The 144179-nt window shown below is 41.4% G+C and overlaps 4 protein-coding genes and 1 pseudogene across 5 annotated transcripts; 4 read left to right on the top strand and 1 right to left on the bottom strand.

The window, feature by feature from the left end:
- The first annotated feature begins 5093 nt into the window (after window positions 1-5093).
- Window positions 5094-16147, top strand: LOC134371157 (tubulin beta chain-like; annotated as a pseudogene).
- An 11524-nt stretch (window positions 16148-27671) lies between these two features.
- PSMF1 (proteasome inhibitor subunit 1) lies at window positions 27672-70654 on the top strand. Its single transcript, XM_063096983.1, has 7 exons — window positions 27672-27939; window positions 32504-32656; window positions 37094-37176; window positions 44292-44477; window positions 67149-67202; window positions 68375-68533; window positions 69076-70654. The coding sequence occupies exons 1-7, from the start codon at window positions 27811-27813 to the stop codon at window positions 69125-69127; spliced, it is 816 nt and encodes a 271-aa protein (XP_062953053.1). The 5' UTR covers window positions 27672-27810; the 3' UTR covers window positions 69128-70654.
- A 12943-nt stretch (window positions 70655-83597) lies between these two features.
- On the bottom strand, window positions 83598-84332 carry TMEM74B (transmembrane protein 74B). Its single transcript, XM_063088279.1, has one exon. The coding sequence runs from the start codon at window positions 84294-84296 to the stop codon at window positions 83598-83600; it is 699 nt and encodes a 232-aa protein (XP_062944349.1). The 5' UTR covers window positions 84297-84332.
- Window positions 84333-97851: 13519 nt separating this feature from the next.
- Window positions 97852-102407, top strand: C1H20orf202 (chromosome 1 C20orf202 homolog). Its single transcript, XM_063088056.1, has 2 exons — window positions 97852-97932; window positions 102099-102407. The coding sequence occupies exons 1-2, from the start codon at window positions 97867-97869 to the stop codon at window positions 102330-102332; spliced, it is 300 nt and encodes a 99-aa protein (XP_062944126.1). The 5' UTR covers window positions 97852-97866; the 3' UTR covers window positions 102333-102407.
- A 12473-nt stretch (window positions 102408-114880) lies between these two features.
- On the top strand, window positions 114881-138670 carry RAD21L1 (RAD21 cohesin complex component like 1). 2 transcript variants are annotated; one of them, XM_063075536.1, is made up of 13 exons: window positions 114881-115024; window positions 116553-116682; window positions 118220-118313; window positions 120818-120924; window positions 123657-123827; window positions 124471-124566; window positions 125497-125610; window positions 127839-128065; window positions 128303-128405; window positions 129227-129348; window positions 131390-131482; window positions 133815-133889; window positions 138482-138670. In XM_063075536.1, exons 1-13 carry the CDS (start codon window positions 114881-114883, stop codon window positions 138668-138670), a joined length of 1665 nt encoding a protein of 554 aa, XP_062931606.1. The 2 variants fall into 2 exon arrangements, with proteins under 2 accessions (XP_062931606.1, XP_062931596.1); XM_063075526.1 differs by having other exon boundaries at window positions 131387-131482.
- Window positions 138671-144179: the final 5509 nt, after the last annotated feature.

Here is a 144179-nt window from a genome sequence, read left to right as displayed (position 1 = left end):
ATATACATATAATATACACATACACATATATAAAGATCTAGAAGGATATCTCTCAGGGATTTCAAACTGGTGGTCCCCCGAGCCTAAATTAGTATTTAAAATCTCTTTGACTTTTGAATGCCCTTACACTGGTTGTGTGGTCTCTATCACTTCACAGATTTAGACATTCCTGATATTTTAATATCATGGTTCACATATTTATATTAATTTTCATATAAATTACACACACACATTTATATTAATTTTACTACCTCTCGATTCGCACATTTATATTACTTTTGATACCATCTGATTCACATTTACATTAACTGCCTGGCCCCGTGGGCATTTAGTTGGTGACTCTGGATATACTGAGGCATTAACAATGGCTCTCTCTGGGTCATGGATCGTTTTTCATTTTTTATTTCTCCTGGTCTGTCCTGTCTAATTTTGCTCAAATAAACAGACATGGCTTTTGTAATAAGGGAAAAAGACGCCATTTTAATTAAAAAGTAATAACAGTGTGGCCTGTGACCCTGTGGGCTGTTTGGGCCATGCTCCATTGGCCCCTACTGAGCCTGGCTCTTCTGGGCTGCTGCTCTTCCTGCCTCCCCAGCCTGCCTCAAATGTGTCGCCAAGTGAGCTGCTGGGGTCCCTGCCTCACCCTATGAGTGAGGTGTGAGTGGGAGCCAGAGGCTGGATGCTCTCTGAAGAATGGGCCCTTCCTGGGAGAGTCTAGAAACCTAGTTGGGGATCTTCAAATGCTGAACTCAAACATGGGGATACAGTTTCTGCAGATGCCAACTGCTTTACTCTGGCTGGGGCTGTTGATAGATATATTGCTTCATGCTAATGTGGTATTATCACAACATAGTTCCACTCTCGGCTACTGCAAGTCACCAGGACAACATCTGCTTTGAATCTTTTCTCATTATGACCTAAAAAAATAAAAGTTGAAATCCAAACCACCCCTTGAACACTCTGACTCTCTTCCTCCTTTTTTCCTCTCCCTTTCTTTTCTCCCTTCTCTTTCTCTTTTTCTCTTGAACTCTGGAAACTTCAAACCAGGTAGAGGAGTTTAGAAATTGTCCAGCCCAAGTGTCCTTCTCCCCATTTTACAGATGGGGAGAATGAAGCCCAGGTTGGAGCACTGACTTGCTATATTATAAACCTTCTTACTGACATGCCAGGTAACCTGTGGCAAGCAGCTCGAGTCTCTCAGATGCCTTATCTACAAGACAGGATGGTGCTGGATACCCCCAAGAAATCCCTGTCACCTCCAATGGCCACCTTTGAGGAGCAGACAGTATAGTGGGCAGGAGAGGGCCTGGTGATCAGTAAGGAACTCAAGCAAGCATTAGCCTGTCACTGGTATTCAAGGGCTTCTAGTTAATTGGTAACAGAATTAGGTCCTTCTAGAACTCAAGTCCCTTGATTTTTTAATTGTAGTGTCTTCTACAATTTATTTGTGAGAAGCACTGGGAAGACAACAACAATAACATCTTCTAACATACGAGGTGCTACATTAAGTGTTTATGAATAGTGCAGCACCACAGATAAGAGCAACGTGCTGGGATCGAGCAAGCACATCACTCTGTAAACCTCAGCTTCTACATGTGGAAAGGGAGGTAACAATAGGGTAATAAGATTGTTCAGAGGATGAAATGAAAGTGTGTGTGTAGAGGGTTTAGATTTACCATGATGCACAGATGTGCACAAATGATGCAGTCTTTACTTTCTCTAACTGATCTCTATGCCTCTCTGGGCGTTTTGACAGCAGCCCACTTTGCGTTACATATGTGCATGTGCGTGTGTGTGCATCAGTGCGTGCGCGAGTGCATGTCTGTGTGTGTGTGTGTGTGTGTGTGTGTGTGTGTGTGTAAAAAGCTCCTGGGGATCTTTATCCTCTCTACTTGTTTTTCCTTGACTTCTTATCCAGATTTTTTTCTACCTGGGGCTTATAGTCAAGATCCATCTTCCTGCCCATCAGGCCGGGCTGTTCATGTATTGATGGGACCCTAAAGAGGTGAGAAAATTGGTTTCTCTCTAAATAACACTGGCTTTCAAGACTGCTTCCTTGCGAGGGACTCAGAATTCCTACTTTGATTGTCTAAGGTTGAGCATAAAATTTTACCCTGGAACTCCTGCTGTAACAATCCTGATCCCCACTGAGGGCAAGCGGATGCCTCTGGCTGCCTGGGTGGAAGCTTAGGAACAAAGAACGGGAAAAAAGAAAAGCACACTGCAATATTTCAGAATTTAAATCCTTATTACACTTCTGTGAAGCATTTACTCAGTGCCTGGCACTTAAGTAGAGCTCAATGATCTTAGTTACTTGTTTTAGTCCGTTTTGTGTTGCAATAACAGAAATACCCGAGACTGGGTGATTTATAAAGAAGAGAGGTTTATTTGGCTTACGATTCTGGGACAGCTGCATCTGGCATGGGCCTCAGGCCGTTTCTACTCATGGAGGAAAAGTGGCAGGCAGCTGGCAGGTACAGGCAGATCACATGGCAAGAGGAAGCAAGCGAGAGGAAGCAAGAGAGAGAGAGAAGGTGCCCGGGTCTTTCTAAGCAACGAGCTCTCGTGGGAACTAATAGAGCGAGAACTCACTCATTAATCCCCCCTTCCCCAGGGAGAGCATTAATCCATTCATGAGGGATCCGCCCCCGTGACTCAATCAGTTTCCAACACTGCCACATTGGAGATCAAATTTCCACATGAATTTTGGAGGGGACAACACATCCAAACTCCATTGCTACTGTTATTATTTTCATTTATTCCCCACAACAGTAGATATTAACATTATAACCACTTTTGAAAATAAACCATTTTATTCAATGATAACTTACATACAGAGAAGTGCACAAACCCTAAGTGTGCAGCCTAATATTAAAAGTGAACACACTATGTAACTGTCACGCCTCCTGTCCCGTCCCATTCACTATCCTTTCCCCCCATCAAATAGCAATGCCTATCATGACTTTGAACACCATGGATCAGTCTTGCCTGTTTTTGGACTTTCTGTAGATGGAATCATGAGGTACGTATCTATTGTGTCTGCTTCTTCTGCACAAAATTATGATTGTGGGATTCATCCATGTTGTTGCATGAAGTAGAAACTCGTGTATTTTTGTTGCTCTTTAGTTTTCTGTTGTATGAGCACATCACAATTTATTTATTCATTCCACTGGCAATATACTTTAGAATTGCTCCAGTTGGGGACTATTCTAGGTAACAATTCTATGAACATTTTGTATATATCTTCTGGTGCACATAGGAATTCACTTATGTTGGGTATAAACCTAGGAGTAGAATTGTCGGGTCATAGGATGTGCATTTGTTTGGCTTTATTAGGTACTGTCAGTTTTCCAAAATAGCTGTACCAATTTAAACCAAGATGTATAATAAAAGTTTCAGTTGTTCTACATCCTTGTCCATACTTGTTATTGTCAGACTATTTCTTTTCAGCCATTCTGGTGAGTGTGTAGAGGTATCTCATTGAGACTTAGGGGAGGGGGAGGGGGTTAGCGAGAAATTGGTAAAAGACCACAAAAAATGATTACGTTGTGTAATGTTGAATATGCTAATTATCCTGATTTGAGCATCACGGGTTGCACACAGGTATTGATATTCAGCACTGTACCCGACAGATGCTTACAATCTATTACGTATCGATACAAGAAAACATTTTTTTTTTCATTTCCTTGATAGCCAGTGAGGTTGAGCATATTCTCCTGTGCTTATTGGCTATTTAGATATTTTCTTTTCCAAAGAGCTTGTCTGTGTCTGTTGTCCCTTTTTAAATTGAGCTGCCTTTTTCTTAATGACCGGGGGCACTCTTTGTATGTTCTGGTTAACAAGTCCTTTGTTGGTTGTTCATACAGCAAACACGTTCTCACTCTGTAGCTTACCTTTTCACTTTCTTAGTGGTGTCTTTGGATGAACAGACATTCCTAATGTTAGTAAAATCCAATTGGTCTATCTTTTTCTTTATGGTTAGTGTTTCTCTGAACTCTTTAAGGAATCTTTGTTGAACCCAAGGTTGCAAAGATGTTTACCTACTGTTTTATGTATTGTTTTGATTTTCACTTTTAGACTCACAAATTACCTGGAATTTATATTTATTTATTTACTTATTTCATATGGTGTGGGATAGGAATTGTCTTAGTCATCTCAGTCTTCTGTAACAGAATACCATAGACTGGGTGTACTGAACAGACATTTATTTGTCATTTCTGGACTCTGAGAAATCTAAGATCGAGGTGCCAGCAGATTCAGTTTCTGGCGAGGGTCCTCTTTGCAGCTCGTAGATGTCCGTCCACCTTCTTACTAGTGCTCAATAGGCCTTTCCTCTGTGCATACGCATGGGGAGAGAGATCTCTCTGTCTTCCTGTTCTTATAAGGGCACTAATCCCATCAGGAGGGTCCCACCCTCATGAACTAATCTAAAGCTAATTATCTTCCTAAGTCCCTGTCTCCAAATGCCATTACATTGCGGGTTAGGGCTTCAGTATATGAACTTTGGGGGGATACAAACATTCAGCCCCTAACAGGAATCAAGATTAATTTCTTCCCAAAAGCATATCCAATTAGCCCACTACTATTTACGGAAAAGTTTGTCTTTTCTTCACTGTACTATACTGTAGTACAGTTTTGTCCTAAACCATCACATACACGTGGGTCTGTTTCCAGACTTTGTGTTCCGTTAGACTCTTTGTGCCAACACTACCTTGTCTGAATTACTGGTTTTATAATCCTGGGGCTGGCTGGTTAGCTCAGTTAGAGTGCAGTCTTAAAACACCAAGGTCACAGGTTTGAATCCCCACTTTGGCCAGCTGCTTCCCCGCCAAAAAAAATCACACACACACACATACATATATACATATGTATGTATATAAAATACACCCTGATATCTGCTGTAGTAAATTCTCCTAACTTTTTTCTTCAAGGCTCTCAGAACCTCCCTGCAGCCACATTTGGACCTTGCTGCTTCAGCCTCTGGGCATGTTCCATCCTTTCAACCTGTGACCAGCAGAGAAAAAAGAAATTACATGTTTCCTTGCTCCATACATACCTCGAGGTGAGCAAAAATATTAAAATAAATTTTAACCATGAAGGAAATCATGAGTATCCAGGCAGGCCAGTGTGGCAAGCAGATCAGTGCCAAGTTGTAGGAGGTAATCAGTGATGAACATGACATCAACCCCACCAGTACCTATCACAGGGACAGCAACCTGCAGCTGGACCTCATCTCCGTGTAGTACAGTGAGGCCCACAAGTGGCAAATACATTCCTCCTACTGTCTTGGTGGATCTAGAGCCTGGGGCCATGGACTGTGTTCGCTCAGGTCCTTTTGGCCAGATCTTCAGAACAGACAACTTTGTTTTTGGTCAGTCTAGGGCAGGCAACAACTGGGCCAAGGACCACTATACAGTGGGGGCCAAGCTGGTTGACTTGGTCCTGAAAGTGGTGTGGAAGGAGGCCGAGAGCTGTGACTGCCTGCAGGGCTTCCAGCTGACCTATGCATGGGGGGCGGCGGGGGGGGGGGCGGGAAGGCTCTGGACACGCTACACATCAGCAAGATCCACAAAGAATATCTTGACTGCATCATGAATACCTTCAGTGTGATGCCCTCACCCAAAGTGAGTGACACTGTGGTTGAGCCCTAAAATGCCACACTCTCTGTCCATCATTTGGTAGAGAACTCTGATGAAATCTACTGCACTGACAATGAGGCCCTTCATGATATCTGGCTCTGTACCCTCAAGCTGATCATGCCAATCTACAAAGACCTGAACCACCTCATTTCAGCCACCATGAGTAGTGTCACCACCTGCCTTTGCTTCTCTGGCCAGCTCAGTGCTGACCTCCACAAGCTGGCAGTCAACATGGTGCCCGCCCTTCCTACATCTCCGCTTCTTCATGCCTGGCTTTGCCCCTCTCACCAGCTGTGGAAGCAAGCAGTATCAGGTCCTCACTGTGCCTGGACTCACCCAGCAGGTCTTTGATGCCAAGAATATGATAGCTGCCTGCAACCCCCGCCACGGTCACTACCTTGCCACGGCTGCTGGCTTCCATGGATGGATGTCCATGAAGGAGGTAGGTGAGCAGATTCTCAACGTGCACAACAAGAATATCAGCTGGTTTGTGGAATGGGTCCCCAACAACGTAAAGGCCATGTGTGACATCCTTCCTCATGGCCTCAAGATGGTGGCCACCTTCACTGGCAAAAGCATGGTCATCCAGGAGCTCTTCAAGTGCATCTGAGAGCAGTTCGTGCCACGTTCCATTGGAAGGCCTTCCTCCACCAGTACACAGGTGAGGGCATGGACAAGATGAGGTGTGCCAAGGCTGAGAGCAACGTGAGCAGCCTCACCTCTGAGTATCAGCAGTACCAGGCTGTCAGTGCAGCAGACAAGGAGGATTTTGGTGAGGAAGCCGAAGGCAGAGCCTCCATCACCTCAACTTCTCAGTCCCCTCAGCCTTCTTCCTCAACTGCCCCCTTCCTCTCCCTTAGAACTTTGTTTGCTGCCTCTATCTTGTTTTTCTCTTTTAGGGGAGGGGTCTAGAGCAGTGCCTGGCACATAGTAGGCACTCAATAAATATTTGTTTATTGAATGTCTCCTCTCTCCACTCTAGGAAACCTAGATTTCTGCCATTCTAGGTAATCTTGTATTTCCTTTTGGTGCCCACTCTTGCCATCTGTCCAGTTAATATTTCCTTCTTTTTTTAGAATCATTCTCCAGGAAGCTGGGTCTCATCCAGATTCCATTTAGAACCAACCAAATGCCAGAAACCCAGATAATAGCCACTACCCTAAGCCCAAATAGTATGCAGGGGAAAATAGGTAGAAGATGGCAGCTAGGCGTCACGGCAAAGAAGGAGATGGGATTTCCCATTCTAGAGTTTTGGAGAGGGGAATCTGGGCTAGTAAGTCATAATTTCTAGGTATTTCCATGCTCCGTGTCTCAGCTTCAGGGGAGGTGCTAACAGTATTATCTCCATTTCAGACTCCCTCCAAGCTCTGTCCTGAGATCTGTTTCCTTCGGAGGCGTCTGCTCCGCTCTGCTGAGTGAGATCCTCCCGTCTCCAACTTTACTTCCCTCACTTTGAATTTCCTCCTTTCCCCCAGTCAGAGAAGGGGATCAAGAGGGGAAAGAGAGACCATCTTAGGTACCTATGCCTCCAGAAATGCCCTCCTCGTCCCTGCCTTTTCTCATCTCCAAAGAAGAAAGAACATCCCTGACAGATGTGGAAAGGTGCACACTGCCACCCGAGAGTTTGAGTCATTCCCCAGAGGAAACAGGACAGGACACCCTCCATCTTTTTTGCAGCATTTCATCTCTTCCTTTTGCTCTTGTCTTTTCCCCCCGTATCCTTGGTTTTGTCCTACCCTACACCTCAGATTTCTGTCTTGTGTTTAACTTGCTTCTTTTTTTTTTTTTCACATTGAAAAGATGACATTGCCCCAAGAGCCAAAAATAAATGGGAACTGAAAAAAAATTTCATTGGCTACTCTTGGTTGTTTGGATTTTTATGTAAATCTTAGAATCACTTTGACATATTTTATGAGGAAGGAAAGAGGAAAGGAAGGAAGGAAGGAAGGAAGGAAGGAAGGAAGGAAGGAAGGAAGGAAGGAAGGAAGGAAGGAAGGAAGGAAGGAAGGAAGGAAGGGTGGGTGAAGGAAGGGAAGGGAAAAGAAGAGAAGAGAAGAGAATTTCCTGCAATTTAATTGAGATTTCATGGATTTTATAAATCTGGGAGAACTGACATCATTGCAATACTGAGCAAACATGAACATGGATTGTACCTATTTCAGAGATGAGAACATTGAATTTGGGGTCTATAATGGAGAAGTGTGACCCAGTCATCTCTGAAAAAGGATGATCACAATCACCTGATAGGACACACTATCAGGATAACTCCTCAGAGATTGCTAGAGGGGCTGAGAGCTTGGCAAGTGTAGACCTGCACTCGATCAGTTTGGGAAGAGAAACAGCCTTGGCCAGAGGAAAGACCACTGAGGACAGAGGTAGACAGACTTAACATGGTCCTATCCATCTACAGAGCAGGACTGCCTTGGGCTCATCACTTGTCCTCTCTGAATCTCGGTTCCCTAGCTCTATGGAGGTAATGAACCTGGTATAACCTTATGACATTAGTTTGAGGTTCAAGTGAGGTCATGGGGGTGTTCATTGGTTCATTCATCTACTCACGCAACAAAAACACGCACTTATTGTTTTCCAGGGAGACCAGAGGAATTGTATAAAGTATCTGCTCACATTCTGAAGAGGGAAAAGAGACACAATAAGGAGGTGGCAAATAAATAATCACAGCAATGACCAAGGATCATAACTGCATTGTGGCAGATGGGGCAGCTTCTCTAGAAAAAGATTCGAGAATGCTTTGTAAACTAAAAGAGCTGCACACGCTTGAGAGTCATTTTGATTTTGCTTCTTTTTTCCCTCCTTTTTCTTCTCTAATAAGTGAAGGTTGATATAGGACAAACTGTAGTTGATTTATTCCCCTACCCCCTGAGCCTTATTAAAAAATTAAAAAATAATAACAGCCAATGTTTAATGAGCTTACCCTGTGTCTGGCAGTGTTCTAAAACTTGTTTTAATTAAGATATAATTCATGTACCATAAAATTCACCATTTTAAAAGTGTTCAATTCAGTGATTTGTGCAACAATTGCCACTATCTAATTCCAGAATATTTTTATCACCCCCCCCCCAAAAAAAACCACCTAATGTAAACTATGGCCTTTCGGTGATAATGATGGGTCAATGTAGGTTCATTGATTGCAACAAATGCACCACTCTGGTGTGAGATTTTGATAGTGGGGGAAATCATGCATATGTTGGGGCAGGGCATATATGGGAAATCTCTGTATCTTACATTCAATTTTGCTATGAACCTAAAATTGCTCTTTTAAAAAGTCTATTTAAAAAAGGAAAAAAGGAGGAAACCTTGTACCCATTAGCAGTCTATCCATTCTCCCTTCCCCCAACACCACACAGCCACTAATCTACTTTCTTTTTCTAATGATTTGCCTATTCTGGACATTTTGCTTAGATAGAATCATATAATATGCGGCTTTTCCAATCTGGCTTTTTTCACTTAACATGTTTTCAAGGTTCATCCCTGTTTAGCATGTATCAGTATTTCATTATTTTCTGATGGCTAAAGAATTATCCATTGAATGGCTATACGTAACACGTTTTGTTTCTCCATTTATCAGTTGGTGGGAAACGGGGTTGTTTCCACTTTTTGGTTATTATGAGTAATGCTGCTATCGACATTCATGTACAAGTTTTTGTGTGAGTATATGTTTTTAGTTCTCTTGAGTGTATATGTAGGATCGGAATTCACAGGTTACATGGTAACTCTGTTTAACTTTTTGAGGAACTGCCAAATTATTTTCCAAAGGGCCTGAATCATTTTTCACTTCTACCAGCAGCATATGAGGGCTCCAGTTTCTCCACATTCTCTTCACATTGTTTCTCATTGTGATTAGTGGTATCTCATTGTGATTCTGATTTGCATTTCTCTAAAAATCCATGGTGTTGAGTATCTTTTCATGTGCGTATTGGCCCTTTGTATATCTCCCTTGGAAAAATGTCTATTCAAATCCTTTGCCCAATTTTAAATTGGGTTATTTATTTATTTTTATTGTTGAGTTGTAAGAGCTCTGTATATATCCTGGACACTAGACCCTTATCAGATACATGATTTGAAAATATTTTCTCCCATTCTGTGGGTTGTCTTTTCATTTTCTTGATAGTTTCCTTTGAATTACAAAAGTTCTAATTTTTTTCCTTGCTTGTTTGAGCTTTAGGTGTCATATCTAAGAAACTATTGCCTAATCCAAGTTAATAAGCTAAATTTTATTTTAAGAGTTTTATAGTGTTAGCTCTTAGATTTAAGACGTTGTATCATTTTTAGTTAATTTGTATATATGAATTGACACAGGGGTCCACCTTCAGTCTTTTGCATCCAGTTGTCCCAGTACCATTTGCTGAAAAGAATATTCTTTCCCCCATTAAATTACATTGGTACCTTTGTCAAAAATCAATTGCCCATAAATGTATGAATTTATTTCTGGACTCTCAGTTCTATTTCAGTGATCTATATGTCTATCTTTATGCCTGTACCACACAGTCTTTATTGTTATAGCTTTGTAGTAGATTTTGAAATAAGGAAGTATGAGTCTTCAAATGTTGTTATTTTTAAGAATATTTTTACTATTCTGGATCTCTTGCATTTCTATATGAATTTTAAGATCAGCTTATCAATATCTACAAAATTGTCAGCTGGGATTTTGATAAGGATTGCATTGAATTTGCAGATAAATTTAGGATATGTTGCCAATGTTATGTCTTCTGTTCCATGAACACAGATGTCTTCCAATTTATTTAAATATTCTTTAATTTCTTTCAATGATGTCTTGTAGTTGTAGTGTATAATCTTGAACTTCTTTTGTTAAATTCATTCCTAGGCATTTTATTCTTTTTCATGCCATTATAAATAAAATTATCTTTATTTCATTTTTGGATTGTTAATTGCTGATTTATACAAATATAATTGATTTTTTCATATTAATCTTGTATCCTGCAAGCTTGCTAAACTCCTTTATTAGTTCTAATAGCTTTTATATGGAATCCTTAAGATTCTCTACAAGATCATGATCATGTCATCTGCAAATAGAAATACTTTTTCTTTTTCCTTTCCAATATGGATGGCTTTTATTTATTTTGTGTTTTTACTGTCATTCAAATTATATCTGTATATATTGTACGGGCATCGACACAGATTTATAATTATTTCTTTACACAGTCATCTAGGTCAGATAAGATAAAAAGATTTACAAACAAAAATGTATTTCCACTGTACACTTTTATTGTGTTCTTTACTTCTTCATGTGGATTCGAGTTACTGTCTAGTGTCCTCCCACTTCAGCCTGAAGAATTTTCCACTATTTCTTTTTTTAATAGTCTATATATTACTTTATTAATAAGACATCACATTATTAACTCAGAATCACTGTATTACCCTGGAAAACTATCAAATATCATTCATTTAACCTAGTTTTTTTTAAAAAAAAAAACAAACAAAATATAGCCACTATTATCGTTGTTCAAAATTAACAGTCTTTTTTCTTCCTTCCTTCTTTCTCTCTTTTCACCAAAAGAGAAATAAATTATAAATATGAAAAGGGCAAGCATAGATGAGACTTATATATAAATAGTAGATATAGGTATAGAGCCACTAGCTCTATATACTGAGATGGTCTGGTAACAGTGATATTCAAACAGCAACGAGCTTACACATCACTAAGGCCTGCCAGGACTCCTTGGTTTAAATAGCTAATTTTGAGACTAGAGCAAGAAAATTACAAAATAAGCTGGAATGTGTTATGCCAGAAATTAAGGAAGAACACAAAGAATGATGGGACTGTATTAGACAGATACAGAAGCCAGCTTGAAGGGAGTTCCTACTGGCCAAATCTGGGACAGTTAAGTATCAAAATACTTTTTTTTTTTTTTTTTTGTCATTTTTGTGACCGGCCGCACCGCGCTCAGTCAGTGAGCGCACCGGCCATCCTTATACAGGATCCGAACCTGCAGCAGGAGCACTGCTGCGCTCCCAGCGCCGCACTCTCCCGAGTGCGCCACGGGGTCGGCCCAGGTATCAAAATATTTAATGATAGTAACAAATTATGTCCTACTGAATAAAATAGGAATCCATAAGTCTACACTGATAAAAGAAAGAAAGAAAGAAAGAAAAAGAAAGAAAGAAAGAAAGAAAGAAAGAAAGAAAGAAAGAAAGAAAGAAAGAAAGAAAGAAAGAAAGAAAGAAAGAAAGAAAGAAAGACTGAAAGAAAAAGGTTTTCCATATAGTAAATGACAACTAATAAATGTAAAAGAAATGTTGGAATTTGGAAATTACCATTTGTCAACCATAATCATGTTAATTCATTCAGGCAAGAAATATCAACAAAATTAGTGGGTGAGAGTTGAAAGAAGATATATAGTGCCAAAGTATCTTCCCACAAAATACATGCTAATTATGAAAGAAAAGAACATCTTTACAGTGGAGAAACCTGGAGGACATCACCTTACTCAAGTGGCCAAAGTTAACATTACAAGTGATAAAACGAAACAACCTCATGTGCTACCTGATGGAAGGCAGTGAAAAGGGCTCAGAATTACTACGATGGAATATTACTTGGCCATAAAAAAGAGTGAAATTCTGCCATTTGCAGCAACATGGATGAGTCTGGAGAAAATTATGTTAGCTGAAATAAGCCAGAGCAGGAAAGAGAAATACTGCATGTTCTCACTTATAGCTGGGTGCTAAGAAGGAAGAAAGGAAGGAAGGAAGGAGAGAGAGAGAGAGAGAGAAAGAGAGAGAGAGAGAGAGAGAGAGAACCACAACAATTCATTGCACTCTCAGAAGGAGAGAATAAACCTAAGGTTACTAGAGATGGGGGGAAGGAGGGAGGGGGGTTTGGGGAGGGATAGGTTGGGTAAAGGGTATAAAGAAAAAAATCATTATTTATAATAATGAATACACTAATAATAAAAATAATGAAAGAAAGAATAATACATAAATTTTTACAACATAAAAAAAAAAAAGAATCACTACAATGACATTCATAACCTGAATCTAATTAAAGGGAACACCAGACAGTCCCAAATTCCAGAAAATAATTGGCCTGTAATCTTCAAATATCTTAAGGTCATGAAGTTCAAGGAAGGACTGAGGAACAGTTCTAGACAGAAGGGAACTGAAGAGACATGACAATTTACATGCAATGTGTGATCCTGGATTGGACCCTTCTGCTGTAAAAATACATCATCGTAATTGTTGGTGAAGCTGTTTTATAAACAAACATTTTATGAGAGCTTTCTGTACTGTTCTTACAACATTTCTGTAAGTGTGAAATTATTTCAAAGTAAAGATTCTACTTCAAAACATTTTATGTGTGAGGAAGCAAAGGCAAAACGTCTGCCAATGTCAAAAGCGAATCGGCATCTGAGTGGGCACTGTGATTTCAAGTTACCATTCGAGAATTCTTTCCCCAATAGTCTCCATCCTTGGGTAGAAAGGAATATCACCGATGCTGTGTACACTGCTGGGTCCAAGTGCCTACGATTGTGGCAGGCTCATATATGATACTCAGAAATACTCTGGCATACCGTATTTTTATTTTGAGTACTACATTTAAGTTATGTTTTTTAATGCTTTCAATATCCATTTCCAAATTGATTATTTCTAATCACAGAAGAACAGTAAGGAAAAACGCTCTGTGTTGTTCTCAGTCTATGCAACCTCTGAGAACTAAAGAGTACAAAAGGAATTTTCCAGTGTTTTTTCAGGAAGCAGAGGTAAACCATGTAAATAGTAATATGGCTTACTGAGTTTTTTTCCTCTCGTCACTCACACCTATAACCAATGTGCCAATCCATTTGTGCACTCATAGTAAATGCTACCCTTTGCCCTTTACAATCTGCAATGGCCTTCAAAAGTGAGTCTAGCTAGACAAGTTAGTTTCTCATTTCTTCAAGGAGAACAATATTTAACAACCATAGCTACCTGTAAATGCTTTATGGTAACTTTGTATAACTGTAAAACCAAAACAAACATATATTAAATATGGAAAAGATCACACAACCATCAAAATTTAGTTGATAACTTCATTTAATGTCATAGATCGTGTCATATTCCCAATATTACATCATTAATTTTTAATTTTAAAGTAGAAATGTATATTTATGAGTTCAATTGATTGTCTGTCACCTTGATTGTTTAATTTTGAGTAAGAGAGACCATCTATTCAAAATAAAAATGTTATATAGTGAAAATTTTCTGATGAGTAATTACAGCTGACATACTGAGAATTTACTGCTTCATTTACTTACGTAAATATTAATTGTCAGTCAGTGTTTCAGGTTATGAAACTATTATTTAAAAAAGTACATACAGAAAAGGAATGTTATAACACATCTGCTAAAAGAATTCTCTAGTATTTCTTTTGTTTGTTCGTTTTTGTGACTGGCTGGTTCGGGGATCCGAACCCTTTGACCTTGGTGTTATATACCATGCTCTAACCAACCGAGCCAACCAGCCAGCCCTTGAATTCTCTAGTATTTCTTGAAGGTCATATTTGCTAACAACAAATTCTATCCATTTTTTGTTTATCTGGGAATGTCTTAATTTCACTTTCATTTTTTAATGATAGCTTTGCTGGATAAATAATTCTTGATTGACATTCTTTTTTTTTCAGCATTTGAGCATGTCCTCCCACTGCCTTCTGGCCTCCGTGGTTTCTAATGAAAGATCAGATGTTAATCTTTTTGAGGATCCCTTGTAACTGATGAATCGTTTCTCTTTTGTTGCTTTCGAGATTCTCTCCTTGTCTTTGGCTTTCAACAGTTTGATTATAATGTGTCTAGGTGTGGATCTCAGAATTTATCCTACTTATAGTTTGTTGAGCTGCTTGGATGTGTAGATTAATGTTTTTCATCAAATTATTTCTTTAAATATTCTGATTCTTTCTCTTTCTCCTTTCTTTAGGGAACTCCCATTATGCATATGATGTTATACTTGATGGTGTCCCACAGGTCTTTGAGGCTCTGTTCATTTTTCTGTATTCTTTTTTCTTTCTATTCTTCAGACTGGATCATCTCAATTGACCTAACTTCAAGTTTGCTGATTCTTTTCTGCCTGCTCCAATTTGCTGTTGTGCCTCTCGAGTAAAATTTTTATATTAGTTATTGTACTTTTCAACTGCAAAATTTCCACTTGGTTCATATGTATGTATGTATCCCATATATACATATATATACATATGAACCAAGTGTAAATATATATAGATAGAGAGATATAGATATATAGATATATAACTTGCAACCCCTCGTTGTTATTCTCTATTTGTTGAGACATCATTCTATTTTCTTTTAGTTCCTTAAACATGACTTCCTTTAGTTCTTAACTGTATTTGAAATAGATCCTGCTTTTTCTTCAGGATTGTACTGGTAAGCCACGTTTCATCTCTTGTTATAATTCTTCAAAAAAATGCTTCAAGATCTTGATCCCACTTGTTTAAAATTTCGATTGAAAGCTCTGCTCTTGTCTGTAGCTGATCTGGGCACAACAGCTTTGGCCCTCACTGAGTGGAAAGTTTTTCAACTTTAATTTTTCAGTCGGAATTGTGCAAGCTGACCCAATGGAGATGTCTATGGTGTTAGCTACTGTTTCTGGTGTTAATCATCAGTGTTCTACAATTAGGGCACGAACTATATTAACTTTTTCCTTGCAAATTGATGTCACTGCAGGCTTCATTTTCAACATCGTTTTGTCCCTTCTTAAAATGAATTATCCTTTTGTCAACTGGTGATTTCTTTGAGGCATTGTCCCATAAACTTTTTGTAAAGCATCAGTGATTTCACCATTCTTCCACCCAAACTTCACCATAAATTTGATGTTTATTCTTGCTTCAGTTTTAGCAGAATGCTGCTCTGATAGGAGCTCTTTTCAAATTGATGCTTATATTTTTTAGTGCCTCAAACTAGATCCTGTTAAGACACGTTATAACAAATTAGTGTGAGTTTATTTTGGTGCAAGAAAATTTAGAAATCCATGCATAGTTTCTTCATAATATCCATTTTTTCATAAACTTTTTGAAGACCTCTTGAATTTGGCTTCCCAGTTACCTCTCCGACCGTATCTCCCATCTCTTGTCTTCCTCTCTGAGCTCTGGACACACATGCCAGGCATACTCCCACCTCAGGTCCTTTGCACTTGCTGTTCCATCTGCCTGGGACATTACCTGGCTCACTCCCTCACCTCCTTCAGATTTTTGCTTAAATGTCCCTTGTGAGTGAAGCCTTCTCTGGCTTCCCTAATTAAAATTTGCCTGTCTCAGTCTTAATCCCCCTTTCCCCTCTCCACTTTACTTTTTTCCTTGGGACAATTTTGTTACATAAGCCAGTAAATTGTGATTTTTTGCCCAGACCAGTTTGAGTTTTTCTTTCTTTGCAAACTAAGCATTCCTAAGCATTACAGCCCTTGCTGAAGATCTGACAGTTGAACCTTCAGAAGATAAAGATTCTTCTTTTTACCCCACCAAAAGGTTTGGCATAGAGCTGGGTGCATAGGAGGCACTGACCCAAAGCAGAACAACTTGCCTTGCTTCTGGAATTGACACAGGGATGCTCTAAGATGACAGCTGGGCCACAGAGAGGGCAGGGGAAAACACTGATTCATAAGGAGCTGGCCTCTGCCTCATTCTTCCCATTCTCGCCAACTTGGGGTTTGACCCAGGGATTGGGAAACATCTTTTCTTTTTCTCTTGTTAAAATCTAGCTGGAAGGGCTGACCCGTGGCTCACTCAGGAGGATGCGGTGCTGATAACACCAAGGCCACGGGTTCGGATCCCTATATAGGGATGGCTGGTTCGCTCACTGGCTGAGCGTGGTGCTGACAACACCAAGTCAAGGGTTCAGGTACCCTTACCAGTCATCTTTTTTTAAAAAAAAACCTAGCTGGGGCTAGCCCTTCCCACCAGGCCATGTGAGCAAAGTGGAAACTATGGCAGTTCTGGAGGACTGAGGTTTGCATGCTGGAGGGTGGACTTCATCCCTGCCATGTCCCAGGAAGCCAGTCACCTTGATCTGCCACACCCATGTCACCTGTCCAGCATGCCATTCCCAGAGCTGCTCTGGCCTGGCCAACTTTACAGCTGTGAAGTCCTCCACAGAGTGGAGGGAATGGAAGAAGATGTCAGTTAGGAGGTCAGCCGATCCAGTCCTCCTGGAGAGAGGGAGATAAGCAGAGCGAGGCCCAGTCAGGGGAAGAGACCTGCCAAGGTCACTCAGGTGTTCAGCAAAATCACATGGCTTGTGAGACCAGACAGACCTGGGTCTTAACCCAGTTTGTGCTTACTTTCAGAGTGCCTTTGGTCAAGTGCCACCACCTTTGTGAGCCTTGGTTCCCTAATCAAAGGTTATGACAGTCTGTCTTATGCTGGGGTGTGAGGAGGATGAAATCAGGCAGCACACACACAATGAGGTGTCTGATCCATGCTGCTATTCAGTACGTGGTGGATCCTAGTGAGAATAATTCTAGAGCCCTAAAAAGAGAGGCAATAGCTTGCTATGTGTGAGCCACATTCTAAGCACTCTACCCTACTAGCTCATTTCATGTTCACAACAACCCTGCAAGGTAATATAATTAGTAGCCCCATTTTACAGATGAGGAAACTGAAACCCAGAAAAGTTAAGTGCTGAACTTCTCCAGGATGAGAAGCCTAGAATCTCTGGGCCAAAATGGGCTATGGAAAAAACTATAGCACATCCTTTGTATTAGTCAGTTTTCTGTTGCTTATAACAGAATACCTGAAACTGGGCCATTTATAAGAAAACAAAATTCATTTCTTACAGTTTTTGAGGCTGCAAAGGCCAAGGTCCAGGGAGGACATTTGGCGAGGGTTTCTTCTTGGTGGGAACTCTTAGCAGAGTCCCAAGGCAGCATGGAGAATCATATAGGGAGGGTGGCTGAGCAGGAACACAACGTGCTCCATTGCTCTTCCGTAAAGCAGCAGTCTACTCCCTGATTACCCATTAAACCATTAATCCATGAATTGATTAATTCATTCATGAGGACAGATTCCTCATGATCCAATTACGTCCCAAAGACCCAACCTTTCAAATACCATAGTTGGGTTTCCCACCCTCTCAACACTGTTGTAATGGGGATCAACCTTCAGTGAGTTTTGGGGGAACATTCAAACCATGGCATCCTTCTGGCTTTCTGATTCTAGCCCTGGTCCTTGTCTTTGAGCCGTTTTTCACCTCTTTGTAAGTTGCAGGTGACTGACAGATATGCAAACTCTGTCTTGTCTGGTAGAATTGACTGTCCTACCCTTTGTGGGAAAACTAGCTCTGCTTCCATTTATAATTCGATTCCTTCACTCCATATAAATTTATGGGTTTTTGACTTTTCCTTTGAACCAGTTATATTAACTGTCTGGTTCCCTCATTGTTTAATAAACACATTAAAATCTTTAATGTGTTCATTTTCATAGTGTGTGAGAGTCATGATTTTTACCCTTTTTTTGAAAATTATATTTTAGCAAGGCCTTAGAAATCAATGCATGATTCTTATTGTAATCATACTGGAAACCAACCCTCCCATTCCTTCTTGCTCACCCTCAGTGCTCGGGATTCAGTCTTTCCGTGTGCATTTTCTAGATCACCCTTGCACAGGGTGCTGTCACCCTATCAGCTTACAAATGAGCAAATTAAGGCTCAAAGAGGCAAAGCAACATGTGCAAGTTTACACAGCTAAAGCTAACATTTTTCAGTTCTTTCCTGAGCTGTGTGTGCGTGCATGTGCGTGCGTGTGCGTGCGCGTGCGTGTGCGTGTGCGTGTGTGTGTGTGTGTGTGTGTGTGTGTGTGTCTTGCCTCCTTGACTAGATTGTGAATACAGCTCCAGGCAGAGTACAAAAAATACATTTGGAACAGTTTGGTGCTTGGTGGAAGGCCAGGTGAAAAAAGAGCAGGTTCCCAGAGGCCTTGACTGGTCACTCAATCTCTAAAGAGTGAGAGGGCAACAGTACAGTTGGTGGTGTCTTTGACCCTCTAGATCCTAAAGAACAGTCCAGGCCTAGGTGGTGGCTCACTTCTGTCCCTTCCTAGATCTCCCCCTGAGAAATTTGCCCAGGGTCATACTGCTTGTAAGTTATGGAGCCACAGTTGAACCGACGAAGTCTGACTTGAACCTTTGTGTGCCACAGGCTTCAGGACCTGGACTTAAACCCAAGTTTGTTCTTCTCAGCTGTGTGACCCTGGGAAAGTTACTTAATTTTTCTGAGCTACTTAATCTCTAATGAAAGTTATTAAGAAAATTGAATTAGATAATGTGAGTCAAGTGCCAGACACATGGTAAACCTCAGCAAATAGGAGCTGCTTTCCAAGGCCTCATTATCCCAAATAATGAGCCACCATTTAAGAACCCCTGCCATATGCCAAGCACTATGGGAGGCACTTTGTTACATCATCTCCAAGAATCCTCCCAACTACCCTTGGGGAGATGCCATTATAATCCCTATCTGACAATTTGATAAGTTGTTTGTCCAAAGTGGCACAGTGAGTAAGCAATGTGTCTAAGATCTAGACACTTTGTCACACTAGACATTTGTTAATTTACTCATTCAACAAATGTTTATTGAGCACCTACTATGTATGCCAGGCACTGTTCTAGGTACTGGAGGTACAGCAGTGAACCAAGCAGATGCAAACCCTTGTGCTCATGGAGCTGATGTTCTAGTTCGGGGAGCATCAGGCAAAGCTCTGGCCTTTCAAGGAGAGGCTGGCCTCCCATCCCAACTGCCTGACCAATGTGGGGCAATTGCCTGATGGGACTTTGGGGCTGGAGCTGTACATGGGTGAGGCGGCAGGCAGGGGAAAGGGTCAGGACCAAGTCTGTAAAAGGATGGAGACAAAAATGTCTGTAGAGGGAAGTGGAGAATGTGGGGAGTAAAGTGGCCTCAGAAACAGACCCTCTGTGTCCCCGGGGACTCAGGTTCTCTGAGGACTGGCTCTCCCTGAGGTCAATGATGTCCAGGGCTAAAAGCAGGAATTTCTAGGTGTGAAGGCTGACTGTACCATGGACAGAACCTGCTGAGGGCTGCAGTCCAGGGCTCTCCTGAACCTCCTGGTGGAATGAGTCAGGGTGAAGAAGACGTGCATCTCACCCTGGCGGCTGCCCTCTGTGGACATTTGAGTGGGTTCAGACGCCCTCTTGTGGCTTCCCTCATATCTGCATGGGGAAGCTTCCCATGCCCAGACCATTTCTCTGTCCCCAGCAGGGACCCTTTTCCCTGTTTCCAGCGTTTCCTGCCCCCAGCTGAGGCCTGAGAAAGGTCCTCAATCATGACTCTCACCTTTTCCCGCATAGACCTCGGAACTCAGAGCTTGGGCTCCTGCAAGCCCTTAGTGATGCTGCCGGAGGCACAGCCCTGTGGTGATGAGGCATGTAGGCATGCCACTTGGTTCAAATTCTGACTCTGGCACTTGGGAACAATTGCACAACTTCTCTCAGACTTGGTTTTCTCATTTTAAAAATGAGGGTCATAATAGTTTCTACCTTAAAGAGTTGTTGTGAGAATTGAATAAGATTATATACATTGGACAAGTTGTCCATTGAAGCCTCAGTACCACCCCTGCCTCCCCTCCCACCTTCTCTTCCCCTCCCATGTATTTTAGGGACATCAGGCCTGACAGCTGTATTTTGCATAATGACTTTCAGCCAGCAGGGTTCCGAGTTAAATTCAGCTAATGGGAGGCAGAAGCAGAGGCATGTTATTGCTTCTCCAACAGCAGGGGCAGAATCTGTAGTTTCAGGATTCAGTTACACAGCAGTCTCTGCAGATTTTCCTGCATACTGCCCCAGGACAGGAGGCAGCTGTGATCATTGGTGGTGGTTTCCTGTAGTTCCTGCAACTTCCAGACTCTCTGAAAGCAGGTGGTAACTTTCCCTGATCTTTATATTCCAATCCACTCAATGGTTTTGTAAACACCACATTTTTCATATTAAATCCCTTCCTGCTGGATGTGTAGCAACTAGGGCTATCCTGCATTGTAAGTGGGAATGTAAAATGGTACAACCACTTTGGAAATTCATTTGGCAGTTTTCTATAAACACATACTACTACCACATGATCCAGCAATTCCACTCCTAGGAAATTATTCATGACTTATAATGTATATTGACACCAAGACCTGTACATGACTGTTTATAGCAGCATAATTATTCATAATCACCCAAAACTGGAAACAACCCAAATGTCCATCAATAAGAGAATGGATAAACTGTGGTACACCCATGCAATAGAATATTGTTCAGAAATTAAAAGAAAGGGACTGATACACACAGTATCAGTGAATCTTAGACATGATGATGAGTGAAAAAAGCCAGGTGTGAGGAGTACCTATTTTATATTAGCCATGGTGGGCTGCTGCTGGTTCATGAAAGAAATTACCAAGCAGCTGTGAGGAGTACAGTTGGCTATCAGCTTCCAGCTGTAGCACTAATGGGATAATGCTAATGCCATACTTTCCTGGGCAGCCCACTGAGCATGCACAAAGTACCAAGGTCTGGCCATTTCTGCCAAACATGGGACTCTATGGGTAATCTTGGCACTGGAGTTCCGTGTTGGGCTGGCTGAGACTTACTCAGAACTCACTGAAGCCTGAGGCTTTTCCTGTACAATCCTTGTTCCTTCGCCTCTCTTCTTTCATAGGTGCCAGACCTGCATAAAATCTGAAGGTTCTCCTCACATACTCCTGTTCCCACTCCCCTTTTTCTTTCATGAGCTTTATCCCCAATAAATCTCTAACACTGCTAACTCCATCTTGACATCTGATTCCTGGGGACTCAACCAACATATACATTCATTTTTATAAAATTTTAAGAGAGACAAAATTTATCTATAGTGATAAAAAGCAGATTAGTGGTTGACTGGGCCAGAGGTTGGAGAGATTTAGTACAAAGGGGCATGGAGAGATATTTTGGAGTGATTTAAACGATCTGTATCTTGATAGTCATGGTAGTTATACAGGTATATACATTTGTCAAAACTCATTGAAGTGTACAATTAAAATGGACAATTTTATTGTATGTAAATTATACTTCAATGAAGATGATTTTTTTTTTCCGTCTTTTTCGTGACCGGCACTCAGCCAGTGAGCGCACTGGCCATTCCTATATAGGATCCGAACCCGCGGCGGGAGCGTTGCTGCGCTCCCAGCGCCGCACTCTCCCAAGTGCGCCACAGGCTCGGCCCAATGAAGATGATTTTTTAAAAATCTCTCCCTTCTGGAAATACCTAGAAGGCATGGTGGTTATAGGACTGTGTGCATTTGTCTAAACTCACAGAATTGTACTCTAAGAGGAGGGAGTTGTCCCTTTAAAATATACCTTCATGAGAAAAGAATGAATCATGAAAATAATAACTTTTGCTGATTATCATGTGATTATTACTGAAGATAATTTTTTTATATAGATGATGAGGGGGGTGTTAAAAAGTCATCTGCTACGTTGGAGGACTCATACTTCCCAATTTCAAAACTTACTCTACAAAGCTACAGTAAACAAAACAGTATGGTACTTACATAAAAACAGACATAAAGACCAACAGAACAGAATAAAAAGCCCAGAAATAAAATGAATTTCCATAAGGATTCCAATACCATTCTACGGAGAAAGGACAGTCTTTTTAACTGCCAGGAAAACTAGACATCTACATGCAAAAGAATAAAGTTGAAACTCTACCTCATACCATGCATAAAAATTAAATGAAAATGAATCAAAGACCTATATGTAAGGCCTAAAACTATAAAACTCTTAGAAGAGAACATAGGGCAAACGCTTCACAACATTGGATTTGGCAGTGGTTTCTTGGATATGACATCAAAGGCACAAGCAACAAAAGAAATAGTCAAATTAGACTTTATAAAAATTAAAAGGTTTTGTGCATCAAAATACACTCTCCACGGAGTAAAGAGGCAACTCACAAAAAGGGAGAAAATATTTTCAGATCATATATCAGATAAGGGAATAGTATCCAGAATACACAGAGAACTCCTAAAACTCAACAACAACAAAAACAATTTTTAAATGGGCCAAGGAATAGACACTTCTCCAAAGAAGATAGACAAATGGCTAATAAGCCCATGAAAAGATGCTCAACATCACTAATCATTAGTGAGATGCAAATCAAAACCACAATGAAATATCACCTCATACTCATTATGATAGCTACTATTAAAAAAAAAAAACAGAAAATGACAACTGTCGGTCAGATGTGGTGAAATTGGACCCCTTGTGCATTGCTAATGGAAATGTAAAATGGTAAGGCTCTGTGGAAAACAGTAGGGTGGTTCCTCAAAAATTAAAAATAGAATTACTGCGTGATTCAACAATTCCACTCCTAGGTGTATACCCCCAAAGAACTAAAAACGGTGTCTTAAAGAGATATTTGTACACTCATGTTCATAGCAGCATTATACACAATAGCCAAAAGATGGAAGCAACCTAAGTGTCCATTCATAGATAAACAGATAAACAAAGTGTGGTGTATATATACACAATGGAACACTATTCAGCCTTTAAAAGGAGGGGAATTTTGACACATGCTACAACATGGATGAACCTTGAGGGCATTATGCTAAATGAAATAAGTCAGTCATAAAAAGACAAACACTATGATTTCACTTGTCTTGAGGTACCTAGAGTTAAAATCAGAGAGACAGAGAGGTAGGATGGTGGTTGCCAAGGGCTTGGGAAATGGGACAATGGGAAGTTACTGCTTAATGGGTCGAGTTCTGGTCTGCAAGATGAGAAGAGTTCTGGAGACAGATGGTGGTGATGGCTGCGTGACAATATGAATGTATTTAACACCACTGAACTGTACAGGTAAAAATGGTTAAGGTGATAAATTTTATGTTGTTTATTTTGCTACATTAAAATGTTTTTTAAAAAACGGAGTTACATTAAAATTATATAGTACCAAAAAAATTTGTCTGCGCCAGGTATCAAGTATGCTGTGCACCCCACTGACAAGGGGAGTGGGAAGTCTTGGGTACCAGTCAGCCACTTGGTGGAAACAAAGTACAATCTTAATCATTGAGGGCTTCCTGGAGGAGGTGAGGTGGTTGGGCTGATGCTAAGCCAAAGGAGGAGAAGAATTCCAGTGGTGAATGATTTCATCTCAGTGCTCATCTTTGCCCTGCCCCTCAGTTCACTTCTTCATGGTTTCCAGGGAGACAGGGAGCTTGGAATACCCACATTGCTGTCACTTGGCAACCAGGAAGTGGAGGCTGCAGCTATTTGCCAAGTTCTTTCCATCATCCTGGGCCTTCATCTCTGGCATGGGCTCTCATCTGCCCAGATAGTGGGGACCCACTAGGGGAGGCACCTGCCACCTGCTCCCCTTGTCAGCCACCTGCAGACCTCACAGGGTGGACTGGGACTCTTGCCAATGTAGGTAAGTCCACAGAAAGTGTTGGATGGACTTACACAGACTACTTCCAGCCTTAGAGGATCCTCCCATTTGTTACTATGGAGCACCCTGGGGCCCAAGGCAGACAGAATAAACTTCTGGCCTTCAAGGGACTCACACCCCAGAGAAGGAAACAGAGCTCACCTCTTTCTTTCAATACACAAATGCTACGGGGCTGGCCCATGGCTCACTCGGGAGAGTGCAGTGCTGATAACACCAAGGCCATGGGTTCAGATCCTATATAGGGATGGCCGGGTGGCTCACTGGTTGAGCGTGGTGCTGACAACACCAAGCCAAGGGTTGAGATCCCCTTACCGATCATCTTCTAAAAAAAAAATACACAAATGCTAATGCCTATTCCATCCTGGCTGCTGGGTCACAGGCTTACCAAGGCATGCCTCACCCTTATTTGGGGGTAGGGGTGAGCGTGGAAGACATAGTAGCCACTTAACATCCTACTCAGCCCTCAGCAGTCACCTCTAAGCATCAACAGATGCTTTCTCTAAATTTTGCAGTTCTCTGCGTAAGGACTTTTCATGACCCCAGAACAGTTCTCAACCTGTGGCACATGGGGTGTGGGTGGAAAAACACCCCAGTTCCCATATCCCTAATTGTAACAACTCTGAGACACGTCCTATGCTACCTACCAGAGTTCCCCAGCAGGGGTAAGATCCAGTTTCCCACAGAGGTAACTGGCTTGATCATGCACCTTCCTTCCCTTCTTGTCTTATTTCCCCTTGCCCCTCTGCTAATTCCTGAAATCAGTTCTCAAATAAACCACTCAAATGCATGTCTCAGCACTGGCTTCTGAGGGACCCTATGCTAAGAGAGGGATGATGGTGTTCAACAGAGATCCAAAATTTTGTGAGATGCAAGCTACAACCAATTGTATGTAAAACAGTGTTAAACCAAGGAGTGGGAGTGGGGGATCTGTCTGCCCAGGTGTAAGCAACAAGGCGGTGTGTTTGTAAAAACCGTAAAAGCAGTAATAAAACTCACCAGAAGCTGATCTGCTTTTTATTATCACCATGAACCAGCAATTCTAATCAACTTCAATGATAAAATTGTCCTCCCTACTGACAGGGCTGATAGCTCTCACTGTCAGATGCCCGCCCCTTGGTAGTCCACTGATGCCAAGTGCACTGAGGAGATAGGGATGAGGGAAGGCTTCACTCAGGAGGCAGCATTGATCCTCTAATCACATAGAATCAGCTGCATTTCACACCTCCATGCCTTTGAACATACTCTTCTTTTACTGGAACAGTTTTTGTTCCTGAATCCACTCCCAATCATCCATTAAGGTACTGTACAGTCTGCCATCTCTTCCTCCAAGAAACCTTCCCTGATCCCCAGCCTAAGTTACATGGTTCCTCTGGGCTTGCACAGACCTCTGAGTGCTCCTTTATCATGACAGTTTTCACGTTTGCTTGTAATGTTTTTCTTCACTAGACAGTGTGCTCCATAGAGACAGGAAATTGTTCGTCTGGGCCTGGCTAAAAGTAGGAGAACTTAGAAATGGGGCTGCTACTGGGAAATCACCTTTGTGCAGTGCACAGCCTGCACTGCTATCCATGGCAGCCCAGCTTAATGAAGGTTTATTGAAGGAATGAACGAATGTGGAAATTTTCCAGAATTGGGTAAGGATGTTACAAGCAGAAGAGACAGAGCAAGGAAAAGCAAGGAAGCCTGAAAGTGCAGGGCTTCTTGGTAGAAAAAGCAAATAGCTTTATGCCACAGGCAGTATGTCTCAGAGAGGAGTTCCATGGTCACCGGCTTTAGCATCACCCAGAGTATGTCAATGTATATCTACGCTTCATTTCAGACCTGGAAACCCTAGGGACACAAAATTTGGAGAGGCACAGGGCCAGCTGACAAAGTGAGTGGTAGACTGTAAAGAGGTGAGACTGGCCAGATTGGGTTGGGCCGAGGCCGAGAATTCATTCATTCAGTATTCATTCTTTCTTTCTTTCAATAAATATTTATTGAACCAAGAAGGCACTCAGATACAGCTGTACACAGATAGACATGGTCCTTGCTCCTTTGTCAAAATCTAGTGGGAAGACAGTCATTAAATAAACAAGTAAACAAATACCTAATATAGTGTCAGATTATGATTAATGCTTTGTAGAAAAGAAAGCAGAGTAATGACGTTAAAGTGTAGAGAAGGCTATTTTAGATAGAGTGGTCGGGAAAGCCCTCTGTTGAGGCGGAGAGGAGTCACTTGAAATGAAGAAGCAAACCATGCAGATATTTGGGAAAAGAGCATTCCAGAAAGAGGAATACAAAGGCGTGGAGAACAGAGCGTGTGAAGAGGGAGACTGATTACAAAGCTACTTTAACATCCAAGTATGAGATGCTGGAGGATCAGACCTGGGTGGAGGCAGTGATGGTGGTGGAAGGTGGTGAGATTCAGAATATATTTTGAGGGCAGAAATGACTAGCTTTGCTGTTGGATCAGATGTGGGTGTGAGACAGGAGGAGAGCCAAGGTTACTGCGGCCATGAGAACAGGGGATGAAATGACATTTGGAGGAAATGACATCAGAGAGGTACAGGGCTGGTGGGGTGGGGTGGCTTGGGGGGCATAACATATGCAGGTTCCTGCAGACCATGGGGAAGACTTTACTTTTCCTTTGAGTACCTTTGAGAACCCTGCGAGGTTTTGAGCAGAGGGATATGATCTGACCTGTGTTCTAACAGAATCTCTCTGGGTGTAGAGTGCAGAATAGACTGTAGGGAGACAGGGATGGAGTTGAGCAGTTCAGAGCTGATGCTGGACATCCAAGTGAGAGATGACGGTGGCTTCCCCAGGGTGCTGACTAGGGTGAGGAAACTAAATTTATCTGAATAAAAACAATAAGTTGGCTTCAATAAGCCTGTTGAAGAAATAATAGGTGGTGAAAATCCTGAAGGTGATTTGATAGTGGGTCAGGAGCTCCAGCTATGTGGTCAGCAGCTATATCTTCTTGGGGAAGTGGCTTCAACTCTGAGCCATTTTGTCATCTGCAAAATGGGGTTGATACCAGAACATACCTCACAGAGTTGTTGTGAGGTTGATGTAAAGATTTTGGCAAAGGAAGTGGCACACAATAACAATAAATGTTATCCTAGGAGACAGACTGCTAGGTTCCATTACCACTTCTGTCATTCACGGGCTGGCTGTGTCATCTTGGCCAAATAATCCCTCCGTGTCTCAGTTTCCTCATCTGTAAAATGGTACTACCATTATTACCAACTTCATAAGGTTGAGTCGTGAGGATTAAATAAATGAATACAAGCATTCAGTATAATGTGGCACGTAGCAAGCACTGTATAGTGGTAACAATTATTATGAATTTATTTTAGCCATATTCCCTAACCTCTTCCGCAGCCTGGCACAACCCATTTTGCGGATGGGAAGCCTGTGGCTCAAGGTGGCCTCTCCTCGAGCACGCAACGCCCTGCGTGTAGCGGTCACGCTCGCTGCGGGGTAGGCAGCGGTTCCAGCTTTGTAGGGCCGCGCTCTGCACCCGCACTCCCAGGCGGAACATTTAAGTATCGCGCTAGCGTTTCCAGCCCGACGCGCCTCTCACAGATGCACCGGCATCCGGAACTACTTCCGGCGGCCGTGCCCCACCCCCGGGCGTCTCCATTTTGGCCGCAGGTGGAGACTGGCCGGAACCCGCGAAAGAGCGGAGCGGAGTTACAGGTGCAGGGAGGGTCGAGCCGACTCACTGTGCTTTACCCTTTCTTCGCCCGCAGAAGCCGGGGGCGCTCATGGCGGGCTTGGAGGTACTGTTCGCGTCAGCGGCGCCAGCCATCACCTGCGCGCAGGACGCGCTCGTCTGCTTCCTGCACTGGGAAGTGGTGACACACGGCTACTACGGCTTGGGCATCGGCGACCAGGTACACCACAGAGGCTGCCACGGTGGAGGGGGGAGCTGTCTTCTGCCCAAACCCACATGACCGGACGCTTGGTCCAGAGCGCTTGACGTTTTTCCTCCCCCAATTCCTGGGCCTGGGGCTCATGACACCAATGGGTAAAGCTTGCGGGTCGGGTGTGCTCAACTGTCCCAGACCAGTCCGGAGCCCCTCACAACCCAGATGGCACAGCGTGATTTGGAAACCCAAAGACAGAAACTCTTTTCAACACAGCCTGGTAGTTTCTCAAGCCTGGGTTGTGTGGACGTGTCACCGAGACGGGTGTAGCTGTCCAAAGCACTCCTCACCTACCCGTTCCCCTCTAAGCTCCTTACTACGCAGCCACGGGGTGGGGTTGGGGGGAATCACTCAATATCTCCCTCATACTGCACTGGAGCCTCCAGCAGACATCTGGATCCAAGCACGGGTACAGAGGTGAGCTTTGACCCATGGGGTGCCATGTGTTGTGCTCCTGCGGGCCAGAAAAAAGTTGTTGGCTCCAGACATCTTTGGGGAGGGCAAGGATCCCGGGGAATGGGGGTTTTGGAAGGCATTGCCTACTGTCCCTCTGTCTACCCCAGCGCTAAATCTTGCGTGCCACCTGAGGGATGGGTGTTTGGATTGCAGAGTAGAGTGTGGTGTATTTTTGTTTCTCTGCCTTTTCTCCTAAACCTGTGTATTGGGGCTCGGATTGCACTTGTCCTCCTCTCACTCCTGCTGAGTCTACTTTCATTCAGACTAGAAGCCATTCGGAGAGGCATCTTTCTTGTTAGTTTATTTAAGAGGGGGTTAGTTTTCTAGCCTCAGCCAGCAGACTCAGCGGGGACCAGTAGTGCTTGCCAAGCTCAGAGGATGTTTGTGTTTCCGCTCCAGCCACCTCGTGCTCCCCACCCTTCTGGGAGTGATAGGAGGGAGAGGAAGGTCCCAAGAGTGTGTACCTCACTGTATAATATATCTACAATTAAATAGAAAGCTAGATTGCCTACTTTCTCTTTGGTTTTGACTCTTCTGGTACAGGGGAATTATGTAAGTATAACTTGATTAGAAGAGCAGCACAGCCATTGGCTTCAACAAAAATTCAGTAATTGAATTTGGATTTCTTTCTTGATGTCAGCACCACTCCTCATGAGAACTTTAGAGCTATGTCAAATGGTTCAGGTGTGGAGGGGATAGAGACAGCAATAGACTTAAGTTAGAGAATTTTGTCTTTTGTTGTGGGAAATCTGAGGATTATGATGGAGAGAAAAATCCCCAAATGATCTGTTTGAATTTCTTTGGGTGCATTTTAGACCAGAGGCATTAGGGTGAACTCAAAACCATTAAAGAATGCTTCCAGCCCCAGCATTTTTAACTGCCTAAGAAGACAGTTATCTTTACTCTTTTGGGGCCAATCTGGTGGACCTGGCTGGCAAAATCTTCTCTAGCTGTAGCCTGGGCAGCCAGGAGCTCTGAATTCCAAATAAAAAGAATTAATAACCAGTACATAAAGGGAATGCCTGGAAAAGAACAATAAAATTGTTCATTTTTGTTCATTAAAAAAACACAGTTCTTACTGTTCTTTTCAGCTCTTCTGCGCCTGGCTTGCTGTGACCATGGGCAATTCTCAGCCCCTCTCAGGCCTTAGATTTTTTTCATCCATCTGGGGGAATTAAAAGTACACAACCATGTGCTTTGGCTACTTCCCAACTGTAACTTTCTGGAATGCTTGATATTTGATCTCACAGCCATAGAGTTGAATGCATGTTTGGCCTGGTATACTCAGGGCCTGTTCTTATCAGTCCCACCTCTGTTTTCTGCAGTTACACTGCAGTGAAAGGCATCAACCTCACCTACATCAGGGCTTCTCTCCTACTCTGGAAGCCAAAGGTAATGGGGTGGTTGGCAGACCAAATAATCTATACTCCAAGAGAGAATTCTGGTGGATTGAATGCTGTACATGGTGGATAGAATATAAATTAAAAGGCCTTTGACAGAACAAAGATAAGGCATGTCATCAAATTCCTGGCTTCCAAAGTAAACCTCAAATCAGCAACAACAAACATGTTATAGGAAATTTGCCCAGTTTGGGGTGAGGGGATAGTTTCTCTTTCTCACTTAACAAAATGGTTTTATTTGTTTCACTTTCATTTTTTGTCACTCGTTTTTCTGCTTCAGGCCGATGAATTTTATTATCCTCCAGCTAGGTTTTAAGCCATGTCCAATGTGACATCCTGAATTTTATTTGGGATTGCTTCCTCCGGTAGATTCTTGGAGCACCAGGGGTGACCAAACAAAGAGGCCAGAAATTCTTGATTCATGGCCTCCCACTGTCCCTGGTGCGTGTAGAGTCCTACATTGCTGGGCCTTTTTCTTTTGACATTGTTCTTCATTTCTGGTCCCACTCCCTCCCTCCATATTCTCATGAATACAGATCTTCCCAGTCTGTGTGCTCCTTGTTGAGCAATATAAATATGCATCTATGAAAAGCTATGTAGTATTTTCTGTCTGCTTTTTAAGTTTTTTGCATAAATGGTGCTGGGCTGTAAACCTCATTTTTTCTGAACTTTTCTTTAAATCATATGTTTTACTTTTTTTTCTAATACTACAATTAGATCTAATTTGTTCCTTCTTACTGGTATGTAGTATTTCACTGTAAGCATATTTTGCATCTTGCCTCCACTTTGGCTGTGATGAATATCTCTTGTCACATCCGTTATGTGTCTGTACACAGGGTTTCTTCCAGGAGTTAGGGCTTTGGGGTCATGGGGTATTGACTCACCTAATTGCACTAAATACTGCCAGATTACTCCCCAAAGGAGCAACACGTTTAAATGTCCTCCAGTGCCTGGAGGTTCCCATTCTCTCCACACCCATGTAAACATCTGGCAAAAAATAGAAAAATGGGAATATCAGTCCCACAGGTGTAATCTGGTGTTTCATTATTTCAATTTGTGCTTCTCTGATTATTACTAGTAAAGTTGAACAACTCTTATACATTATTAGATGCTCTTTTCCTTATTCTTACATTTGCTAGTTTTTTCAGTTCCCAACTTTTATTGTTCATTTTCCAGGCATTCCCTTTATGTGCTGGTTATTAATTCTTTTTATTTGAAGCCGTGACAAATATCTCTTCCTAACCTGTGACTGCCCTCTAACGTTGTCTGTAGTGTCTGTTGTTGAACAGAAGCTTAAAATTATGAACAATCTCAAAGGCAGCATTTTTTTTTTCTTTTATGGATCTTGTTTAAGAAATCTTCCTGCACCTAGATATCACTGTATTAGTTTTACTGTAGAAATAATTTGGGAACTATTTCTCAAATTTTAATGTGTAAAAGGAAAGTCCTAGGATTATTAAAAAAGAAAAGAAAGGAAGACACCACAACTCACAATAAGATATATTTTACAACCACCACGTTGGCAAGAATTGAAAAGTTGGACAATAGCAGTGTTGCTGACCACTTGGAGCAACAGGAGCTCCCTTACATTGCTAGTGGGAGTGTAAATCAGTACTTCTTTGGAAAACAATCTGACATTATCTGATAAATTAAAAATTCTTCCACCAGGCATATGAGTACTCAATAGAAATTCATCCACATGCGTACCAGATATGCACAAGAATGTTCATAGTGGCATTGTTTATAATAGCATAACAAACTGGGAACATTCTTGATCTCCATCAACAGGTGAATGGGTAAATTGCAGCCTATTCATATGATGGACTGCTGTATAGCTGTGAATGTGAATCACCTATAGTTAAATGCATTGACATGGATGACTCTCTAGAAACAATATTGAATAAAAAAGGCAGTGACAAAAGTGATGCCATTTCTATAACATTCAAAAACATTTGAAACAGTATGTTTTTATGGTTGTATGTATAGTAATACAACTCTAAGGAAAAGTAAAGAAATTTTTAAAAATATGGGTAATGGTGACCCTTGAGGGGGAAAGAGGGAGATTCATTGGGTATGCTACCCAAGACTTTAGCAGTATCGGTGATTTTGTTTCATAAGCTGGTGGTAGCTACATAGCTGTCCATTTTATAATTCTTCTTTATCTTGTACATATGCTACATTTTGTGTATGTATGAAAATTGTTCATCATTCTTGTTAAACCACTGCAGTCAGTTGGGGGTGGGGGTGGGGGGGGCCTACATAAGGATCTGCATTTTTAATGAACACTTTGGTGACTCTATTGCAGGTGGCCCAATGTTCAAACTTTGAAAACACTGCTTTAGAATTTCACAGTGTCCTTTGAGATGAATTGCCTTATTCTTGGCAGGGAGATAGAGAAGAGGTGATTATTATACCAACGCTGCAGATTCTTAATGGGTTCCAGTGCTGTGCTATAAAGGCAGCCAGATTTGGGGGAGAGAGCAGTAGAACAGGAGTCCAGAGACCTGAGTCCTAGACCTCTAACTCGCTGTGTGACGTTGGGCAAGTCACTTCTCTTGACCTCCATGTTCTCATATGTGAAGTGAGGAGGTGGGATTAGATTATCTGTAAGGTCCTTTATAGCTTTATATCCTGAGGTTATGATCTTTCTCCTCTCAACCTTGGTGTCTTCTCAGCCTGGTCCCAGTGATAAGAAATCAGAATTGCTGCCAGCTGGGTGGAATAATAATAAAGATCTGTATGTCCTCCGGTATGAGTCTAAGGACGGGTCCAGAAAGCTCCTTGTGAAAGCTGTCACCGTGGAGAACAGCATGATCATCAATGTGCTGGTGAGTCTCTGAGACACAAAAGGGTCTGCTGATGGGAGTGGATATTGGCATGGCCCTTTTGAAACCCATTTGATAGTATGGATCAAAAGCCATAAATGTTCATGAAGGCTTTACCCAGTGGTCTCACTTCTGGAACTTTATCCTGAGGTGAGATCCCAGGTATGCACAAAGATGTTCACTGCCTGCTCTTAGAGGGGATGTTCTGTCAACAGGGACATGGTTAAATAGGGTAAACCCATTCAGTACCAACATAGGAGAAAAAAACTTATTGTAGCCACAGTGGGCTACTTTAGTTCCTTAAATAAGACAAGTTCTCTGCTGCCTTGAAGCCTTTACACCTTACGTTTGATGTGCTGGAAAGCTCTTTCCCTCCACCATCTACCACCTCATGCACACACACCCTGCACCATCAGCCTGGCTAACTCCCTCTCATTTTTCACTTCCTCAAAAAGTTTAGTCCTGAGTATCCACCCCCACTTGCCAGAAAAATCTAAATTATACCTCTCTACTCCATTATTTTATTTTCCTGCCTGGTACTTCCACAGGTTGTTGTCACCTCTCCCAGGGTGATGGAGATGCAAAGGATTACTCAAAGCCCATTTTTCCAGAGCAGTGAGAGGCCCAGAAGGGGTTAATCCCAGGAGCGATTTCTTCAAGGGAGAAGAATTCCTAGGAGTAACCCCAAATTATGTTTTCTTTCCGTTTTTATTGTCCAGGCAAGAAAGTTACAGAAAAGGAACACAGGTGGTTACAAAAAGAACAATGAGATAATTGTTATGGCAACACTTAGTTCCCCAGGAACTCAAAGAAACAGCCAAAGGCAAGATGAGGAACATCCCCCAACCTGCAGCCTTGAAGCCTTTAGCTCACATACTTTCCCATCATTAGATTTAGCCACACCAAGGACGACTGCCCTTAGAGCATGCATTTTTGCTGTGTTACAATTTTTTTATTTACAACAGAGACTTTAGTCCTGGGAAAGTTTTCTGCTTTTCCCAAGCTTAGCATTTCTACGTGCAATAACTAAAAGGTTAGGCTATACCCTAAACTACAGGGCTGTGGCCCCACTAAGCTATAAGTTAGGCCCTGTGAAATACATGTGCTTATTAATTTTAGTATCCTCCACAGGTTGTAATTATGTACTTATTTGTGCTTTGCTTTAATGTCTGTATTCTCCCACTGGCCTGTAAGGGCCATGAGGACACTGACTTTCTTTTTGTTAAGTTCTGTCTTGGTTGTTTATGAGTGATCTTAAAAGAAATCCTGTTGTACGTATTACACTGCACCTTGCTTTTTTTCACTCAATATGTTTTGGAGGTCTTGACATAGAAATACATATAGAGATGCCTTATTCATTTTAACTACTCTGTAGTATTCATCATACTATAATTTATTTATCCCTTTCCCTTTCGGTGAACATTTAAATCTTGTATCAGACAGGGTTCTTAGTTGCAAACAACAAAAACCCCTCAGGTTAGTTTAAGCAGAAAGGGTTTATTAAGAGAGCCAAGCTAGCTCATTGAAACAGGTTCAGAGCTGGGCTTCCAGGAACAGTACTCCAAACCATGCCAGGGAAACCACTGCTGCTGCCACCACCCCCAAGCTTTAGGTACTGGCTGGTACTGCCAGCCCTGGTGCCCCTTTTCATCAGCCACTGATGTGACTCCTGTGGCTTCTGCTGCTATCCTCATTAGCAAGTGTATCAGTCCGTTTTGTGTTGCTGTAACAAAATACTTGGAACTGGGTAATTTATTAAGAAAATTAAACTTATTGCTTACAGTTTCTGAGGCTGGGAAGTCCAAAGTCCATCTGGGGGTGGTGGCAGTGACCCAGGGGTTTCACATTGCAAGATGGTGGAAGCAGAGAGAGCAAGAGAGACTCTCCTCTTCTTTTAAAGCCCTTAGAACCACGCCCCTGACCACCATTTTTAATCCATCCATTACTGCATGGTCCTACAACCCAGTCACCTCTTCAAGGCCCCATCTTACAATTACCATAATAGGAGTTCCCACCTTGTTAACAATCACAGTGGGGGCTAAGTTTCTAATACATAAAACTTGTGGGACACAATTCAAGCTTCATTGAGTTTTGGGGGGACATAATTCAATCCATTACATTCCATCCCTGGCTCCCCAAAACTCATGTCCTTTTCATGTGCAAATACATTCATTTCATCCCCAGAGTCTTAATTTGTCTCAACTCAAAAGTCCAAAGTTCAAAATCCCATCTGTGAAGTCAATACAAGTTATCTACTTACAAGATACAGTGGTGGGACAAACATAGGGTACATATTCCTATTCCAAAAGGGAGAAATAGGCCAAAAGAAAGGTGTAACAGGTCCCAAACAAGTCTGAAACCCAGCAGGGCAAGCATTAAATCTCGAGGCTGGTGAATCAGGTACCTTGACTCCATGTTCGACCTCCTCTGCATGCTGGTGTGGAGGTTGGGTTCCCAAGTCCTTGGGCAGCTCCACTCCTATGGCTTTCCTGGTCAAAGGCCACACTTCAGTTCTCCCAGGCTGTCGTTCCGCTCTGGTAGCTCCACAAGTCTGGGTCCTCTATGGCAGTCCCACTTCCACGGCTCCACTAGGCATGGCACTGATAGGGTTTCTCTGCTGCAACTCTGACCCCATGTTTCCACTTGGCATTGCTCTAGTGAAGGTTGTCTGCAGTTACTCTGCCCCTGCAACAAATCTCTTCTTGGGCCCCCAGACTTTTCCATACATCCTTTGAAATTGAGGTGGAGGCTCCCAAGCCACCACAGCTCTGGCATTCTGTGAGCCTAAAGACTTAACACCACGTGGACGCCACCAAGGCTTCCAGCTTGTATCTTCCAAAGCTGCAGGTTCAGCCACACCTGGGGCCAATTTAGTGATGGCTGGAGCAGCCAAAGCAGCTGGGGTGCTGGTGCTGGAAGCAGCTTCCCGAGGTGGCCCTGGGCTGCGAGCCTGTCGAGTGTGCCTCAGGCCTGTTCCCCAAGACCATTCTATCTCCCTAGGCTTTTGGGCCTGTAATGGAAGGGTTGGCCCTAGAGGCTTCTGCAATGCCTTCAGGGCCTTTTCCCCTTTCTCTTGATAATCCCTTTCTGTTGTACTAATCTTCTTAGCACCATTGGATTTTTCTTCTGAAAATGCTCTCTGCTTCTCTACCACATAGCCAGCCTGCAAATTTTCCAAATCTTTATGCCCTGCTTCCCTTTTAAATTCTGGCTTTACATCTTGCCTTTGCCACCATAACTCAGTGTAGGCTGTTGCAAGTAGCCATGCAGCTTCCTTAATGCTTTGCTGCTTAAAAATTCTTCCGCCAAGTACTCTGCTTCACAACTCCTAAGTTCCAACTTTCACAAAGTCCTAGGGCATGGACACAATGCAGCCAAGTTCCTTTCCAGTTCATAGCAGGGGTGATCTTTGCCCCAGTTTCCAATACACTCCTTCTTATTTCTATCTGAGATCTCCTTAGAATGTTCTTTACAGTCCATATTTCTATCAGCATTCTGCTTGCCACCATGTAACCAGTCTCTAAGACATTCCAAACTTCCCCTCATCTTTTTGTCTTCTTCTGAGTCCTCCAGACTCCTCGAACCTTTGCCTAACACCCAGTTCCAAAGCTGCTTCCACATTTTCAAGTATTTGTTATTAGCAACATCCCACTTCTCTGGTACCAATTTTCTGTATTATTCCATTTTGTGTTGCTATAACAAAATACTTGGAACTGGGTAATTTATTAAGAAAATGAAATTTATTGCTTACAGTTTCTGAGGCTGGGAAGTCCAAAGTCCATCTGGGGGTGGTGACAGTGACCCAGGAGTTTCACATTGCAAGATGGTGGAAGCAGAGAGAGCAAGAGAGACTCTCCTCTTCTTTTAAAGCCCTTAGAACCACGCCCCTGACCACCATTTTTAATCCATCCATTACTGCATTGTCCTACAACCCAATCACCTCTTCAAGGCCCCATCTTACAATTACCATAATAGGAGTTCCCACCCTGTTAACAGTCACAGTGGGGGGCTAAGTTTCTAATACATAAAACTTGTGGGACACAATTCAAGCTTCATTGAGTTTTGGGGGGATATAATTCAATCCATTACAGCAAGATATCTTCACCTTGCTGGGCCTGCTTCTACATGTTGCTCACCTCCAAGTCAGAGTTGTGCATCCATTTGACACCTCAATTACATGCCTGTGCCAGAGCTGTGAAAAAGCCTGACAAGTGGGTTTCCTGTCCTCTGCCTTAGAAAGACAATATTCCTAAATCAAAGAAGTCCCCAAGCATTAGGAGAGTATTTCACATATTACAAACAGTTCTTATATATGTCTCTTTGTGCATATATGTGAGTATTTCCTTAGGTTGAATATTTCATTGTTGCTGTCCTCCCACCCACACATTCATTAGCCCAGAAGTATCCTCAGTCTCTCATTTTCTATTTTCATTTTTCTAGGAATATGGCTCACAGCAAGTGACAGACTTGACCCTGAACTTGGCTGATTATATCGATGCAGAACACCTGGGTGACTTCCACAGGTACTTCTAAATGATGTCTTTTCTCTGGGAAAAAGAAGAGAACTAATGGCAAGATATAAGGAATGGAGTGGAAGTGTCCTGAAAAATCAAGGAAGGTGAACAGAAGAACCGTTTACTCCTAGGCACAGTCACCTCTCAATTCTCCTTTCTGTTGCTAATTTATTTGAAAAGAAGACTCACATAGGAAATGCCACATGAAATAAAATGATGCAATCAAGAATCCACAAGTGCTACAGTGGCTACAGAGTAGAAGTGGGGCCAGGCCAAGTGATTCAGTTAAAGTAGGCTCCTGGAAGGAAGTGTGCCTAATCAGATCCCCACTCTACCCCCAACTTTTTTTTTTAATAGAATTTATTTTTTAGAGCAATATTAGTTTCACAACAAAATTGAGCAGAAAGTATAGAGAGTTCCCGTATACCTCCTGCTGGGCCCACCCAAAGTCTCTCCCCATAACATCCTGCACTAGAGCAGTGCATTTATTACAATCGAGCCTACGTTGACACATCATTATCACTCAGAGTCCACAGTCTCCATTAGAGTTCACTCTTGGTGTTGTACATCCTAAGGGTTTGGGCAAATGTTTAATGTGTATCCACCATTATAGTATCATACAGAGTGGTTTGACTGCCCTAAAAATCCTCTATGCTCCTTTCGTTCGTTACTTCTTCCCCCTCACTCCTGGCAGCCACTGATCTTACTGTCTCTGTAGTTTTGCCTTTTCTAGAATGTTATATAATTGGTATCATACAAGGGTACTTCAAAAGTTTGTGGAAAGATAGAATTAAAAGGTAATACAAATCTTTCCATGAACTTTTTGAAGTACCCTCGGAGAATGGTATAATTCTAGGCCTTTTCAGTGTATAAAAATAGGAAGCTTTTTTCCTTAAATTATGAGGTCAAACTGACACCTCTGTTTTTAATGTAACAGCCAGGATTCTTCTTCTCTTATTCCATACTTACATCTCTCTCCTTCTACAGTGAGAACCCAGATCCTCAACAGCATCAGTATATTTACTCATTTGCTTGATCCTGAAATACACACAAATAGTTTTTGAACTGCTAACAGTAGTACCTACCAAGAACCTGCTAAGTAAAGTTCCAAATGATTTCTTTCCAGCACTTTTGTTCTTTGATTATGTCCCACTGAGAATGTATATAGTTGGAGTATTGTGTTGAAAAGGCACTTGGATTAGTGCTTGTTTTTTCATCAGCGTAATGAAGTTGTCTATTTGATATGCACATTAACCTCTTATTTCTGCTTTATTCCTTTTTAGGAACTTTTTCCCCATCCTCATTACCTCCTCAGGGTTTTAGAGTAAGCTTAGCATCACTGTGCATTCACAGTCATCAGACCTTAACTGAACCTCACAATTGCCCAGAAGCCCTGTTGCACTTAATTGCATCTAATCAGTAATAACTGTTTTAAACCCATTCCACTCCTCTCAGACTTTCAAACTACCCACTTCCATCATTCTGGCCACTCCTCTTCATCTCCTTCTCTTTTCCATGCAGCTTCTGTGTGAGATCATTTATATAGTCTCCTGCTTGCCATCCTCCCGGGGGTTACCCACATAGCAGTTGGATCAGTCTTTTTAAAACATAGATCAGATCATGGTTACAATGCTTGCTTAAAACCTTTCAGTGATACCGTCTCACACCCATTAGGATGGCTACTATTAAAAAAAAAAAAAAAACAGAAAATAAACATTTGTTGGCAAGGACATGGAGAAATTTGAACCCTTGTGCACCGTTGGTGGGAATGTAAAATGGTGCAACCACTATAGAAAATACTGTAGCAGAAGAATTGAAAGCAGGGTCTTGCAGAGGTGTTTATATACCCATGTTCATAGAAGTATTATTCAAAATAGGCAAAAGATGAAAGCAACCTAGGTGTCCAGTGACAGATGGACATCTGTCAATAGAATATTATTCAGCTTCAAAGAGGAAAGAAATTGTGACACATGCTACAACATGGGTGAATCTTGAGGACATTATGCTAAGTGAAATAAACCAGTCACAAAAAGACAAATACCATATGATTCCACTTATATGAGATACCTAGAGTAGTCATGTTCTATTCATAGAGACAGAAAGTAGATGGTGGTTGCCTGGAGCTAGGGGAAGAGGGGAATGGGGAATTATTGTTTAATGAGTACAGAGTTTGTTTTGCCAGATGGAAAGAGTTCTGGAGATTGATGATAATGTTGATTGCACAGCAGTATGAATGTATTTAATACCACTGAATGGTGCACTTAAAAATAGTTAAGATGGTAAATTTGATGTGTATTTTACCACAATCAAAATTTTAAAAAAATTATTTAAAAAAACAACCTTCAGTGACTGTTGATTGTGCTTAGGATAAAGAATAAAATCCTTATGAGACCTTAAAGCCTAGCACCTACCCCTGCAACTTCACCCTGTGCCACGTTCCCCTTAGTTCATGTGCCTCAGCCACATGTCATTCTCCTCTTCCCTCCTTCAGACTTCTTCCCTCTGCCTAGAGTGCTCTCCCCAACCTCACACAGCCAACTCCTGTTTATCCTTTGGTTCTGTTTTAAATGTCAGGTCCTCGGAGAAGCCACCCTGGCCCCCATGTTTAGTGTTTCACATCATCCTTTTAAGCATTTAATAAGTAGGTATTTTGTAATTAGCTTCTTAGAGTTAGTCTTCCATACTAGCCTGTGATCTCGTTGAGGACAGAGCTTGGGTCTGTTTTGGATATTATGGATGGAAGAACGAAGGACGGAAGTGATGCGAGGCCTGGCATTGGCAAAGAGCTGCTCTTTCTGCATGTTGCACACACCATGAGATGCCCGGCCCCCTTAAGGGGTCAAGGGAAGGACATTTGGAGTGTGGTCTCTCTCTTGACTTCTTCATTCTTGAATTCCATTGGCAGAGGACTTGACAAAACCAGTGGAAGAAGGAACTGTGTAGGTCATTTGTGTTCATTAGAGCATTTAGTCTCCCTAGGAGTACTGAGAGAATTGGGGATAGTATCTCCATTTGTTTTTTTTAAATACATTTTTTGTGGGAGTTGGATGTGAGGGGGAAGGTGTATGTTTTGTTTTCTTTTTTTGAATAATGTGAAATGAGGGACACAGTAGTACTATCTCAGAGTGTTTTTCTAAGAACCAAATGAGACGTCAGCACAAAAGCACAGAATGTTTAGTGCTGGGTCCAGCTCTTAGCAAATATGCAAAGGGAAAAAAAAATATGATCACCAGGAATCATCTCCATGGAAACCAAGGGTCTGAGAGCTGAGGTGTGGGCCTGATCAGAGGCCCTCCCTGACTCCTCTGCCTTCCAGCCAGCAGCACTGAGCCACCGTCCACCATGTGGCTTTCCTTGTTAGGTCATAGTGGCATGTCTCACTTCTTCTAGGTAGGAATTTGTGCCCTGTGAGAGCAAACTGTGATTTGCCAAGGATCATAAACCTACTTTGTTCTTTCTGCCATGCTCTTTCTGTATCAGAAAGATAAGCTGTCTTTTGCCACCACCAAAATGGCAATTGTTCTACCAAGGCTTAGAAATCGTACAAAAACTTCTCCTTCAGGACTTGGCAGTTTTTGAATTTAGCCTGAGTTCTGTAACTACCTAGGGAGATCAGAGGTCTTCATCAAACAGGTCATCTGATTGAAAAGAAAGAGGAGTTAGATTTACCCTCCACCCAGCTTGGTCAGGGAAGCAGCACAGTCTCCAAGGTTCTGAGTTCTGTGTAGGAACGTGATCTGTGTAGAGTTTAGGCCAAGGTTCATTTTTTCACTTATGGATGTCCAGTTGCTCCAGTACCATTTGTTGTTCTTTTATTGAATTGCTTTTGCAACTTTGTCAGAAATCAGTTGTCTGTACAAGTATGGATCTGTCTTTGGTAGCTCTGTTCTTTTCCATTGATCTATATATCTATTCCTCTCCCAATATTAATCTGTCAGTATTGGTTATTGTAGGTATATGGTAGGCCCTAACATTGAGTAGAATGATTTCTCCCACTTTCTTCTTTGTTAAGATAGTTTTAGCTATTCTAGGGTCTGTGCTTTTCCATGTATACTTTAGAATAAGCTTGTCAATGTCTATAAAAACCTTGCTGGGATTTTGATAGGAGTTGCATTAAACCTATAGATCAGTTTGGGGAGAATTGACATTTTTGCTATGAACATAGTATGTTTCTCCATTTATTTAGGTTTTATTTGATTTCTGTCATTATCGTTTTGTAATTTTCAGCATGTAGGTCCAGTACATGTTTGGTTATTTTTTTAAGCGGGGTGGACAGATTGAGGACAGTGATTATAAATAGTATTCTGTTCTTAGTCTTGGTTTTCAAACGTTCCTTTGTTAGTGTATAGAAATGCAGTTGATTTTTGTGTAGTGATCTTGAATCCTGTTACCTTGTTGAACTCAAGGTGTTCTAGGAGGTTTTTAAAATAGATTCCTCGGGCATTTCAAGGTATACTGTTATGTCATCTGCAAATACAGACAGCTTTATTCCTTACTTTCTAATCTCTATGCCTTTTCTTTTTCTTGCCTTATTGCAGTATCTTAAACTTCCAGTATTATGTTAAATAAGAGTGGTGTGAAAGAAGATCTTTGCCTTTTTCCCAATCTAAGGGGAGAAGTATTCAGTGTTCCACCATTAAGTATATTGTTATCTGTAGGTTTTTTGTAAATGCTCTTTATCAAGTTGAGGAAGTTCCCCTCCATTCTTAGTTTGATGAAAGTTTTTATCATAATGGATTTATCATGTTGGATTTTGTCAAATGCATCAATTGATATGATCATAAGATTTTTCTTCTTTAGCTTATTTATATGACAGATTACATTGATTGATTTGTGAATGTTGAACCAGCCTTAGATACATAGAATAAATTTCACTTAACTGTAGTGTATAATTCTTTTTATACATTTTTATTTTTCATCTAAGTTGATAGGAGATACTGATCTGTATTTTATTTTCTTTCGTTTCATTTGTTTTTTGGTACTTTCTTTGTCTGGTTTTGATAACAGAATAATACTGACCTCCTGAAATTAATTGGGAAATGTTCCCTCCTTTTATATTTTCTGGAAGTGACTTTAAAACTAGTGTTGTGTTCATTCTTCTTTAAATGTTTGTTAGAATTCTCCACCGAAATCACCTGGGTCTAGAGAGTTCTTTTTTGGAGGTGTTTAAGTATACTTCAGTTACTTTAATAGAGCTATTCAGATTATCCTTTGATTTTTGACTGAGTTGTTATAGTTTGTGGTTTTTAAAGAATTGGTCTATTCTAAGTTGTTTAATTAAGTTGTTCTTAATATTCTTTTATTATCCTTTCAGTGGCTACGGATCTGTTGTGATATCCTGTTTCTTGATACTGGTGATTGTGTCTTCTCTCTTTTTATGTTTGTCAGTGTTGCTAGAAGTTTATAAATTTTATTCATTTCTTTTTGAAGAACCAGCTTTTTGTTTTATTATTTTTTTCTATTGTTTTCCTGTTTTCTGTCTTACTGATTTCTGTTCTCATCTTTATTACTTCCTTGTTTCTGCTTACTTTGTGTTTAATTTGTCTTTTTCTGTTGCTTTATCTCCCACGGATTTGTCACCCCTTTACACCTGGGTGACGGAGCCACAAAGGATTACTCAAAGCCTATCTCTTCTGAGCAGTGAGAAGCCCCACAGTGGTTAATCTCCCGGAACCCTCAAGAGAGAGGCATTCCTTTCATTTAGGAAATTAACCACAAATTGGGGTTCTCTTCCCACATTTATTCTCCAGACCAGGAAGTTACAGGAAGAGAACATAGGTGGGGTTATAGTTTAACAATACAGGCTGGTAACATTCAGTAAAACAAGCAAAGTGACATTCTATAAGTCAATTTAAGTGATCCATCAACAAAAGCTTGATCTTAGCAAACATTCATTCTCCCTACAGCAGCTTTCCAGTATCTTTACATATCAATCAGTAACTTGTCTGTCTTTTAACCAGCAGCCTTGCTATGTTACAACTCTTTATCTTACAACAGAGACTATAGCCTGGGGAAAATTTCCTGGTTTTTGCAAGGTCAACATTTTATATGTACTTTTAAGAAGTTAAGACTAAACCTGAAAGTACAAGAAACTAGGCCCTGTGAAATATATTTGCTTTATGGTGTACTCCACATTTTTCTAGGTTCTTGAGATCAGAATTTTGATTATTGATTTGAGTTCCTTTCTCTTTTCTAATGTAAGCTTTTACTGGTATAAAGTTTCCTCTCAACAATGCTTTCAGTATATCCCACATATTTTAATATGTTGTATTTTCATTTTAATTCAGTGCTATGTATTTTTTTCAGGATTTCCTCTTTGATCCATGGATTATTTGGAAGTGTGTTGCTTAATTTCCATGTATTTAGAGACTGACTTTCTTTTTTGATTTCTGGTATGATTCCATATAGTCAGAGAACATAGTTGTTGATTTCAGTTCTTTTAAATTTGTGAGGTTTGCTTTATGGCCCAGGACGTGGCTCATTTTAAAATACTAGTTTTTTAAGAACCCTAGAGTCCTTCCCACTCCCTGTTACCTCAGCCTGCCTCAGCACCTCAGCTGTAGCTCACATTACTTGTCTCTCACAGGCAGAGAAAAGAGGCCCAGGCAGGATGGGACAGACGGTAGGGGCAGCCTTCCTAAGAGCCCTGAGTTAGTGACAGAACTGGACCTTGAACCCCTAGAGCCTTGCCTACCCAGACCAGGAACTTGGTTCATACTCACCATGGAGATTTTGCTTTCCATGACCCTTCCTGTGACACGTGATGAACACACAATGAAGCTGAGGGAAAGGTGAAGTGGGGGTGGGGACAGAAGAGTAGCCAATCAGGCCCTGTGCCCCTATACCCTCACCTCTTTCTAATGGGGTGGTAAGCGAGGAGGGGCAACTCAGATGCCTATGAAGCTTAGGCCCAAATCTCAAAGGCAGCCCAAATCTCAAAGGCAGCACGGGGCTGTTGCCCCCCTCACACAGGTCCGCCGGACTGCCTGTTCCCGCCCTTGCAAACAGGCCAAGCGCAACACCAAGAGCAATCAGGGTGGCTGCTGCCATCGCCGCCACCAGAATACTGCATATAGGGTTGCCAGACAACGGCAGTCAGTTGACTCCTCGTCTACTTCCTGCAGGACCTACAAGAACAGTGAGGAGCTTCGGTCCCGTATTGTATCTGGAATCATCACACCTATCCATGAGCAGTGGGACAAGGCTGATTTAAACAGTCCCCACCGGGAGTTCCCCCCTGCCACTGCCAGAGAGGTAGACCCACTTCGGATTCCCACACACCAACCACACACCAGCCGGCAGCCTCCCTGGTGAGTACAGAGCCCCCAGTGGGCAGTCCATGCTTCTGCAGAGGGATTCCAGCCAACCATTCCCATCCTGCCTCTTGTCCCCCTCCCTCACCGCCATGTATTTTCAACAAAATTGTCAAAGTCTTGGTGCATGGAGGCAGAAAATGAAGACTCGCACTGCTACTAGTCGCCCTAACTACCCAACATCTTAAGGCTGCCTGTCGCCTTTCTAGAGGTGACACAGAGCCCCTGACTCTACCCAAGGGTCAATGCCTCTGGGGCTTGTGTGCAGTAGTCTGGGGTTTCTGACCAGATTCACAGTTATTTATTCCAGAGCTCTTTGTCTGTTCAAGGCCCTGGGCCAGGATTTTTAAGAAAATGGAAAGATGCAGAAGTACTTTCTCAGAGGGGATATAGTCCCAGTATTTTGCCCATTTCATTTCATTTCATTTCATTTCATTGCAGTCTTCCTACCTATCTAACAACTTCAGGAGTTTTCCAAAACAGCATGGGGTATGAGCAAGTCACATCCAAGGTCTTTGCAGATTAGGATGGCAGCATTAGGACTAGAGACTTCTGCTCTGAGGGAGGAGACAAGGACCAGGGGACCTTAGTCTCTAGCTAAGACATCACTTCCAGTTTGGAGCCCATAATGTGGTAGTAATGGTAGAGCTGGTACAGTTAGTGGGGAGAGTTGACTGTGGGGCATATAATAAGCACTCAATAAATGTTAACTACCTTTGTTATTTTATTCTCGTTTATAGTTATATACCTTTGGTTAGTTAAAAATGGGAAATCAATTTAATTATTACAGGTAATAATTGGCAAGTCTATTTAGCAAAGTCTTCAAAACTACTGGGTCCTGTGGAGACAGTGGAGAACAATAAAAAGTGGTTGAAAAGGTTGGGAACAGCTTGTCTGATCTAACCTCTTTATTTTATAGAAGGGAGCTAGAGGTAAGATGACTGCCTAGGGTCACCAGCCACTAATAAAGAGGCAGAGCCAGGGCTGGGCTCCAAGTGTCCCCACTCCCTGCACAGCACTCTGGCTGTGATCTAACCAGAGTATGGTGGCAGTATTTAAGAATAAGCCCAGAGTAGTGATCAAGTTGGGGAAGATTTTCAGGCCTGAAATTCTCAGCTCTGTTAGACCCATTTCCCATTTCAAAACAAATATTCTATGAGCTATCCTTTACTATTGAAGTGGGATTCATAGGTAATCTACCTTACCTAATGCACATTTCAAAAGAAATCAGTTTTAAAGTCCTGAATACAATGTCAGTGAGAAATAAAAAGAGAGTAATTAATAAGATGATAATGTGTATTCAGTGTCTAGGTGCCTAAGCATGATTATACTGAAGAACATAGTCAGACATTGACACCTGTATGTGAAATTATCTTGAACAGTGGCAAAAGCTGGCTTATACAGATGTGTTGTATCAACAACTCAAATACCACAAAACTGTTGCTATTACATGACTTTTCTGAAATGATGAACAACTCTTAGGAGAATTGTGAACAAAATAGTGGTTGGACAGTGTTTCTTCGATTATATCATAGTTATATTCCTCATAAAATTTGTTTGTATTAAAACAATAGGAAAATACTTTGTGTTCACATATAAAATAGTCCTAAACTCAGGTAATTTATGTAGGCTTTACACCTCCGTGACTGTACCTCAAGACATTCGAAAGTCGTGTGGGAAGCAAGTCATTCTTCACTGTTTGGAACTCTGCTGTGAGTTGTAGAGCATCCAGCATCTCTGTTCTCTGCCTATAAATGCCAGGAGGGGCCTCCAACCACTGACAAGCAAAAATACCCCAGGGCTTCCATAATGGCACCTGGAAGATGTGCCACTCTAATTGGGCATCATAGACCTGGAGTCTAGAATGGTGAAGGTAAAAACCCTAGCCTTGGAAGAACTGAAAGAATTAGAAAATCACCACCATGTTGCAATTTCTGCTGAAATAATGTACCTAGTCACAAACTGTCAATAGTTGCTAGAACCATCAGGTAAAGGTTTATGGGGGGCTTATAACGGATGCATCATGCCTGCTGCACCTGAACCCATTGATCAATATTAGCACTAAAAGTGGGACAGCCAGACATTAAGTGTCTTCTAATACTACGCAATATTAAGTTCACAGCAGCGTCAATTTAGATATAACTCCCAGTTTTAAAGAAGTATGAAGAATAGAAGAATGAGTTTAACAGATACATTAGGATGCAGCAGCCAAAACTGGATCATGGAAAATTTTTAGAGGATAAATTGACTTTGTTTTTCATAAAATAAATGAATGCCATGGGGGGAAAGGGGAGAAGTAGGCCATTATTAAAAGAGTTGTATCAGCTAAATACAGTATTGGGCCTTTTTTAGATCTTGATTCAAACAAACTAATTCTAAAAATCATTCTTGAAATATTTGGGGAAATTTGAGCATGGATCAGGTATTAGATAACATTAGAAGTCACTGCTAATTTTGTTAGGTGAAATAATTAAATTCTGGTTATTTAAAAAAAAGAAGTCTTTATCTGTTAGAGATATATATAGAAGTATTTAAGTAGGAAACAATTTGTCCTGGATTTGCTTTAAAATAATTTCAGCCCCACAAAAGAGTAAGATGTTAGTGGAAGGGATGTAGGTGAAATAAGAATGGCAGACTGTTCATAATTATTGAAGTTGTGTGGAAGGACACACGGGGACTCGTGATACTGTTCTTACTATTTTTTGTTACATTTAAAAATTTCCTTAATAATGAGTTTTTTAGTAATAGCAGTTCTTCACAAAGTCTTCCAAAAAATAAAAGAGGAAACAGTACTTCCCAACTCCTTCTGTGAGGCCACAGTACCCTGATACCAAAACCAAAACATCACAAGAAAACTACAGACCACTATACCTTATGAGTACAGATGTAAAAATTCTTAACAAAGTACTAACAAACCAAATCCAGCAATATAAAAAGGATTATACACTATGACCAAGTGAAATTTATTCCAAGAATGTTTGATTTAACATCCAAAAATAAATCAATGTAATACACCATATTAGTAGAACAAAGGACAAAAGCCACATGTTCATCTCAGTAGACAGGGAAATACCATTTAACAAAATCCAATACCTTTTCATGATAGAAGCCTTCAACAATAGAAGGGAAGTTTCTCAGCTCGATAAAGAGCATCTACAAAAAGCCCACAGCTAACATTCTACTTAATCGAGAAAGATGGAATGCTTTCCACTTAGAATCAGAAACAAGACAAGCATGTTTTCTTTTGCCACTTCTATACAGTATTATACTTGAGATTCTAGCCAGAGCAGTCACTCAAGAAAAAGAAATGAAAGGTATACAGGTTAGAAAGTAAGAACTAAAAGTATCTGTCTTTGCAGATGATATAAGATCTTGTATATAGAAAATCCTAAGGAGTCTTCTTAAAAAATTAGAACTAATAAAAAAATTCAGTAATGTGACAGTATACAAAATCAACAAACAAAAATCAATTGTATTTCTATACATCAGCAATGAACAACTTGACAATGGAATTAAGGAAATGATTCCATGTATAACCCCCCCCCCCCAAAGAATATAATACTTAGGAATAAATTTAACAAAAGAGGTGCAAGATTTGGACACTGAAAACTATAAAACATTGTTGAAAGAAATTAAACAATGCATTGTTGAAAGAAATTAAATAATGGAAAGACATCCTGGTTTCATGGATAGGAAAACTTAATATTGGCAGTACTTCCCAACTTGATCTACAACACAATCCCAATGAAAATCCCAACAAAGTTTTTGTTACTGTTGTTTCCAGAAATTGGCAAGCTGATCCTAAAATTCATACAGAAATGCAAGGGAACCAGAATGGCTAAAACAATCTTAAAAAGAAACAAAGTTGGAGGATTCACACTTCCCAGTTTCAAGACTTACTACAAAGTTTCGGTCATGAGGACAGTATGGTACTAGAATAAGGATAAGCATATAGAGCAAGAGAATAGACTTGAGCGTGTAGAAATAAATTCATACATTCATGGGGAATTGATTTTGACAGGGGTGCCAAGACAATTCAGTGGGGAAACAACAGTCTTTTCAAATGGTACTGGGACTACTGGATATCCACAAGCAAAAGAATAAAGTTGGACCTCTTCCTCACACCATATATGAAAATTAGCTCAAAACTGATCATAGATCTAGCTCTAACTTTAAAACTCCTAGAACAAAACCAAGGAATAAGTCTGCATGACCTTGGGTTAGACTATGGTTTCTTAGATAAAACAAAGCTCAAGTGACAAGAAAAATAGATAAATTGGACTTATCAAATTTAAAACCTTTTGTGTATGAAAGGACAGTATCAAGAAAGTGAAAAGACAACCCACAGAATGGTAGAAAGTGTTTGCAAATCAAATATCTGACAAGGGACTTGTATCCAGAATATATAAAGAAGTCTTACCACTTACCAATAAAAAGAGATCCCAATCAAAAAATGTTCAAAGGAATTGACTAGACATTTCTCCAGAGAAGATATACAGATGGTCCATCAGCACATGAAGAGATGCGAAACATCATCGGTCACTAGGGAAATGGAAATCCAAACCATGAAATAGTTTTATTCATAATAGTCAAGAAGTGGAAACGGCCTGATTGTCCATCCACTGATGAATGGATAAACAAATGCAGTATATGCATTCAGTTGAATATGTAATGGCAACAAAAGAGAATGAAATACTTATATATATGTTACAAGATGGATGAACCTTGGAAACATTATGCTAAGTAAAAGAAGCCAGTCACAAAGTGCTACATATTGTATGATTTTATTTAAGTAAAATGTCCAGAATAGGCAACTCCTTGGAGACAGAAAGTAGATTAGTGGTTACTAGGGGCTGAGGTGGAGGATGGGAGAACAGAAATGGAGAGTGACTGCTAATGGGTGCACAGTTTCTTATTTGGGATGAAGAAAATCTTTTAAAATTAGAACATTTACACACTGTGAAATCTAGTGGTTTTTAAACCACTTGAACTATACATGTTAGCTGGCTGAATTTTGTATGTGAAATGTATCTCAATAAAGCTGAAAAAAATGAGTTTTGTTTTTTTTTAAGTCCTAGCCTTGGCTTAATTGAAAATATGAATATATAATGATAGAAATGAGTTTCCCAGGATCAGACCGTAGTCCAAGAGAATTCATAATAATCTCCCATGATTGGGACTTCTGCTTTATATTTTTTCTTCAGCTAGAGAGTGGTTTGTTAGTACCTAAACAGTATTTTATGAGCTCATCATTATACCAGCAAAAGTGATTTATTTAAAATTACCTGCTGAGTGCTTTCCCCCTAAGAAACAAGGCAAAGAGATTGACTCGAACCACTCTTATTCAGCATACTACTGGAAGTTTTAGCCAGCACATTAAGACGGAAAAGAAATAAAAAGCATAAAGATAAGAAAGAAAGAAATAAAACAGTTTATATTTACAGATGACATAGAGATCTATATAGACAGTCCGAAGGAATCTACCAAAAAGTCATAATAAAAATGAGTTTAGCAAAGTTGCAGGATATCAGATCAATGTACAAAAATCTATCGTTATTCTAGAGGCCGGCCTGTGGCTCACTTGGGAGAGTGTGGTGCTGATAACACCAAGGATGTTTGTTTGGATCCCTATATAGGGATGGCTGGTTAGCTCACTTGGGAGAGAGTGGTGTTGACAACCCCAAGTAAGGGTTAAGATCCCCTTACCGGTCATCTATTTAAAAATAAAAATAAAGGGCCGACCTCATGGCTCACTCAGGAGAGTGCTGCGCTGGGAGCGCCGCAGGTTCGGATCCTATATAGGGATGGCCGGTTGGCTCACTGGCTGAGCGTGGTGTGGATGACACCAAGCCAAGGGTTGCGATCCCCTTACCGGTCACACACACACACACACACACAAAAAAAGAAAAATAATAAAATAAAATAAAAATAAAAAATCTATTGTAATTCTATATGCCAGCAGTAAACACATGGAAACAGAAATACAATACCATTTACAATCATTCAAAAAAAAAAAATACTTAGATATAAATCTAACAAAAGTTGTCTAAGACTTTTATGCTGAAAACTACAAAATGCTGATAAAAAGAAATAAAAGAAGATCTAACTAAATGGAGAGACATAATATGTTTGTGGATTGAAGATTCAACATATTAAAGATGTCAGATACTCCACAAATTGATATACTTGTTAAATGCAATTCCTATCAAAATCGCAGCAAGAATTCCTGCAGCTATAGCAAGATTATTATAAAATTTATATGGAAAGGCAAAGAAACTAGAATAAAGTAGGAATTACTCTATCCGATATTAAGGCTATTAAACAGCTACAATAATCAAGACTGTGGTATTGGCAGAGGGACAAACGTGGATCAGCAGAACAGAATAGTGAACCTAGAAATAGATCCATAAAAGTATGGCCAGCTGACTTTCGACAAAGGTGCAAGCCAGTGGAGGAAGGATAGTCTTTTCAGTAACTGTTGCTGGAGCAATTGGATGTTCATGAGCAAAATTATGAAGCTTTACCTAAATCTCATACCTTATATAAAAATTAGCTCAAATTGGATCATTGATTTAAATGTAAAACATAATACTTTTAGAAGAAAACTGAGGAGAAAATCTTCAGTATCTAGGACTTGGTGAAGAGTTCTTAGATATGTCACTAAAAGCACAATCCAAAAAGAAAAAGATCAATAAAGTGAACTTCATCAAAATTAAAAGCTTGCACTGTAAAAGACTCTGTTAAGAGGATAAAAACATAGCCTACAGATTAGGAGAAAATGTTTGCAAATCACATACATATCCAACAAAGGATTTGTATCTAGATAGATTTAAAAAACTCTCAAAACTCAATAGCTTAAAAAAACAAACAATCCAATTAAAAAATGGACAAAGGATATGAAGAAATAGTACACACACTGGAAAAGATATACAGGGGCAAATAAGTACATGAAAAGATATTCAGCATTACTAGCTGTTAGCGAAATGCAAATTAAACCACAATGAGATACTTCACACCTAGTAGAATAGCTAAAATTAAAAATAGTGATGACACTAAATCCTGGAGAGGGTGTAAAGAAACTGAATCTCTTCTGCATTGCTGGTGGGGATGTGAAATGTTACAGCTACTTTGGAAAATCCTTGGCAATTTCTTAAAAAACTAAACATGTACTTAATAGTTATATCCAGGAATGACACTCCTAGGTATTTATGTCAGAGAAATCAAAGTTATGTCCACACAAAAAACCTGTACACAAATGTTGGTAGCAGTTTTATTTGTAATAGGCTAAAAACTGGATACAACCCAGGTGTCCCTCAACCGGTGGTGAACAGTTAAACTGTGGTCCATCCATACAATGAAATACTACTCAGCAATATAAAGAAATGAACTGTTGAAACACACCAATTTGAATAACCAAGGTCATTATGCTGAGTAAAAAAAGCCAATCCCAAAAGGTCACATACTGTATGATATCTCTTATATAACATTTTCAAAATGACAAAATTGTAGAGGTGCTAAATAGATTAGTGATTGCCAAGGGTAACAGATGGGGCATGGCTGTGGTTGGGATTACAAAAGGGGTAGCATGAGGGAGATCTTTGTAGTGGTGGAACTATTAGGGAAAACTAGGTGAAGGGTACATAGGACCTTTCTGTACTATTTTTCCAACTTCCTATGAGTCTTTATTCTAAAATAAAAAGGTTTTAGAAATTTAGATGCTGAGGAGCCACTTAGGTTGTTAAGTCCATGGTATTTATTGAGCTCACTGTGTGTGGGGTGCTGAGTCTAGCCCTGGGTGCTTCCCAAAGGCCAGTGAGGCCATCTCATTTCATCTCATCTTATCAGGATGAACAACGTATTTGGGAGCACATAGGGAGAGGAACCTGAATCATACCTGGTATTCGGAGAAGGCTTCTTTAAGGAAGAGACTGACCACTATGCAGTTTTCTAAAGAATAAGGAAGAAATGTTAGCCAGGCAAAGAGTAGAGTACAAATGGTGTGCCACCCTGAAGGCCTGTCCTGTGCAGAGCCCTGGAAGGACAGGCAGTATGGCTAGAGCCGGGTGGGGGTGGTGCGTGGGTTGCTGAGCCCAGGTCAGGCTTCCCCATTTAGGGTTGAGGGGAAGGATTCGATGCTCCCTGTCAAAGTAGAGCATTACCAAGTAAGTGGTATGGGCCTCAGTTCAAGGGACCTTCACTACATGAATGCTCTGAGGAAGGCTTTAGGGAAGATGTGAGAGGTGTACTAGTCCCAGAAGATGGGGAGGTAGACTGGGCATGGTGTCATCCAAGTAATGGCCTGTGCAGGCACATCAAGCCCTGTCCCAACCTGCCTTTCAGGCTCTTTTGTTTGGCAAAAACCCCTGGTCCCCTATTCTTGGAGTTCACCCCATCCTCGACAATACCACCACTCTGTTATTTTGTCTAATCCTGAGATTACTGGCTTTTTTCAAGCACATATCCCCTTTGCTTCACTTTTTCACCTCTTTGTATCTCCATTGCCTGAAACTGTGGTTTGCACATTTTTGGTGAGTCCTCTTTTCAGAAATGTTTCCCTGGGGGTTCAGGGATTCCTAGGGCTGGGCCCCTGCTCTGAAAGCACATACTCCCCCTCTGGATTAGGAGACAGGTGAGTTAATAGAGTGAAAGTGCTGTTACAGAGGTTAGCAGTGATCTTTCCTGGGTATCCTGGGAAAGGCTTCTTGGAGGAGGTACTGCCTGAGTTGTGTCTTCATGGGGAAGAGAAGATTCCTTAAACTCTTTTTTCTTTTTGCCTTTTCATGTGTCCAAATTATTTCCTAACAGATTTCTTTTAGGGGGAAGGTTGTTCCAGGCTGAGGAAACAGTAGGTCAGAGGCATCAAGGACTAAAACCATGAAACTATCCATGAAATTTGGCTAGAATTTGTGTTTGGATTCCTAGGATATAACACCTGTGAAGGATGGGACCAGATTTTGAAAGGCCCCTGATGTGAAGTACATTAATCTCCCCATGGATGGTTGGAAACCACTGAAGGATTCTGATGAGGACAGTGGTGCCTTTGGCTAAAGAGCCTGGTGGGTTAGATGGAGTAAGGCAGAAGGCCGAGCCTCATCTCCCCTCCTATTACTCTTAGCAGGTAGGGATGGGTTCCCCTCTTTCTGCCACCCCAGCCATCACGTCAAGGAGAGAGCATTATATGGCAGTTAGGAGCATAGCCTTTGAAGATTGATCAGCTGGGTTCAAACCCTGACCTTGCAACTTGACCTGTTTCTTAGTGAGCACATTTAGCCTTTCAGAGCCTCAGTTTCCTGATCTATACCTTGGGAATAATTATGCCTGTCTGAGAGATTTCTCAGGATTAAGTGTGTTGATGGATGTTACATGTTGAGCTCATTGCCCAGAATATAGTAAGTGTTCAATAAATATCCAGTGGATCCCATTCAGGTAGCTAGTAAAGATGAGGAGAAGACTGAAGGTACAATGAGTAGAGGGTTTCCCAAAAGAGAACCTTGTTTTATTTTCTTAAATACCTAGCATCTTCCCCCCAGTAAAGGATTTGATGCAGTCGAGCTACTTAGGTGTGAGAGTATCAACCCAGAGGCAGTGTTGTGTAACTGCGTTTAGGCTCAGACCTTTTACAGACATTGTTTCCTTTATCATCAACGTTGGCCACCATTTATCGAGGATAGGAGTAACTGCCACTTCTTGGCCATCCGCCATGTGTTGGCTGATGAACCAAGCGCTTTCGTTTATGTTTGCTCATGTTGTGAATGGGCCTATGAGAAGACAATGGTATCCTACATACAGGGGGAGGAAACAGTGGATGAGGGAGATTATCTAGCTGGGGGAGTGAGGACTGGGGTTTACCCCTACATGGGTCTGACTCAGCAGCCTATGCTTATCAGCATCAGTTCATTTAAGAATCAGTGTGGGTACAAATTCCATGTAGTGCAGACTGATTTTGGAGAAAAAGTCATCCCCTTTTCCCTCCTGAATTAGGTCTTTCTCAAGCGGGCCTATATCCCAGGACTAGGACATTGAACTGGATGAGATGATTGCAGAGGAGTCTTTTTGTTAGCCACTAGCAAGTTAACAGCCTACTAGTTCTTCCCTCTGTAGTCACTGCACCTGCCTCCACCCCCACCACCGGCTTACTGCCTTGCCAGCCCACTTTGTCAGTACAGATAGCTGTAACAACACCTGTTCTTCACTATAGCTTCCTCCACCACCACCACGTTGCTCCGTAGCCCGCCACTCACACTTCCACCTTTTTGTTTCTCCCTCGAATGCCCAATTTTGGGAGCGGGGCTGCAGGGCAGGAAGGAGGGGGAAAGCAGCACAGTGTCTGGCCCATCTGACTGCTGTTTGTTGTTAATACCCCATCACTGAGCAGCCATCTCTGAACAGCCTTGGCTGGTGCTCAGAGCAGAAATAGCAGCCTCCACCCTTCCCAAAGGACACAGTCCTGTGTCTCACCCCTCACATTCCACACCCCCAGTTTGCCTGTCCCATACCTGGAAATCTCCAGATACAAATAAGTTGGGATACCTGCCCTGGTGTATAAAGAGACTTATTTCCTTAAGTGTGTAGTGATGTGTATCCAGAGCTTGTCAAAGGATATCAGGTCTGCAGATTTGAAACTGGGTGCTTCTAGGATAGGAGTATAACTGGTGAGGACATATCATTGTAATGGAGAATCGGGGTTGACAGTAGGTCTTTCTTACTCCTGAGATCTCTAGGAAAGAATTACTAAAATTAACCCATCTGTAAGGGAAGGGTTTTTTTCATCTAAGCCTAAGTTTTTATTGTTATTATAAGTCTAAACTATTTCTGTTTGCTCCATCTGTCCTCAGATAGTCAGGAAACTGTATGCCCCAAATCCTGTTCCCTGTTTTGAAAAAATGATTTTGTCTATGCCTAACCAACTTCGCTAAAAATAAATATTTAGATATAAAGTTCTTATTTATGTCATTCTAAATTCATTTTTAATCCCGATCATTGTATATATCTTTACATATTTTTTTAAAAGTTCCAAATAGTTTGTGTTCTGCATTTTCTCTTTAAAATGTTATGATTTATTTACTAGATAAATGGTAAACTTATCTTTTTTAGTATCTGGTATTTTACTTGTATGCTATAGTTTGCCTAACATCTCTAGGGTATTTCTAGCATTTCCAATTTTTCATTATATAGTATAGCTCTGTACATCTATTATCTATATATTTTTTTTCCTTTTACTTTCTTGAGTTATATTCCCTATGCTGGCAGATCTCAAATCTTTTAGTCTCAGGAACCCTCTCGCACCCTCAAAGTGCTCTTGTTTGGGTTATATCTATCATTATTTACCACTCAAGAAATTATAAAAGAAATTTTAAAAATGCACATTTTATTGATTCATTTTTAAAAAATAATAAATCCATTGTGTTAATATAAATAATAAACTTTTATGAAAATAACTACGTTTTCAATCAGAAAAAATTGAGAAGAATAACTTTGTTTTACATTTTTGCAAATCTCTTTAATAATTCGTCTTAATAGAAGACAGCTAGATTTGCATTTCTGCATTCATAAAGATATGTTGTTTTTGTTGAAGCCTTACACATACATTGTTGGAAAAGAGAAGAGTAGTTTATTAACCTTTTCAAATAATTGTGGATATTCTTCTTTGCTATTATCAGAACTTGACAAGTGGTACTTTCTTTAAGGATTAGATGTAATGTGGAATCTTAATCTATATCAGTGCCCTTTTCTGTATCTGTTACATTAAAATTCACTGGTCTATCATACCCTTTGAATGGATCTTTTATCCATGCATATTAGAAGATATTGATCCACTGAGATATGGATATATGCTAGAAGTTGATATTTTATTACACGTTATCAAAAAATCACATTCTTTTATATTACTGATCTCATCAAAAAAGTATTGGAAAGCCATCAAGCTAATGGTGGATACAGATTTCCAAATTGCTCATTTTTGCTTGGAAACTTGAATTTTATCATTGGCAGCAAACACTGTCCATTGTTTTCCTTGAAGTAACAGGCTTACTTTGTTTTGGAAAAAATGTCTACTATGTAAACAAGTCTGAAGAACCATGGTTTGTCTGTCAGTCATTCTTTCAAGTAAAAATGGTTTTCCTTGAAAAAATGGGTTGTTCAACTAGCAACTTAAACAGTTGCACACTTGTTTTTAAAGACAGCCACGGTCCTTCTGTATGCAATAGAAATACTTTATTCATATTTCCCATTTCATCATGCAGAATATTTAAAAGATATGTACTCAAAGATTGAGATTTTAGAAAAGGCGATGGTAAGTTTTTACTCCTTCATCAAGGGAATTCTAAAGTGAAACTGGATGTGGGTGGGTGGGTGGTGAGGGAGGGTGCAGTGACTACTAGGTCATTACCCCTGCTTTGATTCATGCTAGGGCATCAGCTGTGTTACCCACCATTGCTGTTGCATCATGTGTGCAAATATCAATGCAGTGAAAAAAGCAAATAACTCCTAAGATAAAATAGTTTCGACCTCATGATCTAGAGGTCTGTGGACCACAGTTTGAATCTTTTTTTTTTTTTTTCGAGGTTTACTAGCCATTTGGGTTTCCTCTTTTGTGAAGAGTCGATTCCAATCTCCCGTCCATTTTTCTATTAGGTTATCTTTTTATGACTTGTAGGTATTTTTTATATCTTCTGGATTTAAGTCTTTTGTCAAATATACAAGGGTACTTCAAAAAGTTTCTGGAAAAATAGAATTAAAAGATGATACAAATATTTCCATGAACTTTTTGAAGTATACTTGTATGTATTACAAATATCTTTCTTCCTTTTGTAGCTTGCCTTTTTACTTTGTTAATAGTGTTTTTTAATTAAAACATTGTTAATTTTTATGTGATTTAGCTTATCAGTGTGTTTCCTTTATGTATGGTGCTTTTTTTTTTAAATTTGTTTGAAAAATCTTTGCCTTACCCCAGGGTTGTGGAGAAATTCTCATATATTTTCTTCTAGAAGCTTTCGTGTTTTGCCTTTTATATATAGATCTATAATTCATTTAGAATTATTATGTGTGGTGTGAGATGGACTTATATTTTTCCATATTGGTAGTCAGTTGATCCAGCACCATATTTGAAAAGAATATCCTCTACTTATGCCACTTTAATAATTTAGTTCTCATTTTTCGTTACTTGTAAATACTATTATCCCTTATTCTTAAAATTTGCCCTCATTCATTTCCTCTTGGAGCTAAATATAATTCCTTTGGGTTTTTTTTTTTTTTTCATGGATAGCAAAGTTAGTTCAGTAATATTTATATAGCTACTGTTTATTGAGTGTCACCTGTCCCAGACAACATGCTGGGCATTTCATCCATGGGCTCCTACTTAATCCCCGCAACAAACCCACGAGATTGGTCAGGGCTATCCCTATTTTACAGGTAAGGAGACTGTGGTTCATGTATAGTAAGTAACTTCATCACAACCAGTAAGAAGCAGTAGTTGTGTTATAATAATAATAGAGTATTTAATAACACTTACTGAACTCTTTATTACGCGTCAGGCACTATACTTTTGTAAACATTCTCATTTAATCCATATAATAACCCTGTGACATGGATACTATTGTCTGTATTTTACAAAAGAGAAAGCTAGGGTTTGGAGATTTCATGACTTGTCCTAGGTCACACAGCTGTTAATGGTGAAGCCAGAATTTGAACTTGAGTCTAACTCTAAAGCCTTTGCTTTTTCTTATCCCCAAGTCAGTCTAAGTGTCCATCATGTGTCAAGCACTGTACTGTGCACTGGGAATTCATGACAAAGTGTGGAGCCAACCTTCAAGGAATGCATAATCGATTTGGGCTAATTGCCCTTTTCATTCCAAATCATAAGTCTTAAAAACAATGACATACCAGCCAGCTGCAAAAAAAACCAACCAATGGCAGAAGTATGTCTGCGATCTACTGAAGCACAGAGAAGGTGTGATTCATCTGAAGGATTGAGTGGGACAGAAAAGAAGGAAAGGCTTCACAGAGATAATGCCTGATGAGCTAAATTTTAAAGGATCAATAAAAATTCCATGGTATTGGGGGTAATCGGCTTTTATGGCCAAGGGAACAATGGGTACCAATGGGGCTGTGAAATCATCTTGGCGGAGGGGTGGGGAGAGTATATTTCAGTCTTGCTGACATGTAAAGGGAGAAAAGGTGAATTTGAGGGCCAAATCACAAGGGGCAGGATGTGCTAAGGAGCAAGATTTGATGCTGGGGTGACAGGAGCCATCAAAATATATCGAAAAGTGATCTGGTTGGGATCCCTTTAACTGCTTATTTTTTTTCTCTCAAAGAATCTCAGTTAAATTCTGTCACTAACATGGTTAATATTTATTGAGCCCTTACTGTGTGCCAAGCAGTTACATTAAGTATAAAATATAAGTAAAACATAATCTCTTTTTCCTCATAATAAGAGAATGAGGTAGGTGCTGTTGTTATCCCCATTTTAAAGAAAAGAAAACTGAGACACAGAAAGGTTAATTAACTTAAGCAGTACAACTAATAAGCATTTGAGCAGGATTCCCAGCCTTTAGTATCTCCTCCTCTTGACACATGTATCAACAATCATTTCAAAAGAGACAATCTTGGCTTGGATTGTTCCAAGAAAGTTAGTATGGCTACAGCACAGTACACCAGTGGGGTAGAGAGATGGGAGATTACACTGTGGGGTTAGCACAGGCCAGTGCTTGTAGAGCCTTGGGGCCAAGATCAGGAGCAGTGGGAAGCCACTGGGCAGGTATAACAAGGAAAGGACTTCATATTGTTTACTTTAAAAAAAAATCCTTCTGGCTTCTTTATGGAGATGGATTATAGAGGGATAAGATTAGAAACAGCAAGACTAGGGATGAAGCTAACATAGGCATCCAGGCAAGAAATAGTGGTGGTAGATGGTAGATGGTGGTAGACTAGATAGGTGGATCTGGGTGTATTTAGAAGTATACCTGACAGGGCTTGCTGATGGGTTGGCTTAATGAAGGAAAGAAAAATTAAGAATGAGGCAAGTTGGGTTTTTTTGTTTGTTTTTTTCCAGCCTAAGTCATTTCTAATTTGGGGCTACTGTAGATAAAGCTTCAGTGGACATACTTCTCATGCAACTTGGAGCACATTTCTGAATATTTCCTTAGCATACATTCCTGTAGAATTACTATATTAAGGACTAAGCCTATTTTTAAAGATTTTGATACATATTGCCCAGTTGCCCTCCTGAACAGTTGTATTAATTGGCATTCCTACCATATTTCAATGTCATTTTCCCATCCTTGCCATTGCTGGAGTTAGTCTCATTTTTCTTTTAAATAACTTAGAAAAAATCACCCGCATAATATTTGTAAGCTAACCAAACACAAATTATAAGGCAGATACACTGGGGAAGCTATTTGCAGCATATGTGTATTAATTTTCTATTGCTGCATAGCAAATTGCCACAAGCCTAGTGGCTTAAAACTACACCCATTTATTATCTCATAGTTCTTTAGGTAAGGAGTGTGTATAGGCTGGATTCTGCTCAGGGTATCATAAGGCCAAAGCCAAAGTCTCAGCAGGGCTACATTCCTTTCTAGAGGCTCAGGGAAACAATTTTCTTCTATGTTCATTCAGGTCCTTGGCAGAGTTCAGTTCCATGTGGTTGTAGGACTGTCATCCCCATTCTTCTCTCTCAGCTCCTTAAGGCCTCCCACATTTCTTCTCTTGTCGCCTCCATCTTCAAAGCCAGGAATGGTTTGTCAAGTCCTTCTCATGCTTTGAATCTCCCCTTCTGCCTCCCTCTTCTGCCACCAGCCAGAGAAAGTTCTCTGTTTTTTAAGGGCTCCTGTCATTAGATTAGACCACAGGTAATACTCTTCCCATTTTGAGGTCAACTGTACCGTATAATGAAACAATCACAAGAGTTCTTTCTCATCACATTCACAGGTTCTGGGGGTTAGGGGTGTGGATTCTTGAGAGCAAGCCAAATTCTACCTAGCACAGTCTGTCCTCTGGCCTCTCAAATACAAAATACATCTCCCCTCCCCAAGGCTCCCAAGAGTTTCATCCCATTACTGCATCAACTCATTCCAAAATCTTTTCTAATTCTCATTGGCTTGAAGGACCCAGGTCTCATCATCTAAATTAGGTGCATCGGACGCTCCCGAGCATAACACCTTTCTATGTGTTGACCAAAAACAAGTTATTTGCTCCCAATGTTCCCATCATACAATGATGGGACAGGTGGAGGATAACAATTATCAATTTCTTTCTTTCTGTTTTTTTTTTTTTTTTGGTGGCTGGTTGGTACAGAGATCTGAACCCTCGACCTTGGTGTTATAACACCACCCTCTAACCAATTAAACTAACTGTCCACCCAACATTTATCCATTTCTATCATAGAAAAAAACATGTGCTTGAAAGTTATTAATTACAGCTTTATTTATAGTTACACACACATACACACACACACAAACGTGCATGAACACACCAGAAGCAATATTAATACCTGCAGTAGACAGTAAGGTTAAATTTTTTAAATTTGCTTCACTTGAACGAATATTACTTGGCCATTAAAAATGTTAGTAGTGAAGACAACTTGAGAAATGCAGGACCTACATGGAAGAAAAAAAAAAGAGAATGAAATACTACTGTTTGCAACAACATGGATGGACTTAGAGAATATTATATTAAGTGAAACAAGTCAGGCACAGAAAGAGAAATACCACATGTTCTCACTTATTTGTGGGAGCTAAAAATAAATAAATAAACACACAAACAAATGGCGGGGGGAGAAGATAGGATAACCACAAAAACTCCTTGAACTATTTAAGTCAAGTGAACAGATATGATGGGGGGCGGAGAGGGGGTAGAGAGGAATGGGTAAAGGGGCATGAAAATCAATTACAATGTATATTGAGAAGTAAAAAGAAAAGAAAAGAAAATTTGCTTCACTTGAATGAATATTACTTGGCCATTAAAAATGTTAGTAGTAAATACAACTTGAGAAATGCAGGACCTACATGGAAGAAAACATTGGGATACAAAATTATATTTATCATGTTATTATAATTAAAAACATGCTTATGAAAGAAAATTAGAAAAGAATAGCAAAAATAATCATTGTGTTAGTCAAATTATGGGTGACATTTTTCTTTTCTGATTGCTTTATAATGTTTTATATTTAAACAATATGTTAAAATAATTTATGCACTGTCACCTCTCCCAGGGTGATGGAGATGAAAAGGATTACTCAAAGCCAATTTCTCCAGAGCAGTGAGAGGCCCAAAAGGGTTAATTCCCAGGAAAAGATTTCAACGAGAAGAAATCCTAGGAAATAACCCTGAATTAGTGTTTTCTCTCAGTGTTTATTGTCCAGGCAAGAAAGTTACAGAAAAGGAACACAGGTGGTTACAAAAAGAACAGTAAGATAATTGTCATGGCAACACTTAGTTCCCTAAGAAACTCAAAGAAACAGCTAACAGCAAGGTGAGGAACATCCCCTAACCAACAACCTTGAAGCCTTTAGCTCAAGTATTTTCCCAGCATAAGGTTTAGCTGCAGCAAGGATGACTGCAGAGCAAGCATTTTTGCTGTGTTACAATTTTCTTATGTACAACAGAGACTTGGTCCTGAGAAGGTTTTCTGTTTCAACCAAGCTTAGCATTTCTATGTGCAATACTAAAAGGTTAGGCTATTCCCTAAACTACAGGGTTGTGGCCTTGAAGTTAGGCCCTGTGGAATACATTTGCTTTATTAATGTTGATATCCTCCACAGTGCATATCTTTTTTTCTCTTTTTCTTTTAAAAATCTTTGATTACTTAGATTAAAAGCAGTATATTTCTCAGTCCTCCTCAGTCCCTGCTTCACCTTTGAACTCAGAGGCTATCCTCACAGTGAGGAGAAGGAAAGGATTATTGCCCTGTTTGCTTAGCACTCTGTGACCAGCAGTGCTATGCTTGTGTATGGACACACACTCTTGTTTCCAGTTATTAGCATCTATACTTTCCCAATCCCAACTTTCCACACTTGGCAGAACAAGGTAAATAAACCCAGTCTGCCAAAATTCTGTGTCTGAACTTCTACCCTGACTGGGAAATAGCCTAGCCATTTGTAGTCCTAGGCCAGCAATGTCAGGTCACCTGAGATCATGTGAAAAATGCAGAATCTCAGGTTCCACCCTTGATCTTCTGAATTAGAACATGCATTTTGTCAAGATCCCCCTTGATTCATGTGCACATTACAGTTAGAGCAACACTGGCCTAGGTGGTTCAAACAGTGCTGTGGAATTAGGGATTAGGTTCTGAAAATAGATTGTTGCTGCTGGTTGCTCCATGAAACCACAGCTGGCTCTCCTGGAGAAACCTGGTGTGCAGATACAGTGTTGTGTTCACACCCAGCGATCAACCACAGGTGCAGACCAGCAGCTGTGTTGAAGGCAGCCATATTGGTGTTGTACACTGGTTAAGAGATCATGATTCTGGAGTAAGCACACTCCATCCTGACTTTCCCATTCAGTGCAGCCATACAGAATGCATGGAGTAGCTGTTTGAGGACTGTGTACAGATCATCTCAAAAGGAATAGCAAACTGAAGTTCTTCACTCAGGAAGGAAATGATACCAGATGGAAACTTGGAACATCAAATGTAAAGGAAAAGCATTACAAATGATAAATATCTGAGTAAATATAACCCCTCTTGAGTTCTTTAAAATGTGAAGATACTTCAAAAAGTTCATGGAAAGATTCGTGTTATCTTTTAATTCTATTTTTCCATGAACTTTTTGAAGTACCCTTGTATGTTTTATAGTTGAAAGCAAAAATGATGACATTGTCTGCTGTGGTTTTCAGTGTATGTAGATGTAATACATGACAACCATAACTTAAAGAAGAGAGAATAGAGGGACCTGTATGAGCTGGTAAGGTGTCTACATTCTACCTGAAATGGTAAAATATCGTTTCTGAATGGATGATAAAAATTAAGTATGTATATTGTCATCTCTTGAGCAATCCCTAAAAAAAACTATACAAAGAGATGTAGTCAAAAACACAATAAATTAACATAATAAATAAGAAAGGAAACAGAAGAACAAAAAACAGAGGGAACAATTGGAAAACCAATAATAAAACGATAAATCTAAATCTAACAATAATCACATTAAAGATAAATGGTCTCAACACACCAATTAAAAGAGCATGGTCTTTTTTTGTGGTTTTTTTTTTTTTTTTGCACAGAGATCAAACCCTGGACATTGGTGTTATTGGCACCATGCTCTAACTAATTGAGCTAACCCGCCAGCCCCAAAAGAACATGGGTTTTGAAGCTGGGCAGGCCTTGTGTGAATCCTGTCTTTTCCATTTACTAATCTATGTGGGCTTGTACAAGAAACCTTACTTCTCTGAGTCTCAGTTACCTCATCTGTAAAATAGGGATAATAATCATAGCTACTCAGAGGACTGCTGCAAAGATGAAATAAGATAACGTATATAAGGAGCTCAGCACATCCAGGTGTTAAAAGAATAGGGGAGGACTGTCTGGTTAGCTCACTTCAGTTGGAGCCTGGTGCAGATAACACCAAGGTCAGGGGTTCAGATCCCCTTACCAGCCAGCCATCAAAAAGAAAAAAGGGAGGATACATATTTGCTCATATATGCAGAGTATCTTTGGAGAACACATAAGAAACTGGTATCATTAGTTGTCTATGGGAAGACAACAGGTCCCCACTCTCTTGTCTAAAATTCTATAATTAAAAGAGCTCTAAAAGCCAAATGTTTGTTTCATAAGCTTAGCGCCAAAACTTTTGGTGGCAAAATCTAATTGGCATGAAGCTCCTTATATATTCATTTATCCCACTTAAGTGTAAATATGCACTCATTTTGCCGAAATATTAGGGTATTGGTTACAGAGTACTTTTGGGGAGTGTTACACAAAATATGTTGGTGTACTCAGGTGATCTTTTTAAAACAGGAAAAATTCTGAATTCCAAAACACCTCTAGTCTAAGATTATGCACCTGCGTATCCTTTTTAACTTATGAATTTTGAAACTGATGAAGGCATTGCCAATTCAGAAAATTAAATTTTAAAAAAATCAGTCTTTTAAAAACTAAATTAAAAAAACAAAAAACAAAAAAAACCCCGCTAAATTTAGCATAGCATCTGACATAAAGCACGCTCTCAGTAAATAGCAGTGCCTGCTGTTACTCTTTTCTTCCAGGCCTTTCCTGTCAACAAATCTGTTCACATCCAATACTATGTTTCACCATCATGGCAGACCCTGAGAGTGTCACTACTTACTTAGATTTTATGTGTTAGTGTGGTGCAGAGGTTTTGTGACAGGACCCTACCAAGCAGCTAGAAAATCCCAAACCCAAAGTTTAGATCACATCTTCCAATCCCCAATCGTGAGGCCTTTCTAGCTCACCAGGCCACTTCAGCCATTAGGAGGGCATCCGTTGAATTTGTGTGCCCAAAGGGAGCATGTTGTTTTTGTGTAAGAGAAAAAGGGAGCACACAAGGAAATCATGTGTGTTCAAGATCACCCTTCAGTCCCTTCGAGGGGCCTCTAACAGCCTAGTGGGCCAGCCATGCTGTTTAAGAAAAATAGGGTTAGATTGGGTCACTCTTTCCCCCAGTTGATTACCAGATGAAGTAATAGGGACTTGAGTTCAGAGGCCATGTACAAAAATGACTTATTTAGATCCCTAGAGCCTTATTCAGCACATCCAGGACTGAAAGTTGGCCAAGGGGGCTTTGGGGTGGAAGACAGACCCATGAACTATTTATTTTAAATGGCTTCTAAGTGTGGACATAATGAGCTCACAGAAGTGTGCATGTGTTGCAGTGAGACTGTTGAGTGTGAGCCTACTGAATATGTGACAATTTTGACTGCACGAATTTTTGGGGTCGGCTTGCAGCTGCCTTTCCAGCCTTCTTTGTTCTCTATTTCTTCTCCCCTCCCCGTACTCTGTGGTCCAGAGGGAAAAATAGAGATGACTGCATATTTCAGGAGCAACAAGGCTCTTTACTCGCAGGCATTTTAACAGGCCCTAGAAACCCCTACAGAGCATCAGACATTTGCTGCTCTTTAGGGGGCACTTCATGAAGATAGGTAAGGTGCTTGCTGCCCTCTTGCACCACCTGTTCTATCTCCAGTGAGGAAGGATGTTGGAGGCCACCAGAAACTTTGGCTACTGTCTCTGTGAACCATGGCTTGGGAATAATAACCTAGGTCAGGAAAAAATTCTTCCCTTGGAAATCTGACCTTGTCCACCTAAATTGCAATATCTTTTCCAGTCCATTAGGTGAAATTGACTGGAGAAGCACCTACTTCTGGGTTTTTTCCCAGTTGTCTATTTAATGGCTTCTTAGCTGTAAGCTTAGGTCAGCTGCTGTTTATAAGGCTTTCCTGAGTTCTGACAGGAACCCGCCCGTGCCCCAGAACTGCCAGGCTTGTATTGCTTGCCAAGGTTCTAAACAGATTCCAAAGTAAACTTTTTAAAATACTAAATCTTTCTTGTTTTATTATATCCATATCCATATCCTTTATAGAAAAGACAGGAAAGTATAAAGAAGAAACTCACCACCGAGGAGTAACTGTCACTGTTTATGCTTTCAGTATGCTTCCTTCTAGTTTTATTTATACATATACACCCCACACACAAACACATATATTTTTCACAGTCAATTTCCATAGGCTACTGATAATCTCATTTCCCCTCACACTTAACACTTTAGCCTGAGCATTTTTATACATCACTTTAGAAACATCTAAGAAAACTGTTTCTGTGGCTGAATTTAGGGATATATCATGATGTGCCTAACTGGTTCTCATTTAGGCTAATTCCAGTTTTCCTGTGTTCGTGGATATATTTTAATTTGAATTCTGTATTCTTTCTTTAAGGTAGATACCTAGACATAAAATTACTAGATCAAAAAATATGAAGATATATAAAACTTTTGAAAGATAGATTGTATTTTGTGTGTATATAAGAGAAAGAATATAGAATTGTTCTCCACGAAGCATGCAGCCATTTATGCTCCTTCTAGCTCATCCATTCTCCATGAAGGCAAAAATTGGTTCTTGGGGGTGGAGGGTGAGAGGGTAGAGATTACAGCAGTTTGTGGCCCTCCAGCAGGCTACAGTGTGTAAATAGATACACACTATGTAACTATGGTACTGACATTGCATGCAGGGGTCATAATGAGAAAAGGTGGAGAAGCAGTGTTCTAGCTGCACGTGACTCCATGTATCTATCTCACTCTACCTTGGAAGCTTTTAAATCTTAGCTCTCGGATTTGAGGGGGGTTTTTAGAATAATATTTTTCTGATATAAAAAGATCTTGGTTTTTTATGCAAAGTTTAGGAACTTGAGAAAGGTACGGATAAAATAAAATTTATCTGGAGGTTACCACTGTTAATATTTTTATCTTTATACAGAATTGGGATCTTCCATGATTTTAGCTTTGCTTTCAGCCCTTTTTATGTAATTGCCATTGTGGTATGTGTTAATTTGTCCCAAGGAACACTGAAATATACCGCATGTTATGGTCTGATGCAGGGCTTTCCCCTGGCCCCTATACCTGGGAGTGCATTTGTGACCCCACTGGCATCAGGTTTGGGCCCCTGGGAGCCTAGGCGCCTGGCTGCTCTGGGACTTATGGTAATTGTCCCTTGTTTGTTTCAGGCGTGATCCCCTGGGCCCGTTTGCTGTCGGGGGAGAAGACTTAGACCCCTTTGGGTGAGTACTGCTGGGGAGGTGGCAGCAACATAACTTGCTCTTGTGGCTTTTCAGCCCCAGCTCATCTTCTGATTTTAGAGCTTTTTGTCAATGTCTTCCTTTGGAGTGAAGGAGGCAGTAGTTGCTGAGAGGCTGAGAATTCATCGCCACTTATTCTGCTCTGCCATACCCAGAGCAGTGCAGGAGAGCTCTGAGTGTTGGGGAGGAGCTGAGCAAGCCCAGCAGGCAGATCCTCTGTTGTTTCCTGCTCCCCCGCCACCCTGGAGGAGGACAGCAGCCTTCCCTTGGATGGAAGGATCCCACAAGGATTTATCAGGTGCAGATTGAAGATCATACGGTGGGCCACAGACCTTAGGGCAGCTCAGGGCTACTGAGTTTACTTCACTTGATAAAGTAAGTCTGTGAGCCCCATTAGACTTTCTGTGGTTCTTGTCATGCACCCAGCAAAGTTATTACAGCCTTACCTATGCACTGTCTTCTCTGAAGGATTCAGATTAGATTTTAACCTCTGCTGCAAAGTGACCTCAACTTTAGCATCTCATTTTTAGACAGTGGGGAAATCACACAAGTCTGCAATACAGTTTGAACAGTGACCTCAAAATTTGGGGAAGATCAGCTCATTCATTCTAGTCTGAGCACAAGGTCAGATCTGTGGAACTCGGTGAGGGACAGCTACTGTCAGGAGCCAGACTTGAGCAACCCACAGTCAGTCAGAAATTTCCCTAAGGCCCTTAAGGGAAAAAACTGGCATCACAAATTGTCTCAATGTTATTATTAGTTCTTAGACCTAAAGCAGTGCCCTGCAAAGCCATGTGACAGTTCTGCATTGACCCTGGCAAGTTCTGGCTCCTGTTCTTGGTCAAATTAGCCCCCTTGGGTGTAGGACATGGCAGGGAGCTCAACTTTGCAGGCTTGGGGAGCTCTACAGTTCTGCAAGTACCATACAGAACCAAGCCCTCCAGAAGCAAAAGTACTCAACACTAAGGTGTGCTCTTTGCGTACTCTGTGTTCTTGCCCACTTCCTGCTGGCTCTCAGGCAGCCACCCACGTGTCTGCTTGGACCATCCAGAATTAATGTCCCAGTCATTCTTAGTCCATTCTCGCCTCCCTTACCTCTTTTCCAAGGGCAATCCCTACCATACCTGCTGACCCATCTTTCCTTCCTGCCTCAGGTGTCGGAGAGGTGGCATGATTGTGGATCCTCTGAGATCTGGCTTCCCAAGAGCACGTATTGACCCATCCTCAGGGCTCCCAAACCGGCTTCCTCCAGGAGCTGTGCCCCCAGGAGCTCGCTTCGACCCCTTTGGACCCATTGGCACTAGCCCATCTGGGTAGGTATTCACTCAGCTATGCTGAGAAGTAGGACCTGATGGCTGCACAGCTCAGTGTTGCAGCAAACAGGTGTCTGACACCAGGTGCAGAGTTGCCACTGCTTTTACCTGCTGCTGCCAAGAGAGTGCAGCCTCCCTCAGGTTCCTGCTCTCTGGAGCCTTCCAAGATCTCCCCATCGCTCATTGCTTTCCTTCCCCCAGTTCCCCTCTGAGGAGGACTCAGAGGAAGAGAAGGAACTAACACTTACTGTAAATAAGTGTCAGAAACTCAGGCGATGCTGATATCAACAGTTTTGGGTAGATAGTACTTTCCACATTTTATAGGTGCAGAAAAATGCAGGCCCTGAAAGATCAGGAAACTTATCCCAGGTGGGAGAATCAGGATTCAATCCCAAGCTGTCTAGCTCTAGAGCGCAACCTCTTAAACTCCACGACCACCACATCATTCTGGAAGACAGGCTCCCTCAGTGCAGGGTCAGGACTACCTGTGTGGCCCTGGCCCCTCCATCACTTCAACTCACCAGCCCTTCTTTCCATTCCAGACCTAACCCAGACCATCTCCCCCCACCGGGCTACGATGACATGTACCTGTGAAGGCCTCAAGAATGTAACATCCCAGCCTTCCCTCTGCTCTCCCGGAGCCACCACCGCTGGCCCCATCAGCAACCATGTTCTTGCAGGTTGGGGGGCCAGGGACTCTGCCCATGTGTTTGCAAGCTGGCTGGGATTGCCTCCCTGCCCTTTATCAGAGTCAGGGCACCTGCTGCAGCTCTCCATCTGGCTGCATTTAGATCCCTAAGAGAAATCAGTGTGCCTCTGTCACCACCAGCTTCTGCCTACTAACTTCTCCCAAAGGAGATTCCGGCAACATATACCCTCGGCCCAATGCAGTTCCAGTTGCAGCACTATAAGAACAGAACGCATTTTGGATGTTATTATTAAGAACCAAATGTCAATATAAAATTCATGTTGCCAGTCTCCCACTTTCTTTCTACGTTAATACACAGCTCATCCCAGTTATAAGACTTTAGAGTTTGAGTTTTGGTAGGGCTAAATTAAATGACTCTTTCCTACCCAGGGCCCATTCTTGCCTCTCAGGCACCTTATTTTCATACATTGCTGTTGCTCCTGACATCACTAATATGGGTCCCAGTCTGATGCATGAATGGAAAGGAGTGACTGGAAATCCCATAGGCTACAAGGATGACTTTCACAAGGGCTGGCAGTTGTGGAAAGACTGTGTCATTCTGATGATTGCAGAATCCTCCAGTCGTTCCTGTTCTGGGTCAGTCCTCTGAGTCCGTCTGTGCCTGAGCAGCAGTGACCTATAAGCAAAGGAATGAACAGACCAGACCTGAAGGCTAATCTCATTTTAGCCACTAACTTACTGAGTGACCCTAAGTAAGTCTCTTCACCTCTTAGGGCCTTGTGCCCTCCTGTGAAATTGGAGGTGTCTTCCCTGCTCTAAAACATTCTGATGTCTCTTTCTGTGTATGGTAACCCCTAAAAACTGCAGCAAAAGGAAAAGAATGAGGGTTCAGAGCTTTATGTGGTACTTACCTACCGACTCTGTTACTCTGTGTTTCTTGTCCCCCTTGGGGCCCAGACCAGTGCACAGGAGCATGAGCTCCATCTGAGTATGCTGTTGAACTTCAGGAAGAGAAGGGAGCCCCAGCCTCTGGAAGCCTGTGTCTTATCCAGGCCCACCTGACCTTTGGTGTTTTCCAGATCCTTTTCAGCCTCATGCCTGACTGATGTGGGCAGTGGTGAGCACACTTAGATTTTCTAGTAGCAAAGATCAAAAAGATAGTCATATACATAATTCTGTTTTCTGAAAACAGAAAATTTAGTGATTCATCTGTAGAATCGGCCATTTTTTGTGTGGGTCTCTTTGCATCAAGGACATTGAGGAACGTAGACAATGTCTCAGATGTTATGTGGGGAAGTGACCGGGGCCTGTAGGAACTTCCTAGTCAAGCTGTTGGTGCCTGTTTTGGTCTGAGCCACTTCCTTCCTCCCAGTCGTGAGTAATCATTCAGCAACAAGTAGGAATGTTTCAGGTGTATGTTTTGTGGAACCCCCAAAATTGGAGCCTTAACAATAAACATCAGCACTTAATAACCTGGTCCTCTTTTTTCTAATAACAGCTTTATTGAGATATAATTCACATACCCATAAAGTTCACCCTTTTAAAGTATACAATTCAGGGGGTGGTAGTATAATCACAGTGTTGTGCATCCATCACCATATCTAATCCCTGAACATTTTCACCACCACCACCACCCCAAAAAACCTTATACCCATTAGCAGTCACTCCCCATTTACCCCTCCCTGCCCCAGGCAACCACTAGTCTATCTTCTCTCTCTAAAGATTTGCATTTTCTGCACAATTTTCATAAATGAAATCACTCAATATGTGGCCTTTTGTGTCTGGCTTCTGTCACTTAATGTTTTCATGATTCATGTTGTAGCATGTATCAGTACTTCATTCCTTATTATGACTGAAAAATAATCCATTTTATGGATATATCACATTTTGTTTATCCATTTATCAGTTTATGGACAATTGCTTTGTTTCCACTTTGGGGCTATTATGAATAATGCTGCTATTGTGTACAAGTTTTTGTCTGGATAGAGGTTTTTAGTTCATCTGGTTACACAGCAATGGGCAGAATTGCTGGATCATATGGTAACTATGTTTAACTTTTTAAGGAACTGTCAGACTGTTTTCCATGGCAGGTGCACCATTTCACATTCCCACCAGTGATGTATGAGGGTTCCAGTTTATCCGTGTCTTCGCCAACACTTGTTACTCTTCATCTTGATTATCCTCGTTAGTGTGAAGTGGTATCTCATTGTGGTTTTGCCCTCTATTTTTTTTTTTTTTAAAAGGAGAATTTTGACCTAGGCCAAGCAAAGCAGAGACCAGAGCCAGTCAGCCTTGGGGAGCTGACCATGTCTTTGATAGTAGCCACCTTGGGATGACTGTAGCTGGTGAGCTACAGAGGAGTTGGGTTTGATTTGGGGGGATGTTTCTGGGCTGGATGTGATACAGGACAGGTCCTATCTCTAAGGAAGTTCCCATGACCTTTTCAGATCTAGTAAGATTCACAGCATCCCTTTTGTTTGGTTTGAAATTTCACTGGTCACCCAGTGATTTTACAAGTAGAGTATAGGTCTGGTTCTAAATCATTGTCTTTTGGTTCTGAAGTACTGTAGAGCATGCATACCATTTCTAGGCTGCATGGCAGTCCCCATGTTCCACCTCTTCCTTGGCTTGTCTCCTCCCCAAATCTTAGAGCTGGCTATGTTCTCATTGCACTGATACACTCAATCATGAGCTTCTGTCAGCCTCCACTGTGAAGTCATGAGTCTCTTAAGACCTTGACTCCAAGAATATATTGTGCTCAAAATGGAGAGTGTATTCCTGTGCTGAATGGTCAGTACCTGTTGACTTGTAGTTACAAAATGGGTTGCAGGTCCCATACAACCTCAGTCTTTGGAATCCAGCTTCCCTCGTGGCCCTTCTTTCTACTGTTATTAATGACATTCTTTTACTGATCCATGCCTCTCTTCACAGGAGGCAAATTAGAATCTGTGGGGAAGTTCATATTCTCTGTCACCTAATCTTATCTACTTTGGTGCAGCTCCAATAAGACACGAAGGAAAGATTTTCCACATGCACATCCCCAGTTTCTCTTCCATAAAACTTGCTTGCCTGTAAGCTACTATCAACTTTTTGTACCAAAGGAGAGACTCAAACGCAGGCATCCAAGTCCCCAGCCCTTGTTTGCCCTTGGGATACCACAGGGTACACCTCAAGTCACTTCTGCTGTTCTTGACCCTAAATCTGCCCCAGAGAGTAGGTCAGAAGGGCGGCAGGCAGTTAAGGGTTGCAAGGCCCAGGTGACTGAGAACACAGCCTAGAATGCAAAAAGCAAATGACAGGACGTTTGGACACCCACGAGTGGCAGTGCTAGTGGGAGCTGCAAAGTCGAAGGCCCAGTTCCTGCCTAGAGGAACGTGAGGCTGATAGCGAAGACTAACAGAAGACCCTGGATGACCATGTGAATGGCATCTTCCAATGAGCCACATAAGGTGAGTGTTGTGAGAGTCACAGTGTGACAGGGATTGGGAGGGGCCTGATGAAGTGTTAGTCCTGGGGCTCAATTCCAATAAACAGAAACTAATTTAGCTTTTTTAACCAAAAAGGTTAGGGTCCAAAAAGCAGCAGATCACATCATCATTACCATGATCTGGGGATTAGAAACCCCAGAGCCACACAGAGACTGCCTTGATCTGTATCAAAAGGTAGATGCCTTTCATAATGCCACTTCAGCCCCACTCAGCTCACTTCCTAGTTCAAGGCTCAGTTGAATGCACTCGACTGTTGGAACCTACATTACCTCTCAAACCATAGGGCAAGGGATCCTGGAGAAATGTCCTTGTTCCCTTTTGCACCTCTCCATTCAGGAAGGCACATTGGAACAGAGGTCTGGTGAGCCAATCTCCTGTGTCTATGTCTGTGCTGTGGGCCATGATATAGACAGGTACCACAGCCTTGCTTGCCTGAGCCCAATCATCCCCTGAAATGCTTGATCTAAATACACATCAGTACATCCTGGGCCCCAATTCAGATCTCTAGAGAAGGGTCTTCAAATCCGTCTTTCATAAGTTCCTCTTACGATTCTTATGATCACTGAAGTTTGAGAACTGACTTTCTACATCCTTGCTACTCAGACCACCCACAGCAGCAGCATCACCTGGGAACTTGTTAGAAATGCAGAATCTCAGGCCCCACCCCAGACTTACTGAGTGAGAATCTGTATTTTAACAAGTTCTTCACATGATTCGTGTGCACATTAAAGTTTGAGAAGCTCAAACTTTGTCTTTTTTCCTTCACCTGGATATCATGTACAAAGAATTAAGTCAATCTTCTTGGTTGATGGCACATTATGATTAGTGCATGCAAGAACCCTCTCATTTTAAGTTTCCTGATTTTACCCCCAGTATCTAGTCCATCCCTTTGCCTCCAGTGGGTCACTCAAGTGTGTTTCATACATGTTTTTAAAAATATATAGGTACCCTTGTAAAATAGCATATATTATATCTTCATATTATAGCAACCATAATAAGATATTATCCCCATTTTCTAGACTAGAAAAAGAGGATTTGGAAAGGCCAGCAATTTGCTCGAGGCCAAACTGAGGTCTCAGAATCAGGCAAGTGTGGGTGTGACTACCAGTGCTCCCTTTGCTAGTATGTAGCCTTTCTCATCTGCAAAATAAGCATCATTCCTACTGCAGGACTGTTGCAGGGTCCAACCAAATGTCTTATTAACAGGTAGTTGGGGCTCAGTGGGTGCCAGCTGTGAGTATTACTGAGGTCATATGGGTGGATAAAGGTGGGGTTCAAGGATGAGAGGAGAGGAAACAGGCTGCCCCCAGTGCAGGAAACAAGCATTTATCTGGTGCCTACAGTTTGTTAGGCTTCCCAACTCATGGGGTAGTCCTAACAACCCCAAGGTAAACACTGTTAGCAGCATTAGTTGAGGTGCTGGACGCACCCTCTAGGAGTGGCAGAACCATGATTGGAACCCAGGTCAGCTTGGTTCTAAGGCCCATTCTCTTTCCAGTAGAACTGCTGTACCCAGACTTCATACCTTCTCCAGGTGAGGAGCATGGGTCCCTGGGCAAAACTTATTCCACAAGCTGGAAAACCAAGTCAGAACTTAAGTGAGAAAGGACTGATTGTGTACAGGATGATCTAAGACTCCTAAATCAGCCCTGTTTGCAAAGTGTGCCTTATGTTTCCAAGCACTTCCACCTATAGCCAGTGTCCTGAGCATCCAGGTGAGAAGCAGCATCTGAAATCGCCCAGCACAACCTCCATTCCATGGGGGAAGAAACAGGCCCAAGAGGCTGCTTTGTGAAGGTGAGCTCCTGAGAGGCTTCTCTGGGCCACAGAGATGGGCTTGGGCTCTGTGCAGGGTTCTGTCACCTGGCCCCAAGTGCTGCTCACCTCGGCCTTCTGAGTTTAGCAGGATGGGAGCTACTCTTCCCCATTGAACAGGTGAAAAAGCAAGTCCAGGGTCATTGAATGAGTGACTTTCCAAAGGCCAAGCAGGCCACAAAAATCCTGGCTCCAACTCCAAGATGTAACTACTGAACACTGCCCCAAAATAGTCATGAAGATCCCTGAGTGACAAAAATATGAGTGTCCCCTTGCCTTCCACCTCCTTCTCCCCTCAGCTAGGCTGAATGTTAAGAGGAAGATGCCAGGGGCTGGCCAGTTAGCCCAGTTGGTTAGAGTGCCGCCTTGTAACACCAAGTTCAAGGGTTCAGATCCCCATACCAGCCAGCTGCGAAAAAAAAAAAGAGGAAGACACCATAGAGGTTCAGCACCCTGGTTAGTGCCCACACTTCCAGAAGCTGCTGGAGATGGGATTTGGGCCAGATTAGGCCAAACAGTGTCTGCTGCTCTCCAGTCCAGGATACTCACTCCTGGGGACAGGCAGGCATCCCCGGGAGGAGGGGAACCCAGGCCTAGGTCTCCAATACAAACTTGCCCTCTCTCCATCTTTTTTTGGGGGGGAGGGGGGCGGTTGGCTTGTGCAGGGATCTGAACCATGGACCTTGGTGTTATAACACTGCTCTAACCAAGCAAGCTAACCAGCCAGCCCCTCTCCTTCAGATCAGAATCACAGGAGTAATTTCATCTGTTAGACTTCTTGGTTCCCACAGCATACATTCAAGTGAAAAGTCTATGAAGAGAGAGATGGGCCAGGGGCCTGCGCCATGGTGCGCATGGGCAAGTCCTGTCCCTTTTGGTTTTCCCCATCTGTAAAACAGAGATAAGGGTGGACTTGACCCTCTGAGATCCTGTCCAACTGTGAGGTTCCATGATTCTAGGTGAGCCATGGGCCTGAGTCCAATACCTCCCCACAGCCTAGGGCCCAGATCCATCCACAAACATGCTCTAATTGGCCTGCATTTTATTAAATTTGATAAGATACATGATGGCATGTTATTAAATTTGAATCTTGACTCTGCTATTTACCAGCTGTGTGACCTTTGGCAAGTCACTTAACCTGCCTGTGCCAAAGCTTCCTCATCTGTAAAATGGAAGTAATGATAGGACCCCTTCTACAGGACTGTTGTGAGGCTTAAATGAGCTGGTAGATGTAAAGATATAGAAGAGGACCTGGCACAGTGAGAACACTATATACAGTTGTTTAAAATTTGGATGATTTAATGTGTTTGATGAGTTACTGGTTCGTTGCAATGTAAAAACATGAAGTATTTTCTTTTTATCCAACTGACCTCTCTCAAATCTCTTTTGTCCTCTCAACATCTAGGGCCTGACCAATAAGTGATCACTTTGGTTTTCATGCTCAATCCAGTCCAGTTTGAACTTTCCAACTCAGTCCAGTTCCAGGAGGTCTCATCACCTCTCTGGGCTCTTGCTTCTTCAGCATAGTGCCTGGGGAGGAGGAAGGGAGGAGTGAAGCCTTCACTGGCCATGATGATGGAGGCGGTCAGAGGAGGTGGTCTTACTCTAATTCATAATAGGTTTTTGTTTACTTTTTTTTTTTTTTTTTGGATGCTGGGTCTTCTGTAGACTGCATGCATAATTTTGGGGGAGTGGTAAGAGCTTCATCTTGGATCCTCAAGAGAGGAGTGGGGGTCTCTGTCCAGTCCACCAGAGGCTTGCAAGCCCATCTCCTCGAGGTAGTATGCTGGGCTGCAGAGACACCTGTGCCACCCACAGCTTCCAGCCTACTCTCACGTCCCTACATCAACACTTGGAACCCCTGAAACACCAGGGTCATCTACCTACGTTCAAGGACCTCAGAACACTGGGAGGGGATGTGGGAGTGCCCTTCCTTCTCCCTGATCTCCAACACTACTGTCCCTTCCAGCCAGCATGGGCTGTTCCCATGGGCCTCCCACCCACCTCAGGAATTCTCTGGGTCAAAAATAGACCTCATCTCCATGTTCACAGACACCCCTGAGCTCCAGAAGACACATTTCAAGCCCCCTTGAGAGTACTCTCCTTACATTTTTCCTGTGTTCAGAGCTGTATCTCCAAAGCCTCGCACAGAGCAGATGCTCAGATCTTTGTTGAAAGAAAGAATGGGCAACATTCAAGTGGTCTGCAGTCCCTGCAGCTCAGTAAGCCTCCAGCTGGGAGGCAGAGGCCAGTCCCCTTCTTGAGGGCGCCCCATCTCCAGGAGAGATTTAGTAAGCCCTGGGCAGGGGAAGGAGTGCAGATGTCTGGCTCTGGAAGGTGGCATCTCATTGGACACTCATTTGTTCTCAGCCACAATTCTTAGGCAGAGGGATAATTCCTTTCAGCACCATTTTACTCACACAAAGATCCAGATGTCCAGCTGCTCTTGAGAAATCAGGAGCTCTGGCGACCCTGAGCCCATCCACCAAGGGCAACAGCCATCCAGAGCCAGAGCGGGCGCCCCCTTTAATCTTTTAATCCTGCCACCGCTGTCTACAGCCACCTGCTTTGTTAAGGTCACCTGCCAAGCCCTGCAGGCATTTGCACTTGGGCCCTTGCTTTAATCTTTGATGGGGGAGGGGGGGATTCTCAGGAGATAGGTCAAGTGGCTGTCAGGTGCAAGCGAGTCAGCAGTAGTAGCAACTCACCTGTGGGCACCTAACCCTCATGAGTGGCTTAAAAAGGAGATGTGGACACAGGAACCAAAAAGAGGAGGATAGGAAGAGATGGGAGAGGGAAACATCTGGCTTTTGCTGAATGTCCTTGGCCCTGTCAGTACCTGCCCAGATGTGGCATCACCTGGGAAAAGCTTGGCATGGCAGCTGCCTTCTTCCCCTGCCCTTTCTGCTCCCCTGGGGCCAACTTTCCTCCCAGAAAATCCTTCCACTCCTAACCTTCCCCTAGGTCCAGGAGAGCAGTAGCCGCCAACTCAACCTTGGCGGCTCAGAGGCCAAGTAGGGACAGGCTGCTGAGATGGATCTTGAGGTCATGTCCTCTGGCTGCAGCAGGAGCTCTGAGAGGAGGGGCTGGGGGTACTGAAGTCCACAGTCCCACAGACTGGCCTCCCCAGTGCCAGGGTTACCCCTACAAAGCATCTGACATCATAAGATTGTTCTTGCCACACACATCTGTAAGCAATCATAATGGCTGACAGTGACCTCTTACCATGTGCTATTACCCTATGACTTAAGTACTGTGGTTGTCCCCATTCTACAGATGATGAATCACAAGCCTCCACTATGAGGTCCCTGCCCTTCAGCATGCCTTAGCACAGAACCTGCAGACCTCCCTTCCCCCTGCCCCCTCCCCAACACACACTGACCGGGCTGTTTAGGCCTGAGCCTCTGCTCATGCTGTTCCTCTCTCCCCAGAGTGCCTTCCATTCTCCCCACTCACCCCACACTGAATACTGTCTCATTGCTTAGGATTCCTATTAGACATCCCCCCTTCCGTAAAAGCTTTTCGTAACCCCAGCTCTATCAGGTATCTCCTCTGCACACACACACCCCCACAGACACACACTGCCCACTGTGCATCCTCCAACACAGCAGCAGATACACTGTCCTCTTTCGCTAGACAGCCTGTGACCAACTCAAGGGCAGGATCTGTGTATCCCCACAGTGCCTAGCCCAGGGAAGCATGCAGATTATGTGTGAATGAATGAATGATGAAATGAACAAGTGAATGAATACATATAGCTAACATGTATCCAGGCAATCTGACTATAGAGGCAGTGCCCTTACACTCTTATCTGAAGGACCATCATCAGTGGACCCCCTCTGTAAGGGGCCCTGCCCCCTTCCCTCTGAGATTTGAGTAGGGAGAAAGCTCAGAAGCACTTGGCCACCTGGGGAGAGAAAGGTGGTAGTCCTGTGCCCCTCTGTACCTCTCAGGTGTCCTGACCCTACCCATTGGCTCATGGATAACCTGATCTAGGAAGAGGAATGATGTGGGGAAGGAGGTTTTGAGACCAAAGACAAGAAGAGACAGCAGGGCCAGGGTTGTTACTGTCTTTAGCCAGTCTCTGGCCATTGGGGTATTGGCTTTCCTCAAAAGAGGAGTTCAGAAGCTTGAGGAGCCTGTTGGCTAAATCCTACCCAACTGTACTGTGCTCCATATCTGAAAATACACAACACCTGACCGGTAAATGCTAACACACCTCTACTGACAACGAGCTCCCTACCATTCCAACCCAGGTGAGAGCTCAGCAAGCTTTTCTCTTTCCCGTAGCTGAAATCTACCTCCTGGCAAACATCAGGGTAGTCTGCTCTCCAGGAGAAACCAACAGGCGCAGCTGGAGGGCATCTTCTTGACTTTGTCAGTGCCACTGACACCCCACTTTCCTCCTGACAGACCCTTGTACAGAATCCACCTCCTGTGGCTTTTTCACACTTCCTCCTTTCCTTCCCACCTCCTGCCCCTTCACAGCTCTCCAGTCACTGGGTACCATGCTCTCACCTTAGGAAAGCCCTCTGCTTGTGTTTCCTGATCCCCCAGCCCCTAGAAAAAGTAGAGTGGGAAGGTTTCAAATTTTCTTCTGGAAAACCAGAGAGGTGCTGTGATTTATCCAAGGGCCCACAGGGAAGGGGTGACCAGCAAAACCTGACTCGCCTAATTCCCAGCCCAGGACCACACAGTCCCCTTCCTGAGATGCCAGGGTGGAAATGCTCCTTGACAACTCCCTCCTTGGGAGAAGGGGGAACAGGAAGGACACAGAAACACCAGCCTCGCCTGGGACCCTCCCCCAACTTGACTTTTGCTGTGAGGTTAGCACACTGGGAACTGCAACGCCTATGGCTGGTGGAGAAAGAGGAAATGTTATCAATCATCCAGAGGATGCCCTGTCTTGAAGCTGCTTCACAAAAGTATGAGTCCTTGGCTCCTTTGCTAGGTCAGACAAGAGAAAGCTGTACAAGTGTATACGCGTGTATGCTCATGTGCACATGAGGACAATTTAAAGATATTCCCAGGGAAGATATTGCTTATTCCCAGGGAAGGGAGTGATAATGGTAGAATCTCAGGCAGCAGGCATTTTCTGCTGGGAGACTCCAGATGTGATGATGGACACTGGGGTTCCAAAGGTCTAGGCCTGGACACTTAAGGAGAATCTGGCTGGTATATCTTAGTCTCCTAAACACCCAGCAAATGTCTCCCAGGTCTAGCTGGAACCTGGCTGTGTCCTAACAAAGCTCAGGGAAAGGGGTCTTCATCAGTGAGACCCCTCTAACTCTTCCACGTTAAAGCCATACCATGGCCAAGGGAAAGGAAGGCAAATCAGTTTCCAAGCTCTTGCTGCAGGGCCCAGTGACAAAGTAACCTCCTTCCACACTTCTGGGCATGTGATCTTCTGGGTGACCGATTTGCACCCCTAGAGGGGGCTCCAGGAGGCCGGACAAGGACTGTGGGGCTCCCGTACGCTGGCAGGCATAGGAAACTTTTTGTTCATTCATTCAACAGTGAACACCTACTATGTGTCAAACACTGTTTCTAGCACTAGGAGTACAGCATGAACCAGTTAGACCAAAATGCCAGCTCTCGTAGGGCTTGCAATCCAATGGAAGAGAAAGTGGGCAGGATAGACAATAAGTGCAAGACGCAGCCTGCTGGGTGGTAGGTAGTGCTCCAGAGAAAAATAAAACAGAAAAGAGAAGAGGGAGTGAGGTTGGGGGAAGGGGTATGATTTTAAATAGGGTGGTCAGCAAAGGTGTTATTGAGAAGGTGATATTTGAATAAAGCCCCTAAGAAGGCAAAGGAGTGGGACTTGCAGGTATTAAGGAGCAGTGCCTTCCAGGCAGAGGAAACAGCAAGAACAGAGGCCCTGAGATAAGAGTGTGCCTGGCAAGGTTGAGGAATGGCAAGAAGGTGAGTATGGCTGGAGCAGAGTGAGGGAGGGGAAAGGGGTGAGAGATGAGACCAGAGAGGCACAGGGGCCAGATTGCATAAGGCCTTGTAGGCCCCTTTGAGGGATAAACTCAGGTTTGGGGGAACCTGAAGCTTATGCAATTTAGGGGGCCATACTTAAGAAAAATAAAGTTACAAATGCAAAATTCAATTTAGGGCCTTGGAAGGTGCCTGTGCAATGAGGGACGTGGACATGTAAGCTTTGCTAGTCTTGCCATGAATCTGCCTCCGGCTGTGGTGAGAATTTTGGCTTTTGACTGGAGCGGGAACCCTAGGAGAATCTTGAGCAGAATAACATGGCCTGACTACCCTTTTCACAGGCTTCCTCTGGCTCCCAAGTCAAGGATGAACTGGGGATAAGGGTGGGCGGGAGAGAAGGCCAGGACACCAGTGAGCAACCTGGACTGGGCAGTGGCAACCAGGGTTGGACAGTGGCCAGATTCTGAAGGTAGAACTGGCAAGATCTGCTGATGGGTGGCATGTGAGGAGTGAGAGAGAAAGGCATAAGAGTTAACCCCCAGGTTTTAGGTCTAATTGAGCTATCCCCAATTGAGGTGGGGAAGGACTTTGTACCATGCAGGTCTCTATCTTATCTCATCTGCACCACCTCCCTGAGGGAGAGCTTTCATTAATCCCACTTCACAGATAAAGAAACCCAGACTCAGAGAGGTAGAGTAACTTGCCCAAGGTCACATAGCCAGTAAATGACAGAGCCTGGATTCAAACCCTGGTCTTACCAACTCCAAAATTGATATCTGTTCTGTTACACCAAGAAAAGCAAGTTTTGGGGGCCCTAGTAGTATAGTGGGTGGGAGAGGAAGTTGCTGGAGTTAAGGCAAGTTCCAGCAACCACAGGGCCCCCTGGGACGACTCCACACTTTCCCCAAAAACCTGCAAAGAAAGTTCTCAGCACCCTCCTCCATCCTCCCCTGGACTCATTCCTAAAACGTGTTTCTGATTCACCGGCTGGGAGATCTCAGCTGCAATCTTGGGGAAATGTTTTTGGTATTTCTCAAGTTTTCTTAATTCATTGACAAGGTAATGACTGCCTTGATCCATTATACACATTTTCTAAAGGATTTTCTACATCAGAATGCAAAGCAGGCTTCTCTGGCTTAGAAAAACCTGAGATTCCCAGGATTTAATCTTCTAAGGGATTTAGCCCCTAAATACAATTCATTGCATTTCAATTGATATGAATCAGTGGCCCCAGATGCATGCACTCAACAGGTTTAGTATCCAAATGAGTCCTCCACCATCACAGTAATCCACATGACTTGGATTGATATTTTTTTTATTATCATTATGGATTTGAAAAACCTTAGGCCATAATTTGGATGTCCAGTTCTACTGCAGTTTACCTAGACTAGCTCATGCTACTTTCTTTTCTGCAGCTACTCCTTGCTTGGAGCCTGGAAGAAATCAACACCTCAGGACTTGTGAATCTTTCACCATTTGGGGACTTTGTTCTTTTCAAACCACACCCCTTCAATAGCACAATAGAACCTGAGAAGCCAAGCTAAACAACCCTTGTCCCCTCCAACCCTTCCCCAGCCTTTTGTTCCTGGCAAAACCTGCCAGCAGGAGCAGATATTTGATCTGTCATAGGAACTGTGATATTACATGGCCCAGATATTCAACTTGCTGGACTGAAGGCCCATGTTACAGCTAATCAGAGCCTCTCTAAGCCTACAGACCCCATACTCACCTTGCCCTCCCACTCCCAAGAGACAGGATCCATGGCCTATGTGGCCAGTTGATACGAAGTAAATAGGACCTGAGTGGAGGCAGGGGGCTCGCTGAAATGACTCCTTTTGCATCTTCATACCAGTGGCCTAGAAGGCATGTACTCGAAGCCCTCTAGGGCCATTCGGATTGGATGATGCCTCCTCCCAGTACTCAAACACCTGTATATCCTTGCCCCCTAGAGCCTACTTCTTGTCTTTGTCAGGAGTTTAAAAGAGAGTCAGGAAGGAGCCTGGAAACATTCCCCAAGAGAAAGAGAACCAATGGCCATCAATGTGGCCCTCTGATTGCCTGTGTGTCCAGGCCACCTGCATGTGTCTGATTTCTCCCCAGGTAAACTGGGGCTGCACTTTACTACTAAGTGGGGGAGAGTGAGCTTACATATTCAACATTTAAAAAAATTTTTTTCTGCTACCAAAATAGATCAGGCCCAAGAGACATAGTACTAAGGAGGGGAGGTGATGAAGGCCTGCATCATGCCCAAGAAATACAGCAAAGCCTCACCCATTATAATATGAAAGATGCTTCTTGCCCAGAGAACTGGTGAAAATGGTGCACTTGACTTTGGAAAACGTGTCACTGCAGAAAATTAGTCACTGCAGGAACTTAGATCCCAAGACCAAAACCAGGATGTAGCAAATTGTGTATTTAACCCAGCCTGTCCAGGGGGCTGTTTAGCAGGACCATGAGAGCTGCTGACGGTCTGACAGTGGTGGTCACCAAAGCCAGGCCAGAAAATGACAGGGAGAATGGCCAGTGCCTAGCAGACGCCGTCCACTCCTGAAGGGGTGGCCAGAGACAGAGGCTGGGTTCCCATCCCCAAGACAGAACTGAAGGGGCCCAAGGAGTCATCCAGACCAACCCCCCTCGATTTACAGACAGGGTGACTGAGACCTGGTGAGGGGAGGGTCACAGTTCAATCAGTGGAGGGCTGGGTGATCACCTCAGTGCTAACTTCTCACCTCTTCATGAAGCCACCTCCCACCTTAGATGGTCAGGGCTAAAAGGGGCCTGTCCAGGGTCATCCAACACTCTCACTCGGCTGATGAGGATAGCAGAGGTCCCGGAATTCCCCAAGGCATGAGGAATGGGATGGGCAACCTTTCAAACAGCTCCCAATCCTCAGAAATGCCAAGAAACCTCATCCTCCAAGAGCAGTGTTTTCAAAACTTGTATTTTTAGCAGCAGAAGCCATCCTCCAAACAAAACCTTATGCAAATCCTCAAACTACGAAACAGATCAGCAAGCTGCTCACCTGTGTGGGGCCTGGGTCAGGCCTTGGACTCCCCCTCCAGCACCCAAGGCTCCTTCTACAGGACCTTATGTGGAGCTCAGTTTGAAACCCCAGGACTTTGGGGGCTTTGTAGCCCTGGAGCTAAAGCATCGAGATAAGGGGGGCTCTTACTTAAGACCCCTGGAGGGTGTGGCTAGTATCTGAGACCTGGACAACTTCGTTCTCCACCAGAGCCTGGCCCCCATCCCCATTGAGCTGTCTCATGCGCAGGTTAATGGAACCGTAGGTCTTCCTGGAGCCCCTGCCAGGGACGAAGGTCCGCCGGCGATACAGCTCGCCTTTGCACAGGGAGACCATAAGCAGCACCGACAACAGCATGCCGCCCACCGTGAGCAGCCCCAGGCCCGCGATGATACACTTGTCCAGGTGGGAGCCCAGGTGAGCATAGTACATCTCAAGTCGTTCCATCTCCCGCGCTGTCACTGTGTCCGGGTTGACTCGGGCCTCGCGGGGGATGGCATACGCTGTCACCACCAGGAGGATCCCACTCACCAGGAAAACCAGGGCAGAAACAAAGCCATAATCCACTGGGCGGCTTACGGGCTCCAGGCCTGGCCCCTCCTCTGAATGCAGGGACAGATCATCCCGCTGAGATTGGGGTAGTGAAGAGACACCCCCCAAGGGACTGGGAGAGTTGCCCAGTCTGGTGTCCCTGGGGTTTTGGAAACGGGTCTCCTGCTCCTCTGAGGAGAAGCAAGCATTCGCCACACCCTCCCTGGGTGGGGCCACTGGGCCCAGAGGATCCGGCCTCCTTGGGGCCTGGGGACCATTGCTCAGTATCTTCAGTTCTAGACCAGGGGGAGATGCCATTGAGAAAGACGGCCCCAGCTCATCCCTTGGCCCCTTGGCAGCTAGAAGAGAAAACAGAAAGTCAGTTGAATGCAAACCTCTACCAAGAACCCGCTGGTGCCGGACATCACACTAGTCCCTGAGCATGTGAAGGTGAGTCAGGCACAGTTTCCACCTGGGAGAGATCTCCAGACAGAGGGGGGATGGGGGCTAAGACAATGACAAAACAGTGCATTCCATGCTAGGATTCCGCTCCACTGCTGGCCGGTGAGTGGCCTTGGGCAATTCACTTATCCTCTCTGGGTCTCAGTTCTCCCATCTATAAAATGACACAGGACTGGTGTAGGGATTGAGATAACCCTTATAAAGTACTCAGGACAGTAAGTACTCACTAACTATTAGTGATGAGCTATTATGATGGAATTTAGACAGAGCAGCCATCAGGTTCAAATCCCAGCTTCACCACTTGAGCTTGGGCAAGTGATGTGACCTCTCCAGACTCAGTTTTCTCTTCTGTAAAATGGGAATAAACAAAATGCCTCCCTTGTAACATTGTTATGAGGATTTCATAAAATAATGCACCAAGTCCATGGCCAGCTCAATTAGTGGACATGGTTGTATGAGGTGAGGATGATGGGGGTGATGGAGATGATCAAGGTGTTGTGGGAATAAAGTGAAGAAGAGCCAGGGAAGTTTCTGGGAGTTGGTGGCATTTGAGCCAGACCTCAGAGGATGAGTCAGAAATTTTCCAGCAGTGAGAGGGGATGAGGGCATTCTGGAAAGGGAAGAGGTGCCTCAGAGGTCAGGCGGAGCCAAGACAAGGAGCCAGAGAGTGATGGGGAGCTGAGGTGTAGGAGCAGGGAGTGCTGAGATCTGCTTGGGTTTCAGAAGGCAGAAGGGCAGATGGGATAGGAGGGAGCTGAGTGGAGGACAGGGGTCCAACAGGGCAGGGATGGCATGGCTGAGAGGGCAAAGGGGAAGGAGCAGACTTGAGAGCCATGACTGAGGTCACAGCCAAATGCCTTTATGTAAGCAGAAGATGGGGAGGACCTGGCCAAGGAGAGCCAGAAGGGGAGAAGGGGGACTCTCTGTGTTTCAAAGAGGAGATTCCCCACCTGAACACACACCTGCACAGACAGAAGGACAGCACATGTGCATTTCTGTCAAAGGATACCAACTTACAGGCTATATTTGGCTCATAGAAGTTTTACTTTGTTTTGTTTCTGGTCCGTTCATTTGTTTTTGGTGAATTAGGTGTCAATATACAAAAAGCAAAAGATTTTACAGCATAAACTTTGAATTCCTGGCTTCTCTTGCAAAATGGAAGAATCTGGCCACCGTAGGCCCCCATTGCCTCATAACACTCGCGTTGGTAAGTGGGTCCTCCCTTAGGCAGATCCAGTCTCTCTCCAACAGGTCCCACCTAGATCCCCTTCCCCACCTGGCATGTGTAATTCCTGATCCTGCAGGAGAACTACACCATCCCATATACACACTGATGTCATGAGGGTATATACACCCAGGGCCCCAGGCACACAAGTCCCTGCATGGTATAGAGACTACCAGGTGCAGAGTGGCTCACATGTTCTGGTGTCCCTACACACACATACGCATGACTCTTTGCATTCTCATGCCCAGGTTCATTGCAGCGCTCTGCAGTTCTGTCTGTGTGTGTGTGTGCACACGTGCACAAATATTAGCAAATGAATGAAGTGAGAATGAATGAAATAAATGAATGAATGAAACTCAAGAGTCTCAGTGCAGGAAGGCACCTTTTTCAATCTTTCTGACCTTCCCTCCAATATGGACTTGCATCAGACACCTCCTCTTAGCACACCTGGGGCCTTTCATCTGAGTACAAAGCCTGTTTCCACTTACAACCTATTTCTATCACTACGTCCCTCTTTCAAGAGTCCCAATTTAATAAATGTTTACTGAGCACCTACTACCAGTTGGGCCCTGTACCAGGCACTTCACTCAGGAGTATCTGCCCCACGATCTGGAATTACTATCTCCATTTCATAAAATGTGGCCAAGATCTCATGGTATGTGTGAGGGGTCTTCAAAAAGTTCATGGAAAGATTGATATTACTTTTTAATTCTATTTTTCCATGAACTTTTTGAAGTACCCTCATATGTGGGAGGCCAGGAGTTGGATGTAGTTTCCCTAAGAATTATCATCACCTACAAATAGGCAAACCCACACTGCACTGGGGGCATCGCTGTGCCCTTCTTCCCTGGCTCTTCTGGCCCTCGCCTGTAGACCTTCCACTTAGCTGACTGTTTACCAACAATAGTGAGCATCTTGAGGGCATTGAATTGTGTCTGGGTCTCCAGCCCCCTGCCCAGACTGCTCTCACTTTCCAGTGAATAGACAGAAAGGAGAAGTGTGTTGGTTGGCTTTTTACTCTTAGCACCAAAAGCGTTTTCCTGAGTGCCTAGCCACAATGGGGCCGGCAGTGTGTGCCCCATGGGTGTGCCCCCCCACCAGGCCCTCAGCACCTTCCACAGAACTCAGCTTCTAGAATGGTCCAGGAACCTCTTGTCCAGACTGACACATTGATGCCTCCATATCCCAGAGGAAATCCAGGCACCCAAATTCTGGGAGCAGGGCTCTCTTTCACCTTGCAAGAACCCAAAACTTTTTCCCTAGGTTGCCAGAGTGAGGGGGCAGAGAAAAAGGAGCCTTCCTCTCCCCCAGAGTTAGGATGTCTCTCTGTTTCTCTCGCACACTGGTTCAGAGATAGCCACCAGTAACACCAGGCCATGCCCAAACATAAGCAGAAACAAACTGATACTCATGCCCACCGTTCACACCCCACAACATACCAGTTACCCTCCATTTTCATCTGTAATCGAACAGGTCCTGAGAGGCACACCCCAGTTCCACATCCACTCCCCCAGGAGCAGTTCCCACACGCAGTACCTACAGACACGGGAAGCCAGGTAATGTGACCCAAAGATCTGCAGGCCCATTTGTACCCATACCCCAGGAGAGGGTGGAACTGGTTTACACACACGCACACGCACACGCACACACACGAGTTAACTACCACCAGGACTGCTAAGATTCAAGTCAGATCCACCAAGACCCGTCCAAGCCCAGCACCCCACCCACCGCGCGCGCACTGACACTCGGGGAGACAGACGCACAGCGGGTGTGGGTGAAGCTTCACAAAACCCAATCTATAGACACACGCGTGAGTTGTATACAAAGCCTCGGGGCGCGCAGATAACACACACGCAGGTCCACGCTGTTAAACCCAAAGTTCCGCACAGAAAGCCCCAGCACCCCGGCCGCCCACTGCACCCCCGCGCTCGCCGGTCCGCAGTTCACACCCCCTGCTCCTGCCCTTGACCACAAACGCGGCGGGGCCGAGTCAGGCCGAACCGAGCCAGGCACCGCCCGCAGCAGGGCGGCCGGGAGGCCCAGAGAGGCCGGGCTGCACGGGGGCCGGCGTGCGCCCGGGTCCCCTCGCCGCATGTCCTTCGGCGGGCCGCGAGGTCAGGCGAGCTGTCCTCCGCCGCCACTGGCCGCCTTGGGCCTTCAGCCTCCAGCCGCTCCCCGCAGTTCCCTCTCCGCGTGCGTACCTGTGCCGGGCCTCTCTTGCTACCTCCCGACGCGGGAGGCAAAGGGCGCCCGGCTGCCGGCGGACGAGGCTGCGTCCTCCCCCTGCGCCGGCCCTCCGGGGTCTGTGCTGAGGTGCAGCCCGGAGGACGCGGGCCCGGCCGCCACTGCCTCTCCTTCCCGAGTCCTGACCCTTTCCCGGCCCGGCCAGAGCCGACGCCAAAGCGCACGTACCTGCTCCCGCCGCGCGGGGCTGTACTGCTGCGGTGGCAGCCGCTGGGGGGCTCCGAGGAACGGGGGAAGGGGCGGGGGCCGGAGCGCTAAGGATCGCGCTCCTCCTGCGGCCGGCGAGGACGCTCGGAGAGTTAGCGCGGGGAGGAACTGGGAGGCGGATGATGGACTGGGGTAAGAGTGGGGGGGTACCAATCCATCCTCCTCTCCCTCTCCATAGGGCGGATCTGCATCGCCGGCGTCGGTGCTTGGGGACCCGGAGCTTGGAGCCCGCGGTCCCCCGGCGCAGGGGCGGGGCGGAGGGAGTGCTGGAGAAGACCCCTCCCCCGCCGCCTCTCTCTCCGCACCTCTGGGGAGTCCCTATTGCGCCAAACTCAGATGCCTTCACCCGCTCGCCCCACCTCTACCCCACACACAGCCCGCAGGTAGGACCCCGGATCCTCTCTGAGGTCCTCAGGTCCGGACAGTCTCCTCAGGCGTCTGCAGCTTCATGGATCAAGGGCGCCACCTGAAGGCTAGACGGAAGCCTCTGATCCCCTCCCGTCCCCCCGCCCCGTCCGCCCCCTTCTCCCTGATCTTTCTCCGTGCACTGCCCAAGAGGGGTGTTCTCTTAGGGCACATCCTCGCCCTCCGAGTCCCAGCTGCAGTGCCTCCTCCCCGGGATGCCTACCTGGCTCCCTCACACACACTCACCCCAAGAGCCCCCTCCTTCTGGGCTCTTCTTTTGCCTGCATTATTGCTCTTAACTCTGACAGCTGTGATTTTCCGTTTATAGGCCCCCTTCCTCCTTCAGACTGGCAGCTCCTGGAGAATAGGACCCATGTCTGAGCCCCCAGAACCCAGCACGGTGGGTGTGGGTGAACAGGTAGTGAGTAGGAATGACTTCCAGTCTCGTTTACACGGCCAAGTTAAGGTCAGATGCCTAGAGCACAAAATTCAAGAAGACTCTTTTGGGGGCCCAGGCCAAGCCCAGAGAGATGTTTGGTCTGAATATCATGGGGTTTCCAGGAAGCCTCTGTGGCCAGCTGACACTTGTGGCCTCAGGCAGATCCTCTGGCCTCTCTGAGCGTCAGTGCCCATCTCTGCTGATGGGGATCATGAAAATGCAGTCTCCAAGGTGCTGTGGGAGTGTCAGCAGAGGTCGGCCACCTGGAAGGGCAAATAAGGGTGCGCTATACTGGCTCTTCAGCCACCTCATGGGCGGAAACTAACCCGTCCTCCTCCAAAGGCTTATGTAGTCCTCACCAACCGGGAGAGCAAGGATCACCCTGGAAGCTGGGTGCCTGGGCCTCCGAGGACAGGACCACCAGTGCTAGGAAGGCCTAAGCTGGAAGCCTGGACTATCATTAGGGACTTCAAAGGGAAGCTAGAGTTCTGGCACCAGAATCCCAGGTCCACCGCTCATGGCTGTGTGGCCTTGTGCAGAGGTCTCCCTTCTTAGAGATCAGTTTCCTCATCGTGAAATGTACTTAGTAAGGGTTATGGGAAATCAATGGCATACAGTAGTCGCCCCCCCAGGATCCCCAGTGGATGTCTGAAACCTCAGATAGTACCGAACCCTATTACAGAGTTGGCCCTCCTTATCCGCTCGTTCTGCATCCATGGATTCAAGCAATCACAGATCAACAATATTCAGGAAAAGATAAAAAATAATGATACAACAATTTTAAAAATATGAATAAAAAGACTACAGTGTAACAACTGCTTACAAAGCACGTACATTGAATTAGTTATTATAAGTAATCTAAAGATGACTTAAAGTATAGGGGAGAATGAGGGTAGATTATATGCAAATACTATGTCATTTTACATCAGGGACTTGAGCATCTGAGGATTTTGGTATCCTTGGGGGTCCTGGAACCAATCCCCTACAGATACCAAGGGAGGACTGTACTATGTTTTTCCCTATACATACATATCTATGATAAAATTTAATTTATAAGTTAGGAACAGTAAGAGATTAGCAATAAATAATAATAAAATAGAACAATTATAGCAATATATTGTCATAAAAGTTACATGAATGTGGTCTCTCTCAAAATATCTTATTGTACTGTACTCACTTATTTTTGGAGCAGGTAACTGAAACTGCAAAACTGAGGATAAGAGGGGGACTCCTGTACTTCCCTTAAAATGCTCATGGTTTCCTTCCCTTAGTCATGCATCGTCCTGCCTCACAGCCTTGGCTTTGGCCGTTCCTTGTGCCTAAAACATTCATTTTCCTGGTAAACCCAGAGGTCACTCTCTTCCCTCACTTCAAGTCTTTCCCTAAAATTCACCTCAGAGACATCTTCCCAGACCATTCTTTTAAAAATAGCAGGTGGAAGGGGAGTGGGGTGATTGAGGCAATGTTGGTCAAAGGATACAAAATTATGATTAGATAAGAGGAATAAGTTCAAGAGATCTATTGTGCAGCGTGGTGACTATAGTTACTTACGACGTATTCTTGAAAAATGCTAAGCTTGAATAAGTACTCTCACCACAAAAATGAAACCATGTGAGATAATGTATATGTTAGTTAGCTAGATTTACATTCCAAAATGGATATATACTTACAATATCATGGAGTACACAATAAATACATACAATTTAATCCATCAATTTTTAAAAAATAAATTTGAAAAATAAAATTAAAAATATAAATAGCAGTGTCCCAGAATCCTTTGCTCCTTCACTCTGAATTTTTCTCCATAGCATTTACCAACTCCTGACACTAGTTTATTTCTTTGTTTATTGTCACCTCCACTAAATAATAAGTGCCAGGAGAATAGGGTCTTTGCCTGTTTTCGCCCCATTCTATTCCCAGAGCTTAGAAAAGGGGCCAATACATAGGAGGCCCTTGATACATATTCACTAAATGAAGAATAGAAATAATGAACAAGTACTTACTGAATACTCATTATACAAGGATCCTTCAAAAAGTTTGTTGAAAATAGAATTAAAAGATAATACAAATCTTTCCATGAACTTTTTGAAGTACCCTCATATATTAGTTAACTAGGTAGACTTCATCCCTACCCTCAAAAAACTCATATTCTAGTGGGAAAAAAGGATAAATATGTGCTTCCAACTATAGTAAGTGCTACCCAGCAACGCTACATTGTGTTGTGTGAACTTCATACAAGGGTGCTGACCTAGTCTTGGGGATAGGGATGGCTTTGCTGCAGCGCTGAGATCAGAAGAATGAGTGGGTGGCAGCCAGGTAAAGAGGACAAAGAAGAGAAGTTCAGCAGAAGGACTAGCATGGGCAAAGGCCCTGAGCTAGAAGGTGGTTGTCATGAAAGGCTCAATAAGGAATGTGGTAGGAGATGAGGCTGGACTTACCAGCAGTCCAGGTCACTCCAGAGCCTTGTAGGCCAAGGAGTTTGTTTTTGTCCTCAGAGCAGTGGGGAGCCACTGATAATGTGGGTAAAGGGTTAACAAAACCTTTTCCTCTTTTGCGTGAGAATTTGACCTTTGGTTAACTGTCTAGCTCTGCTTCCTTGGAAACGGATAAACATATGTCCACTACATTAATAGGCAACATTGCATATGATAAAAATGACCCCTGAGGAGGAGGCTAGAATGATCCATGTAGCAATGGGTTAGAACTGGAGATAGTGTGAACTCATGCTTAGCTGAATATAGATGCAGATGATTACATATAGAAATATTTAGAGATACGTACATGGGTTAGTACATACACATATGTTTCCTTGCTCTTTCAGCTGAGAGGGTCTAGAAGCAACAGTACTCCACAGTAACAAACACACCTATCGCTGAGGTGTTGGTTTCTAATACCATCCTCCAATAATAGGAATAATAATTTCTCTAATTCTTTAGAGAAATGGCTGGTTCTAGGACTGGGGCAGGAAATACACAAGACAAGACTGGAAAATCTTATAGTGCCAGAAAGTAAAGAAATGCTACACACACACACACACACACACACACACACACACACACACACACACACACACACAATGATGGGGCTATGTCAAAGGACACAGTGGTCAACTGAAAGTGCTCCCAGTGGTGAAAGCTGGAAAAATTTGAGCAAGAAAATAAAGCAATAGTAATTGAAAGTGTGAAATAAATATCTATGGGTCCATACTGATATAAACAGCTGAACAGATAAATTAACAAATTAGAAGAAAAAATAAATCTCCCATGCAGAATTGCAGATATGTAGATACTGTACCTTCAAGAGGGGGGAACATAACTCCCCAGTTCATAAGTGTGGGCCATGCATAGTGACTTCCTTTCAAAGAATGCATTATGGAAAGGGAAAAAAGAGTAAGTTTATAGTGGAGAAACATGACAATCTGATGACCTCAGCCAGGTGATCAAGGTCAACATTAACAGTCAAATCATGTTGGTAGTCTGTACCATTTTTTTTTTTTTAAGGATGACCAGTAAGGGGATCTTAACCCTTGACTTGCTGTTGTCAGCACCACGCTCTCCGAAGTGAGCTAAGCGGCCATCCCTATATAGGGATCCGAACCCGTGGCCTTGGTGTTTGGTATCAGCACCACACTCTCCCAAGTGAGCCACGGGCCAGCCCTGATAGTCTGTACCTTTGATGTGATGTGATGACAATGGCACTTTACCTCTGTGGTCTTCCTCCCCCAAACCTATAACCCCAGTATGAACATCAGAGAAATCCCAATTGAGGGGCATTCCACAAAATACCTGACCAGTTCTCCTCAAAACTGTCAAGGTCGTCAAAAACAAGGAAAAATCTGAGAAACTGTCACAAACAAGAGGAGCATAAGGAGAGATGACTACTAAATGTAATGTGGTAACCTGGATGGGATCCTGGCTCAGAAAGAGGACATTAGGGGGAAACGAAAGAAATCTGAATAAAGTATGGACTTTAGCTATTAATAATGTATCAATATTGGCTCATTAATTATAACAAATGTACCACATTAAGATGTTAATAATGGGGGAAACTGGGTGTGGGGTATATGGGAACTCTCTGTACCATCTTCTCAATTTTTCTGTAAATCTAAAACTGATATAAAAAATAAAGTTGTTGTTGTTTCTAAACACCCCCAATAGGTAAATTGCATCTGGACTGGGAGGAACTATAAATACCTGGTGGGGGGGCCGGCCCGTGGCTCACTCGGGAGAGTGCGGTGCTGATAACACCAAGGCCCCGGGTTCAGATCCCATATACGGATGGCCGGTTCGCTCACTGGGTGAGCGTGGTGCTGACCACACCAAGTCAAGGGTTAAGATCCCCTTACCGGTCATCTTTTAAAAATAAATAAATAAATAAATAAATAAATACCTGGTGGGAAATCATACTTGAGCATGGTGACTCACATAACTGGGCAGGTCCAAAGATAATGGGTTTTATGGGACATAAAGCTTTTAAGCTAGGCTTGTTTAGCACCTGCCCTATTGGGATTTCATCTTGCACCTGAGCAGTACTGTTATTCTGGACACAGCAAGGACTCCCACCGAGAGGAGTACCTGGTGGCATTGAGTGCCACACTAACAAGCTGAAGTTCCTATCCTATATCTTTCAGAGTAGGTCAAAGCCAAGTGTGGCTTATGGTCATCTGTTGAGTTGAAGTGTGTACTGGAACCTAAGAAGTCTCCCTGTGGACATTACAGTGGATGATAAGCAGGGGAGTGATGTGATCAGATCTGCATTGTGAAAACATTCTCCCTCTGCTATTCCCAGGTGCAAAGGGTTAAAAGAGAAAACAGACCATGTGGAAGATTACTGTGGTCACGTTGACACACGATAAGTCCTCAATCAATTAGCCTTAATTATGTATCTGTGGAGATATGCAATCTGTGAGAGAGATTGGGGACCTCTTGTAGAACATTAGAGCATCACTTAATTCAGAATTTCCAAACAATAGTTATATAAGATGATTTTAGGTGTTATATAGATTAATATGTGTCTTGATTACCCATTGCTATAAGACAAACCACCCCAAAACTTAACAGTTTAAAAGAAAATCATTTATTTACTCATGGTTTTGCAGTTTGGGCTGGTCTCAATTCTCTTCTATATGGTGTCAGCTGGGGTGGCACAAACAGCTGGCAGCTGGCTGGAAAAGCTCAGACTTGGTCCTCGCTGTTAGCCAGGTTTTTCCATTCTCTTCCACAAGGTCTCTCCATGTGGCTAGCTTGGGCTTCCTTACACAATGGTGGCCCCAAGGTAGTCAGAGTTCTTTTAGGCACCCAACTTTCCCCAGAGCACAAAAGAAGAAGTTGCTAAACCTTCTTAAAGCTGAGGCTTGAAATTGGCACAGAATTGCTTCTGCTGCATTCTTTTGCTTAATGCAGGTCACAGGCCAGCCCAGATTCAAGGGGAGGGGTCTACATAAGGGTATGAACACTGGGAGGCATGTATCATTGGGGGCCACCAAAGTAACAATCTCCCATCATCTATGCTATATCTATATCCATACTCACACATATGTATGTGTGTGTGTTTGTTCATTTCAATGGCTAAGTATTTCTTTTCAATTGTTTTAGAAAAATGTGTAACTAGCTCATGAAACCAGAGATATCCTGGATAATATTGTGTAGAGTAAGGGCAGGAAAAAATATGAGTCCATATGAAGTTGATGCAATGGAGTCTGCTCGTTTCCTTCAATACTCACTCCCGCTTTCTTCCACTGGGATAGAATCCCTGATCAATAGTTGCATAGTCCAGGGGCCGGCCCATGGCTCACCTGGGAGAGTGTGGTACTGATAACATCAAGGTCACATGTTCGGGTCCCTATATAGGGATGGCCATTGTAGAGCTAGGGCTGGGTCTGGAGCTCACAGACCCCTTGAGCCCATTGTCCAGACTGGGTCACAAACCCTTCACATTCAGGTCCATGAGCTAGGTAACAGGAAAAGGGGTCCTTGGAGCCTTGGTTGAAGAAAGAATAGTAAGCTTTATTCAGCACACACACGTCTAAGAGCTAGCCAGCCCAAAGAGAAACTCCACTGCTACTGGCGAAGTCCAAAAAAAAAAACTGAGCAGCTGCCAGCAAAGTAAACATGCTCTATTTTTTAGACATGAGCTCTCTGCCAACCAGCAGATACTTCACAAACTGAAGAACACACAAGAATAGCAAAAAAACTAAAAAAGATACACAGGCGTGCATGTGCACTAACTCTACCCCCACACAACTTGTTTACAAAGAATGTGCTGCACCACCCCCAACCAGACCTGAGGTGAGGGGGCCTGACTAAACTACTCTACTTTCCTCACATTGGGCATGCATTACAGGGTCCGGCACACAGAAGCCATAATACTGGCTTCCCATGGATGATGAATGGATGGCCATTCTGGCTTTCTTATTTGGAGATGACATTTTCCTCATTCAGGAATTTAAGTTCTTTCCCTTTCCAGGCCTCCTGGCTTCACCTCTCCTCATCTCCACGTGCCAAACCTTTCTGATCCTATGAAGTAAAATGTGCTCTGAGCCAGAATAGTCCTAAGAGTGGGATTAAAAATAAATGAAAGGGCATCAAAACAAGTTAACCACAAGAAATGGCTTCCCAGGGTGATTAGGCATCAGCACTGGAAGCCAAGGACAGAGTGCCAGACTCTAACTGCCAAGTGCTGCTATCAGCACCATTACTGCATCGGACAGAGAACATACTGGGCCCAGTGTGATCCCTGCCTAGCCCTCCACAACTTCAAGACAACAGGCAAGACTCTCCCCACACAAGTCAAGGAGAACGGGTTCTAATTCCAGCTCTGTCACTTACCTGCTGAAGTGATCCTAGAAAAATTCATGCCTCTCTGAGCCTCAGTTTCTTCATCTGTAAAAACTTGTTAGTAATAGGATCTATCTGTAATCATCTATAAAATGTATATAACGATGGAATTCACCTGATAGGCAGAGGTTCCCAAACTTTCTCTCACAGCATCCTGAGCATCTCAGTGATTTTTTCTGTGTGCAAGGCCCAACAAAATACCTAACAGTTGTTTATTAAGTAGTTAGGTTCGAACAGCTCAATAATAGTTGTTTGCACAGTATCTGACAGATGTCATTGTTGCCCTCAACAATTTAACTATTTCTCAGTGCCTTTGTGACTTTTCTGCAGTGCCTCAGCACATAGTTTGGGAACCGCAGTCATAGGTTTTAAAGATGAAACGAGGTTATTTATGTCAAGGGCTTAGCATGATGCCTGGTCTGGCATAGGAGATCAATAATAAATGTTGGTTATCCTAAATTATACTCCCAGTCTCATTCTGAGATCACCTTCTCTCTAGTTCTTTCCATGTCTCGTTCCACTGCCATGCAGCAATGCTCCCTGCCTCTAGCTCTTCCCACCTCATGGTTTCTGCTTGCTGTCTTCCCTCTGGCCTTCAGGCCTGTGGCCTCCACTTCTGAACTAACTTCCTTCCTGGTGTAGAATTGTCAGTCCCACTTCTTCACCCCTAACTCCACACGCTTGCCATGATCTCTTTGCAGATGGAATGTTCATCTCTGCCCCAGAGCTTTGGGCTCAATCAATGGCACATGACAAAGTGAGAATAGTGGATGGTTTCCTTGTGCATTTTGTCTTTTTGGAGTATGAATTCATCTTCCAGGGAGGTTTATCTGTGCACATTTTGTGTAGCCTGAGTTGACGGCAAGTCCCTCCAAAATGGGTTGAGTTTGTTTTGTCAGTCACCTCAGATCTTTATCTGGGATCACTATGCTAATTCTTGGTTTGGGTTTCCTAGTTCATGTAGATAGAATAAGTTTTTAAAACCTGTAGGAGAATAGTCCTATTTATTTTCATTATATCATTAATTTGATTATCATTTGTTTTTATCCACTAAGATATCAGCTCCAGGAAAGCATGGCCTTTGTCTCTCTGGTTTTGGGCTACGTCCCCAGTGTCTACAGCAGAACTTAGAACACAGTAGACACTCAATAAGTGTTTGGTGAAAGAGAGAATTAAAGAATACCCACTTCACAGTGTGATTGGAAGAGTAAATTGTGTGTCAGGCAGGACTGTGTTTGCTGCAAGTAGCGGAGTGCCCATTTAAAAATGGAGTCTCACCTAACAGGCAGATACTGTTGCTGATTCTGTAACTCAGTGGTTTCAAATGTCTCTGCAATTTTCTTGGCCTTTGTCGTATGGTTGCAAGATGGTTACTATCACTCTATTCATTACATCCACATTCAAGGCAGAAGAGTGGTGGAGTAGGAGTAAGGGGGGAGCATCGGTGACGTTTTCCTTTTTATTAGAAAGGTAAAAGTTCTTCTCGAAGCAGATTTACAAAGTACAGCAGATTTTTCCTTTGATCTCATTTGCTACAAATGGGTCACATGGGCATCCCAGAAGCAAGGGAACTTGGGAAGTGAGTATTTCCCTTTACATAGACTACAGAAAAGTGAGTAAGGGAGAAGGGGATCAGGCACACTGGTGGGGTATCTGCCCCAAATGAGGCACATGCATACTTTATATGTAAAGTACAAAACAAGCCCTCAGTAAGGGGCACCTATTTTCATAACAACCATCATTGTTTTTATTTAAAGCTTTATAGTCTCTGTGATCCTGTTGGTATCACATCTTCTTGGCTTCTGGAACCAGCAGGCACCAAGTTACTCATATCCCTATAATGGTCTCTCCCCTCCCTCCTTGTTCTGTTCAAAGTACTGAAGCCCTTTAAAAAAAAAACAGTCAAACTACATTTTCCAATGTGAACTACTTCCTGCTCTCATTAACTGCATCTTCAGTGACTTGGCTAGACCCTGCTGCCAGCCTGAAAGAGGTGGGAGACTATACAAATCAAAGGTCTCTCAGACCCATAACCAGGGCAATGTCAAGATCTCTCCCGAGGACACTGAGATGAAAACAGCAGAAGAGCCAGCACCAAATCTTGGGCAGACCCTGGAGTGGCTGAGAAAGGAGCTGGTAAGGCTTTGTGTTTCTTTTTACCTGAGGCCCCAACTTCATATTTTCCAAGGTGCCCTGGTGCCTCCTTGGCTAGGGCAGAGGCTGCAGGCCAGGGCATGGGCCCTGGAGGCACCCCTCTGTGACCAGACACAGCGCACAATCGGGATCTCAGGTGCTGGGATAAGTAGGTCGTGGCCTACATAGTAGGCTTTGGGTGCGGTGCTCGCCAGACTGGTTTAGAATTACACTTAGTCCTGGGTATGTGCCCAGCTCTGCTTCTGTATGGTCTGTAGCCGGTGGCTTTACCTCTTTGGACCTCAGTTTCCTTATCACAAAAGGGGGATAACAATAGTACCAACATCGTAGGAGCTATTATAAAGACTCAGTGAGGAGAATTTGTTATCTACTAGTGTCTGCTTGCACATTGATACTGGCTGTTAGAATGGTGACCCAGGTGGACACGGAGTACACCCACTGTCTTTGCCTGGGTCCTCTAGCAAGCCAAGACTCAGACAAGGACTGAGGAGTCAACAATTTCTTTGGAGGTACAAGTACAGAGTGCTCTGCCAGGAATGCACTATGTTACTGAGCTGTCTACTGCCTCAAAGGAGCTCGGAGGAGACAGAACAAAGAGGAAATTTATCTGCACAGCTCAGTCCTGTCTCCCCTTTCTGGGTGGTAAAGGCCCACCCCATGGGGTACTAACTCTCCTGAATATATGTGTTATGTTGCTTGGTCTCCTGGTGACTATTCGGGAAGCCAGGCCTTATGCTTTTCATTGTGGTTTCTCAAAGTCCAAAAATAGAGGGGTGCCCCAAAGTGTGTGGCAACACCAGCCAAGAGAGAAAAGGAGGCAGTTCAGGAAACCTCAGAAGAGGTTTGTATCCCGATATGCCTACTTCTCATTCTGGGGAGGGACAGACAGGCTTGTCTAAAAATGACTTTTCTGGGTTGCAAAGCCACAGGTGAGCTGGGACCCAACCCTGTCTTTACCCCAAAGGGAGGAGCTGACCTAGCAGGATTTCTCATGGGACCAGGGGCTTCTAGCAGCGGAGGCTACACCTTATTACAGTCCTCGGATATTCAGAGCTGGGCAGCTGGTCTTCCTCATGCTCCCTAGACAATGGGTGCCCAAGCTGAGACTGCTTGGTGCCTGCTTTCGTCTGTTTTCTGTTGCTTATAACAAAATACCTGAAACTGGGTAATTTATAAAGAAAGGATTTGTGTTTTTAAAAGGCTCTCATAGAAGTGTAGAGTAGGGCTGGCCAGTTAGCTCAGTTAGTTAGTGCATGGCCTTGTAACACCACGGTTAAGGGTTCAGATACCTGCACTAGCCAGCCACCAAAAAAAAAAAAAAAAAAATTATAGAGCAGAATAATGGTTACCAGAGGATGGGAAGAGAGGGTGATAGGGGGAGAAGTGGTGGACTAACAGGTACAAAACTATACTATCTACCTTAAGTGAATCATTGTGCAGTATGTGCATGTATTAAAACAACACACTGTACCCCATAAAAATAAATATAAATAAAGTTGAAAGACATAAAAATTTTTTAAATAATTTATTTTTTACAATTTGGAGGTTGGGAAGTCCAAGGTCAAAGGGCGCATCTGGTGGGGCCTTTTTCCTGGAGGGGACTCTCTGCAAAGTCCTTAAAAAGCCTAGGGCATCACCTGGCAGGATGACAAGAACATCCTAATATATTCTCTTCTTCTCCTTATAAAACCACCAATCTAATCCTATTAATTTATTACCCTATTAATTCCTGAATGAGTTAATCCATTTATGAAGGCAGAGCCCTTGTGATCTAATCACCTCCCAAATCCCCACCTCTCAATACTGCCACACTGGGGATTAAGTTTCATTGTGAGGCTGGCTGGACTATACGATAGACATTCTGACTACAGCAGTGCCTGAACCCAAAGTGCATATTTCCCTGCTGATAAATCACTTCTCTTTCACCCCAGGAAGAGGGAAAACGAGGTCGGGGGGAACCTACCTGGAGCACAGCCTCCCGGGCCCAAGCTCCTTCCTCTCCATGATGCCAAGAGACAGGGAGCCTTGAGTCTCCTCTTGGTGATCCCCGACTCATGAATTTCCCAGTCGAGCTTGTTTTTAACCCCAGTTGCATGGAATTTACATAACTCCATAAGGGGCCCTCTGGAGCCCACCCAAGAAGCCCCACAGTCCTCAGGGAAGTACCAACACTGGACAGTCACTCCATGCAGCAGAGGGAACAAATCAGGAAGGCCAGTGACTACCACGGACCGAAGTCCAATGCTCTCCTTCTTTTCCTGGGATTCTGTGAGCCCCAAGATCCTAACATGGTCTTCGAGAAGGGAAAGAGCTGCAGCCACCTGTGACAATAATGACAATAGGCAAAGCAGCCCAATGCCTGAGTGCCCATCCATTCATCAGGAGGACAGAGCTGCGCATTGTGGAGGCTGAGGACACAGAGCACAGAGCTTACCTCACCTGAGGACCCCTTGCTTTGTGAGAGAAGACATTTCTCTTCTGGTAAAGCCAGTTTGGTCAGAGTTTTCAATCCTCAAAGCCAAAGGAACCAGGTCTACCACTTCCATTAACATCACTGCGATGCTGGGTGCCCCATCATGGTCTCACAAACACATACTCCGAGCTGGTGCTAAAGGTTGGACAAAGATGTGTGGGTGGAACACCTGAAAACGGAGAAAACACAGACTGAACATTTTCCTAGGAATTAGGAAATAACGCTCTCCCACCTCCTAAACCACTGGCTTTGCAGCCTGAGGAATCCCAGTGTTCTCAGGGAGGTGGTCTACACTGTCACCTCCAAGTTTTCTCTTTCTAGCTACCTACTGTCTTGGCAGTATCACTAATGCTCAAGTGGAGGACACAGACTTGGTCTTCACATTTGTAAAGTGATCAGTTTGTCACAGAAATTAAAATACTATTTTTAATGGAGAAATAATGTTAATGATCTCTTGTAAAGAGACAGAGAAAGAGAGAGATTGAGAATCTATGTACTGAATCATGTGCTCTGCCTTGACTAGCTTCGGAAGGGAAAACTGGGAACCATACACAGTGGTTGCTTCTGGGGAAGGATGCTGGAGCTGTGAAATAGAGTGGGGGAGGTTTTTAACTACATGCCCTTTTGTAGCTTTTAAATTTTGTATCATGTGTAAAAATTACCTCATTAGAAAACAAAATTTTAGCATTTAAAAAGAGAAAGCAAGAGAGAAAATGTATTGAAAAAAATTCTAGGGGAAAATGTGAGAATGAGTAGAAATGGGTGAGTGGTTCACAAGCTTTTTGGTCTTAGGACCCCTTATGCTTGTCAGAATTATTAAGGACACCAAAAAGCTTTTGTTTATGTGAATTATATCTATCAATATTGACTGAATTAAAAACTAAAGCTGAGAAATATTTAATATGTATTTATTAATGCATTTAAAAATGTTAATGCATTTAATTAATATTAATACATATAATTAATATTAAAAACATAAATGAATTTAAAACTCATTACATGTTAATAAAATATTTATTTAAAATAACTATATTTTTCAAAGCAAATGTTTAGTGAGAAGAGTGGCCCAGTTTTACATTGTTGCAAATTGCTTCAATGTCTGGCTTAATAGAAGACAGCTGGATTCTCATATGTGCTTCTGCCTTCAATCTGTTGAAATACTACACGTCATTACCTCTGGAAAACACCATATACCAATAAGAAAATGAAAGTGAAAAAGGAAAATGGTATCTCAGTATTGTAATGAAAGTAATTTTGACCTCGATAACCACCTGAAAGTATTCCCACCAGAACTTAAGAATCACAGTTCTAAAGGGCTCCTGCCTGCCTGGTTTGCTTTACTTTCCTTTAATATGAAGCCACTATCACCTTAATACCTACGCAATGATTTGTTTGTTATAGTGAGGATTAAAGGATATAATGGAGTTAGTTATATACATCTCAATTTAGAGTGTGTTTTCCAGTGGGCTAAAAGTGTTTTCCAGCCTCATAAAAGCCTTGAAAGGTGAGTAATTTGCTTTCTACTTTGCAGATGAAGAAACAGGCTTTGGTGGCTTCTGCAAAGTTGTGCAACTCACAAGTGGGCTTGTCTCCCATGAGATGGTGAGGGGAAGGGGCTTTATGGGGAACACCCAGTGCCGTGTGCATCCTCTCACAGACCCCTTCTCTCTCCTAGTCTGAGATGCAGATCCAAGACCAGAGGCTCCTGCTCACGCTGAGACATCTTCACAGTGTGCTGGAGGAGCTGCGTGCTGACAGTGCTCAATGGGAGGAGGCCAGGTCCAACGGAGGGACATCCCCCATCAGAGCTCGAGCAGGCTCTGAAGGCAGAGGCTGCCAGCCTGTCTCCTCAAGGGGGCTGGCCCAGCTCCTCCGAGGGGAAGACAGCAGACGAAGCTCCCTCCCTTAACTGGCTAGAGATGACACTGACCTCCCACCACTAGTGTAAACTTTGACTGTGATGTTTTTGGGGGAGAGCATTGGAATGGGAGTCAGGAAGCCAGGGCTCTGTGTTCACCTCTGCTCTCATGTGCTGTGTGACTCTGGATCTGTCATTCAACTTCTCTGTGTCTTTGGTTCCTTTTCTGTCACTTATCGGGGTTTTTGCATGTGTGTGTGTGTGAGGTACAAATAAAGTGTTGGATGTGAACACATTTTGAAAACACAGACATGTTATATGGCTTCTGGCAAACACCACAATGGTAATCCTTTCCTTGGGAATTTCTCAGAAGGCAATTGTTAAGACAGAAAGAGCTCAATGTGCAAAAATAGTTACTGAGTGTTGCCATGGTAAAAAAAAAAAAAAAAATTGGAACCCTGTATAGTTACTTGGTGGCTGTTTTCTGTCTTCCCAACATGGCTTCTCATTCCCTTCATGTGATAACAACAGGCTCTGTTGCCACCCTGGCCAATTATATAATTCATGGTTGCCCTAATAACACGATTGGCCCAGTGAGTAGGCATGTGAACAGAGCCAACCACAGCCCTTCCCTGGGATTGCTTTCTGGATGCTCAGTTACAAAGCTCAGGCTTCCAGTGGCCATGTTCCCTGCCAGGTGAAGAAGACCTGTCTGCGGGAGGAAGGAAAGAGGCTAATCTTCAAAAAGAAGTAGAAAGAGGGCCACACAAGAGAAGGACAGAGAGGAAGAGTGCTGGTCTTTTTAATTGCTGGTTTCAGGCCCTAGTTTTGTGAGTCACCCCTGCATTCTTTTCAGCAACTAAAGCCAGTAAATTCTACCACCACCACCCACAGCCACACACACCAATTTGTCTTTGCTTAAGCTGATTTGAGTAGGGTTTCCCTCATTTACAGCCAAAATGGCCCTGAGGAACACAATCCAGATGTTCAAAGAAGCAAAGAAGCGAAACCATTAAGAAAATGGCATTTCATTCATTCAGGGTTTGTGACATCAATCTCCAACAGCTCATGATACAGCAGGACACTCAATTGTATGGGGTGCTGCAGTCATGACTTTGAAAAATTATATCTGCCTGTAAGAAAGACTTAAACTGAAAAGGTGAACATGAAAAAGTCATGGTGTTAAGATGATCCAATTATTGATAGGCCTTTTGTTTTTGAAAATCTATTTGCATGTTTTTAGAATACTGTTTTTATGGTTTTGAAAAAGTAAATCCTTGCATACAGATGCAGAGTGGAGAGGGTGTATTATAAGTACAATGGTTGTAATCAGACTAACCTGGGACTTTTATATAATATTTTATAACATAGAAAATACCTGCTCTGTGATGCTGGGGCTGGGACCCTGCAAACCACATTTCTGTGTTGCCCATGCTCCCTGTAAGACTTTGTTCGACTCTGCCAATAAGCAGGGTGATGTTAGACTACAAGACTAGAGGGAGAAAAGGCACTTGCTCCTTCTTCTTTGTTCCCTGTAGCTTCCTGTGGGCTTCCTTTTCCTCTGAGCACCACCCAGCAATGCTTCTTCACCTCACAGCAGCAATTCCCTCCCATGGCTCCAGCCTTTTCCAAGGCCAAGGTCCCAGCCCCACAGGGCCTGTGTTAGTCTGTTTCTGTTGCTTATAACAGTACCTGAAACTGAGTAATGTGCAAAGAAAAGAGATTTATTTCTTAACAGTTTGGAGGCTGGGAAGTCCAAGGTCCAGGGAACATATCTGGTGAGGACCTTCTTGATAGTGACTCTACAGCAATGAAGGGTGTCACATGGTGAGAATGGCCTTAGAAAGAGAGCTGTCCATCTCACTTGCTCTTCTTATAAAGCCACAAGAACCACACTCATGGCAAACCATTAAATCATCCACCTATTACTCTATGAATGGATCAATCCATTCACAAGGGCACAGTCCTTGACATCCTATCACCTCTTAAAGGTCCCACCTTCCACCATAATATTGGGAGTTAAGTTCCAACATGAGCCTGGGGGGACACTCAAACCACTGAAGGGCCCCTCCCCTGAGCTCAGAGATAAAAGCTCCAGATGGCTCAGAATCTCCTCCCTGAAGTCTGACTCCCTGCCCTACCTATCTGGCCCTTTTCTGCACTCAGAGATACCAGCCCCAGCTGAGCAGAGCTCTCTTCTCAGATATCTGAAATTAAGCTCCATGGGGCTCTTCCTCTAAGTTTTTAAGTTTTAATAGTTTCATCCTCTTTTCTTTGTTCCTTCAGCACTGGGAGTGGTAGGTGCTTGGGGCAATTGCCGCCCTAGTGTTCTTTTTATAACTTTTCAGTTGCCCAGTTAACAACTGTATACCTGGCTAACAATTCTTCATATTAAATTCTCTGTGTTAAAATATGAGTGCGGTTTGACTGACACTTTTTTTTTTCTTCTATTTTTACCAATGCCACTATAATCATTCTTGTTCAGGTCTCTGACACACAAGTACAAGAGTTTCTCTATAACATGTATCTAAGAGTTGAATTGGAGGTACGTAATGCTCAAGTTCACAAGAAACCTGTTTTCCAAAGTGGATCGTCCATTTACACTCTAACAAGCAGTGTGCATTCCTGATGCTCCACACCTTGCCAGTGCTTGGTATTACCAATCTTCTTAATTTCTGACAATATAACGGGTGCAAAGTGGTATTAGCTGGTGATCTCTTACCTTGCGTGATCCTGATCACAAACGTGGTTGTTAATCTGAGTTTTAATTCCAGTTCCGCCATTTGCTTCTTTCTGATCTTAGGTAGTTACTCAGTGTCTCTGAGCCTCATTTTCCTCATCTGTAAAAAAAAGGGATAGTAATAGTATATACCCATAGGATTATTATGCAGATTAAATGAGATAATGCATATAAATCACTTCACATACAACTTAGCACTGGGAAGGCTAATAAATGACAGCTTGTTATTACTGCTGTGTGATTATATACTAATTTGTGAGACTGTGACTATTACAAATAGACAAGCTTATTAGCATCATCTAGAGAGATATCTGCCTGGCTGTGCAAAGTCGAAATGACACTGGTCTCCCATGCCCAATGGCACCCATCAGCACCCTCTGCCTTTCCCCTCTTCCCACAGCTGGGCTCACAGATCAAAAATCCCTGCTCCCCGCCCCACCCCCATCTGGGAAGAAAGTCCTAGAGGCCCTGAGCCTGCCCCTCTTGTGGGATTGTTGTTCTCCAAGACCTCGCATCTGGAGCCAATGTTCAGTTCCTAATCCCGGGTCAGAGTAAACTCAGACTGAGCCTAAACGCAGGGTACAGGGAGTTGGGATGGGAATGACCTCCTCGGTGAGGATCCTAGAGGGCTAGATTGGAAATCGTCCACCCAGGACAGCAGGTGATCTCCAGAGAGGCCATGTGGATCATGGTCTCAGAAAGGAAAATCCAGGATTTTCTCTGCTAAGGCCTACACACCCAAGCCTGGCCTCCAGGGTGAGGATAGTAGGGGACACAGACAGCAAAAGGATTAACAAAGTCAGAAACTAAAAACTTAGGAGCGTGAAGAAAACAGTTCAAGATATGAAACCTAGAGTGGGTCAGGGCAGGCAGGTGGGGGCTTATGGTGTGATTCATGAGAAATTAGCAGAGCCTCACTTTTACATGGAGCCAGCTTCCAGTCCACGGCCAGCGTGACACCTTACAGAGCCCATGGGTTCTGGCCGTATACTGTGTGTAGGAAACTGCCCCCAAACTTAAAACAATCTTATATTATTGCAATGACCATTCAATATTACTGGAAATCATATCTCCCATGGTTCGGGGGTTTCTGGGCCCAGCTGAGCCGCTTTTGCTTTGGGTCTCTCAAGTGGCTGCAGTCTGGCACACCTCTAGTAGGTGACACTGGTTGTTTCCTGTGCTGACAACAGGAACATCTACACATGACCCCTCCAAGTGGCCTGGGCTTCCTCATAGCATTGTGACTGAGTTCCTTTAACTTCTGTCTGGGGTTTTATTTCTGGTTTTCTTTCTGCATCTTTTCAGTTCCACGCCCACTGCTGAAGATTTCCACTCTCCTACTATTTCTTTTATGTCAAAGTCTATGGAAAGGGAATATGATTGATCTGCTCAACTTTTGACACCTGGACACATCATGGGTTGTTGGCATAAGGTAGGTTTATTTTCTCCTCCTCCTCCTTCTATTCTCTTCCCTATTCTTCCTCTTTTTCTTCTTCCTCCTCATCATTAATTTGTAGACAATATAATGTAGCAATTAAAGGTGAGGACTTTGACATCAGGCTGCCTAGGTTTGAATCCCGAGTCAGCTACTTATCAGTTCTTTGACACTGGACAAATAATGTGACTTTTCTGTGCTTCAGTTCACTCCTCTATAAAGTGGGGATAATAGCAGAAATTACCTCATAAGGTTATTGAGGGAATGTAATGAGCCAACATGTTCCTGGCACATAAGAAGTGCTCAGTAAATCTTAGCTATTATTATCAGTAATGATAGCTACCATTTTTTAAGTAGGATAGTGTAGTGGTTGCAAGTACAGCCTGGAACCTCACTGTCTGTGTTCAAATCCCTTGTGTGCTCTTGGGCAAGTCATTAAACTCTCTGTGTCTCAGTTTCCTCATCAGTAGAATGGGAATAATAGTGTTACCTATTTCTTGGGGTTGCTGTGAGGAATACATGAATTAATACATGTGTAACTCAACAGTGCCTGTCATCTAACAAGGGCTAGGTGTCATGTGAGTGATTCATTATCATTATCAATCATCTTTCCTAATTACCAGCACCATACAAAGCAGTGAAACGGTCTTACTGACCTGAACCCACTCAACATCTCTGCAAGGATGACACTATATGTCCATCTCACGGATGAAGGAACTGAGGTTAGTGGAGCTAAGTTGCCCAAAATAACACAATGAGTAAATGGCACCAGTGGTGTTAAATCTCCTGCCTAAGCAGACCTCTTACCATGATATGATATTGCTCTTCTGACAGTGGGGGTAGAGGTGCAGTGGGAGAGAGGAGGCAGAGATGGCAGGGATTAGGAGTTCCAGGAGGTCACCCCCAACTTCCAGTGGTGTCTGGTGCATGTGAAGGGAACTCTAGGACAACGCCTCTGGAATAACCCTGGTTAGTAGGCAGGTGTTCCCAATAGTGCACGTCCCTCTTTGCTCTCAGCATATCTTGAGCCCTAGCTCATAGGTGGGATTTCTGCTGTGCCTCTGCCACTCTGTTGTGTTTTGCCCAAACCCTGTTTTGAATGAAACTTTATCAATTGAGATGATAACTACTGTCCCCAGCAGCTGAGAGGCCTGAACAAAGAGCACCAGCAGGGACCTACCTGCATGGGTTCCTTTGAAGTCTCTTCCCGCCCCAACCTGCATTCAGGGGATGGCTTGTGGGAGGAATCAATGACACAACCAGCAGCAAAAGTTTAAGAGGCTTTAATACTTAAACTCTGCATGCCTAGAGGAGGCCACATACACAAGGAGGTCAGGGAGCTCAGGCAGAGAGAGCTAGGGGGTCATGTGTTAATAATGTCCTGGACCAACACCTCTATTTGGTCCAGGGCATTATTAAACAGGTTTCCCCAGAGGAGCTTTAATTGATGGGTTTAAAGCAAGCTGGCAGGAGTTCTGGGAGGTCACACTGTAACTGAGAGGTGGTCACTTTAGGTTCAAGGGCAAATGTCTGAATGGTCCATTTAAAGGAAGCTGTAGGAAAGCAGGGCACCCAGCCTGCTAGGCTAGAGAGATGCCTGTAAGTCTTTATCTCTGGCCACCAGCTGGAGCCATTCGGGTGGGGTATAGTATTGGAAATTGTGTCAAGGTTGACTGAGCCCTGCTTCTGGTATGAGAAAGTTAAACTTATATTGAAAAGTGAATGCCGAGACAACATAAAATTATGTGTTCACCAAACCCTCCCCAGGCCACAATTCTGCTCCCGATTCATGGGGCTGAAGTCACTCTCACTGGGCTGAAGTCAAGGGCTGAACTCCCTCAGAGGCTCTACGGGAGAATTTGTTCCTTGCCTCTTCCAGCTTCTGGTTGCATCACATGCCTTGACTTGAGGCTGCCTCACTCCAGTCTCCGCCTTTGTCTTCACATTGCCTTTCTTCTGCGTGTGTAAAATCTCCCTCTGTCTACCTCTTATAAGCATCAGTGTGATGGCATTTGGGGCCCTATGTGGATAACCCAGGATAATCTCCCCATCTCAAGATCCTTAATTTAATCACATCCGCATAGGCCCCCCCTTCTCTTTTTCCATTCAAGATAATATTCGCGGGTTCCAGGGATGAGAACGTGGAAGACATTTTTCAGTCTACCACAGTAGGTAACCAACAAAAAGGAATTTCCCTCTCGTTCCTTTTGGAAATCATTCTCTGGCCAACGTACAGGACCAAGAAGAATTTCCTTTACTGGAGATTATCTTGGGCCCTGTCAGAAGAAGAATTTGTGGGTTTTGTTTGTTTGTTTTATGTTTACTTTTTACTTTAAAAAAATTTTTTTTGTTTGTTTTATCATTACACAATGTAAACATTTTTGTGGCCCTATACCAATTTCTCCCTAACCACTCCTCCCCCTCTCCCATCCCCATCTCTGGTGGCCTCAGAAGGACTCATGTTTTTTGAACACCTATTGTGCACATGCACCCTAACATACCACCTGACTAGTAAGTACGTGTTAACATTCCCGTTTGACAGAGGAAAAAACTGAGGCCCAAAGAGCAATGGCCAAGCTTGCAAAAGAAGGACAGTTGAGAACAACTGATACCGGCTGTTTAAAGTTCGGGCTTCTTTTTTTTTTTAATGTTTTATTGCTATTTTTATTTGAATACTATAATGATTACGCAGCAAATAATATTTATATAAATATATCCTCCGTTTGGTTTACTGCAAAGTTGCAATAAATAGAGGATTAATATAAATGTGGAGTTACTACATTATTATTATTATTATTTTTTAATTTATCGATATACAATGTAGTTGATTTTCACGGGGCTTCTGACAAACTTTTTGCATTCACTACCACACGCCAGCCAAGACTAGGGTCACTACTCTGTATGCGGGCGCCACCTAGTGACCATATGGAGTAATTCTTCTGGGCATCTGGGAACATTGGAAAGACGCATAATTTGTAGTGGAACAGGCCTGGATTCATTCAATAAAAGATTTATTGTACATCTGCCATGTGCCAGGCACTGTTCTGGATGTGGAAATGTAGCAACTAATAAAACAGACAAAATTCATGTTTTCATGTAGTTAACATTCTAGCATTCACTTACAAATATGTTTCTGATACTACTATGTATGTGCTAGGCACTTTTGTAAGCAATGGGCCCCTAGAGTATTCAATGTTGCTGGAGCCCAGGGAGCAAGGAAAAGAGGTTTGAGCAGGGGCAGAACCATGTTTGTGGGGCCTGAAGCTTGTAAAATGTAGGGTACTCTTTAAGAGGAAGAATAAAGTCACACATACAGAATTAAGCTAGAAAAGGAATTTTTTTAGAATGAGAGAAAAAATAAATTACAAAATTTAAAAAGCTGACGAATATCACAAACATCAAAAATCTAAAACCATAGCATAATATTTTTATTAATTAACTATGTGATATGGCTCTATAATAATTTTTCTCTACATTTTTTGCTGTATAGTCTTTGATCATGTAGTCATAAGAAAATTATTTTGTTGTATTATTTTCTATAAAGAGACTATGGAGATTATTCAGTCTTTCCTCTGCAGGGTTGATGAACTATTTTGTATGAATACTTTAAACAATTTTCTTTAAGTTGTAAAGCTCAACGCTATGTAAGTTTTTAGAATTATTGTCAAATTTGGGGAAACCTCTAAGTTTCTTTCATAAATGAGCTATAAATCTTCTTGTACAGTGACTAATTTTATATATTCTTTGAGTTGTCAGCACATTAACCAGTTATTGTTGATATCCCCATTGTACTGGTGTATTATGAGTTCTATATTTTCTCCATCCATGTCAGTATTTTGTGTCAAATGATTAGAAATTTAAATATTTCTCAATGTATTTATATAATTCATCCCTTTTAATTTATTAGATTATCAATCTATCCTAGAGCCTACTTATTACTTTAATTTGAAATTTATCTATTCCTGTTAATGAATTACTACTTTTCTTATTATGCAATCCATTTCATCTGTAAGCACCAGACATCACTAAGGCAGATATGCCAAGTGAGACACGATCCAATACAATGAGATCATGAAACATGCAACTTCCAACGTGGATGTCCTAGCTGTTTATAGTGTTGCCACTTTTGTGCTGTACAAGCACAAGACTCTGATATCTTCTTATTTGTGCAATTTTTGTTAGAAAGAAAGAAAACATGCAATGCTTATAACTGTATATGCTGCACTGCCACATAGATTTCTGACAGGAATGAACTTCTGCTTTAACTGGACTTTGATGAGAACTACATCCTCTGCTTATAGTTTAGTATGTCTGGTGATTGGAAAAATTCTCCATAGACTAGCTTCTGGCTCTGTATGTTTCAAATCTTGTTTCCTATCCACTATGTCCATGCTCCTGATGCTGGGCACTAACACAATTTATGGCCCTGCACCTTCATGTCACAGTGCAGGGTGAATCAGCACGGGGGGCAGTAGGTGTGTTCTTGGAAGCCATTTCTACACTGAGATAGATAGCAACGACTTAACTATAGATCAAAGTGACTGTGGACCATATAAATAGATCCTTCTGAACCTAAATTAAATGTATACCTAACTCAACTCTGCCCTAACTGGATCCCTCAGGTACTCCTTGTCACCAACATAATGTGATAGAGGGAGAATTGGAGTGGAAAGAGACATCTATCTTAAAGAATTATGGTTAGATATCTTATTTCTGCAAAGTTCACAAAAACACACACCCATGTGAACACATCACTGTGTTTCTCCCAGAGCTTTGGAGGGAACCATGCAAGCAAGGGTCCTGAAACTGAAGATTCATTACTGTCAAGGTAAATCCACCCATATGAAATGAAGCCAGAATAATAAGTAAGTGGGAGACCATGTAGGGTCCTGTAGTTGTTAGGAGGGAGTATGAGTTTTATTCTAAGAGCAATAAGAGGGGAGTTCAGGGGATAACAGGACTTGATCTATATTTTTCAAAGACCCCTCTGGCTTCAGTGTGGAGAATGGGCTTCAGGGAGGCAAGTGACATGAAGGAGACCGCTGAAAAGGCTGTTAGAGCTTTTCCAGGAGAGAGGTGGCTTACACTGGTGTAGAATGGGTAGAGGTAGTGAGACAAGGGTAGATTAAAGTCATATTTGAGGGCCGGCCCGTGGCTCACTCGGGAGAGTGTGGTGCTGATAACACCAAGGCCACAGGTTCGGATCCCTATATAGGGATGGCCAGTTGGCTCACTTGGGAGAGCCTCATGCTGACAACACCAAGTCAAGGGTTAAGATCCCCTTACCGGTCATCTTTTTTAAAAAATAAATAAATAAATAAAGTCATATTTGAGGGTGGAATGATGGGCTTGCTGATTGACATTAAAGTAGACATGAGGGTGGCATCACAGTTGTCTCTCAGACGTCTGCTTAAGTGGTTGCTGTGACATCATCTCCTGAGGTGGGAAAATGGGAGCTAAACTTGAATTTGAGTCCTGTGTTTACCATTCCTAACTATGTGACCCTGGAAAAGTTGCTTCTCCTCTCCAGGACATTTCCTCACTGCAGAAGAGGGAAAGCTAATGACTACCTTGTGAGCTTTTTTGAAAAGTAAGGGAAACAACCTATGAAAATGCTTGGCAAGGAGTCTTGACCTCATCAATAATCTTATATTTGATGCCATTGCTGTTCCAAGATTTATTAGTATTTACTATGAAGATCAAGAGAAGAAATTAACCTTGGATCCTTATGCTCTGGTATGATTTTTCTCTCATTCTAGTGATTGGCTTTGGTGATTGAAACTGTGATATTCAAGTCTGGAAAAGGTGTGCTGTCCCCAAAGGGTGGGTCAATATGAATGATATTTTAATAATAATAATATTTATTGAGCATTTATTATTGCTAGACTCTTTATATACTTCTTCTCATTTATTTCTTGCAATGCCCTGGGGTGCAGGTACTTTTATTATCATTTCCATTTTACAGATGTGAAAAACCTAGGTTCAAGGGATAACTTCTCCAGGGACCCCTACTTAGTAAGTGGAAGGGACCGGACTGCATCATAATGATGCCCAGAGATCAGCGGAAAAGATCACCTTTCACAATAAGACTAAGGGGCCCAGGCCCTGCCTTGCCCCTGCAGAGGTGGTGCCGGAAGTCTGAGCTCCAAGCGCTCTAGTCCAACTCAAGACTGAGCGACAGGACCGGTGCGCCTCGCCTATTGCTCCGCCCATGTCCTCCCTCCCCGCCCCCTTTCCTGTTTGCTCCGCCCCGCCCCCTGTTCACTCGCCCGCGTCCCGCCCTCGCCCCGCCCCGTCCCATCTCCGCCCCGCCCCTCGGCCGCCGGGCGCCGCTGGCGGAAGGAGGTGCCGAGAGCCGAGCGCTTCTGACTGACGTGAGGACCGGCGGACTTCTCTCATCCGCTGCTCAGGCATTCCTCGCCTCGGACCCCGCACTAAAAGTAGGACGCAGCCCGAGAGGCCGGGTGGACCCACATGGCTGTAGGCGGGCTGGGCGATGGGTGCCGCGGCCACCCGCCTCCCCACACGCGCCCGCCCCGTCACCTCGCGGCGTCGAGCCCTGAGGAGCCCGCCAGGGACTCAAGGCGCGACCCGCGGTCTCCTCGCCCCCGTGCGGGGAGGCAACAGAGACTTGGGGTCACCCCTCTGGCCTCAGTTTCCCTCTCTGAGCACCCGGCTTTGAGTTCTGAGGAGTCGTCTGTGGAGGGAGCCCTTGGTGTCCCTGACCCTGACGGCCGCGTCAGCCCTTCCCAGCCCGGGACAAGCCCCTTCTTGCTCCCTTGAAGGGGCTGCGCCTCTTTTCTTGCCTCCCTCTGCCCACTCCAGGGCATCTCCCCCCTAGCCCCCGCTCTGCTTTCTGCCCCTTTCTCCCGCCTCTGCTCCCTCTTCGCCCACCGCCATTACCCTTCCTTGGGCCGGTTTCCAGGAATTATCCCCGTCCCTGGCTCCTAGCTTTACTTTGCATGAAGTAAATTCATCTAGAAACAACCTCCAGGACTTGGGGTTTATGTGTGGATATATGGGGGGGGGAGGTAATATGTGCTCAGGAAAATCAATGACTCAGGAATATTAAATCATAGGGTTCTTTTTTGTTTGTTTGTTTTGTCTTTTTTTGTGACCGGTAAGGGAGGGGATCGCAACCCTCGGCTTGGTGTCGTCCGCACCGCACTCAGCCAGTGAGCGCACCGGCCATCCTTATACAGGATCCGAACCCGCGGCGGGAGCGCTGCTGCGCTCCCAGGGTCGCACTCTCCCGAGTGAGCCACGGGGTCGGCCTGTATGGTTCTTTTTAAAAAGTCGATTACTTGGGCCGACCCCGTGGCTCACTCGGGAGAGTGCGGCCCTGGGAGCGCAGCAGCGCTCCCGCCGCGGGTTCGGACCCTGTATAGGGTTGGCCGGTTTGCTCACTAGCTGAGCGGGGTCACAAAAAAGGACAAAAAAAAAAAAAAAAAAAAAAAAGTCCATTACTTAAGAAGTACACCTTTTAGGTACCTCACACCCCTAGGAACAATTTAAAAAGATGAATTGGAATATATTACAAGATACCAACAGAGCCACAAGCCGGAAACATTAAAATCTCTAGCTGTGCCATGGGGGAATGTGGTTTGGTAGATTGGGTAACCTTTGATTTGATTCTTGCGGTGGAAATAAGCATTGATCAAAGTTTACCTGTTTTTAATTCTGTGGCTGGCTTTGTTTTTATGTTCATTTTGGCTCAATTTTCCCTTCGATCAGAACTTTAAGTAGAAAAGAAGCAAGCTTCCATAGTGGCACTTTAAGATTACATATATGGAAGCAATGATTTGATTCTTCTCTAGAAGTCAACCAAAAGTGTTATATCACCCCTTCTCGTTTTGGGCTTAATAATAGAACCTTACGATGTTATCAAGAATAGTAAAATTTGTAGAAATGTGAATTAATTACTTGTCTTTGTTTTAAGTGAAGATTTTCCCTTACCATTCTCATTTCAAAACATTTAAAGTTGATTCTTGTTTCCTTCTTGCCTTCCTCTGATTGTTTTCCTATAGGTAGTTTCTTGTTTTCATCATTTTTCCACTTTATGGTCCTTTCGAGTTCCATTATTTTAACTTCAAAAATTAATGTATTGTTGGATAAACCAGAGCATCTTGAAGAGAACAGTGAAATTCAACAACTGCATCTAAAGCAAGTGTGGGTCACAATCTACTAGAGCTCTGTCAATACGTTATAATTTCATATTCCAAATAAGGTTCTCTTCTTTACAAGAAAATAATTCAAATTGAATAATACATTGAGTTAGAAGATAATCTGAATGTTATTTTATAGAATTAATGAGAAGCATTTTTGCTTGCTGTAAAACAACACTGAAAGTTTTTGTAACCAAATTTTAAATATCTTTTCATGTTCTCTCTAGTTGATTAAATATAACTAAGGAATACAGGCAACATGTTCTACTCACATGTGCTAATGTGTAAACGAGGACCATTGGCCAAAATATGGCTTGCAGCTCACTGGGAGAAGAAACTCAAAAAGGCTCACATATTTGAATGTAATCTAGAGATAAGCATTAAAAAAATTCTTTCACCTAAGGTATGTTACTGATTAAAATGATAGTTTGTTTTTGTAATGATTTCTTGGAGAGGAAAGGAAATAAAATACATTTATATCATGAAATACATTTCCAAGGAAGTTTTACTTTTCAAATGGTCTCTCTTAATTCCTATAGCATTTATTGTCTGAATATATAAACATATATTGGTTTCTGTTGATAATTGTTTTATATATTTATCATAAATAAATTGGACCCTGAAAGATAAAGGCCATGTTTTGTACATATTTTGTAATCCTTTCTTATTCTCTAACAAAATACTGTATACATAGTAGGTACCTAAGAAGTACTTATTAGAAAATAGCGAATGAATGAGTGGGGAGGGTAGAAAGATAGGATTTAAAAAATGTGAAAACACATCATAAACAGTGAAGTACTGTGTTCATTACAAAACACTATAAAAGAGCTATTAAAACTTGCATTATTTTAATGCAAAATATTATTATTATTATTTATTTATTTTTTTTAAGATGACCGGTAAGGGGATCTTAACCTTTGACTTGGTGTTGTCAGCACCACGCTCTCTCAAGTGAGCTAACCGGCCATCCCTATCTAGGGATCCGAACCCGTGGCCTTGGTGTTATCAGCACCACACTCTCCAAAATGAGCCACAGGCCTGCCCCAAAATGTTATTTTAATGTTATTACAGTTAAGTATTTTTCTGCTTGAGAGAAGAACAATTATAATTGAAAGCCTAATGTGTGTTAGGCAATGAGCAATTTAGCTTATTTGATCTTCACAACAACTCTGTGGGACTGGCTTCGTTTAGCCTCAGTGAAGTGTGGTAGTTAGCATGAACTTTTGAGTTGGACAAATTTATGTTTAATTCCTGCTTCATCACTTAATAGTTGTATTACTTTGGGCAGAATACTTAACATATCTGAGTTTCAGTTTTTTCTTCTGTAGGTAGAGGTTGTTGTCAAAATTAAATAAATTAATGTATGAAAAGCTCTTAGAGCAATACCTGGCACAAAATAAGTACATAATAAATTGCAGCCATCTTTATTAAATTGAAGTTCAGGGAGGTTAAATGACTCAGCAACTGAGCCAAGACTTGAACCCAAGTCTACCTGACTGCAGAGTTTATATTCTTCCCAGAATACCAATAATAGCATAATTCATTTTTTTATTATTTTAATTTATCAATATATAATATAGTTGATTTTCATGTCCCTTTACCAATTCCTCCTTTTCCTCCCTCCCTCTCTCCCTACCCCGCATCAACATCATATCTGTTCACTTGTCTTAACAAGTCCAAAGAATTATGATTGCTGTGTCTTCTTCCCCCACCCCCAGCATAATTCATTTAAATGCCACATTATCTTCATTGAATAAGAAAAAGATTAATCATTTACAAGGTTAGGTAAAAGTTAAGTGATTGACTTTAAATAAGAATATGAAATGTTTGCTTTTTAATGAGAAGAAATTCCTATGATTTCAGTAATTTTCAAAGAACAGGATTTATGGACCTAATTTTTATTATTCTAATACTTTAAAAATTATTGAAAGGTGAAAATTGCACTTCGAACTTCAGGACACCTTCTTTTGGGAGTTGTTCGAATCTATAAGAGGAAGGCAAAATATCTTTTGGAAGATTGCGCTGAAGCACTTCTTAAAATGAAGATAACATTTTGCCCAGGTATACATGCAATGTTGATTTGTCTCACTCTTCTTGGTTCCCTTTTGCATTTTTATTTTGGGTAGGTTCTTTCAATTGACAGCATTGTATAATTCCAGGTGAGTATAGTGAATGTAAACTTTGTTTTGACTGAATCTAAGTTTACATGGTTAAGAATAAATCATATTCTTTCCTATGCTTTTTTCCTATGTTTGCAGGAAAAGGTTATGCTTTCCAAAACTTGTAATGTTTCTGCATATTTATGTAAGGTATATACTTAAAGCCACCACATTTGTGTAAGAAACTCTGATATTTTATTTTTAATGGGTCATTTAGTTTGTTACATCTGCTTTTGCCTCTTTGAGAGAAATTTAGAAATATTGTGATTGACAAAACATAGATATCAATAATTGTCATTGTTTTCAGAATTCTTTGGGTCTCTAAGTAGAACGCTGTTTATGAAATATTATCAAAAATCCCTAGGCATTTTAAAGTGCTAGAGATTTATATGTGTCATAAATGTCATGCTTTCAAAATTTAATTTACATAGCCTCTGTTCCACTTTTAAGACATTCATTGTTTTCCACCTTGTGTTATGATTATTTAGGTACAGGTCTTGCCTCTGTCACTAGTTTTCAAGCTCCTTAAAGGAAGCGTCTTTGTCAATTCATAAATCTCTTATAGTGCCTGTCTCAGTGTCTTGCCCTATTCCCTCAGTTGATATTTGTTGAAGTGGGATTGACAGGTTTTTCTTTCTTTCTCATTTAAAATATTTGTGGAATTTTTAGGTAGATTTATACTCATATCAAGTATAGTTCATTTGTTCATTTATTATTTCATTTACGTATTCCACAAATATTTAATGATCCTCTGGGAAATAAGGACAAACAAGATGAATAGGGTACCTTTCAGTGTGGTGAGAAAATCAGATAATGAAAAAGTTTCAAAAACATATTTCAATAATTATTGATTGTGATTGTGCTGCAAAGGAAAATAAACAGAGCACTACAACAGAAAATAAAAGAGAAGTTCACCTTAGCTAGGATAGTCGGGAAAAGCCTTTCTGAGGGGATAGAATTTAAGCTCAGACTTGACAAATGAGAAGAGCCCAGCCATGTAAAAAGACTCTGAGAGAAAAGCATCTTAGGGAGAGGGAAGTGCAAGAGCAAAGGTCTTGAGGTGGAGAAATGCTTGACCTTTTCAGGGAACAAAACGGCTACTATGGTTAGAGTATAATGAGTCAGGAGTGTCATTAGATGATGCCTGATAGGTTTGTAAAGCTGCAGAGGCTCCCATCAGAAATTTGGATTTTATCTAAACGCACTGGGAAGTCACTAAACTATTTTAAGCATGGAAGTCATCTGATTTGGTTGCTTTTTAAAACTATCCCTCTGGCTGCTTTATAGAGAATGGACAGCAGAGGGGCAGGGGTGGATACAGGGAAACAAGTTAAAGAGACTAAGCAGTAGTTAAGTAAGAGAAAATGGAGATTTAGTTGAGAGTTTCTTATTTTATATAGCATCATTCCTTATTGAATGTGGTTTTTGATTCTTTTCAGGACCGGTTGACCTTCCAAAAGAGAATTTTGAAGCAGCTTACAATGCTATCACATTGCCAGAAGAATTTCATGATTTTGACACCCAGAATGTGAAGTAAATTATTTTATTTTCCTTCAATTTGATTTTCTTGATATTTTATTGTTTTGATATTTAGATCTCATGAAGGCAAATAAAATGTAGTTAACAACTAAGTACACATGCAATTGACAAAGACTTAAGTTTAGTGTGAAATTTGAAAGTACAGCAAAAATATATCATTATATTTATTGAATGCACAAGGGTACTTGAAAAATATAATTAAAAAATAATACAAATCTTTCCATGAACTTTTTGAAACAGCCTGTAGTCTGCAGTTTTGACATTATATTCGTCTACTCATTCAATAAATATTAATTGGGTGCCTTCCATATGCCAGGCACTGTTCTAGGCATGGAGGAGATAGCAATGACTAAAACACAGCTCCTAGCCTCAAGAATCTTACATATTAGTTTGGGTGGACAGACAATAAACAAATAAAAAGTAAACATACAATATGCCAGGAGATGATCAGCATTGTGAAGAGAAATAGAAAATAAATAATGGATGGTCAGGAAAGGCATTTCTGATAAGGTAAGAATAGGAACTAAAAGATGTGAATGAACAAATCATTCTTAATGTTGGGATGCATGTTCCAGGTAGAGCAAGTGGAAAGGCCGTAGGTGGAGCACATTGTACATTTTCAAGGAACAGCAAAGAGGCAAGTGAGACTGGAGTGGAGAAAATCAGGATCTGAGTGGTAGGGGGTGAGTTCAGAGAGATAGCAGGAGGTACAGATGTTGTAGGGTGTTGTAGGCTACAACAGGACTTTACTCAGAGAGGAAACACAGGAGGGTTTTGAATAGAGGAGTGATTGGATCTGACTTGATTTCAACATGTTCCCTCTGGCTACTTACTATAAAGGGGAGAGGGAGGAAGCAGAGAGCCTGTGAGAATATTTGAGAAGATTATTGCAGTGATAAGTCCAGGTGAGAGAAGACAATATCTGTGATCAGTTCTCAGTCTTCATTTTATCAAGGAGGTAATGTCAAACTATGGATATATTTGGAAGGCAGAGCCAACAGCATTTACTGATGAATTGGATATAGCTCTAAGAGAAAGAAGTGAAAGATGACTAAATGATTTGGGGCATGAGAATAGAGTTACCATTTAATGAGATTAGGATAACTAGGGAATGGTAGGTTTAAGGGGAACAGAGAGAAGGAAGTAAATTAGGTTTGGGGCATAAGCTTTGAGATAACTGTTACACATCTGCTGTGATCTGAATGTATGTGTTCCTCTAAAGTTCATATGTTGAAACCTAATCCACAAGATGCTGGTATTAAGAAGTGAGGCCTTTGTGAAGTGATTAGGTCATGAGGTCATAGCCCTCATGAATGGGATTAGTGTCCTTATAAAAGAGGCCTGAGAGAGCTTCCTTGTCCTTTCCACCACATGAGGACACAGAAAGAAGGTGCCATCTATGAGAAACAGGCCCTCATCAGCCACCAAATCTGGTGGCACCTTTATCTTGGACTTCCCAGCCTCCGGAACTGTGAGCAATAAATTTCTGTTGTTCATAAATTACCCAGTCTAAGGTATTTTGTTATAGCAGCCCACATGGACTAAGACAACATCAGAGGGAAGTAGGTAGGTAGTTGAATATATGGGTTTGTAGTTCAGGAGACTGGTCTGAGCTGGATATATACATTTGCAAGTTGTGAGTGTATAGATGGAATTTTAACCATGGGACATAAGAGCTCCCCAAGGGAGTGAGTATAGATTTAAAAAGGAGAAAGAGGGAGAGAAAGAGAGATCTGAGGACTGAATGTGGAATCATACTGAATACTTAGTAATCTGGAGGATTTGAACAAACTAAAAAAAGAGACAGAAAAAGAGCAGAGAGGAAGAAAATCAAGTGGTATCTCAGAGACCAAGAGAAGAACATATTCTGTAAGGAAGGGTGTTGTAGTCTGTTTGGGCTTCTATAACAAAATATCATAAACTGAGTGGCTTATAAACAATAGAAATGTATTTCTCACAGTTCTAGAGGCTGAGAAGTCCAAGATCCAGGTGCCAGTAGATGCAGTGTCTGATGAGGGCCTCCTTCCTGGCTCATAGATTGTAGTCTTCTCACTGTGTTCTGACATGGTATAAGGGGCATGGGCCTCTTTTGTAAAGACACTAATCTCACTAACGAGGGCTCTCCCTTTATGACCTAATCACTTCCCAAAGGCTCACCTTGCAATACCATTACCTGGATGATTAGATTTCAATATATGAGTTTCAGGAGGACACAAATTCAGGCCATAGAAGGAGAGAACATCTACAGTATTTCAAATGCTGTTGGTTAGTGCAAGTAAGATAAGGACTGCAATATAACCATTGGATTTGGCAACCTGGAGATTATTTGTATATGAGTACATATAATAAACTAGTGTTTATAAATAATACTATTGAGAAAATAAAAATATCCTTTATTTTTATAATAAAATTTATTTTTTGTTTTAAGTTTTTTCACTATACTGCAAAATCATTGTGTTCTGTTCACATGTTTTTCTCATTCTTATATTTCTCAGTAGTGCTGTTGATGTTTCAGAACACTTTACTCAGAACCAAAGCAAACCAGAAGAAATCACACTTAGAGAAGAATATGACAATAATCTACTTTTCCAAGCTGAGAGTTTTGGTGAGGATATTTGAGAAATCAAAATTACAAGTCATAATCAATTATATCTACATTTTCGTATTGAAACAATACTAATAGAAATACCTATAGAATGAATATTTTTATGTATACTGTAAATGTAATCCCCAATAAATTTTTCCTTGCCTTTTTCTAATACAGATGTCAATGCCAATATTCAATACTCAATCTTAAGGTATACTTCCCTTCTCAGTGTACAGTCACTTATTGAATACCTACTGCATGTCACTGTTGTCATAGACATGGGTGGTACCAAAGTTTAAAGAAGCAGTGCCTGCCTTGGAGGAGGTTCAGGCTGAGACAGAGACATGGAAATAAACCATTGCTATAGTTAATGTGGTTTTATATGTATGCTGCATACAATGCCTTCAAAATATCATATTTCCTCTAGTAAATGTAGATATCAATTGCAAAATAACATTTTAAATCAGCTTCGTGGTGAGGAGGAGGAAATACTTCCACCCTAATTGTACACATTGATTGTGAAACAGAAACTGATTTTTAAAATGTTAAAATCTGCTTAGTCAAAGTGAGCGCACTTTAAAATTGAAGTGATATGGTGTAATTGAACTATATAGTATTTGTTCTTTTTTCTTGCATCTATCACTCTTTGTCTTGTATCACAATATTTCTACGCCTCATGTATTGGTCTGCAAACTCCATGAGGGTAGAATCTATGTCGTGTTCATTTTTGAATTTTTTACAGTGCTCAAAATAGTGAGCATAGGAGAAGGATGGCCTAAATTTTCTTAGGTTGCGGAGGGGAAGCAAGGAAGTAATGCTTGAGCTACACCTCTCATCTCGACTTCTCATCCTCCCTGTCCTCCATAACTCTTGTCTGTGTTTCTCACAGTCTGTGAAGACGGACCAGTTTTATAATTTTTGTCAATTTACAACCTGTCTGTATTATATTTTACTTTTGTAAAATACTTTGAGTAGCATAGATTTCTTACTGGCTGTAACCCCAGACTAGAAACGTAATACACTGGCAAAGAGATGATTATATTTCCTATTGCCCAAGACACTCTTTATAAATTTCCATGTAAATGCTATTACTCTTCTTTAGGCCTGAAACTTTAGGATTACTTTCAACTGTGCTCTCTGTCAGCTTCATACTAGTGCTGATTTTTAAAAAAATACTGAAATGTCTCTTAGATTTTCTTCCTATTTCCTTAGCCACCAATATAGTTCACCAATATGAAAAGCCAAGAGTACTACAAAACCCTCCTATGAATCTTCTTTTGGTCTCTTTCCATATTTTGTACACCTCTGCAAGAGCAATTTTCTTTAAATTTTTTTTCATATAACATTTCTTCTGCTTAAGTGCCTTGGGCCCCTATGACTTACTGTGTCATACATCTCTGCCTATCCTCAAGGCCCTTTACCAATTTGTCACTTCTTCATTTTATCAACTTTATGTGTTTTACTCTTAATATAAAATTTTTGCTCTAGTCAAGCAAACATCTTACCATCCAACCAATACAATTAAGTTGTTCACAGTTCTGCATCTCCTTATACAATTCAAAAAGGTGGGAAGAACTTGTTCTTAGTAGACTGATAGACCTGGGTTTGAATCTGGACTTTTTCTGTTGACTTGCTATGTGATGCCTGGCAGATTGCCTAATCTCTCTGAGCCTATTTGGAAAGTTGGGATACTACTAGCGACATAATATGGTTATTTCCCTTATTCCCTCCTTCAGTCCTCTCCATCAATATGTGATTTCTCTTCCCTTCAAAAACTACCTTGACCCTAACGTCCTCATAGAAATGTTTAATATTAATCTATCCTATTCTGGATAACAGTATAAATCAAAGGCAATGATTTTTTAAATTTCTTTTATGTAATCTCAGATTGTTGTGATGCTCAATTCTTAGAATATAGTGTATGTTCATAAATTTTTATATTGTTATTTGCATTTTATTTTATCTTTTTTTACTGGTTATAAATATTCATGGGGTACAAAGCTGACTGTCACCACTCTGTACATAAATGTTATTCTCTGAGTGACCAAAGATGATTTTTCTTTTGGGAGCTGTCAAGCTGCACCTGGATGATGTGAACGTATTCTTAGTTCTTTTGAACAAGTCTCTTAATCTTTTCTGTTGAGCAAGTCTTTAGTCCAGCACAATGACGATTGCTTTTTTTAAGCTCTTCTTTTCTAGAAGATATAGGTCTATAGAAGAATTGTCAATTTGAGTGATACCTCATTATGTTCTTTATTGTCTAACACTAACATAGGTTGTCAGAGGGAGGGAAGAGAAGACGAATCTCTGATTTTTAGGGTTTCGGACTCATGGACCTAGAGATTAGAGATTCAAACCCAAGAGAGGGAAAGAATGTGCAAGAGCTGACTTCTGGTTCCCTGGAACTATCAGTATAGTGTAGTGGCTATCAGACACAGGCTTTGGAATCAGAGAGAGCTGGGTTCAGATTCTGGATCTGACGTTTATTAGGGTGTGACTGTTTGCAAGTTACAAAACCTTTCTGTGGAAATGTTCCCTCATCTGTACAGTAAGTATTGTAATAGTATCTCCTACTATGTCATAAAATGCATATAATGACTTCAGTTAAATAATTCAAATAAGTTTTACAGCTTTCATTGTCCTCATCTATAAGATGAGGCGGGATTATACTAGATGATATCTGAATTTTCTTCTAACTCTAAAATTCTGTTCTATGACTAACTTAGTATTAATGATATGTATTTATTTAGGGGAGGAATCTGAAATTCTCAGAAGAGATAGCTTCTTTGATGACAACATATGCGTGAATTCCAGTGGTCCCTTAGTTGAACATAGTTCTGTATGCTGCATTGGAGAAAAATCTCTGTTCTATGACAGTGGAGGTGGATTTGGAGATGAAGGAGGTGCAGGAGAAATGATTGGTATGCTATCTGGTCATATAAAAATCAAATATCTATTTCAATTAAATTACTAAAACATATTAATAATAAATCTACATCAAACTAAAATTTCAGATATGTTTCTGTGTCATGTAGGTCAAAACAATTTTTTATACAAGTTTTCAAAGTCTATGTTATATTTAAATATTTAGGGTAGGCCTAAGTAAATAGCCATCTGTTTAAAAATTTTCCATAGAGGCCGTGAACTACTGATTGTTTTTACTTTTACAAATTCCTAATTTTTGGAGGGGAAGGAATGAGGTTAGTATATTCCTCACAAAATAGAATATATACCAGACAACATGGTTTTCTTTAACACAAATTGTGGGACATCTATTCAAAAGGATCTTTCCAGAATTTTTAATCATTATTTTATATTTACATTGTGATATTATCATAAAATAATCATAGAAATAAGGTAGACAAATTGGGAAATCCAAATGCACATATTTTAAAGATTGTCTATTGACTGTTCATATCAAGTCTTTTTTTTTTTAATTCTCTAGTTCACATTAAAAGTCTGGTTTTCCTTTCACAATGCCTTGCATAAAGTAATGTTAATAAATGTTCAGTGAACAAATAACAGATTCAAATCTATATGACGAAAGTTTACTGTATTTTCAAGACAATCTATTGCAAGATGATCAGGATATCCTGTTAGAAGACGTGCATTTGAACAGAGAAATTTCCCTGCCTCCTGAGCCTCCCAGTTCTATAGTGGGTATGTTGAAATTTTCCTTTGTGGAGAAAGTGGACAGATGCTTATATTCAAATTAATCCTCAGAACTTCTGAGTTTATGTAACAGTATAGAACAGTGAAAGATAATAGAGAAGGCTGTCCGTCAAACTCTCTTAATTTGATACTAGACAATATAGAATAGGAAGTTGTGTTCTGAGAAAGGTAGAATGAAGGGTGTTTGACCAAGATTGGGTTTAGTATGAGAGCATGTTTAAATACTCTGCCAAAATACTGAGCTTTTGAATCATTCAAATAATGTATGTTACATGATAAGAAAAAATTATTAAATACTGTAGTTTAACAATCTATATACAACTCGAGATAAATTACAAATGTGGGCATATTTTCCCCACTTGAAATTCATACAAAAGTACCTCAGATGATTTGAAGTCTTTTAGTCTGACTTTTCTTAAGAATTAAAAGTACGATTAGCCCCGTTTTGATTCTTCACAATTTTCGATGTTATATTTGTTTTCTAATACAATAGTAGAAATTGAAAATGTGAAAAGAGTTAGGCAGTAAAATTTTAGTTATGGTTCTTTATGGGTAAACTGATAAGTGACTTAACAGAATACAAACCTTTCAGCAGACATATAGTCAAATTTATATTAGTCATTTATTGTAGTTGTGACCACTATTTTCACTTCTGCTATGACCGTAGCTCAGACTTAGATTTCTCATGGGCAAAAGAGGATGATGATACTTGACTCACCCGAATGCTGTGGGTCCCAGACTATATAATCTCTGAGTTTCTTCAACTCTATTTAATAGATGATTCTAAGAATTCAGATGTGGCTTCAGTTAGCAACATAAATCTTCAGTTTGTTTATCTTTCACTTTAATTCTCATGTGGTCCTCTTGCTTGCTACATAACCATTTTTTCATAATTACTTTTATGGCGATGTTGATTAGTAGAACCAGATAACCCTGAGTGTATATGTCTACCTGAAAAAGAAAAAATGGATGAAAGAACATTATTATCAGATGAAGAGGAAGGATTTGTCCTTGACCCAATTGATGTTTCAGGTCAGAGGCATTCATGTTTTTGTTTTTTTATTTTTAATATGCTATCTTACTTACTCTGAGATATCTAAATAATCTATGAAATATTATAGAAGGTAGTCAATCTAGTAATAGCATTTGTAGTACAATAGGAGAAGAGTGTGGAAGAAATTTGAAGTGATCCTTTCATTATATTTAGTTCTGTTCAAACCATATATATTGTTTAGGAAACTGGAAAATTTTGAACTGAGTTCAGTTCAAGAAGTTATTGAGCCATTACTCTGTGTGGGGCACAGAAATGAAGAAGACATGGTTCCTACTTTTAAGAAGCTTACAATCTGATTAGGACACATAAGTCAATATAATATAAGGCAGAATGAAAGGATCAGAAGAGAGGCACTATGTTTTTAGGAATAAATAATAAGTGTGAATCTAATATATAACTAAATCCTTTAGGAATATCCTAGTTTTAAGTATTATAATTGATATGAATTTCGGTCTATAAAGTCAAGCGTGCAAGAAATAAAGCATTTAAATTTTTTCTTTACTGAATTCAACTCTGAACCTCTATTCCCATGGCTGGCAGGAAATGGAATCTGCACAGCCTCCCTATCTTCCCTGAGACATGTAGTGCCAAAGTTTGGGGGAGGTATGTGGGATGTAGAAGGGAACCCCTGGTCATCAGCCACACCAGTTTGTGGTGCCCTGTGTCACAGCCTACATAGTATCTGGGATCATCCCACAACCAGCCCCTCTAGGATCTTGTCATGTTCCTGGGATTTTACAGAGGCACATCAGTAAGCAGGTTCTTCTTCCTTCTAGTTCCGTCTGATCTTAGATCTTCACCCATTCTGGGAAATCTAACCCTCTCTCTCCTTTTGCAGCTTTACTAAAGAAAAGCTTGACTTCTGCTTTCTGCCTGGTAAAATTCCCTAAAGGAGCTAAATCCCATGGACTTATCTACCTACTTGGAATTTGTATATGAATTTCAGTGGAGGAGGGAAAAATACACTGGACAAATACAAATTAATGTTTCAGAAATTTATCCGGCTATATAGGCATTTTAAGGAACCTCCGAATTGGTTGACATCCCTCTCAATATAGCCTCTGCTGCACATTTCCTCATTTGCCCATTTAACAGATCAACTGAGTCCCTCCTAAGCACTTTCAAGCAACACCTTATAGAATGTATCATATTGGCTGCCTAGGCACTCTAGCTATGCAAAAACCATGTAAAGCATAATTTTCAAAGGAGAGGTGAAGGGGGATTTTCTTCCCAATGCAATTCTGTAGGTTGTATTGTGTTAGATACTTCTTAGATATGCAGTGCATAAAATATCATTTTACAAAGCCATATAACCAATCTGTGAAAATACATAGGAATAAACAAACAAAAGTGTTTTTCTATACTCTCACTCAACAACAATCATTGCAGAAGACAAACTTCTGTGACCAAATGTGTGGGAGTTTTTCCCCACCAGCAAGCAGGCAATCAGTTCTGCAGCAGACACCAACTAGGTATACTCCAATTCAATTCCAACATCATCTGCATTATCTACCTGGAGGTAGGGTCAGGTCCAACAGGTTGAGGGCTCAGTCCCACCAGACTGTCCACACTTCAGACCCTAGTCATCATAAGTCCAGGCCTCCAGAACTTCTGACCGACCAGCTTCATGTTGAGGTTCCCATGAGCCCCTCTCTGGGTTTGATTTATTTGCTAGAGTGGCTCACAGGACTCAGGGAAATAGTTACTTACGTTTACCAGTTTATTATAAAGGATATTACAAAGGATACAGTTGAAGAAATGCATTGGGCGAGGTATGGGGAAAGGAATGTGGAGCTTCCATGCCCTCCCTGAGCTTGCTACTTTCCAGGAACCTCCATGTGTTCAGCTATGGGAAAGCTCTCTGAACCCAGTCCTTTAGAGTTTTTATGGAGGCTTCATTATGTAGGCTTGATTGACTAAATCACTTGGCATTGGTGATCAACTTAACCGTTAGTCCCTCTCCCCTCCCAGAGGTTGTGGGGGTGGGGCTGAAAGTCCCAGCCCTCTAATCCTGCCTTGGTTTTTTCAGTGAGCCGCCCTCATCCTGAAGCTACCTAGGGAATGTCAGTCATCAGTCAACTCATTAACATACAAAAAGACACTCATTACTTTAAAGATTTTAAGGATTTCAGGAGAGGGGTACAAAGACCATATATACATTTCATAATATCCCACAATCACATTTGTGCCTATTTCTTATATTTAGACATTGCTGAGAAAAGGAAAGGCAAAAAGAGGAAATTGCTTATAGATCCAATCAAGAAGATCAGTAGAAAAACTATGCATAAACAGCTTACTTTCTTTATGGACACACTCATGGTTTTGGAACTTGCACCTCCTACCCAAAGACTGATGATGTGGAAGAAGAGGGGAGGAGTGGATACACTTCTGTCAACTGCTGCCCAGGATTTGATTCATGCTGAACTGAAAATGGTAATAGTATCCATCCTTTTACATGGGTTATATATCTGGTTATAAATAAATAAATGTATATTTACATACATATATACAACAGAATTTAAACTTGTGAAAAAATACTCCCTCACTTTTGAATTAATTTGCTGCATGTGTGTATGAATTATAGTTTTTACTTTTCAACATACATGCTTGTGTTTTATTGAATTGCTTTACTAGTACAAAACCAAGAAACAAAAATGTATATTTTTACAGTTGTTTACAAAATGCTGCTTTCTGTCCTCTGGCTTTAAACTTGGAAGAAAATTGATTCAGAAGAAGTCAGTAAGGAAAGAAGTGGGAAGCCAAAACATAGTAGGTAAGACTTCCTAATTCTGTTGATGTTGAGTGGAATGCTGTGGAAACAAAAATTTCATTTTACTTTTTAAGATGAAGATGGGATCCAATTACATATTTACAAATATAAATGCTATATCTAGAAGAATATTTGAATTTAGAAGAAATTGTTACTTCAGTATTGAATTTTTCTGCTTTTTAGTTTAATGTTTGTCCCAGAGACTCATTAAAAAGTATATGTACTATGTGGACCATTCTTACTCTTTCCCACGTTCCCTATCCCCAAAGGCAAAACTCACAGCCCTCAAAAAAGAAAATCTTTATGTCAGGATAATGTTTTACTTTAAAACAATTAATATGAAAAATCAGGTAGGGTTAAGAAAAGCACTGAAGCAATACAGTTAACCTGAGACAGAGATCACTCAGAGGGTACATGGATTATTAATAATCACTGATTATTATTGTGACAATTATAAAGTAATAATAAAACCAACTTATGTAGTGAGTAAGCTTCCGCTTCCTGATCACCCTTCGTGAAGGCATTAAAATCTGCTGAATAATATACCAAGATGGGCTTAAACTCCATGTTGTCAGGTGAGTGTGTGAGAGTGAGTGTGGAGGAGATAGTGGCAGAGGACAGGAAGTGGAGGTGATAAAGAGGCAGACGAAGGGAAAGGGAAGTTTAATATGTGAGACTTGGGGAGCAGTATGAAAGTGTGTGCACCCTTTGTTTAAATTCCTGGATTCTAAGTTGTCCATCAGAAATTTTCTTTTATAACAACCATATCTTGATTCAAGTTTGAAAGGTATTTTGGTGAAATCTTTACCTCCTTGATAATTCAGAGGCCATGATGGAAGAGCCAAATTCCCAGCAAGAGTTAAGTCACCCCCAAACTTGGAAGAATGTAATTGATGGATCTATGTGTAGCTCTCATGAGGATACCAATAAAAATATTAACTCTGAGGTAAGTTAGCCAGAGAGAATCATAAACATATTATTTTTCTGTCAGAGATATAGTGAAGGAATGTTGGGTTTCTGGTATATCTTCTTACATTTATAGTTCACATTTCATCTTATGTTGTTCTGTAGTTTCTTTGTTAAGTAGCAGTACTGCAGAGTAAAACATGATTTTCATCTGCAGAACAATATTCTCTAGAAGTTTAGGATAGTTTTATACTGAAATAGTATTTTGCATGATACATTAAGTTAATGATTGTACTTGAATCTAGTTATATGCCGAGAATTTTACTAAACTCCACATTCAATATACCATGGAGTCTTTTGGGACTCTAGCCGATAAACCTGTGTTTTGTTTCTAATCATAAATTCACTCTTCCTACCTCTAGGAATAGTATGTTTTAGACCTACCAATTACCTCGGCCTTGAATCTGAAAGACTTAAAGATCCATGACCAAAACCAATTTTTTTAAAGTTTTTATTTGAAGACATAATTTTTACTTGAAGAACAAAGCTAGTTGAAAACATAGTTGGAAACAATGTGCTTTAAAATATTTTCCCAGTTGTCACCTCATTGGTTGTACAAATGTAAATATTATAGCTACACCAGATAAAAATAAACCAGTGCTTTTCTGGTGTGTTCCATCATCAGTGTATTTGGATAACCACTCAGGGAATTCAGAGTCAAGCCACATTGAAACTGAATGCCCTTGGAAGGAAAGACAGTTTCACAATGCATTAAAACAGAATGTGTTTTACTAAATATTTGATAATATACTGGATATTGAGCTTCTGTGTTGCCAATACTACTCTCTCCTCATTTGGGCTCAGACATTTCTTAGAGTGCACCTACTGAAGATTATGATTAGGTGAACTTGTTTGGTTTATGATTTTTTGAAAGGAAAATATAACTGCAGTTATCATAGACAAATTAATAAAATAGATTTTTCCTATGTGCTTGAAGTAGAGAGAAGGAAAGAGATTGATGTACCAGTTCTTTGAACCTTTACTCCTTTACCCTATGCTTATGCTTTAACCTTCAATTCCATTCTTATTCTGTTTCCAAAAATTGTGAAGAAATGTAAATATAGTCAAGTATGGGAGCACAGTCAGTTTGAAGGGATAGGAAAATATTGATTCTGATTAATCGTTTTCAAATCTTCATAAAACAGAATTTTTATATATAGTAATTGCAAAACTGAGAGTATCTGAAATGTAGAGTATTTGTGGAAATTAAGAGAAAAAAATATGATGTCTCCACAAATGTGTATATTGAAGAATAAATTGCAATTCCTTATATTCACTAAAATTTTAAGAAGCTGAAGTAAACTATGTTAAAGGAAACTCTTAACTTAATCAAGATGAGGGATAACAGGTGGGGAATGAAGCTTGGAGACAGGCTGAAGATGAAAAGGGCTTTTACAGCAATGAAAAGGGGAGGAGATGATGGGGAATGGAGAATTTCTGGCTTTGTCTTTTTTCTTCTTCCTTTATGTCTGTTTTTCCCCTTCCAGAGGACACCATTTTTCTTCCCTGTTTCCTGTGACAGCTCTAGCAGTGGTGGCAGGAATCCTGTCATGGCCCTGAGTAGGGATATTTATATCCCTTTCCTCTCACTCTCACTCCCTCAGCCTGCCCACTGCAGACCTCTTTCCTATGCCACCTGGTACTGGCATGAGAATAGAGGTAGGGGACTGGGGATAGATAAAAATGCCTCAAAGGAAAGTAATCTCAGAAGTGCAGTAGTAGAGACTTTTGATATGAGGTCTGCAGTGGAGAGGGAAATAGGAAGGAAAAGGATAGGAAGCAAGAAGGGAAGGGGCATGCATGTAAGTTCTTCATTTGTGAGAGGCATATGGAAAACAGGAATATTTAAGTGAGGGACTGCCTATCTCGGATATCTCAGAAAAAATATTTTTAGAATGTGGGTAGTATTTTTAAAGTTTGAGAAATGAGCATTCATGTGATTAAAGCATTTAACATAATTAGATTGTTCCTGTGATAATCACTAGCAGAATTAACTATCTTTTCCTAATTTGCTTTAGCAGGATATTGTTGAAATGGTTTCTTCAGCTGATGAGGAATCATCTTTAAGGAATGCTTTCCTGGCACAAAAAATTGAAAACTGTTTGCTTGAATTGGTAAATATATGTGTAATCCTGGGGATGTTCTTAAAAACTTTGTTCCTAAATATTTTTGTTGTTGTTGTTTTTCCTAAATATTTAAAACCTTATTTATCTGAAAATTTGTTTTTAGAGCTTTCATATTGCTTTCTAAATTTATAATTTAAATTCATAATCTCAATAGAGATGTTTATGAATAGTTTGATAAAACAGATTACTCTGACTTTTATCTCTAATTTATTTTGAAACTTCAAATAATTTTAAAGGAAAGTATAAGATTTTTATGCTTATTGAAGGTAGTGACTGGTTTTAAAATGTTGAGAATCTCTGTTTTAAGTTATTCTTATAGTATCTCTAGAGAAACAAATCTATATTAGGGATATGGCCTAGGGCATTTGAAAATTAATTTTATTTAACAAAAAAGTGTGGGCCTTTTTTCCCTTAACATTACATAGCTCAAGTCCTATATCTGTACAAGACTTCTCAGAATCAGAAAAAAAATATTGTCGGCTCAAAATCCACATGTAGATAGCAAAGCCAGAAGTAAAATCTGACTCACCTGACTCCCTGTTACTGCCTTATTTCTCTGGTCCTTGCCCCAAAGTACTGAAGGTATTTTTAAGATTGTAAGGAATTTTAGCAAAAGTTTTAGAGTAAATAGTATCAAAACATCTATTAATGCCTGCTGTTAATTTGTTTTTAAATAAATTATCATGTAATGAGTTTCAAGACTATTATACTGTTTTTTCATACATGGAAAACAGACTGAATTCTCTGCATAATCTAGGACAGAATAAATAACCTGAACTTTTTACCTGAAACATCCAAACAGCTGAGCAAGAAGTGGGTTGGTTCATTTTCACCATTCTCTTTGCTTCTATAGACACAGGTTATTTTCATACATGGTCTAGCAAAGCACAACACAGCACAAGTTCAGCTGTTTTCATAATCCGCTGGGCTTTCCACACAATGGATTCAGCTTCAGGGTGTCCAGATTGATCAAATGGACAGGCTTTAGCAAAATGCACAGACTATTTCTTCTGAGCCTTTTTCTGGTTAGTTTAGTTGTGCATTATAGGTAAAGCTACCATCTCATGGATCTTTAACAAAGAGCTTTTTACATTTCAAAAATAGCATTTGTGTATTTAACAATAAAATAAACATTAGTAAGTGGGTGAACTCATTTATCCAAGGACAGACCAGAAAGGAATAAACATAAATTATAGCTGGAGGGATTTGGAACACTCTTCAGAATAAAGTGACCATATTTTCAAATCAGTCTCTTTGGGATGTAAGAAAGGATACAGCATAGGCAGGACCAGGAAGCTGGTATAGCTGGTGGGAATGGGGATTCAGTAGTTCCCGGACTAAGTCAAGGAGTCCCTTTAACCTCAAATGATTTAAAATGTCATGCAGAATATTCTGGAGCTTTTGTAATTATTTTGGAGTATATGAAATTGAAAGCACTTTTAGGAAGTTTCTGGGCTCCAGAGCTATACATAAAGGTTAGATAAATGGTGGGCATGTGGTAAGTGTAACACAGATACCATTGCGTTGTATGGTCAGAGCTAGCCTAGGAGAAATTATAAAGTAGGTCAGATTTGGGCCACTTCCCTTCCTCCTTTATAGGTGTGCACTTTTATCAGATTCAGCAACACCTTATCTATGCCTAGTTTCTGTTCTCGGCTCATCAAGTGTTATTTGGTAAGGGATTAGAGTGAGTTATTACAAAGAGATTTCAGCTTTGCAATTTTTAAATATTAAGGTATTTCTGAAGGTGGTTAAAGCTTTAAAGACTGAAAAGAATAAATCTATTCGGTAACATGACAAGCTGTGATTTAATCTTTTTTGGACAAGGCACCCTCGAAATCTGAAGTTTCTAACCCAATTGTATACTATTAAACACTAGTTATTTTTAGAGCTTCTGTATGACCAGGTAATTTCAGATAAAGGCCTTTACAAGGCAGTTTTTCTATAACTTTATATTTACTCCCGAGTTCAGATTGACCAGAACTAGGATAGTTGTAGCCAAAAGTGGTTGTCTGCTAACTTTACTTTTCAAAGTAAGGGCATAACACTCTGGGATGCATTACCAATAAAGACTGCAGAATCTCCTACTTTGGAGGCCCTTATCAGAATATAGCCTGAGCAGGATAGGTGTAATCCTGTGTACGTTGAGCAACATTTGTATGTTAGTCTTATTTTATTATCAGACTATAAGATCTTTATTTGGCAGGACCCAGTGTTATAGTTTTGTTTCTTGTAGCAGCTAACACTATGCTTGGCCAGTAATAAACGTTTAATAAAATTTGCTTAATTGGAATATTTTATTTATCAATCATTCATACAGGAGTCATCATGGAATGAACAAAATATTGAGGCAGAGAGGTATCAAGGAATACTTCAGATTTTAAATTGTTTACGGGTAAGATGGTAGGGTTTGTCAGCCCTATTTTTATTTTAAAAATAAATAAAATATTGACTTTGAGCTTCTAGATATTAATGAAAATGAAAAAAAAAAATCCTTATGTTTTTGTTGAGGCCAAATTTAACTAGAGACAGATGATTTTAAGTGGTATACCCAGAGCTAAATATAGGAATTTGATTTTGGTGCCTGCATGTTCTAAACAACTTTGTACCGACATTCATGCCCCCAGACATGTACTCTGTGTACCATTCTTGTTTTTAGCAGACTATCAACTAATTCTCAATATAGAAGTAAGTTAATAACAATTTGAGTGATAACTCATGTAATTTTTAAATTTAACTTATATTTTTATCCAAATATATATGTACATAATTTTAAAATTTCAATAGTACTATGCTATAAGACTGAACAGAGAAGACAGAGTCCTTTATCTTATCCCTAAATTCTCCCCACGAGAAACAACTATATTAAGCTGTTTCTTTTAGTATTTATGTCCATATTTCTAATTAACATGTTTTTACTGCTCTTTCTTGATATTTCAGCTTAAAATCTTATCTATTGACTTCTTTTTTGACAGAAAATAAAAATCTGGCTTATTTATGTTTCCCACCCCAGTTATACTTGTAGCATAGTGTTCAGTGTTTACAGTGTTATAATTGTAATAGTTATGATATAGGTTTAATTGTGACAGAGAGCCAAAATATCGGTGGCTTAAAAAAAATAGTTTATCTCTCTCACAGGTAAAAATACAATCTGGTAGGGTAGCTAGGCTCACAAAGTTGCCGAGGATGTAGGTTCCCTTTATCTTGTTTTCCTCTTTCTCAAGATCTGAAATGGCTAACTACGAATTATGTCTGCATTCCAATCAGCAGCAAAGTTTCCTTTAAGGGTACAATCCAGAAATTGTGTGTCACTTTTCACATTTCATTGACCAGCACTTAGTCACCTGCCGCATCTAGCCAGGAAATGTAGTCCTTATTTGGTAACCGTAGGCCCAATGGGTATTAAGGGACAACTAGCAGTTGCTGCCACAAAGCCTATGTAAAACTTAGTTCACATTGAAGCTTTATAGTGTAGTTACATTTCTTTTCTTGTCAACTTTATGGATGTTTTGCTGTTGTTATTGTTTAGTTAATCACTACCTCATTTTTTCCATTTGCTTCATGTCTATATATCAATCCTTAATTATTTTTCCGAACTTTCTGACAATATAATAAAACTCCCTTTAGTATGTTCAAATGTTATCAGTCGATCCATCAATTCCATTTTTTTAATTGAAGATATCCCTGCTGGAACTCATCATTCGTTTCTACTCCAAACTAGTTGCTCTTTAGGTCTGCTCCACAGTTTTTGTCTTGGGACATTCCTTTATCATAAACATGGGAATTTCTTCATCTCCTTCCTATACTAGTTTCTCTGTTTTATGGTGCTTTGATCTTCCTTTATCTTAAATTATTTGGTGGTTAACATTCTCTCATGACTTCCTGAGATAAAGAATGCATAAGAGGTAGAGACCCTGCATACGAGTCTGAAAATTTCTTTATTTTACCTTTAACTTGATTGATTTTCTCTGGACATAGGTTGAAAATGATTTATCTCAGATGTTGAAGGCTTAGTAATATTTCTAGGATTCTTGTGTTGTTATTGGTAAGTCAGATGCTGCCTTGGTTCATGATCCTTTGAGGTGACCTTTATTTTCTCTTTGAAAGCTTTTAGATCTTTTCTTTATCCCTCGTGCTCTGAAATTTCGTGATGGTGTGCTTTGTGTTTTTTCCTTTATTGTGCTGATCATGTAGTAGCTTCTTTTAATCAGAAATTTCATGTTCTTGAGTTCTAGGAATTTTTTTGTCTTGGACTTCTTGTTATGTGTTCTCTCTTCCTGGAGGGCTTATGGGTCAGATGTTGTGGTCTCCTGAATTGCTCTTCTAATTTTTACCCTTTTTTTTTTTTTTGGCAGCTGGCCGGTAGAGGGATCCAAACACTTGACCTTGGAGCTATAACATCAGGCTCTAACCAACTGAGCTAACTGACCACCAAAAAGTGAATTGATTTCTTTGTTTTTATTTTCTTTTGGTGGCTGGCTGGTGCAGGGATCCGAACCATTGACCTCAGTGTTAACAAGGTGGTACTCTAACCTACTCAACAACCAGCCAGCACCAACTCCTTTAATTTTTAAAAAATCTTTTATCCCCTATGTTAATTTTCTTTGTCTTTGTGCTTTTCTACTCTCTAGAAGATTTCCTCAACTTGTCTTCCAGTCTTCACTGAATTTTCATTTCTGCTTTCACCTTTTTGTTTTCCAGGAGTTTTTTCTTAGTTATTAACCATTCTTTTGTTTTATAGCATCCTAATCTTTTAACTTAATTATTAAATTAGTTAGTTTTTTAGCAGCTTTATTGAGGTATAATTAATGTACAATAAACTGTGCATGTTTAAAGTATAGTTAGATAAATTTGAACATATGTATACATCTGTGAAAGCATCACCACAATCAAGATAGTGAACATAATCTAAAACCCCAAAAAGTTTTCTTGTGCCCCTTATGAATCCCTTGTCCCAACCTTCCCGCTGGTCTCCCCTCCCCCATCCCCACGCAACCCTGATCTCCTTTCTCTCACTATCATCCTAATCGTTTTTCATGGATGCTGCGTCTTCTCTTAACTTTCGGAAGTTATTGCTTTCTTCTGCTTCCTGCATTCTCTACTTAGTGATTCTCTTGAATTGTTTTTTTTTGTTTTTTGTTTTTTTTACTCTTTAATATTAGATATTTTACCCAAATGCCTGGCAGATTTTGAGTTATCTGTTTTTATTTAAGAGTGAGAAGCCAAAACATTGATGGGAAGTTATATGGACATGGATGAGGCTTGTACTCTTGTGGTTTCACTATAAGTGAGGTAACTGGATGGCGCTCCCCACCCCCCACCTTTTCTCCAGATGCCATTATCTTAAGGGTTTTTCCTTAGAATGGTCAATTTTCCCAGAGTAATCTTTAAATCTATTGCCCAGGACATATAAGCATGATGACAGTGGTTCAGGAACCAAAAAGGAAGTAAGGGAGAGGCTGGTTGTCTCACTGTTCAGAGTGTAGAATTTCACTTAATCCCCAGGCTGTGGTATGACACTTCACCGTCATCCACAGTGCCAGTGTCCCAAGTCCGCAGTCTCAGTGATTGGTATCTCCAGAAAGGCAACTTCTTGCCTCTTGCTATATGAGTAGTGGTCTCTGGTTCTGTGAGGTTGTGGAGTGGACAGAGGGTCTAACTGCTCCCAGGTAGATTCTCAAGGAATTCTCCTGCTTTCAGCTTCGCCCTTCATCCCGTTTATTACACACTAATGTCTCCAATTCCTGAGCTTTTCCAGGGTTCTGTATCTTAAATTGGCTTGCTTTTAGCTGACTTTTCTCCATGCTGGCACTTAGGTTTCAGCTTTCTCTACTCTGTTAAGTCAGTTATGTCTTCCACTTCCTTTGTCTTTATCTCCTTCCTTTATCACTTTTTATTCCTTTACCTTCATTTAGAGGGGTTTCTGAAAGGAACAGAAATGAGTACATATGTTTAGTCTCGCATATTTGTCCCCTCAGGGTTTTTCAAAAGAATTCTTCAAAAGAAACTGTCCCTGCTCTCTGCCAGGGGGAAAAGCCACCCAATCCACATCGTGTCTCTCAAGGGAGAGAATAAATGAACGCTGGGTATGCCACTTCTGAAAGGTTGTTGACCCTGGGCCACACCTTTGGTTAAGATAAAGCATTTATTAATTTGTTAAATGTTACAGACTTGCAAAAACTTGTATATGGTATTTCTAAAAATACTTCACAATTATCCAAGCAGTACAATATTCACAGGAATACTGGCCAGTATTCACTATTTCTAACTAAAAAACTGTATTTCTCTAGGAATCTGATTCCAAGTTCTAGTCTTCATGAAAGGTTTTAGTCTTCATTCATAATTAAATTCTTTATTGTACCTCAGTTATTTCTAGTAGGTACACAGGTGCCATGTGGTGAATCCAACATCATCTGTGTGAAGAAACTGAAATGTTTACATGGTCATGTTCCCCTGCCACTGAAACATACACATGTGCTTCTACATTTACCACTAGAGTTATAGTCACTCCCACCCCCAATACCTTTAAGGAGAAAAGGCCTGATAAGTTGACCATTTTCATTGTATTTGAAGCCTTCTAAGGTCCTGTGGGTTTTTCTCCCTGCACAGCTAAACTAATTTCACTTTCCACAGAAGCCATTTATGTTAACATCAATTTTTAAAAATTAATTAATTAATTTTATTTTAATTTACCAATATACATTAACATCAATTTTTTAAAAGACCTAACATTTGTATAACACATTATAAATTCATATAGCACTTTAGAATTCTTTTGCATTCATTTTCTTATGAACCAAGCTTGTGCTCAGAGACCTATGTTGTTTTTATAAATTTACTAAAGAGTCGTTTGCATTTCTTTATTTAAGGATTTCAGTCAGTTATCAAAAATATCAATATTTTATTGTTCATTATGCATCCTCAGCCTGCTTTACGTCTAATGATATTGTTTCTCTTTTCTTTTTTCTTTTCTAATTATTTTCCCAGCAATACAACAAGATGGGATGGCAGTCCTTTAATCTGATGAAGCTTAACAGAAATAGTGACCAAAAACAAGCATCTATCAAATTTTATGGCTTTCTTGTCCTAAAAAAAGATCAGGCTATTGAGCTGAGCCAGAGTGCTCCCTATGCAGATATAATAGCTACGGTGGGACCAATGTTCTATAAAATATGAAGAAAATCCACAACATGGATTCATGTCATCACTGGAATTTCTGTATAGATTGCTTAGTTTCATGCAGAAACTGCCTGTAAGGAGCTGAAGGTCTGACCTATTTCATGCATAGGCCAATCTCCTGTTTCCTCTCTGTAAGTTCAGAATAATCATAGCCAGAATTGGAAACCTATATGCTCGAAGAAATAATTATAGTTAAGTAATTTTTTTTAACTTAGCCTATTTTAATGTAGAGCATTTATCATTTCCCTGACTTGATTGTTGCACTTAGGGCACATTTAGGATACATTTTTTAAACACTATATGCATTTGAGAAACATTTGAAGATGTTTTTTAAAAGGCCATTTTACATTGTATTATATACTTAAATTCTGTGGGGTTGATTAATAATTAATACTTTCTTATTTGTATGCAGACAATAATTTATTTGGTTTTAGTGTATATCATCCTTGATTTAACCTAATGCCTTGGTTTTAAATCTAACTTATTAATTGAAGAGTTTATGAAATTCATCTTTGTTTTAAAATATCTGAGTGGCATTTAGTTTATTTATAGATCGTTTAACCTTTGTATTTACTATTTAATTATTATTGTAAACACCATTAATGTGTCAGCAAAACTAAATCTGCTTTGGGCCGACCCCGTGGCGCACTTGGGAGAGTGCACACTGGGAGCGCAGCGACGCTCCCAACGTGGGTTTCGGATCCTATATAGGAATGGCCGGTGTGCTCACGAAAAAGACAAAAAAAAAAAAAAAAAAAAACTAAATCTGCTTCTATGTTAAAAAAAAAAAAAATTAGCAGACACTTGTTCAGCATGTTGTCTGCAGCTACTATTTGAGTAAAAATCACTAAAATAAATGTTCTTTTACTTGGTGTTTATGGAGCATTTTTGACATTAAAACCATTGTTTTTCTTTTTCCTTAGTTGAAATTTGAATTAGGAAGTTTTCATATTATGCTCTGTGAGAGATATATATATATACTATAAAATGAAGCTTATGGTACTCTTTAATATACTGTTGTATCTGGAACTATGCTACAAATAACTGAATTCTAAATAGCCTCTTTGAATATGTTAAATAAATTTAAATGTCAAAATGCTTTTAAATTTTTTCTTTCATTTTTTAAATTAGCATACAAAAAAACCAACTTCTTAATTTTGGTGCACAGTTCTATGAATTTTAACATATGTATAGAATCCTGTAATCACCATGATGATAAGGACACAAACAGTGACATCATTGTATTAACCCTTTGTAGTCACACTCTTTCCCCATTCTAATATTTGGCAGCCACTCTTCTCCATGACTACACTTTGTCTTTTTGAGAAGATCATATTAATGGAATCATATAGCTTGTAACCTTTTGAGAGCTTCTTTCACTCAGTGTAATGCCTTTGAGATTTATCCAAGTTGTTGCAATTGTCAGTGTATTCTGAATAGTTTTCTGTTATCATGATATACTAGTTTATTTTTCCATTTATTCACTGAAGGACATTTAAGTTGTTTCCAGTTTTGACAATTAAAAATAGAGCTATATATATTTGTGTACAGTTTTTGGGTGAATATGTTTTTATTTCTCTAGGGTAAATATGTAGGAGTGGGATTGCCAGGTCTACTTTCTGTTTCAATGGATTTGTCTTTCCGTACATTTTGTGTAAATGAAATCATACAATTTGTTGCCTTTTGTGTCTGGCTTCTTACACTTTGTGTATTGTTTTCAAGGTTTATCCATGTTGTAGAATGTAACTGTACTTCATTCCTTTTTATGGCCAAAAATATTCTATTGTATGGATATACCACATTTTGTTGATCCATTTATTCATCAGTTGATGGACATATGGGTTGTTTCCACTTTTTGACTATTTTGAATAATGTTGCTATTAACATTAGTGCATAACTTTGTGTATACGTTTTCATTTCTCTTGGGTATATAGCTAGGATTGGAATTGTTGGGTTATATGCTAACTCTATATTTAACTTCTTGAGGAGCTATTGTTTCCCAAAGTAGCTACACCATTTCACATTTCTACCAGCAATGTATGAGTGTTCCAATCTCTCTACATCCTTGTCAACACTTGCTATTTTCCCTCCTTTTTATTATAGTCATTCTAGTGAGTGTAAAGTGGTATCTCATGGTTTTGATTTGCATTTCCCTAATGACTAATAATGTTGAGGATCTTTTCATGTGGATTTGCTAATATTTTGTTGAGGACTTTTGCATTTATGTTCATAAGGGATATTGGTCTGCATTTTTCTTATACTGCCTTTTTCTGGTTTTGGTATCATAGTGATACTGGCCTCATAAAATAACTTAGAAAGTGTTTCCCACTATTCTGTTTTCTGGAAGAGACTGTAGATTTGTGTTATTTTTAAAATGTTTATTAGAATTCACCCCATAACACTATCTGGATCTAGATATTTGTATTTTTAATTATTAATTCAATTTTTAAAATAGTTGTAGGACTACTTAGTTATCTGTTTCATTTTGGGAGAGTTTGGTAGTTTGTAGTTTCATGGAATTGATCTACTTCACTTACATTGGTGAGTTTGTGTAGAGTCATTTGGAGTATTTCCTTTTTATCCTTCTAATGTATGCAGGGTCTATAGTAATAACATCTCTAATTCCAGATAGTGTTAATTTATGTCTTCTCTCTTTTTTTCTTTTCAGTCGTGGCTAGAGGCCTATTAACTTTACTTGTCTTTTCAAAGAACCAAATTTTGGTTTCATTGATTTTGTCTTTTGTTTTTCTGTTTTTAATTTCATTAATTTCTGCTCTTGTATTTATTATTTCTTTTCTTCAGCTTGCTTTAGACTTAATTTGCTCTTATTTTCTAGTTTTGTTAATGTGGAAGCTTAGATAATTGATTTATAATCTCCCTTTTTTCTAGTATAAACACACAATGCTATATATTTCCCTTCAAGCACTGCTTTAGCTGCATCACACAAATTTTGATATGTTGTATTTTTACTTTTGCTCAGTTAAAAATATTTTCTAAATTCCCTTGAGAATTTCTCTGTGGATTATTTAGAAGAATGTTGTCCAAGGGAGATTTTCCTGCTATTTTTCAGTGGTAATTGATTTCTAGTCTAATTCCATTATGATCAGAGAACATACATTAAATGATTTTGATTCTTTTAAATTTGTTAAGGTCTGTTTTATGACCAAGTATAGGTCTGTCTTGGTGGATGTTCTATGGGTACTTGAAAAGAATACAAGTATATTCCACAGTTGTTAGGTGAAGTTTTCTATAAATGTTAATTGGACTGGTTGATTAATAGTATTATTCAGCTCTTCTTTATACTTGCTTATTTTCCATCTACTAGTTCTACTAATTACTAAGAAAGGAGTGTTTGAATCTGTAGCTGTAATTGTGGATCTGTTTTTTTCCCCTTTTGGTTCTGTCAATTTTTACTTCATATGTTTTGAAACTCTCTTATTAGATGCATACACATTTATAACTATTATATCTCTTAGTGAAATGGCCCTTTTATTATTGTGTAATGATTCTCTTTATTCCTAGTGATTTTTCTTTGCTCTGAAGTCAACTTTTTCTAATATTAATATAGCCATTTCAACTTTCCTTTGATTAGTGTTTGCATGGTATGTCTTTTTCCATATTTTACTTTTAGCCTACCTATATCATTATATTTAAAGTGAGTTTCTTGTGGACTGCATCTAATAAAATTACTTTTATCCATTCTGATAATCTCTGTTTTAATTGATGTGTTTAGACCACTTACATTTAATGTAAATATTGACATGTTTGGATTTAGGTCTACTATTTTATTATTCACGTACTGTTTGTTTCCTCTATTTTTCATTCATCTGTTTTCTTCTTTCTTGCCTTCTTTTGGAATATTTGAACTTTTAAAAAAATTCCATTTTAATTTATCTACTGTGTTTTTTATTGTATTTTTTGTTACAGACTTTTTAAATGACTGCTCTAAGGATTAAAAAAGACATAATTAGCTTTTCAAACTCTACTTAGAATCAGTATTTTACCACTTCAAGTGGAGTGTAGAAACCTTATGCCATATAGGTTCCTTTACACTTTCTCCGTCATATTGTAGTTGTCATGATTACATCTTCATATATTAAAACCCCATCAGTGTTACAATTGTTGCTTTCAACTGTCAAAAATACTTTATTATTTTTTTTCTTTGTTTTTTATTTAGTAAGTACATTCTAAGATGTTGTTGCTGGAGGAGGGCGGAGGGAGAAGGAGGGTGGATCTGGCCCACTGCTGGCTCCTTTGCAGCCCTGGTTGGGAGAGGGGGGCTTCCTCCCTCCGCCACGTGTCTCTCCAGCCTGGTTGCAGTTGGTGGTGGGCAGGCCAAGGCCCTTGGCCCGCTGTCATCCTCAGGGCCCCCAGGGTCAAACATATTTTAAAGAATTCAAGAGGAGAACAGTCTTTTCAATTTACCCACATATTTACCATTTTTGTTCTCTTTCCTTCCTTCCTGGTGTTCCAAGTTTCCTTCTGGTATAATGTCCCTTTTTCCTGAAGAATTTTCTTCAGCAGTTCTTTTAGAGCAAGTCTGCTGGCAATGAATTCTCTTAGTTTTCCTTTTATCCAAAAATATCTTTATTTCACTTTCATTCCTGAAGGATATTTTTGCTGGGTATGGGATCCTGGTTGACAGCTTTTCTTTCAGTAATTTAAAAAATTTGTTTCAGTTTTGTCTGCCCTCCGGGGTTTCTGATGAGAAATCCACACTTATGCAAATTATTATTCATATAATTAATGCCTAATTTTTCTCTGACTGCTTTCAAGATTATTTTCTTTGTTTTTAGTTTTCAGCAGTATCTGAAAACATTTTTATTATTATCATTATAATTATTATTATTTGGTTTATCCTTTTTGGAGTTTACCTGAAAGTTGGAGCTTGGAACTTTATTTGTGTGCTTTACTCTCTGTATCCCACAATTGCACCTGTATCTGGGGCCAAGTGGTGGGAGGACAGAAAGACAAAAAACCACAGAAGCTCACCGTCCCTCAGGACCACAGCTACTCTGATTGGAGAAGTTTCTTTTCCCTCATAGTTTTAGGCACTGTGGATTCCTGCTATCACAATCACCACTACAGGATTGTCTGGAGATTGGTTTGTGAGACAAGGGGGAACAGATTTGAAAATAAAAGAAAAATGATTTCCTCTACTCACTCTGACCAGCAGAAGTCTCCTTTCCTAATCCTCATGTCAGAACTAGGGGATCCTTTGGGATCTTTCTCTGTGTTGAGTCCTAATTACAGATTTTGGTCTGCCTTGAGATCAGGCTGTGGGATACCAGAGGAAAAAAACGGTGAATTCACCACCAGTGCAGTGGTATGTCAAATTCTGGACTTCTTCTCCAACTTGACTGCCAGTATTTTCTCTTCAGAATCCTCAAATAGCTACTAGATGCGTTTCATTCAAGTTTTATTCAGTGGAAGGAATGGAATACAGAAATAGAATGAAAATTGCTTTTGAAACTAAAAAATATTAAAGTATTTCCCAACTAGTCCA

This window comes from Cynocephalus volans, chromosome 1 (genome assembly GCF_027409185.1).
Source record: "Cynocephalus volans isolate mCynVol1 chromosome 1, mCynVol1.pri, whole genome shotgun sequence".
Classification (NCBI taxonomy): Eukaryota; Metazoa; Chordata; class Mammalia; order Dermoptera; family Cynocephalidae; genus Cynocephalus; species Cynocephalus volans.
The sequence above is the reverse complement of the archived record's forward strand: the minus strand, read 5'-3'. Positions and strand labels throughout refer to the sequence as shown.

What these genes read in the sequence shown, in the direction of transcription:
- PSMF1 (XM_063096983.1), top strand. Translation starts at nt 27,811, where the DNA reads ATGGCGGGCTTGGAGGTACTGTTCGCGTCAGCGGCGCCAGCCATCACC. An exon ending in GCATGATCATCAATGTGCTG is followed by an intron (nt 32,657 to 37,093) that starts GTGAGTCTCTGA and finishes TCATTTTTCTAG; the next exon opens with GAATATGGCTCACAGCAAGT. An exon ending in ATTGGCACTAGCCCATCTGG is followed by an intron (nt 68,534 to 69,075) that starts GTAGGTATTCAC and finishes TTTCCATTCCAG; the next exon opens with ACCTAACCCAGACCATCTCC.
- RAD21L1 (XM_063075526.1), top strand. Translation starts at nt 114,881, where the DNA reads ATGTTCTACTCACATGTGCTAATGTGTAAACGAGGACCATTGGCCAAA. An exon ending in GAAGATAACATTTTGCCCAG is followed by an intron (nt 116,683 to 118,219) that starts GTATACATGCAA and finishes GATTCTTTTCAG; the next exon opens with GACCGGTTGACCTTCCAAAA. An exon ending in AGGTGCAGGAGAAATGATTG is followed by an intron (nt 123,828 to 124,470) that starts GTATGCTATCTG and finishes TGTATTTTCAAG; the next exon opens with ACAATCTATTGCAAGATGAT.
- C1H20orf202 (XM_063088056.1), top strand. Translation starts at nt 97,867, where the DNA reads ATGAAAACAGCAGAAGAGCCAGCACCAAATCTTGGGCAGACCCTGGAG. An exon ending in AGTGGCTGAGAAAGGAGCTG is followed by an intron (nt 97,933 to 102,098) that starts GTAAGGCTTTGT and finishes TCTCTCTCCTAG; the next exon opens with TCTGAGATGCAGATCCAAGA.
- TMEM74B (XM_063088279.1), bottom strand. Translation starts at nt 84,296, where the DNA reads ATGGCATCTCCCCCTGGTCTAGAACTGAAGATACTGAGCAATGGTCCC.